We start from the raw sequence: 117614 nt of genomic DNA, 5'->3' as shown, positions 1-117614 counted from the left end.
AGAAAATGAAGGTAGTAGATGGATAGAGAAGAGGAAATTGGAGTAAAATCAAAGGTGTAAAACAAGTGCAGTAATAGTGGTTAGACAAGCTGCAAAGAGATGAAGAGTGGTTAGATTGAGTTGTTCTTTTAAGGTACTTGGAGAATGAGAAGAATTGGGAACAGTTGTAAAAGTTGTTTGCATGATTGCATCCTTATAATAAGAAGGAATGCCAGATTGTCTTGGAAATGAAAGATTTTACTATGAGTTAGGCAAGAAGTTATTGTTGCATGTTAAAGGGGTTCAGACAGGTCTCCCTAAGATGAGCCACTTTGGCATCTGAAGTTTTTGAGCTGAAGGCAATTATAGGGGTCCAGAATAAGTCACTCAAGATATGCCTCTGTGGTATTGGGATTGTTTTTGAGTTAAAGGTAACCAACATCCTGCGAGCTCAAGATAAATATCTGACCCCTCCTTCCTTAACTACTTAGAAGAATTTGAAATAGGGCCCTTGCCCATAATGACAGATTATGAGAGATGACCTCCCTATGCGGCCGGGCAAACTACTGATTACTGAACACGTGCTCTTCCTGCAATTACATTCTGAAGCCCCAAGACACCTTACCTCACCCCTAGCTAGGTTGTCATATAGACATTATTTCCCCTTTCTGTCCCTGAGTCTTTCATATATGGTTAATCTGTCTCATGTCTATTTGGTTATTAGACTAGCCGAGAGAACCTGGAGGGTAGAGGAAAGTTTCTTCTTCGTTCACAAGACCCTGTGAGCTCAAGAGAAACTTTTACTGCCTTGACAGGTGTAGCTCAGTTGGTTGGTCATTGTTCCATCCACCAGAAGGTTTTCCAGTTCAATTCCTGATCAGGATATATGCTCAGTTGTGGGCTTGATCCCCAGTAGAGGGTCTGCAGGAGACACCCAATCTTTCGCGCTCTCGCGCTCTCTCTCTCTCTCTCTCTCTCTCTCTCTCTCTCTCTCTCTCTCTCTCTCTCTCTCTCTCTCCCTCCCTTCTCCCCCTCTCTCTCTCCCTGTCTTTCTCTCCCTGTCTCTCTCTCTCTCTCTCCCTGCCCCCTCTCCCTCTTCCTTCCTCTCTCTCTCAAAACCAACTAAAAATATTTCGTACACACACACACACACACACACACACACACACACACACACACACACGAGACAGACAGTGACAGAGAGAGAGAGAGAGAAACTTTTACCTTTCCCTGAAAGAATTTAAATTAAGAGCCTTGCCCATAAGAGATTATCAGACATAACCTCTTTTGACCTATAGGGCCAGGCAAGCATCTAATTACTTAACATCTGCTCTTTTTATCATCCTATGAATGACCTTCCTCCCCTCTGAAGCCCCAAGACACCTTATCTCACTTCTAGCTCAGAATATCATATATATCCCATTTTTCCTTTCTGTCTCTGAATCTTACATGTTTCTGGGGTCTCTGACTCAATCATGTATGAGGGGTTCCCATACATATTTAATTACATTTGTTTATTTCTCTTGTTAATCTATTTCATGACGATTTAATTATTAGACCAGCTGGAAGAACTTTTTCCTCTTCCCCCACAATGTTAAATCATCTGGTTTGATTCTTCATTCCCACTGCTCTTTATCTGCATGACAACATTTGCATCTGTGGAAGGAAAATCATAATTGGCCCTATTGAATGGAATTGTTCTGATGATTAAATGAGACGGTTCATAAAAAGCACTTAGCACAGTGCCTGGCACATGGTAAGAATTCAGTAAATGCTAATTATTGATGTTTTTGCTGATATTATAAGGATCTAAAGGGTTATCTCAAGTCCCCTTAATCTAGCAATAATCTTGGGCCTCACGGGTTTCTTCTGTATATATCCAGTCTAATTTTTAGCAACTCTAGTTTTTTTCTTAATATGACCATGAATTCTGTAGTCATATGCAGCTTGTAGTTAACTGTAGTGCAAGAGCCTCGCATTAAGCTTTTTAATTGTAGTATAAGTGCCTGATATTAGGCTTTTGGTTGTCAAAGCATTCATTTCAGAAAATACTCACCCTTGAATGAACATATTGCTAGCTGAGTGACACAGCTATTAGCAAAACAACCAGATAAGGAATCAGGCCACTCTCATCCATGAGGTTCCCTCTTTCAGAAAACCCTGGGTATTACATATTACATACAAGATACTCACTTCAACTTGATTTGGTGAACACACACTACAATATGCAAATGACCTACACCCTGGTCGGCAAACTACGGCTCTCGAGCCATATGCGGCTCTTTGACCCCTTGAGTGTGGCTCTTCCACAAAATACCATGACCTGGGCGAGTCTATTTTAAAGAAATGGCATTAGAAGGAGTTTAAGTTTAAAAAATTTGGCTCTCAAAAGAAATTTCAATCGTTGTACTGTTGATATTTGGCTCTGTTGACTAATGAGTTTGGCGACTACTGAGATAGAAAGTTATCCTAATAAATTCAATAAAAACAAAAAAGATGTTTCAGATGAAAAGACACACACAGACTGAAAGGGAAGGAAAAACATATCTCATGAAAAATTAAAGGAAAAAAAAAAAGAAAAAAAAAGGAGCTGGGATTGCAATACTTGTATCAGACAAAATAGACTTTAAAACAAAGGCTATAACAAAAGACAATGAAGGACCCAGCAATTATACTTCTAGGTATTTATCCAAAGAAACCCAAAACACTAAATTGAAAAGATATATGCATCCATATGTTCATTGCAGCATTATTTGCAATAGCCAAGATATAGAAGCAACCTAAGTGCCCATAAATACATGAATGGGTAAAGAGTGGTGCATATATACAATGGAATATGAATCAGCCATAAAAAAAGAGTAAAATATTGCCATCTACAACAACAAGGATAGACCTGAAGGGTATTGTTCTGAGTGAAATGTGTCAGACAGAGAAAGATAAATACATATTATTTCATTTATATGTGTAATCTAAAAACAAAACTAAACAAAATAAATGAACCAGCAGAACAGAAAGAGACTCATAGATACAGAGAACATTTTGATGGTTCCCAGGTAGGAGTGAGGCTTGGGGACTGGGTGGAAAAGGAAAGGGATTGAGAAGTACAAATTGTTAGTTATGGAATATTCATGGAGCTATAAAGTACAGCATAGGGAATATAGTCAATAATCCTATATAATAAAATGCTAATATGCAAATTGACTGAACAGCAGAATGACTGGTCACTATGCAGATGCTCAATGCAGGTGCTACCCCTAGTGGTCAGTGTGCTCCCTCAGGGGAGTGCCACTCAGCCAGAAGTGGGGCTCACAGTTGGCAAGCACAACGGTGGTGGTGGGGCCCTCTCTTGCCTCCACAGCAGCACTAAGGACCTCTCAGGGGATGTCTGCTAGCAGGTGAACATCCCCTGAGGGTCCCGGACTGCAACATGGTGCAGACCAGGCTGAGGACCTCCCCCCGCCCAGTGCATAAATGTCGTGCACTGGGCCTATAGTATTGTAATAACTATGTATGGTGTCAGGTATTAAATTTATTGGGGTGGTCACTATGTAAGTTATATAAATTTCTTTTTTTCTTTTTTCTTTTTTTTTAATATATTTTATTGATTTTTCACAGAGAGGAAGAGAGAGGGACAGAGAGTTAGAAACATCGATGAGAGAGAATCATCGATCAGCTGCCTCTTGCACACCCCCTACTGGGGATGTGCCCGCAACCAAGGTACATGCCCTTGCCCGGAATCGAACCCGGGACCTTTCAGTCCGCAGGCCGACGCTCTATCCACTGAGCCAAACCGGTCCCGGCAAAGTTATATAAATTTCTAATCACTGGGCTATATTTTGGAAACTAATATAGTATTGTATATCAACTGTAATTGAAAAATAAACTATTTTATAAAAGGAAAAGCTTTAGTAAACTAGATAACTGACCTCTTAAGTGATCCCACTTTTTTTTCCTATGTCCTAATTTTGCTCTTATACTTTAAACTAGAGGCCTGATGCACAAAATTTGTGCACAGGGAGTGGGGGTCTGACCCTCAGCCCAGCCTGCCCTCTCTCCAATCTGGGAACCCTCAAGAGATGTCCAACTGCCCGTTTGGGCAGTTGGACATCCCTCTCACAATCCAGAACTGCTGGCTCCTAACTGCTCGCCTGCCTGTCTGCCTGATTGCTCCTCACCGCTTCTGCCTGCCAGCCTGATCATCCTCTAGCCTGATTGATGCCTAACTGCTCCCCTGCTGACCCAATTGCCCCTAACTGCCCTCTCCTACAGGCCTGGTTGCCCCTAATTACTCTCCCCTGCTGGTCCAGGTAAACCCTAACTGCCCTCTCTTGCCAGCCTGGCCACCCCTAACTGCCCTCCCCTGCAGGCCTGGTGCCCCCAACTGCGCTTCCCAGCGACTCAAAATGCCAAGTCTTCCCGCCCATCTCCCACTCTGCTCTCCCATCAGGCTTGGCATCCTGGGTCACTGGGGTGACCCACGATACCAAGCCTCCTCCCCACCCCCTCACCTCTGTCTCTGCAGGCTCCCTGGTTCTGGCTGGCACCACCATTTTGGCCCATCAATTTGCATGTTCCATCCTTATTGGCTGTAGGTGCGGTCATTTTTATGGCAAAGTGATGGTTAATTTGCATGTTTCTCTTTTATTAGATAGGATTAGCTAATAAAAAGTAAATCCATGAACCCTAGACACTCCATTTTTGGATCCTAATAAAAGCAGAGCCCCAGGTCCATTTTCTTTCTCTACCTGTGACCTCTCTGTGCCCTTTGGGCATACCACATACCCTTCATGACCTGAGGGTAATAAATCCTGTCCCTCAGAGTTCCCTCATGGCTTTTGCTGAAGTGCTGCCTGCAGTCATAATAAGAATGGCAAGGGCCGGACCAGCCACAACTTTGGTCTATCTGAGTAATACAGGTGGGTAAGCACCTTAGGCATTGCTAGCCGATAGGAGCACTGTCAATAGGCTAGTGCCAACACAACAGTAATAAGGCAAGTGTGGCCCTAACGCTTCCTGAGCATCATTGCTCTAGTCTGTAAAATAATAGATTGTAAATTTGTTATGTCTCATACCAGATTGAGATTATTAGCCTAAAACTAAATGTTATATTTTAAACATTTAAATATAACTTAACAATTAATAAAGAAGAGCTAGAAAAGATACTACTTACTCATATTCAGAAGTTTAGTGTTGTCCATAAGGGAAATATTCATTCGATAATAAACATTTAATTTTACCATGTGTGAAGAATTTAGAGGTTGAATAAAAGTCTCTTCTTAAAAGGACCCCACCTTCCAATATTATTGACTATATTCCCTATGCTGGAGACAAACAGAAATAGACATTAGATATATAATATGATGACATATGATCCTAAAGGGATCACAAAAGTGACATGGGAATAGATGGATTGGAGTGATTAGTCCGCCTGGGAGAGCAGAGAAATGAACCTGTGTCCTAGATGGTTCTGTTTGTTGAAGTCTATTCAAGTATCTCCATTACAGAACCTTCTCTGGCTGAGGCAGTGTGGTGTGAAGGGAAAGGAGTGATCTGATATAAGAAATGTGCCTTGCTTAAAAACTGTGTGACTCAATGGACAGGGAAGAATGCAGGATGTCTCCGAACATTCAGCCTTGAACAAAGACAGATGAATGAAGGAAGAAGAGCAGTTGGAGTGTGTGGGTGGATTCTCCTGGGGATATGCTCAAGGACTTTAAGAAGTATATCTGTTGGAGGTTTCCAGATTTAGGAAGTTTCCTAAGAGGGAAACAATCAGACTTTGTATGTATCCTGATTCTATGAAAGAGGGTCCTCTTGCCCTCCTGGCCAATTAAACCTTAATTTAATTTATATCTAATTCCCAATCTACAGGAAATGTGTGATAGTGAAATAAGTTAAAAAACAAAAAACCCCCAAAGCAGTCAGTCAAATCTAGAATGTGGGATTTTTCTTCAAGACAAAAGAGTTGTTCTAGAAGAAAATAAACTTAAAAGAGATTAAGGTAGCATCATAATAAATTCAAATTGTTCAGATCTTTATTTCAACAACTGTATAAAATTTTTTAGATTATTGGAAAGTTTGAATTTGAAATCCAATTGTATTAGACTATTGTTAATTTTGTTACATGTAGTAACATATTATGTTGAGTAAGAAAATTTTGTATTCCTTTCTTTTGAGATGCATACTGACATTTCCAGGGGTGAAAAGACATAATGGCTCAGACTTTTCTTTGAAATATTGAAGTTAAAGGAAATGTGGAGGGTAGTAGTTGAATCAAGCATATCATGTTATTGATGATTGTTAAAGCTGATAGATAGGATGTGGAACTGAGGAGAAATTTGGGGCTAGTGATAGAAATACAAATTTGGATGCTGTGTTAGGGTAGGGTTCTTGATGTACTTGATATTCTCATACTTCTTAAAGTGGACAGCTGCAGCTTTACAGCACCAATCAAGGGTGACCCTGAAGGAGAGTGGAGAAGGAAAATCCTCCAATAGGCAGAACCCGGAGTACACATTGAGTTCACTTTGTTTGGAGGGAGAGATGGCCAGAAGTGTGGGTCTACATTCATTATGTGAACAGTTGTGCAGTTGGGCTGGATATCAGGGACTTGGAAGAAACAGGGTTGGAAGATTAATTGTTAAGTTATATTTAACAAGGAAGTCTGGGAAAGAGGTATGTGGAAGGATCTCTCAGGATGGGCATAGACTCTGAATGTATTTGTATTCCATGTAAAACTTGCCAAACAGCATATATTGCATAGGAGACACTTAATTTTCAGGTGAAGTAAATGGCACATCATGTGTTTATCAACCATCTACTTTCCCTAGTCACCAGTGCTTCCTCAATGGGCCCATGAACAAAGTGGCTGTGGTTTCAGGGATGGAAGCTGTGAGTGAACTCAGCAATTACGCTTTCCATTACCAAGGCGGACCTGGCCAACGGGTACTGTTGAATGTCGAATCTGCTCACAGCAGAGAACAACACAGAGCCCAGAGAACAACACAGCCAGCCATCTGGTGTCAGATTGATTACACTGGACCTCTTTTATCATTGCAGAAGTAGAGCTTTGCCCTCACTGGAATAGACATTATTTTCTTAGAGGTAAATGTGATGACCCAGGTCTCGAGAGGTTGAGGGTTCAGGTTCTGGAAGAGGGGCCACACGCAAATGAAAGAGATGAGACAAGAAATAATCATTTGGAAATGGGGGACCAGGCAGGAGCCCAACTCAAGAGGAAGGACTCCGGTTGGGCTCAGGCCTTGCCATCCTTTTATTCAATTTGGGACACACCTATCGCCCTTAGGCAGACAGTTTCCAGTAACAGACAGAGTATCAGGGATTTATACGACTATCTGGTAGGGAAGTTGCTTCATCTTCCATTGTCTGGACCTTTGCCGGGGCTCAAGCGTCACCAGGATTCCAGGATCTTTGTCCATACCTCTCTGCTAGTGAAGACAAGAGGCAGCTTCTCACCGGTAAACAACAGCAGAAACAGCTGAAGACATAGTAACAGTTGCCTTTGGTAATTAGGACTGCATGTGGGGAGAGGCATGGCCCTCAATTCTTCATTATAATAAGTCTTTTAATAATATTTGATTTTGAAACCAAAATGATATATTGCCTTGATTTAAAAAAATTAATAATAAAAGAAATAAGAAAGGAAATCGCAGTGGCCTGGAATCTTAAGTATAATCCAGGGAAGTTTATCAGGACTGTAGATATTGTGGGACCACTGTTGTACCTCAGTGGCTATTTTATTTAAAAGGAGCAAAATGGACAAATTCCCTTGTAAGGGTGACACAAGCTGAAATAAGGTGGGTTCTGAGTTGATTTGTCAGTGGGCTCTTCTTTTTACATCAGTCATGTTCCTATCATCTCAGATGGGCACTGGGTAGTTGTAAGGTGTCATTTGGTTGATCGCAGCATGTACTTGGTATAAGGGACTGAAGAATTATAGAATTACAGTGAGACCCCCAATGGTGAAGTATGTGACCACCACCTGCTCTTGGGCCCAGGTATTCTTGAAGAAGGTGACAGTCTCCTGTCCATGTTGGTATCGCAGTGGTGGCCCATATTATGGCAATGACAATGACATCAAATTTATTGAGGTATTTCTAGGGGCCAGAAACTACATGGGCAGACAAGGTCATAGTTAAGCTTGGGTGACTTCAAGCCTCCATTACCAGTTGCTTTGGATTCTCACTTTTATCTCCCAGCCCAGGATTTAGTAAGCTATGGCTCTCAGGTTAGCTGCCTATTTTTGTACATAAAGTTTTATTGAAACACGGTCATACTTACTTGTTTATATATTTTATATGACTGATTTTTTTAAAAACTGAAGGGCTGACCAGCAGCCCCTGAATGGTGGATGAACAGATTACTCAGTCACAGTTTGACTATGAAAGAGAGGGCTAAGGGGCCCCTGGCTTTAGTAGCCAGAGCAGCCTCTATTGCCTGCCTCGTTAGACCTTTATTGGAATTTTTATCTTTAGATACAATCATTAGGGTGAGTAATCTTGGGAGGACACATGTGTTTACATTATCCTCTAGGTAAGGGCATCCAGGGATTAAGCATAAGCGTTCCAGTAAACACTGGGGTATCTGCATATACAGGCTTGTTTGGAAAGGTCAAGGAATAATTAGGGGTGCCACCTTTGACACTCCTCTAAGTCTCCCATAAGTTGGAATTCCAATAAATAGGGCAAGCGGCATTCTACACACTCCGCTTTTATCAGAATATCCTTCTTACAGACTTTCCAACCAAGTCTTTTGTGCTCCCCAACAAAAAACCTGTTTATTTTATTGATTCTTAAAGCTTTGTTTCCACCACAGGATCCTGATCATTGACAACATTAACATCCTCATTGATATTCTTTTTAAAAATATATATTTTTGTTGATTTTAGAGAGGAAGAGAGAGGGAGAGAGGGATAGAAACATCAATGATGAGAGAGAATTATTGGTCAGTTGCCTCCTGCACATCTCCTATTGAGGACTGAGCCTGCAATCCTGCCATGTTCCCTGCCCAGAAATCAAATTGTGACCTCCTGGTTCATAGGTTGATGCTCAACCACTGAACCACATCAGCCAGGCCACTGATATTCTTTTTTGTTGTTTCAATATATTTTTTTTTTATTGTGGTAAAAAAAAACAAACCACCCATAACTTAAAATTTACCATCTTAACCATTTTTAAGCATATAATTCAGTGGTGTTACATATATTCATTTTGTTGTGAAACAGATCTCCAGAACTTTTTTAAAATTTAAATTCTTTATTGTTTAAACTTTAAAGTATTACCTAAGTCAGCACATGCCCTCATCTCCTCCAGAGAACTTTCTATCTTACAAGTCTGAAACTCTATTAAGTAGCAACTTACCTTTTGTCCCTACCCAAGGCCCTAGTAGCCACCATTCTACTTTCTATCTCTATGAATTTGCCTACTTTAAATACCTCACGTAAGTGGAATTATGCAGGATTTGTCTTTCTGTTGCTGACTAATTTCATTTAGCATAATTTCCTCAAGATTCATTTATGTTGTAGCATGTGACTGAATTTCCTTCCTTTTTAAGGCTGAATAATGTTCTATTTTACATACATACATACATACACACACACACGTATGTATACACACACACACACACATCAGTTTGTTTATGCAATTATCTGCCAATGAGCATCTGGATTGCTATTATGTCTTTGGCTATTGTGAACAGTGTTGCTATTAACACGAGTATGCAAATATCTCTACTATAACTGTGTTTGCACTACAATGGCAGAGTTGAAGAGTTATGTCAGAGACTACATGTCCTGCAATCCTAAAGTATTTATCTGTACTAAAGAATCCTACTCTAACCAGGTGAAACTGTCAAAGATGCTCATCAACTTCTCCAAGTTTTTTTTTTTTTCCAGATTAGAAATCTCTGGGTATGTTTCTCTGGTGTTTTAGTAATTCCTCACAATCTTACTAGATCTTTGATGCTCCTAGGAAGAACATTTTTATATTTCATCCAGCTTCCCTAGTTGTTTTCAATACTACAATTGGTTTGAATTGCCAAAAGTAATAATCAGCTCTAGTACCTTTTAATAAATTCATTTTATATTTATTTTTATTTTTAAAAAATATTTTATTGATTTTTTACAGAGAGGAAGGGAAAGGGATAGAGAATTAGAAACATCAATGAGAGAGAAACATTGATTAGCTGCCTCCTGCACACTCCCTACTGGGGATGTGCCAGTAACCAAGGTACATGCCTTTAACCAGAATCGAACCTGGGACCCTTCAGACCACAGGTCAACACTCTATCCACTGAGCCAAACCAGTTAGGGCTCATTTTATATTTAAAGTAGCCAGAACCAGTTTCTGTTGATTGCTGTTAAGAACTTTGAATAATCATTTTCCTCTACTTGAAGATATGAAAATGATTCCACTGAGAAAAGTTCCCAGATATTTTGTATGTTTATGTTGCTGGGAAACCAACAAAAGGAAAGATCCTGATTTTGGCTAGATTGATACACACCGATTAAGAAGGATAAATTGGGTTTTGTATGCACTCAGAAGGAAGAGAGGATTATGCTTGGAACTTGGCTTATGCTACTTCTCCAGGGGCACAAGTGAGTACGAGATTGGCTCGACCTTATGTTTCTATGGGCCACTTCAGTCATCCCACCAGACGAAGAAGCTTAACTGACTGAGGTTTGAGGTGTGTGTTTGGTTAGTTGATTTTCTTGTTTTGTCTTTTTGGTTAATCGTCACCCAAGGCTATTTTTCCATTGATTTTTAGAGAGAATGAAAGGGAGGGGGAGAGAAACAGAGAGAAAAATATCAATGTGAGAGAGACACATTGATTGGTTGCCTCCTGCCTGCACTCCAATCAGGGCCAGGGATCAAGCCTGCAACCAAGATACGTGCCCTTGGCCAGAATTTAACCCAGGATCCTTAAGTCTGTGGGCTGATGCTCTATCCACTGAGCCAAACCGGCTAGGGCATAGTTGGTTTTATGGTAACTTTTCATGTTGACATATAATCACATTCATAGAAAAATTGAAACAATAGTACAAGGATCTCCTTTATACCATTTACCCAGATCTACTAATGGTTTGCAAAACCCCATTTGCTTCATCATTCTGTGTGTGTGTGTGTGTGTGTGTGTGTGTGTATGTATGTATATATACCTTTTTTGCACCACTTGAGAGTATTTTGGAGAGATCATTAAACACTTTGGTACTTCCTAAGTACAAAGGAAAATTTTGTATATAGTCAGGAAATTTAGCATGAAGACAATACTGTTATCTAATTCATAGTCCATAGATAGCTTTTCCCTCTGTTCCAGTAATGTCCTTAATAGCTTTTTTTAATACCTCCAATTTAGAATCTAATCCAGGATCATGTATGCATTGATTTTCATTTCTCATTAATCTTCTTTCATCTTTCATCAATTCTCCAGTCTTTCTTGATTTTTATATCTTTAAAGAGTTCAGGCCAGTTATTTTGTACAGCATTGATTGGTTTTGGTTTGTTTGATGTTTTCTCACAACCACAAATCCAGGCTATGCAGTTTTGGTGGGAGCTCCATGAAGTGAGGTGATGATGTTCTCAGTGCTTCCCATCAGGGGCACGAGAGTCCATTTGTCCCCGTGTGAGTGATGTAACTTTGACCACTTGATTAGGAGATAGTTCCAGGGTTTTCCACTGTGAAGTTACAACTGGAAACAATTAAGTCATCAATAGGGAAACATTTTGAAACTACGTAAATATTCTGTACCTCATCAAACTTTCACGTACTAGTTTTAGCAACCCTTAATGATTTCCTGACTCTATCATTCCTTCTGCATTTATCAGTTGACCTTTTCACTGTGAAAGCTTTTCGGCCTCCTCTATATATGTATGACTCATCTTATGCTTTCCCTTCCCAAGCTCTGGAACCCACACTGTCTTTATGGAACCCTTGACTGGCTGAATTTTTTTTAAAATATATATTTTATTGATTTTTTACAGAGAGGAAGGGAGAGAGCTAGAGAGCTAGAAACGTCGATGAGAGAGAAACATCGACCAGCTGCCTCTTGCACACCCCCTACCAGGGATGTGCCTGCAACCAATGTACATGCCCCTGACCGGAATGGAACCCGGGACCTTTCAGTCCGCAGACCGACGCTCTACCACTGAGCCAAACCGATTTCAGCAGACTGGCTGAATTTTTAACAAAGCCCAGGAATACATTAGTAAAGGTGAGCCCTACAATAGCCTTTATGATCAGTTGCAGATAGCAAACTGTAGTGTCACATTGTCCCCTGTGCAGAGAGGCTTTGCCTGGCAGCTGAATCTGAAGGAGCCCTCTGCCTCCACACCTGTTGGCCTCTATCACCTAACCCCGTTTTATTTTTTTCACAGCACTCACTCACTGTGGGGAGCCGGCCCGGCCATGGCATACTCAGCCCCAGGGCGCCTTACGTGCCACGCCAGCTCAGCCAGGTTCAGTGACCCTGGGAGGGGGGGGGGGCTGAAAGGCTTAGAAAAGTCAGACAGGAGAAGGAAAGCTTGGACTTGGTGGGACGCTGCTTCCCTGAAGGGGAGCCAGCAGTGCCGATGCCCACAGGCCATGTCTTTATTTTATAGCAGATGCCACGAGGCAAAGTAAGGGCGTGGTCAAGATGTTTACAGCATTCTTGTGAGTTTTGATCCTACTCAATTACATGCACCTGATCAAACTTTGTTAACTTGCAGCCTAAATCACTTAGGGATGTGGGGCGACGTGTTCGAACCATAGGCTCAAGCTTTGACTTGTTTCTTAATCCTATATCCAGATAGGAAAATTCCCATGTATGGTAATGACTACAATGTCAGTATTTTAAAGCATTTTATTTGTTTATTTATTTGTTAATCCTCACCTAAGGACATTTTCCCCATTGGTTTTTAGAGTGAATGGAAGGGATTGGGAGAGACGGAGGGAGAGAAACATAGATGTGAGAGAGAAACATTGATTTGTTGCCTCCTGCACAAGGTATGTACTCGACCAGAATCTAAGCTAGGACCCTTCAGTCCATGGGCCAACACTCTATCCATTGAGTGAAACTGGCTAGGGCCAATGACAGTGTTTTAGTAAATGTTTTACATGTTCAAATATTTCTCTATCAGCCTATAATGTATTTAAGTCACCCTGTTGCTTTTGTTGTTAATCCTCACATGAGATATTTTTCTATTGATTTTCAGAGAGAATGGAAGGGAGAGGGTGAGACAGGGGGAGAGAAACATTGATATGAGAGAGATATCTCAGCTGGTTGCCTCCTGCACATGCCCCGACTAGGTCCAGAGATCAAGTCTGAAACCAAGGTACATTACCCAGAACAGAACCCGGGACCCTTCAGTCCAAGGGCCAATGCTCTATCCATTGTGCCAAACCAGCTTTGGCCCTGTTGCTTTTTGTAACTGTTATCCCCCCAAAATATCAAGCTATTACTGTGGTTACTCTTTAAGCCAATCTTTTTTCACTAGGTCATCTCTGATACCATGGTGCAGTTGGATAATCTACTTCAGTACTGCCAGATGAGTCATCTGTGAAGCCATCATGTGAATGCTAATCATGAAGTTACCATACCTCACCTGCTTCAGAGGTATGTGGAAGAGGATCATCAAAGGGAGAGAGTTTAAATGTGTAGACATGTCAATAATCAGTGATTTTCCTCTTGTTCTTTTGGACTCATTAAATGTATTTAGAAAAATTCTAAGAAAACAAATCTAAATTAAAAATTTCCAACCAGTGATCTGTAAGGTGCAAGACATATTTTAACTGCCACACACCTGCTTTTCCTCCACAATTTTCTTAGGGATATGACTATAAACCTGTTCTTCTTTCTCATCCTTTCTTGTATCTTATTTCCATAGATTGAAATAGAGAATGTTTAGAGTTTTCCTTTCCATAGTACAGTTTTTATCAGGAAGCTTCTCCTGAAACCTGTCTCTTTCTGTCATTTGGTTTGATGCGATGGCACAACAGGTTATTGGGACTCTCCTTACGCATCTGGCCTGTCCTAGGCAAAGGTCAGAGTCAGCTGGCTCCAACTCTCAACACAGCCAGCACAGAATTAAAAACAAAACAAAACTGGTCTTGAGAATTTAACTTTGGCTATACAAGATGTTAAACATTAGGAAAAGCTGGGTGAAAGATCTACAAAAACTCTCTGTACTGTTTTTGTAACTTTTTTCTAAGTCTAAAGTTATGTATTTCAAAATAAAACTTTTATAAAGCTCTCTAAAACCCTCTATGTTTGCCTTGTGTACAGCTGATAGTCTGAATTTCACTAATAATTCACTTTAACTGAAATAAATGGCCTGAAGCTCATAAATAGTTCACTTTAATCTTGCACTAACTTTTTTCAACTATTTCTCCTAACATCCTCAACCCCTGATCACATAATGCCTGAAATTCATTTCTGTAGTTTGACACTTGATGCTGGCCATCAGCTTCTGACTTTGTCTGCTTTTCTTAAGAACCCTTTAGTTTTAGATTATTCAGCTCACCCATCTAATATAGGCCCAGTATCCTTCCCGAGATGTATGTCAGGCTTCCTGTGCTCGCAACAGGACTAGTCAAAGGTAATCTTTCAGAGAGCCACTATGCATGCCCACCACTTTCAAAGCTTGCAGGTGTTCCTCACAGAAAAGTGAGCATGGTCAGCTTCACCTTTTACTCTCTTCCTCTCAGAGACATCACTGTTAGTCTTCTTTCCAAGGTCAGAATTTGGCCCTGGAAGAAGGTTTACGTCTAGTATCTTTCCCGTTAGCGTGACCACTTAATCTCTAAATCATCCTGACCATAAGAGGGAGTTGTGCCCTGGCCCATGTGGCTCAGGTGGTGGGGTGTTGTCTAGTACAATGAGAGGTTGCTGGTTCAGTTCCCATTTGGGGCACACCTGGGTTTCGGGCTCAATTCCTGGTGGGGGCCATGCAGGAGGCAGCCGATTGATGTTGTGCTCTCATATTGATGTTTCTCTCTTCTTCCTTCCTCTCTCTGAAACAAAACAAAACAAAACAAAACAAAACAAAACGAAAACACAACACAGTAAAAAACTATTTAAAAAGAAAAGGGATTAGGAACCTTCCAGTTCAGGCATTCATCTTCCAAACTCCCAACTGTTTACCTAGTCTGTTTAAATAGATCCCTGCTCCAGTTTCCCCTGACATAGACTGCTATACTACATTCTTACAGTTTAAAAAATAAGTAGTGACTTCTCACCTCTGAAGTAACATGTGCAAATTAAACATTAAAATACCCAAATCACCTATAACTCAATGAAGCAACAAAAGAAATAGTGACTGGGAATGAAAAAGAAAAAACATAATATATTTGTATTTATATTCTGGTATTCTTATTCTTAACTCAGTAAAAATGTATCTACCAGAAACCTACATGAAACTTCTAACAACATGCACAAGTGTTAAACATGCCCTTTAATGTTGGGAACAATTCAAGGATCGCTGCTATACTGCTAATATTTAAAATAGTATTGCAGAGGTAAACCAAGATGGTGGCGTAGGTAAATGCTGGTACTCACCACCTCCCACAACCACATCAAAATTATAACTAAAATACAGAATAACCATCATCCAGAACTGCCTGAAAGCTGGCTGAATGGAAGTCTTTGAACTAGAGAAATAAAGAAGAAAGCACATTGAGTCCTGTAGGAGAGGCAGAAGTGAGGAATGGGCTGGTTTGACACCCACATGTGGTGGTGGTGGTGGTGGTGGTGGTGGTGGTGTGTGTGTGTGTGTGTGTGTGTTTTAAATCAGGAGGGATATCTTGGCTGTGGAGGTTTCCTCTGAGGAACAAGTGGTCCCAGCCCCATACCACACCCCCATCCCAGGGTTCCAGAGCTTGGAAGAGAACTTAAGGCTGTAAAAACCAGCAAGGATTGTGGCTGAGTGATGCAGAGGCTGGTGGAGACCCAGACAGTTCCTCTTAAAGGGCTGGCAGAGAAACTTACTTGGACTCACTCCCTCTGAGCTCCAGAGCTGGGGCAATTGCTGTGGGGATCCAGGGAAATATGGGAAGGAACTGCATTGTCTAGCATTGGAGCAAGAATGTAGGGACAGCTTCCTTCTGGCCAGGGGTGCTCGCAGGGTCCTTGTTCCTATGAGGAGACTTCCCCCATCACAGAGCTCTAGGAATAGTGACTATTAACCAACTATCAAATAGAAATGCATAACAGCCCTAGCTGGTTTGGCTCAGGTGGATAGAGCATTGGCCAGTGAACTGAAAGGTCTCTTATTCAATTCTGGTCAAGGGCACATGCTTGGGTTGTGGGCTCGATCCCCAGTGGGGGGCGTGTAGGAGGCAGCCAATCAGTGATACTCATCATTGATGTTTCTTTTTCTTTTCTTTTTTTTCTTTTTTTTTTTTTTTAAATATTTTATTGATTTTTTTACAGAGAGGAAGGGAGGATAGTTAGAAACATCAATGAGAGAGAAACATCGATCTGCTGCCTCCTGCACACACCTTACTGGGGATCAAGCTCACAACCATGGCACATGCCCTTGACCGGAATCAAACCTGGGACCCTTCAGTCCACAGGCTGTCATAGAGCCAAACTGACTAGGGCTTGTCATTGATATTTCTATCTCCCTCTCCTTCTCCCTCTCTGTAATCAATAAAAATATATTTTAAAAATTAAAAAAAAAATGCATAGCAGTCCCAGAGGTGGAAAACAATATATTAATTTATTTCCAAGAAAACAACATATAACAGCATCACAAACAAAGTCATATTCAGTAGTTTAAGGTCATCTCCATGGAAAGAAAAAAGCCACTAGTCCAACACTACACTCTTCCAAGATTGAAGTATTAAAGACACAGGAGAGGTGACTAGCAATGGACATGTAAACATCTATTCCAAAAGATTTCTCATTCTATATGAGAATATCCAGTGTAAAACATTTCTTCTTCTAGGTGGTGTCATTTAGTAAGTTGAAAAATGACTTTGCCATTAGCTCTCAGTGTGTTCCCTAACTCTCAGCCCTTTACCACCCAATGCACTTCCATCTTTTTAAAGCAGCAGGAACAAAGAACGTTTTATTTCAGCCATTCTCTTTAAATATGATTAACATTTAACAAGCACAATTACAGGAAAAAAAGAAAAATTGTGTTAAATGCATCATTAGTTGTAGTCACTGTTTTTCATGAAGATAAATAAATATTAAGGAACTCAATACTCCTCAGCCTGCAGAGGAGTCTGATCCGGCCCGCCAGGTTTTTTGGGCAGTGAGCGCAGCCGAGGTGTTACAGTAGGAATTAGTAGTTCATATAGTCCGGCCCTCCAGCTCTCTGAGGGACCGTGATCTGGCCCCCACTTTAAAAAGTTTGAGGACCCCTGGGTTAGAGGAATATAAAAGTAGACTTCACACTTTTCTGAGGTGATAGGACATTTTCTCAATATTAACACTGAGATCATTCTTAAAACCTACCTTATCTGGTATTCTAAATATGGCTATATTTCACCTTCTTTAATAGTCCACCCCAGGAAATGAACTAAGACCGGTAGGAGAATCCCAATTGTCAGACAGAGAGCTTGTTTCCTAGTGCTTAGTAACAACCTCTCTAAGCCTCACTCACGTCATCTGCAAAACAGGGTAATGAGGACCTCCCAGGAGGGCTGTGAGGTTTAAATGCAGTGAGCTAGTTGAATGTCTTGAACACAGAGCCTGTTTTTAGCTTCCTTCCCTTCTCTCTTTTGAGTGATCTCTGACTTAAACCTCAATTTGTAATTACTGAGATCCTTGGTCCGATATCACAATCTACAGTCTACATGTGAATGTATTAAAATACAACCATCAAGGTTCTCTAGAGCAGTCTTTACAACCTTCACATTGCCGAGATTTTTAGAGTGAAAAAGCTTGTGTCTTAGGTTTCCCTCTTTGTCTCAGCATGTGTCTGGTGTACAGTTAGACCCAATAAATATGTACTGACTGCATGCTGAATGAATTGGATGAGGGAATGGACAAGGGACAAATGCAGGGATGCTCACCCACAATTGAAAGCTCTTAAAAATCTAGGCATTCTTATCAGCACCAGACATCGTTAAGCCACTCAGAGAACACTATGGCATTGTTAAAGCCTCAAGGATAGAATTTGGTCTCCATTTTGCAGTTAAGATAACTTTGGTGGGGGTGGAGGAGGGTGGCAGAAGAGGTATAAGAGACTTGAGACTAGATCTATGCAATACCACCTCTCTTCCAGGGGTTTCTTCATTCTGTGAGAACTTTTCAGCATTCTCAATGATGAAAGGGGGATCAGAGCACATTCTGATATAATCGAGAAATGTTCTGCCCCCCCCCCCCCCACTCCCGGGGTCCTCTTACTGAAGCAGCAGGCAGTGACCGCTTAAAGCACATTCTGCCTCCTGTTAGTGACTTTGAAGTCTATACAGAACTTCAGCAAGAAAACTGGAAAGGCTAGTGCTAAAACTCAGGAGCAGGATTTAGTTCTTCAGTTCTAGTAGCTCAACTTCTAAAGGAGATTGGTGAGTTACCCAGAAAACTGCTTGTACATCCATGTACAGTTGAGCAAAGTAGAATGGTGTTCATTAATATGTGGCTATAGATCTGTTATAAAAGATGCCCTCCTCAAAGAAACCCAGGTCTTCTTTCCTAAATCATATTACCTACACTTCTCCTTTTGGTTAGGACATTTATATATGATGAGTATTTAGTGCAAAGATGTGACAACAGTGAAAATGATCATTGATCAGAACAACAATCTGGCACAGAGGTGAGCATCAGGAAACAGCCAGAGTAGACAAAGGGCCAGGGCCCCTCTGCACAGCTTCCTGTTATTGTCCAGTGGATATTTCAACATATAGTAGTGGAGCCAGATCCTGAGGTCATGACCTCAGTCCTGAAACTGTTGGCCAAGGTGTAGTCTTCTCTCAAAAGCTCTTCTTCCCAACAGCGACTTCCCTTCAATCACAAGTTGCAGGCGATCAAAAATACCAACTGGGTTGTATTGCAGTTTCACTCTGATTTAAGGTTCTTTCTCGAAGTCTCAGTTCTAGGCATTCCACAGTAAGGGGGTATGTAGTAAGTTCAAACTTGTTAGCAAAAAGGCTCGGCGAATTAATCAACCACTTTAAGTCTCCATTTCCATAGATGCAAATGCCACGCACGTAGTGGCCTGCAAAGGAGAAAACAAACAAACAAAAAACATCAGACATGCTGGCTTTCAAGAGTCAGGGGCCGTGAACTTTCAGTGATCCAGTTACTGTGTGACCATTGTGTAGCCAACACTGAGCCAAGTGCTACGAGATTCTAATGAAACATGATTGTATAGGACCAGCCTACAAAAAGTTCAACTGTATATAGAAAGACAAAGGTTATAAATATGTCTTTGAAGAAAAGGAGAGTTAAATAACACAAAGCAATAACACTAGGCATCATGGGGCAATTCCCATATTATCTGATTAAAAGTTAGGGATGGGAGGTTCTAGAAGTATGCAGATGACTTAATGGGTCTCACTGGTCAGGCCTCTTCCCAGAGCTCCAGCCTGATCTCTCTAAGTTCCTACTTTATACCTTCACTTAAGTATAAAGTAATAAACCTAACCATTATAAGTAATAAACCTAACCATTATAAGTAATAAACTTAACCAAGATAACACGTCAGGTCTGAACTCCTTAACCCTCTCCAAGTCTTCCCCATTGAAATCCGCAGCAATTCTATTCTCTGGTGATTTCAGCACTTCTCCCTTCTCTTTCTCACTCCACATCCAACTTCTCAGCAATTCTGTCAGCTCAATCTTCAAAATAAATAAAATAGTCATACTTTTCACCACCTTCACTATTACCATCCTGGTCCAAGTCACCTCCATCTTCCTGTGTCTTGAGCTGTTGTAATAATAACTGGTTTTGCTGACTCCACCTCTGCCTATCAGTAATATTCGCAGCATGATAGCCACAATGAGTTTTAAATGGAAGCAGACCATGTAAGCCTCCTCTGCTTACATGGCTTCTCATCTCATGTGGAACAAAAGCCAAAATCCTAGCAATGGCATTTTAAGACTTCTTAGAGTCAGTATAGCTCAGTGGTTGAGTGTTGACCTATGAGCCAGGGGGTCACAGTTTGATTCCCGGTGGGGGCACGTGCCTGGGTTGTGGGCTTGATCCCTGGTGTGGAACATGCTGGAGGCAGCTGATCAATGATTCTCTCTCATCATTGATGTTTCTATCTCTCTCCCTCTTCCTTCCTCTATGAAATCAATAAGAAAGAAAGAAAGAAAGAAAGAAAGAAAGAAAGAAAGAAAGAAAAGAAAAGAAAAGAAAAGAAAAGAAAAGAAAAGAAAAGAAAAGAAAAGAAAAGAAAAGAAAAGAAAAGAAAAGAAAAGAAAAGAAAAGAAAAGAAAAGAAAAGAAAAAAAGAAAAGAAAAGAAAAGAAAAGAAAAGAAAAAAAGAAAAGAAAAGACTTCTCAGAGTCTAGCCCTTGGATTTACCTTCCACCACTTATTCAATCATTTATAACCCTTAGTAACCCTTGCTCATTCATTTCGGACACACTGGCCTTTGTGCTGGTCCCAAGCACACCAGGCATGTTCTACTTGAGAATCCCTGTTTGCTCTTCCTCCCCTGGACTGCCCCCGTTCACCAGACATCTCAGGACTATCCTCTCGCACCGCCCCAGGTCTTTGCTTCAAGACCATCTTCTCAGTGGCCTTCTTTGTCCTCCTCTCCCTCTTTCTCTGATTCATTTTTTCTTCCCGCACTTATTACTAACTGATGTATATATCAGTGCCATGAAGGAAAACATTATTTTGTTTATCGTCTTTCTCCCTAGTTTGGAATATAAGCTCCAGAAGAGTTGGCATTTGAGACCAGATTGTTCACTTGTGTGTCCCCTGCATCTGGAACAGTTCCTGGTAAATATTAGGTTATTAAATTAATACTTTTTGAATAAAAGGATGGAGAAGGAGGAGTGGAGAGTTGGTGGATGGGTAGAATTAGCAAGTATCAGAGGGATGGGTGAGAGTTTCAATTGGGGAAAATACCTCTAAGAAACTGTAGAGATGGGAATTTTCTGCAAGAATAGTAGTTTTATTGGAGGATGGCCTAGAAATAGAATGGTAGGAAGTTGGAACTCTTTTTCAGAGGTTGTGAGGCACAGAATAGAACTATTATGGATGATTGACTTAAATTAAAAAGACTTGTGCCTTTTTTATCCCATAATTATGGAGTTTTTGAAGATTTTTGAATAGATGAATCAAATAGTGAAATTCATTTTTGCAATACGTATTAATTTTGCAGAACTTGGCAGGGTACATTTGAAATCAATCAAGAGACTACAGTAATAACTTAATGTAAACCAGAAAGCTCATTCAAAGTTAATAATTTCCATGAGTGGGAAAGAAAGGATATTAGAGATAGAATTCAGAAAGACTGACAGGTCTTGATGATTAATTCAATGTGGCAGGGAGGAAGTACAATTGAGAGGAAATCATTGGGGAAAGAAGCCAGAGTTGTGGGAAGTTAAATATTAATTGGGTGAGAAGCTTAAGAACAACTCTTCAGAGGAGAACTGAACACATAGGCAGCATACACATGCTTAAAAAAATGGAAGTGAACAGGAGAGAGTACTTCAGTTTGTATCAAGCAGAGGGTGCATGAATAACTTGATCTTGAGGACAGAAGCAGTAACTACATACTTGCAGAGAAAAGAAAAAGAATCATCAGAGAGAAAGATCCTGAGAAAGCAAGAGAGCAAGGGGATCATCTAGGGGACCCACACATAACTGAGACCACAGATGGTAAACTTGGTGGTGAGGATGCGTAACTTTTCCTCTTGAAATAGGAAGGAAAATCAGAGAATGTGTCAAAAATACTCTAAGATGGAGAAAAAGGGTGATACAGAAAAGGAATTGGTAAGGGGATTTTGATTAAATGTCTTGAAAGTTCTTCCTAGAATTGAAAAATTCATTGTTTGAAAGGATGTTTTAGCATAGGATTAAGAGCTTAGAGGTAATCAGGAAAGCTAAAATGGTAAATGCTGGGCAGGGCACCAGGAAAATAATGAGGTAGATAAAAGAACAAGTAGGTACTTTGGAGCATCTAGCTGAAGTTAGATGGCAGGTCCCTTACCCTTTTGCTAGCAATGTTCTGTTTAGGGAAACACAAGCGGCAAAAAGCAGATGTCAGTAAAGATCAAGTGTAGGAATCAGCCTTGCAGGGTCAAATGGCGAGGGAACCTCAAATGCTAGTGAAGACAGCATGGATGGCTGATACAGTACAGCGGCTGGACAAGGAGTCCTTGGAAGGAATCCAGTACAAGGAAAAGACTGGAAAAGTTGAACCTCTGGAAATCCCAATTTAAAAAAAGCAAACACATTTAAAAATAATAATGATGACAACAGCAATGACATATTTTAGGTGTGGGGATATAACAATGAACAATTTGGTTAAAAATCCTAGGCCTCTTAGAGCTTCTATTCTGTTCCAGGTTGAAAGTAAGTATATATAACACATAAATTGGTGAAGGAAATTAGTAGTGTGACAAAGAGGTGGTAATCAGAGATGTGACCTCTGAGTCCAAGACCATAAAGCTAGAATGGTGCTCTGTGAGTCCAACTGCTAAGAGGGCTTGTAAAGCAGGTACACACTGGAGTTTGGAATGAACCCTATTACTCACAGCCAAAGGGAAAAAGTCCAGATTGTATTACTGGCTTGCTGATTTGATATGCAGTGTTCTACTTCTACTTATGTCTGTTCCTTTTTCCTCTATAGTTGTTTGGGGAAATATATTTATTTTTATTTTTAATTGATTTAGAGAGAGATATTGATGTTAGGGAGAAACATTGATTGGTTGCCTCCCACATGTACCCTGACTGGGGATTGAACCCACAACCTGGGTATGTGCCCTGAGTGGGAATCAAACCCGCCACCTTCTGGTGTAAAGGATGATGCCCAGCCAACTGAATCACACTGGCCAGGGCTGGGGGAACAGTCATTTTTATGCTCTGAACTTGATAAGGCTTTCAGATGTTCATTGGCACAACAGGGACCAAGAGAAGAAAAGTGAGACATTTGTCTGAGAGGGGCTTGGGCTATCTAAGCTTTGTACCCAGTGTAGGTTCCCTGGCTAGGGGCTTCTCTCCTGGCACCCTCCTGTCATGTGATCAGTAAAGGTTCCTAAAAAAATGCAAACCTGACTAGCCTACACCTTCTCTACTGGGACAGAGTCTGGATAGAGGTGATGACAAGGAGACTGAGGTAAGGCTTCACTTGGTGGGCAAGGGGAGGGGGGAGCAGTGGCTGCTGTACAGTGGAATGGGAGTTTCTGTGGTTGTGGAGGGCTAGCACTACAAAGGAATGGTGTCATGTGGGTCTCGATTGGGGATGTTCAAGTCCTCAAGTCCTCAGCTGGAGAGGAGGTGGAGAAGCAGATCAGGGGATGACTGCAGTGGTCCTAGAAGGAGGAGGATGGGGGTTATAGAAGGGTGTGGGGAAGACACCATAGCCCAAATATTGGGACCATGAGTGATGGTGATGGTCTGATTTCTAAAGAAGGCCTAGGAGCTCTAAGAGCAAAGCCACCTCCTCCCATTCTCCTCCTTCCAGTAGAAGGGCAGGCTGTGGTGAGACTGCAGGCAGGTGGCATGAGCTGTCTTCTGAGAAAATGTGGGCTGATTAAGATAAGGATATAAATGTGCTGAAGAATAGCCTGAAGTTTCTGTACAGTGATGTGGGGATGTTGCCATCCATAGTGGGGTGGGACTCTCAGGAAAAAGACACCAGACATGGAAGCATGGAACAGAGTGTGGAATCTCAGAGGGAAGGCAGGGGAGCATGGATGAGTGGAGGTAATCAAATAAAGACCTTATATGCTTATATGCATAACCCATGGGCACAGACAATAGGGAGCTGAAGGCCTGAGGCTGGGGAGGGGTAGGCTAGGGCAGTGTTTTTCAACCTTTTTTGGGCAAAGGCACACTTGTTTCATGAAAAAAATCACGAGGCACACCACCATTAGAAAATGTTAAAAAATTTAACTCTGTGCCTATATTGACTATATATAAAGTAATTCTCTTGAATAGGAATCAAATAAACACAAAGAAAGTATTTTATAATTACTTTATTATGAAATATTAAGTAAACAAAATAGTGAAAAATTATAAAATTCTTGTCTTGTCTGCACCTACGGCACACCAGGCAACATCTCGCGGCACACTAGTGTGCCGCGGAATAGCGGTTGAAAAACGCTGGGCTAGGGGGTGAAGGGAGGGCGGCCTGGAGGGGGGTCAATGAGGAAAAAAGGGGACATATGTAATATTTTCAACAATAGAATTATATATATATATATACTAGAGGCCTGGTGCACAAAATTCATGTGTGGGAGGAATGGGTATCCCCTCAGCTCAGCCTGCACCCACTCCAATCTGGGATATTCCTCTCACAATCTGGGACCACTGGCTCCTAAATACTTACCTGCCTGCCTGATAGCCCCTAACTGCCCCCTCTGCTAGACTAGTTGTCCCAACTGACCCACCCCCCTCCCACTGGCCTGGTTGCCCCTTACTGCCCCCCTTAGCTGACCTGGTCACCCCCAACTGCCCCCCTATGATGACCTGGTTGCCCCTCACTGCCCCCCCCATCCCCGGCCGGCCTGGTTGCCCCCAACTGCCTAATCACCCCCCTTACCTCCCTTCCCTCCCCTCACCCCATGGTTGCCGCACACAGCCTGTTGTTCAGTCATTTAGCCATCCCTCACTAACCCCCCTGCCAGCTTGGTTGCCCCATGCAGCCTGCTGCTTGGTCGTTTGGTCACCCCTCACTGACCCCCCTGCAGGCCTGGTTACCCCATGCAGCCTGTTCGGTCATCCATTTGGTTGTAATGGTTGCTAGGCTTTTATATATATATATATATATATATATATATATATATATATATATATATATATATATATATATATATATATATATATATATTAAAGGAGGCTGAGTGTGATGGAGAGGTGTGGAAAGCATCAATCTATAATTAGGTGTAGAGAAAATGGATTGATAAGTAAGGCTGTGGATTGAATAGAAGAGTGGAGAAGCAAAGCCTTATTATTGCAGGGGGAAAAATGTCAAACGTCCATAGTCATTCATACGTTCACTTAATCAGCCACTGAATAAGTATTAATTGTGTGCTATTACGGCTGGAGTTGTGTACCCCTAAAATTCACATATTGAAGTCATAACCTCCAGAACCTGAGATTGTGACTGTATTTAAAGAGATGATTAAGTTAAAATGAGGATGTCTGATAAGAAGAGATTAGGACACATATACACACAGAGGGAAGACCATGTGAGGACACGGAGAAGACAGCCTTTTATCAGCCAAGGAGCTGCCCTCTGAAGAAACCAAATCCAATGACACCTTGATCTTGGACTTCCAGCTTCCGGGACAGTGAGGAAATAAATTTCCTTTGTGTAAGCCACCCAGTCTGTGGTTATGTGTAAAATGACTTTGCTTCTGTTAGCCCTAGCAAACAAACAGACATGCCCACTATATAGAAGGCAATAGTTTGAATGAAATGTAAATAGAACTCATAACCCTTCTTCATAAGATTCTATAGAAACAAGACTACTTGGGATTTCAAGTTCTTGTCCATTGGAAGAGAAACCTCTCATTAATGCCACTTGCCACCAGGCAGGAGCTTCAGTCAACACCTCCCTCCCAGAAGCCTGGCTGTGGAGAGGGGAGAGGCTGATGAGAGGGATGGGGTCCAGCCTGCTCTTGGGTGACATCACTACTCACCCTTACCTCTTCCCTAACCACTGCACTTTCCAAAGGTACAGAAAGAGGAATAGCAATAATAAAGCAGAAACTACCAAGAAGAAGTGCCACTATAATTTGAACCTACCTGGAAAATGTTTAAATGTATTTTTCAAGAACTGTGTCTAAAAGCCTCTAGCTAATCATTTAATCACTCGCAGATTGGTTTAAATATACCAGCAGTTCTCTCTATGAAAACCGTATATTCTACAACTACCTTCATGCCAACACCAACAAGCAGTATGGCTTTAAAGTGTGAAATGCATGCCTCACCATGGCAGCCTCCGTGTATGTCTTCCATGTCATTCCACTTCACGGCTCTGAGGTTACCGGTCCATGATGCATTTGGCATGGAGCCAGGGACACCTGCAATGTTGACAAAGAAGAAAAGCATAAATGAGAGCCCAGAGAAAAGGGTGTCAATTTCTTTTACCTTTCACATCAGATTTTTCATCATACGGTGTGAATAGTTGGTGGTTATGGGCCTGGCTTTGCCACCAGTAAAAAGAATCTATTGATTTTTTTCATAGTGTGTGTGACCAAGCCTGAAAAGTTTGGTCACACCCGTAGAGTTTAAGAAATACTGTAGTGTAAAACCACAAGAGAAGGATGGGGATTTTTGGTCTCTTAATGGCCTTTAATTAAATCAGTGTTTCCCAAACTTCTCTCATGATGAGAATCACCTGGTGGAGTTGTTAAAATACAGATTCCTGAATCCCAACTAAGGAGTGCTAAACTAGAATTTTGGGGAACGTATAGGTAAAATTGTATACTTAAAAGTATCTGTTCCCCAAAATTCTAGTTTAGCACTCCTTAGTTGGGATTCAGGAATCTGTATTTTAACAACTCCACCAGGTGATTCTCATCATGAGAGAAGTTTGGGAAACACTGAATTAAATGTATTTTCAATCCTAATGTTAATTTTTCTTTAAAGATTTTCCAGATGGCTTCTAAGAAGTGCAAGCTCTGGAAACAGGCTGTTCTAGGTTCTCAGTGCTAATTAAATAAGAGCAGTTCCAGAGTCTCTCTTATATGACATTGCAGTTTTAGGCATACAGAGAAAGACAGCTTGTTCACATGTTTAACTCATAAATCTTTTAACACATTATGCTTTATATTTGTTAAAATACTTCTTGAGCATTTGATATTAATGAGGGCTGTGCTGGGAAATGGGGACAGAGAAATCAGACGTGATTCCTGATCACCCAATGAGGGTAATGAATTGTCTATCCTAGTAGTAGGTTTTGGGTTTTGTTTTTCCTAGAAGGTTGGTATATACTGATCCTCTCATCTCTCTTTCAGTTGTTCTTTGACCAAATGCTGTTGCTGACCTATTTACTAATTAGACATTATCTAATGCACCTTTGAAATGTAAAGAAAATGCCTTAACAGGGGAGGAAAATTTTAGGTTGTCATCTGGCTAAGCCAAGGTTTCTCTAACTTGGCATCATTAATTGACACTTTGGGCTGGATAATTCTTGGCTATCAATCCTGTCCTGTGCAGTGTACGATGTTCAGCAGCACTCCTGTGATAATGAAGAATGTCTTCAGATATTGCCGAATATCGGGGGAGCAAGATTGCCTGTTTGAGAAACAGCTGTGCTAAGCTACTCAAATAACCCTCTTCAACTCAATAAATTTTGGAGAGGTCCCAGAGAAGAGGTCCATTTAATCACACAGAATAGTTATACCCCAAGATTTCCATTAATGGAAAAGGAATATATGGGAATCAATGTGAATGCAACTAGCAGAGGGATATTTCACTTCAGAAGAGCTGCAGCAATTTTCACCAGTGAGAAGTTCAACCTGAACACCATTTTGACGTAATGGCACTAAGCAAATGTTATCTGTATTCAAATCACAACCCACAGGTTGAGAACCACTGCTGTAGAGCCTAAGACCATTGGAAAACACAGATATTTACATTACAATTCATTAAAAGTAGCAAAATCACAGTTATGAAGTAGCAATGAAAAGAATTTTATGGTTGGGGTTCACCACAACATGAGAAACTGTATTAAAGGGCCACGGCATTAAAAAGGTTGAGAACCACTGTTTAAGCTAGGGGTGTCGAACTCAATCAGAGAAGGGGCCAAAATCTAAAATCCAGCCTAAATCGCGGGCCGAATGGTTTACTGAACAGTCATAAACTGACAATGTCATAAACTGACAGCGGAGTGCAGTGATGACAGCGCGGTGCGGGCCACGTTGCAAGGCCTGGCGGGCTGGATTTGGCCCGCGGGCCTTGTGTTTGACACATGTGGTAAGCGATCTTTCTTCCTACTGCTTTGTCTTTAACCTGCTCTGTATCCTTGTGCATCATTTAATGTCACTCAGACTCCCCTTTCAAATAAAGTAGATAGATTAGATCAGGGTTTTTCAACCTTTCAGACTGAAAACCATGAGAATTTTACTCCATCTCTCTCTCTCTCTCTCTCTCTCTCTCTCTCTCTCTCTCTCTCTCTCTCTCTCACACACACACACACACACACACACACACACACACACACACACTGCAAACCTAAGTTTCACAAAATAACTCTTAGGCTTATTACAAGCAATGCAGTTGCTAATTTTACATTATTTTCTGGTCTATTCTCATGTTAAAAATTCTAGTCAAAACTTACTAACATGATTGCTAGATCCACTATTGAGATACAACTACTATTTTAAAAATACTGGACTAGATGATTGTATTTTTGTTGTTGCTTTTATTATTATTGACTATCAGGCTTCTAGGAGGATAGTTATGGGGCATATGTTTACCCTCAATTCACAAGAAAAATCTATTTTTCATTCTTTCTGGGGTCAGGCAAAAAGAAGACACCAATATTATCAGAGAAAACATTTCAAACTATTAAATTCAATTCTCTCATTTGCTCTTCATAGGCTTATTTAAACAAAAGATGTGAAATAAAGTTTACAGAGTAATCAGCAATGTTTTTCTTGGGACTAAGCCTTTATTAGTCAAATAATTGCACTTGTTGAATAAACGAAGATGATTCTTTGAAATACAATCTTTATTTACATTGGCTTGACTTTCTTCTTATTGTTCTCACACAGTGTGGCCCTCATTTGGGAAGATAAATTCCAGCAATTGCTTATTATTCAAGGTCAGATATATACTTTCTAACTTATTAAATAAAGAATTTTGTTTTTAATTGTCAAATGTCAATTCTGATGTCAGTTTACTGAAAGGATTTTCTCACATTTAATGGTGGTACTGTAAATTGGTACAATTCTGGAAAATCAATTTGAAAACAATGTAGGAAAGACCAGCATAATTGCCAATTTCCTTTGGCCCTTTAAAACAATAGTTTCAAAATAAGCTAGGAAATAATTCTTTTTTTTATATATAAAATATATATTTTATTGATTTTTTACAGAGAGGGAGAGAGATAGAGAGCTAGAAACGTCGATGAGAGAGAAACATCGACCAGCTGCCTCTTGCACACCCCCCACCAGGGATGTGCCCGCAACCAAGGTACATGCCCTTGACCGGAATCGAACCCGGGACCCTTCAATCCACAGACCGACGCTCTACCACTGAGCCAAACCGGCTTCGGCAGGAAATAATTCTTAAAGTGTGAAAATCTGCATATGACCATGTTCATTATGACATTAACACATACTCACTAAGAGCACAGGCTTTGAAGTCAGACAGTAGGCATTTTAAATCCCCATCGGCTCTTACTGGCTGTGTGACCCTGAACAGTCATGTAATTTCTTGGAAACATCATCTACTAACCTTCAATACCTCACAGGATTTGGTTAGTGTTAAATAAGATAATGTATGTGCTGTGCTTAGCATAGAACCTGGCATACATACTACTCAATACATGGTTGAAAACATAATTCCTCTATTAAAATCATGTGGACAAGTTGCTATAGAAGACAGCTTTTTTACTATTGTATAATCTAAAGCAGGTTTCTCAACCTCGACATCACTGACATTTAGGCTGGATAATTTTTTGCAGACAATTTCTTTGCTGTGGGGTTGCCCTGTGTATTGTAGGATGTTTAGTGGCAGCATCCTGTTAGATGCCCATTAGATGCCAGTATCAGTCCCTTCCATCCCCCATCTCATCCCCAGTTGTGACCACCAAAAATGTTTCCAGATGTTGCCAAATGTGCCTGGGGGTGGGGGCAAAATCAGCCCTGGTTGACAACATGAAATCTTACATTATTAATAAGACCATGTATAAACATTTGCATGTGAAATGAAAAATGCTTTAAATTGATAAAAGTTTCTTTAATGTTATTGTATTGTTTTTTATTTTTAAAAGTTTTTTATATACATCTGAGTGTTAATTGCTTCACTATTTAGTAACTGCTTGTAAATATTCTAAGAATAATACAACACAATGTTCATTGTTAATTGGCTTTCACAATAATAAAAAATGGAAAATTAGCTAATAATAGAAGGGCAGTGTTAAATAACAGCCTCTTTTTCTCATGGTTAACTGGGATAATTTTTAACCACAAGAGCCCTGGCTGGTGTGGCTCAGTTGGTTGGAGTGCTGTCCCATGTGCCAAAGGGTTGCAGGTTCTATTTCTGGTCAAGGCACATACCCGGGTTTGGGGTTTGATCCTAGGCTGGGCACATACAGGATGCAGCTGACAGATGTTTCTCTCTCACAATGACATTTTTCTCTCTCTCCCTTTCTCTGTCTAAAATCAACTTAAAAAAAAAAAGTGAATTTAAAAAATAAAAAGATACAGTATTGTTTTCACCTACCAATGGTTCATGAATAACATGGGCATTAACACATGAAGCAAGAGATGGTGTTTTTATTTAATGTGGGTATTTTCTAGAGTTCTGCAGTCTCTGAGATAATAAATGGCATAGCATCCTTAAAATGACAACCCTTCATTCACCTTGATAATTGCCCACAAATGGTTGTAAAAGGAAAAGATGGAATGGGAGAAGGAAGAAAAATCCAGAGTTTTCAACTCAAAGGGATTTTAGAAATTTTAATATGTTTTAATATTTTAATCTTTTCTCCTTAATGCTAAGCTGTGTGAACTAGAGCTTAGGAAATATAAATGAATTGCTCAGGAGTGTGGACCTGCTAAATAACTTGTTAGTTTTGTTTCAAGATAATTTGCTCACTTATTCTATGTGGGTTTTTTTTGCCCTACATATTTTATTTTTATTGAATTTAGTGGGGTGACATTGGTTAATAAAATTATGTTTCAGGTGTACAATTCTATAAAGCATCACCTTTATATTGTATTATGTGCTCAGCATCCCAAGTCAAGTCTCCTTCCATCACCATTTATCCTCCCTTTTCCCTTTTCTACCTCCCCCACCTCCCTCAGTGGCTTCTTACATGCCTCCCATGTTCTAGAGTAGACGCTGGGGGGAAGCCCTGAATGAGATGTTCTCAGAGCTTTTAGCTTAGTGTATCCAAGGGGTTCATATGTACCGATATCTTCACTAGCAGCCCAGGCACCTCTGTTCAAGGGTCTTTCCTGCGAAGGGGATACCTGTAATACTTTCAACAATGAAGATAATGTTTTAAAAGGAGTCTTGCCTGGACGGTGCTGGTGTGAACAGGAAAGGTTAGTGGGGCATTTGAAAGCGGGCTGTTCTTGTTCCAGAGCAGTTCAGGTTTCATTACAATCCTGACCTTGTCCACTGGCCCTCTGCCTACGTTTCTCTTTTGGCTGTTTATCGTCTTTAACTCTCAACCGCCCCTTACATTAGGGCACATTTTCCCGAGGCAGTGGAGCTCTTCAGTTTCCAGACTTGTAGCCTGACAACTTTCCCTTCCTTCCTCCACCAAGCCATGACGTTCTTCATAATCCTTCCCGTTCACAATGGATCCAAATCTAGGTAATCCTTCCAGATCTGACTGCTTAGTTCTGTGCCTACAGGAACCCCCAGCTGATTTCCAACCTCATGGCAGTTCTTCAAGCCTTCCCTGGCTTTTTTTTTTTTTTTTTTTTTTTTTTTTTTTTACTGGATTAAGGTGGGTCCTAAATCCAATGACTAGTGCCCCATTTATTTATTTATTTAGGTATTATATGTGTACATATCTTACCATTGCCCCCCCCACCCCACCCCACTTCCATACATGCCCTCACCCCCAGAGTTTTGTGTCCATTGGCTTCCCTGGCTTTAAAAACAAAAAACAAAAACAAAAATCATATAGCTTTATAAAATAACTTTTTAAAACTTCAGTCCAAAACTGGTGAAACATAGAAATCCATTTCTTGAGCCCCATTCCAGGCTGAATCAGAAACTGTGCAGAGGACCTTTATTTTAACAAGGCTTTAGAAACCTCTCCTCCAAAGGTAGACGGGTGAATGTGAGGTGAGTCTTGAATGAGGGGTAGCATGTGATTAGCTGACAGCATTGCCCAGAAGCAACACTCTCAGGGACGGTGTGGAGGCGGAAATGGTTCTAGTGTGTGAGAGAGGAACCCCAAACCTGACCCGCCCCATCCAGTGGGCTGCATCAAAATTATGTTAACAAGGAATGAAAAGAATAAAAGTAGTCACCTTTAAGAACTATTTCCCTTCCAAAAAGTGTTTCTAATGGCAAAATGCAAATTCCTGAGCTCCAGCTCCCTGAGAATGACCTTGGATAAATAATTTGTCTTTCAGCATTTTCCCCTCCACGTTCCTTAGAAGTTTCACCTGTGTGAGTACATGTTGTACATTTGTTTTTAAAATGTCCAAGTGAAATAAGTTTCCTTTAAACTGGTTTGCTTGTCTTCAGTGCGAAATCATGCTAATTCAATGTGGAAAAGAAATATTAAAATGAAGAGCATTTGGCCGGGACCGGTTTGGCTCAATGGATAGAGCATCGGCTTGGGTACTGAAGGGCCCGGGTTCGATTCCAGTCAAGGCTTGTACCTTGGTTGTGGGCATATCCCCAGTAGGGGGTGTGCAAGAGGCAGCTGATAGATGACTCTCTCTCACTGATGTTTCTCTCTATCTCTCTCCCTTCCTCTCTGTACAAAAATCAATAAAATATATTTAATAAATAAATAAATAAATAATAAAATGAAGAGCATTTGGGTTATATTTACAGGCACTAGTCAGTGTTGTTATTTTCACACTCCCTCTCACTAGTTCTGTTCCAGGGAGGGGCCCTCTCTTAGGCATCACACATCCCAAGCAGCCAAAAATGTCCATTAGTTTCTCTGGAACTTTCCTTAGGTTACCTCGTTTTTCTGTGAGTGTGAAGTTTTGTGAGTAAAGTATGAAACAATTAAAAAAATTCATTATGATCATGTTTTATGAAAGTGAGTTCGAGTAGCCTTTCAACCAAAAAAAGTGCTCCTTTCACTCGAAGAGAGCACCTGGGAGAAAAATCTCACATATAGTGGCTGCCCACTGTTTGGTCAGCAAAGCATTCATTCACTGAGAGTGGAGACCGTCAGGCAAGACTGACTTCTGGCACGAACAGGGGGCAAGTCCTCTCCCAACATTCTTTCATCAGTGCCAGGAGTGCCATAGTGTCTAAGCAAATGCCAGAACACTGCCTTTGAGATACAGAAAGCGCCATCCTCAGACAAGTGGCCAAATAACTAGCAAGCACTCTGTAAACTATTGAACAGGAGAAAGGAATGAAGAGAAGGAAGGAAAGAAGGAAGAAAGGAAGAGAGGGAGGGAGGGAAAGACTGCCAAGTAATGTTTTCAAACTTCAGAATTTATCAAAACTTCCTGGAGGGCTTGTTAAAATAAATACTACTGGGTCCTAGACCCAGAGTTCCTTTTGCTTTTTTTTTTTTTTAATTGAGGTATAATTGCCATTTAACATTAGTTTGAGATGAAGAACATAACTTGGTATTTGTATATATAGTGAAATGATCACCACAGTAGGTCCAGTTAACATCCAACCAATTTCCTGTTGAGCTTCAACTGATTTCCAGTTGACTGGCAGCTCAGCTCAAGCCTTCCCTGGCTCTGGCAGCGCTGCTCCCCTCTGCGGGCACTGCCCTCGCCCAGGTGCTCTGCATCTCTCACCGACTCTCACTGCCTACCAAGCAGGCTCCGAATCCAGACTGCCCATTTCATTGGCAACACACCAGGTGGCTCTTCCTATAGTCATTGTTAACCCTGTTGCTCTTCTATGTGGGGATATGGGATTGCTTTGAATCATCCACCGTGTGTCTACTTCTTCAAGCCATTTGAAGTAACCACTCACCTATGACATGTGAAAGCAAATCCAGACTTGTGTCATCCTAGACCTTTCCTGCTCATGTCCATTCCACCTCTTACTAGAATTTGACTCCTCGCCCCCATTTTCATTTTAGGACACAGTTAAACTTTTATCTCCTTCCAAAAAATAAAAAATAAAAGCTAGCCTGGCTGACATGGCTCAGTAGTTGCATGTGGACCTATGAACCAGGAAGTCACGGTTCGATCCCCCCCTCCCCCCACAGTCAGGGCACACATCGGCATGCAGGCTCAATGCTCAGTAGGGGGTGTGCAGAAGGCAACAGATCAATGACTCTCATCATTGATTTTCTACCTCTTTCCCTCTCATTCTCTGAAATCAATAAAATTATTTTTTAAAAAGCTAAAGTGGCATTTTTTCTTTTGTTTTAGATCAGTGTTTCCCAAACTTCTCTCATGATGAGAATCACCTGGTAGAGTTGTTAAAATACAGATTCCTGAATCCCAACTAAGAAGTGCTAAACTAGAATTTTTGGGAACATATAGGTAAAATTGTATACTTAACTAGTTAGTATTGGAATTAGAACATAATTCTAGTTTAGCATTTCTTAGTTGGGATTCAAGAATCTGTATTTTAACAACTCCACCAGGTGATTCTCATCATGAGAGAAGTTTGGGAAACACTGTTTTAGATGGTCACTAACCAAGCCCCAGCCACCTCCTCACAACCATAACCTTGGTTGGGCCCCTCAGTTTGCTGCTATGGACCACATTCCGACCTGGAAGATCCCCAAATTGTGACCATGCACATGAGGATATTTTGCAATCTTGTTCCAGACTGCAGACAGCCCATAAATCGCATCTGATGGGTGTGTCTGGCTTGACCACCATCGGCAGGGGAGTGGAACACTGAAGAAAACAGATTTCTCATCAAAGTCTGGATCGCCGGGTCCCTAGACAACAACTCACTGGGACTATAGGCAGACAGGGGCGCTCCTGCACTGGGGTTCCCATCATGCTTCACTCACTCCTACTGGCCCTGTTTCCTGTAGTTTGCAACATTTTCAGGCCTCATATTTCATCACTATCCACACACACCAAAGTCTGTCACCCTTTTGGGAATTACTTAATAGTTCTTTCATTTTCACCTGGTTCCCCATACTTTGGCTTATGCAAACGTCTAATATAAGAAAACAAGCTCAAAATAAATCCTGGGGATGCAAAGTTTACAGCATGGTGACCATAGTTGATACTGTATTGTATGTTTGAACGTTGCCAAGAGTAAATCTTAAAATTTCTCATCACAAGAAAAAGAAGTTTGTAGCCATATGTGATGACGGATGTTAACGAGACTTACTGTAGTGATCACTTTGCGATATATGCAATATCCAGTCATTATGTTGCCTACATGAAACTAATATAATATGTCAATTACAACTCAATTAAGAAAAATAAAATAGACCTCAGCCAACGCCCCACCCGTCCTGCTCTTTTTCTTCACTTCCCCAACACCTGGCCAGCGGGGGACTGCCGACCTACGGCGGGGAGAGTGGCCATCTCCCAGGGCAACCGGCCCTGAGAGGAGGGGGCGGGGTCTGTCGGGAGGGAAGACGGGAGGGGCGGGGCCTGTCGGGAGGGAAGGCGGGAGGGGCGGGGCCTGGCGGGAAGGAAGGCGGGAGGGGCGGGGCCTGTCGGGAGGGAAGGCGGGGTCTGGCGTGAGGGGCGGGGCGGGCTGCAGCTCAAGCGAATGCCCCACGCCCAGCCTCCTGGAGCTGCGGGAAGAGTCCTCCCACCTCCCCCACGGCCAGAAGCTGTGAGGGAGGGACCGTAGCCCTCTCAGGCCCGCGGGGCGAGGGGTGATGCTGCATGGAAGGGGTTGGGGGCGCCTGAGGAGCGGAGCATCCCTCTCCTCCGCCCGCTGGACCCCACAGCCCTTCTCCTTCTCCCCGGAGCCCTGCCCCACCCCGTGATTCCCCCCCCTTTCACCTCCCGCCCCCCCCCCCCCTTCCCCACACACGCAGCCTCAGGAGCCCAACGTGGACTTCCAATAGCAATCAGCCATTAACTGTGCAGCCATGTTCATCAGATGAAGTTTCCCAAGCCCTTCATCATGCTGAGCAAACAATTAGAAAGATGGAAATCTATTTGAGACACAGTTATGTGATGTAATTCTAGTTGCTGGTGACAGCAGAATTCCAGCTCATAGACAGGTGTTCTCCTCTGCTCATATTGTGCTGCTGCCATGTTTACTAATGATGTCAGGGAAGCAAGACCAGAAGAAATAAAAATGAAAGGTGTAGAACAGAAGTCACCATGGTCCCTGATTCAGTATGCATATGCAGGCCGCCTTGAATTACAAAAGGGTAATATTTAGTACCTGCTATTTATATTTTGCTCTCTGTTTCACAGATTGTGGGAGCATGCTGTAAGTTTCCTTTTTAAATGTTTTTATTGATTTCGGAGAGGAAGGGAGAGGGATAGAGAAATTGAAACATCAGTGATGAGGGACAATCATCAGTTGGTGTGCAGGAGGAGGAGACTGAGCTGGCCACCCTGGCATGTGCTCCAACCAGAACGGCTCGGTGACCTCCTGGGTTCGCGTTCAACCACGGAGCCGCAGCAGCGGACCAGGCCGTAGTTTTAATGAAGCTGCGTCACCCATCCAACTATCTTGGAATCCGTTCTTTTGCTGATTCCCGAGGATGTACAGCTTTGCTTAAAGTGGCTCACAATTATACTATTTCATGGAGTAACTCGAAACCAGGAATTTGTGTTATTACCAGCAAGTGAGATTGCAAAGCTCTTGGCCAGTGATGATAAGGAGACAATATTAGATGCACTTCCAACTTGCAGCCATCATGATTTTGCAACAGTCAGATCACATAAACTTTTGGCTTACATTAGGCTACCTCTTTTTGGGCCACAGTTCCTGGCAGACATGGGAAAGAATGAACTTTTGGGGGATGATATTGAAATAGGAATTTTAGGGGAATATAGTCAGGTTTAGGAGATTTTTAAAAATCAAAGAGGTCCATGGAAAAAACACAGGGCTACAGCCTGGGAGAAGTTACATTTCAGTAAGATAAGGAAACTGGGAGTAGCAAAAAGTCTATATTTACAAAATAAAGAAGGAGGAAGAAAGCCCAGAGGGAATAGGAGAACTAAGAAGGAGGAAGGCCCCACAAGTCCCTTGTGAGGTTTTGACCTTTGAGCTCAGAAGTTGCTATAGTGACCAAATCACAAAAACTGCAGCCTTTATAAACCAGGGAAAAAGGAACTCAGTGGGACTCTTTCCCCATCCCCACATGGGAGTCTGTACTTGTTTTTCAATAAATTTCCACCTTTGTTGTACCATCTTCTGTCCCTGGATTCATTTTTTTTTTTTTTTTACTCCAACGGACAAAGAACCTGGGAACCATCCTGCCCAGGGGACACCGCGTGTTCCAGTCCAAAAACCCTGTATCAATATAGAATGTCCGGAACTCATATGGAAGCAATGGAGTATCATTTATTATCATTTATGTTACAAAGTTAACATGTTACAAAGTCCTCAGATAAAACCTAGGAAGTCAACTGTTGGTACATTACTTTTCATTGGAGGAATGGATTTCACAAAAGAAGCGACAAGCATTGAAAGTATGACCTCGTGGCGAATATGAGTGGGCGGAGGCTATAGCTCAGTGTGCAGTGTTAGATGACAGACTAACTGTGTGTGGTGGGAGGAGGAGGAGCATGGAGACTTGGGATATTGCAGAATGCTACAGCCCCAGAACAATGCTGGCAATATTGGAGGTCTCATGTATGCAGTCAGAGGGCACGATGGCGGACGCTACTTGAATACAGTGGGAAAACGGGACCCTCTGGCCTGACAGTCGAATTTTGCTGCCACTGGGTCAACCCTCAGGAGCAGAGTAGGTGTTGCAGTACTACCTGGAAGCTTTATGTAACTGGTGGTAAACTGGAAGATCTTGTCTCAGCTCAGTGAGAAGTTTTGATCCTCACTGATTATGATTTGCCCTCCCCTGAGGCTGCCAAGTGCAGCAGCCCTGGTGAGCCCACTAGGAAACCAGGGGGCATCTGAGGAGAGGCCTGGGTCTGGCAACTGAGGCCAGCCAGCCTAGCCAGCCCGAGTGAAGCTGGCCCTGGCCAAAGAACTCACAGAATCGGGAAAAGCTTTCTTCAAGTCACTAAGTTTTGCAAGTTCTTTTCCTCCCAGAAAATCCTTAACTGATTTTTTAAAATTTTTTTTAATTTTATTTTTTTTTAGGATGCAAATGTTAGGAAGTGAATAAGGGCCAGTAAGATAATTCCATTCTTCAGTTTTTATCTTTAACTCACCCAGTTATCTACATTAGTGTTCCCCACTCTGGCTACACTGCAGAATCATCTATGGAACTTTAAAATACAGTACCAATGACTGCCTCATCTGCCTAAATTTCTGAATTAATGGTTAGTGGTGAGGCCCAAGCACTGGTATTTTTAAAAATGCCCTACACAGCCCAGCCCGTGTGGCTTACTGGGTAAGTGTCAACCTATTGGACCAGGTTCAATTCCCAGTCAGGGCAAATGCCCAGGTTGTGGGCTCGACCCCCCTGGGGGAGTGTGCAGGAGGCAGCCAATCAATGATTCTCTCTCACCACGGATGTTTCTGTCTCTCTTTCCCTCACCCTTCCTCTCTGAAATCAATAAAAATTATATATATATTTAAAATGCCCTACACAATGGTAATGTGTACCCAGGATTGAGAACACCTGTTCTTTGCAGAATATCTTATTGAACATCCCTTCATAAGGATAATGCTTTTTAGTTTCTAAAACACCCTGCACTGTGCCACAGTAAGGAGACGTTTTATTTTTCACCAAATAAAGCAATGTTATTTTTAAGCTTTGGAGATTTTAAAAGTACAAAAGGTCAGAGAGGAAACAAGTGTTTATTCCCCAACTCCCCCAAATTAGCTGGTGTTAAGCATCTTAGCACAGTTACCTTGTGAATCTTTATATCTTTCCTCTTAAAAATATTATTCTATAATCTTTGAAAAACTGAACACTGAAATTACAATGGAATCAAATAATGCATTAAAGTACAAAGGACAAAACTGAAAATTAAAGAAAGGCCAAACACTACAAAATCTTATTCCTACGAGTAACAATCATTACAAAAACAATATTTCACAAAGCATCTTTTTGTATAAATAAATACTTCTGTGCTACCTTTGAACTATAACATAGCTATTGACTAGTTGACTAATCTATATTAAATATAGATTGCAAATAATCTTTCACAAGTGGCCTTTACCAATGACATATACGGGTTGGGTTTCCTTAACGTATTTGAGTTTGGGCAGTGCTTATGAACACGTTTACCACTTTGATGGGTTCATTGATTCAAAAACTGTTTCCTTCGATGATAGAAACTCGAGGGATTCTGTTATTTGCAGCACATGAACACCATGTGGTAAGTTTTCTGTGATCTACCTGTTCAGATTTTTTTTTCACAGTTTGAAGTAGGTATTTATATTTCAAGAGGCATTTCCTAAATTTGATGTAACTGTTTCAAATAACAGTATTTACAGTATTGATTTGCCTTCTCACTTTACTACACAGGAAGGGATTTCAAGACCGGGTCCTTTTCTGTTGGCATCTATAGAGCACAGCATGCCCGGTGCTGCTTTGTCTGTTGTCTGGATAAAGGGCCTTCGTGAGTCCACTATACAAATTTTCATCTTGCCCTGAACACAGCACCATCTTCATCTTCAAAACAAGGCACCAGGCTATACTCAGATGAATATAAATCAAGAAGTTAGTTTCAGCCGAAGCCAGTTTGGCTCAGTGGTAGAGCGTCGGTCTGCGGACTGAAAGGTCCCAGGTTCGATTCCGGTCAAGGGCATGTACATTGGTTGCGGGCACATCCCCAGTAGGGGGTGTGCAAGAGGCAGCTGGTCGATGTTTCTCTCTCATCGATGTTTCTAGCTCTCTATCTCTCTCTCTCCCTTCCTCTCTGTAAAAAATCAATAAAAAAATAAAAAAAAGAAGTCAGTTGCAAGTTGTAAAACATTTTGTCCAATTTTATGTAAAAGCAACCAAATAAAAATCATGTTTGCTTAGGATTCATCTAATTTTAACTCCTATTTACAACCCAAGACAGGTCAAAAGGAGCTGAAGGTCAGTGGTAAATTCCATTTGTTGCTTCATGTACTGGGGTATATATAGATTGCTGGCTGTGGGAACTAGGTGCCTATTTATAGCAAGCCCAATCTTTTATACAAGACGGCACACATGGTTCTGGTTATACTCCTCTTCTGCAAATATGAGAAACGTCTAAATAAACTTTAAAAAGAGAAGAAGACACATGGGAGAAAGAGCCTTGTGCAGTGCCTGCAACATGTGCATATTCCTTCCTCTCCCAGCCCTGCCATCCCTGACCCCATGGAATTTTCAGTTTTTTTTTGTGTTTTTTAAAGAAATATAGGAAGGTAAGCCTAGCATTTATTCCTGAAACATCTATTTACCCTGAACATTTGAATGAAAATCACTGGGCTACCCTAATGAAGTTACCTAAATGAAAACCGTCAACAAACTGAAAAGACAACCTACTAAATGAAAGAATATATTCACCAATTATGCATCTGATAAAGGATTGATAGCCAAAATATATAAGGAATTCATACAACTTAACACACACATACACAAACAATCCAACTTAAAAAATGGGTAGAGGACCTGGATTAATACTTCTCCAAAGAGGCTATACACATGGCCAATAGACATATGAAAAGATGCTCAATATTCTTAATTATCAGGGAAATGTAAATTAAAATCACATACCTGTGAGATTGGCTATCATCGATAAATCAACAAACAAGTGTTGACAAGGATGTGGAGAAAGGGAACCTTTATGTACTGTTGGTGGGATTGCAAATTGGTGCAGCCACTATGGAAGACAGTATGGAGGTCCCTAAAACATTTTAAAAATAAAACTATCATAGGACTCAGCAATTTTGCTCTGGGTATTTTTCAGGAAAAAAAAAAAAAAAATGAAAGCACCAGTTTGAAAAGATATATGCATCCTTATGTTCATTGCAGCATTATTTGCAATTGATAGACAACTGGATGAAGAAGTTGTACATATATAAAATGGAATATTAGCCAAAAAAATGAATGAAATCTTGCCATTCATGACAACATGGATGGGCCTAGAGTGTATTATGCGAAGTGAAATAAGTCAGATAGAGAAAGATAAATGCCGTATGATTTCATTTATATGTGGAATCTAAAAAACAAAGTAAACAAACAAAATAGACAACCCCACAGATAGAAAAAAACTGATGGTTGCCTAAGGGGAGGGGAATTGGGCAACTGAGTGAAATAGATGAAGGGATTAACAAGTACAAACTGACAGTTACATAGCAGTCATGGGAATAGGGAATATAATTAATGATCTATATATATAAAAGGCTAAAATGCCAAGTGTCCGACTGTCCAACCAGTCGCTATGACGTGCACTGACCACCAGGGAACAGACAGTCAATGCAGGAACTGCCGTGACGTGCACTGGCCATTTACAGAGAAAAGGCAAAGCAAATCTGGTGCCCACAAAGCAACACTTGGTTTCCCCTAAGTGGGACACAGGCCCCGCCACCACTCCAGAGTAACACTCCACCAAATTGCAGCCAACACTGCCGAGACCCCATGGTGCAAATGTGGCCGACAGCCCAGCCCAGCCCAGAACCAGTGGCTGTGAGCACCGGATAATGACGTCACATAGCAATGCCTGGCTTTCTTTCCCTAGTGATTAGCCTCCTTGCAGTTTCTTCAGCCTAGGAACACAACTTGCTTTATAGCCACGTGCAAACATATTACAGTATAACCAAATGTCTGTGAGCGTTTTCACGTGCCTCATCTCATTTGATCCTCACAGAAATCCTGGAGTAGGTAGATAGGAGACTCGGTAGAATCCTATTTTCAATAGCTGGAAAATGGAGATTTAGAAAGTTTAGAAACTTGACCTGACTTAAAAGAAATAAGAAATGATGGAACTTGAAAATCATTTCAGGTTTTCTTACTGTGCAGAATATAGTCAAACACTGCTGCAGTTAAATATTTTACCCTTTTTTTTCTCCCTGCATGATCAATAAGAATAATCTGCTTCGTGTTGATATTTACTGCTGTGTTGCTGGCAATTACCTGAAAGAGAAGTTGGGGTGCTTCACTGGACTGGAAAAAGTTTAGCTAAAGCATAAAGCAGGTCTAATTAAGCAATTTTATCTATATATAGAAAGCTCTCATTGGCGCCAATCGCACACGTGTGTTTTGATCTGTCATTGCCAATTATGAATTCTATTATAGAGAAAGGGCAAATAGCAATATTAAAATATTTCTTCTAATTAATTTCCTTTCAATGTGCACAAATTTGTGCACTAGACCTCTAGTATTTTAATAAATAAATGTGGTGTCAGGTGGGTACAAGACTTATTGGGGTAATCACTTCATAAGTTATGTCAACTGTAACTGAAAAATAAAAAATTTAAGTTACATAACACAAAAAGAGGCAACACGAGTTTATGGTGGGATGGTTGTCAGTTTGGAAGTAAATGGGAGGGAGCATGGGCTCCTGAAGTACTAGTGGTAACATGGCTTCTTGTGCTGGGTACTCATGTGAGGATCAGTTGAAAATTCAGTGATCTCAATTCTGATATGTGTATTTTCTGGATACATTATATTTCAATAGAAAGTTTAAGTTTATAGAATTCATAGGACAGTGATATTTACATAAATTTATAAAATAAAACACGAGACTTCAAACAATGTTGGCCTCTTCAGTACCTTGCCCTTGCCCCCACTCCCTTGCTCAGGTCACGTTAGGGAATGCAGTGTCGCTTTTGAGTATCCAGCTTTCTGGCTTTGAAGGCTTGACTTTTAAGCACTTGATACTGGTGTTTTCATTTGTTATTTCAATATTTCAGAAATTCTGAATTAAAGGCATCTTTTGATCCAGAACAATGACTAATATGTTCAATTTATAGAAAAAGGTAAAACTTTGAGCCATCTACAAGTCCAGACAGAGCCTCTCTGTATGACTTCTGTTAAGAAATCACATGGGGGAGTTGTGTTGTGCTCGTTTTAAAACTCTCACATGATCGGACTAATTGAAAGGCTCACTATGGAAAGTTTTGTCTTGGTCACATGGGTTTCTGGAATAAAAGCGGAACACAGTTTTGGTTATTCTTATTCTTCCAATTAAGTTCATGATGTTCCTGCTATTTATTTTGAGTCATGGATACTCTCAAATCCAAGGTAACAAAAGCATACAAGATTCAAGCTTAATTATGATATAATTATATGCTACATTGACTTTTAGTTTATTACCCCAGATAAATATTAATTAAAAAAATCCAATTTTACCTTAGACCTATACATAAAATTTTTCATTTGAGAAATATTAAAATTCACTATCTTTTAAAAATGAATTCTGAATACTTTTTATAGAATCCTGTTATTAAAACCGTTTTTCAGTATTAGGCAATGTACAGACCAAAATGCTGTTACTGCCCTTTGGTTCCAATCTGGGGTATTTTAGGAGAAATTGTGAGAAGCACTAAAATAAGACTGGTGTAATACGACTTAGAAGCCCCATTTTGTGACCTAGTTCAGCTGCTAAATCATTAACCCGAACAAATCTCTTCACCTTCATAGGCTTGGTTCATCTAATCTTAAAAGATGGCAATATCCCTTCCAAGTTCAGTATGTAACAGCCCATTTCACTTCACAAAATCATTTGTGATTCTTGAAGATTTCATTTCAAGTTTCTAATTCCTCCAATATCTTTTACTTAAAAAAAAAAAAAAAAAACCCACCAAAAACTATTCCGCATTTAGTGGGCACCTTCTGTGTGTTTGAAGTGGTGCCACAGGCTTCAAAGTTACTAAGTTACTAGTTAAAGAGTTCGTGCAAGAAATTCGTGCAAGAGTAGGCCTTCCTTCCCTCCGCCGCTGACAGGCACCCAGGTCCTGTGCTTTCATTCAGAAGGACATCTGGTCTAATTAGCATATTACAATTTTATTATTATAGACTAGTTCATTCATTTCTTACAACACATGTCTTCTTACCACGCCCCCCTCCCCCCCAAGGTACTATCAATCCTTGGTGGACAAAACTAAGTTTGAAGAGTTGAAGGGACTCTCCAAGATCATAAGCTAGAAGACGCCATGATTTGAGCAGGGGGAGGGGGACCCACACTCTTCATTCTACAATAGTTCTCCATTCCATGGGGACCACATGGGGGATTGGGAAGGTAAATGAGGCCATGTCTCTTTCATTTGGCACACCCCCTACGATGTATGTCCCTATTGGGACCCAACGGATGGGTGCTGATTAGGAGACGGGCAAGACACCCCATGCTGAGGCACTCTGTTCCAACCTGGCTCAGGAACCTCCTAATTCTAGTAGAAAAACTCTGTGTGTGTATTTTTTTTTTTTTTTTTTTTTAACCTGGGACAGACAGGAGATTCAGGTTATTTGGAAATTGTATTCTCAAGAGTCAAGATATCAATATTGACATAAGATTGCTGTTGGCCATCTGTGTTTCGTACTTGGTATTTGAGTCCATGGGTTCGTGTACATGGGACAATCTATCTCACTAACCAATGTCACATGCTTAGTGGCTCTGCTCCTTTCATTTTCCCATCAAGATTAGTCCCAGTAGTATAATATATTGGGAGTAGGGAAGAATTCACGCTGACTTTGTCTGAGTTTTAGAAAATCTTCCAGATCCTTTGTAGTAAACTCAGAAGCCTCTGCATCTTGGGAGTTTGCATTTTTCCAGTCCCTGTTGAAGGAAACTGGAGGAATAAAAACAACTAACAGTTGTTGGTATTAACTAAACACCACGCACCAATCTAGGCACTTGATATACATTAATATACATAATTGGGTTACAATTGTAGGTACTATTACCATCCCCATTTTACAAATGCTGAAACTGAGATTCAGAGAGATTACATATGTAATTTGCTTCAAATCATATACACTTGGAACCTGAAAAGATACGAAGCCAACTGGTCTGGCTCCAGGGGCCCTTGTCCCTCACCCACAGTTGATATGCTACATTAGCCTTAGTCTAGCTCAACACTTATGGGCACACCCAGAAAATACTCTCTAGAGATGAGATCTAATGTGCTACATTTGACAAGCAAGCAAGTGGGGATAATGTATAAGTAGCCAGTACCCAATTTACTCATTTGATCAGAACTTATGAGCACAAAAATCACCTCCACACACACACTGCCTTTGGAGACTGGTCTGAGTTCTAAGTCATGGCAGCAGGGGCAGCTGCCATCCAGACGTGGACATAGTAACCTTGATGAAGAAAGAAAGTTATTGCCCAGAGTCCACTGTTCCATTAATTTTACTAGTCACGGTGCAATATAAAAGGAAAGTCATGGCCCTAATACACCAGAGAGGGAGAGGGGGAGGGACAGAGATGGTAATAATTAACAATGGCTGAGCTGTGAGATATACCTCCATTGTCTTGTCACAATCTTATGAAGTTGATATTGTCTCCATTTTATAGATGACGGAATTGAAGTCCACGTAGGAGAAGGTGATTGCTCAAGATCACACAGCAGGTTGATGAAAGCTAAGTCTGTCTATCTCTAAAATGTTTGCTCTTTCCATTGCATGCTCCAGAGTTAAAGCAAAATACTGCTTTTGAGATCACCTAGCCAAAATTCCTCACTTTACAGAGGAAACTAAGACCCAGAGAAATTTAAGTGACTGCCCAAGGTAAAACAGCTAGTTAAAAACAGGGGCCAGGACCTAGGAAATAATTTCATAGTGTGCAAATCTAGGTCAGTAGCCCTTTTTACATGATCCAGTAGCTGGAGTTTACAGCAAGTATAAAAAGGAAAATAAAATAATCACACAGGGCTGGCAACACTTACGTACTGCCTGTTTGCTTAACATTTACTGTGCGTTATAAAGCGCTTAAAATGTCAAAGTCTATAAACTATTGTTCCAATCCTTGAAAGCATGTTGGGATCATCTGAAACTCACATCCTTAGAGCCACCCAGAGACCCTTTTCTGACCCTTCTACAAACATCTTTGAAAAGAAATATGAGCAAGTCATAGCCACTGCTATGAGACATATTGTTCTCTGGATATATAGTTTTGGGGGTGAAGATGAATAAAAATTGCCTAATATACAATTCTTATGTTTTCATAAATTCTCAAATACCTTCCATACTTTATCTTGTGCCCTAAAACTGAAATTAACTGAGGTTGCTTGGCTAAGTAATTTGTCGTGTCAGACGAGCTGTTCCGTGTCAAGGCTGGGATGCCCAAGCCCATATTCTCCCATACGCCCCGAAAGACCAGAGAAACCTCATGCACAGCTCCAGAGCTTGATGCCCAGGGCATTTCAGATTAAATTACGTAAGTGGAAAATTAACAAGATAATTGAACCCAACAAAGAAGGCTCTAGGAGAAATGGGGTAATGGAAAATACATTAAGATTTGGCTGAAGGCAAAATATCTTTTTTTTTTTTAATCTTTATTGTAGAAAATATTACATATGTCCCCTTTTTGAAGGCAAAATATTTTCATGTCAATTACAAAGTCAATCTCAGAGGGGACTCATAAAATAGTAAGACTGCCAATTGGTCTTTTTTTTTTCTTTTTCTTTTAATAGAGGAAGCAAAATATTCGGTAGCAAGAAGAGATTTAAAAAGAAACCTCTAAATACCGCACATGGAACAGTTTATCTCATTAATTAATTCAGTGCTCATAGTTGGTGGGGAGACCTGACTGGACCGTTTTTGTAAGGAGGACATTCTGAGAAAAGGCAAGTGTGTGGAAGGCTGCCTGCCCTGTTTATGGGAATTCCGGCTTCGGAGAGACAGGGAGTGCTGAAGGCGGCGCCCCTAATTATTCCTTTACCTTCCAAACAAGTCTGTGTAGTGCAGACCCCCTCCCAGTAGTTACTGGAATCCTTATGCTTAATCCCTGGATGCCCTTGCCTAGAGGACAATGTAAACACATCTGTCCTCCCATATTTACTCACCCTACTGATTGTATCTAAAAATAAACTTTATCTCAAACTGCTGTTATAATAAAAGGCTAACGAGGCAGGCAATCGAGGCTGCCTGGTCCCCTCGGCCAGGCCATCCCTTAGCCTTGCGGTCGCAGCAAACGTTGTGTCTGAGTAGCCCATTCATCCATCGCTCAGGGGCTTAGTACTGTAGCATTCTCCTCCCATTCTCCATGGGAAGAGGAAGGCCAAAGGAATGGGAATCCTAGCAGGCAGAGCTCTGACTTTTGCTTCTAATGCCTAAAGAGCATGTGCTCGTAGATTCAGCTTTGTCCATTAGGAAAGAAAAAAGGGAAAAGAAAACCATCCTAGAAGTGGGGTAGAGAGACTGTCACTTGTCAGGAAGTCATTCATTATCACAGCGTATGTAGAAAGTCTTAGTCTGGAAGAGTAGATGTTTGCATTTCCTTTGAAAAGAGGAAGCTACTAATTTCTGAAAATTAAAGTCAGCTCAATGGTTTACTATAAATTTTAAGTTTTCTTGCAATGTTGCTGGTTGTTGAAACTGGCTGATGAACACAAGAGATTACACTATTCTCAGTGCCGTTGTATTTTGTAAATTTCATAATACAGGTTTTAAATGATCTCTGTGTCAGTAGCTAGGAGACACAATGTTTGTTTTCACACTGAGGAAGTTGAACACCTGAAATGGGAAGGATGTGGCTGGGCCAGCAAAAACCTTTATGTTCTGAACAGATATCTTAAGTCCTTTCTATCACATGGAAGGGTTTAAGAAAAAACAATCTCAATTCCTGTTTCTCTCACGTGATGTGATTGCAAAGCACTATTGATGTCCTTTGCATTTTTAAGGAAACACTCTTCTAATAGAGTACATACTTCAAAGTATTCTTATAATGACTAAGTGAGGATTTTCAGCAATTTCAAGTATTATACCAATAACATTAAGGGAAATCAAAATGATGAAGAATAAGTACCCATCCCAACATGTTAAACTGCTTAAATTTTCTCCTATTTCCTCCTGTTTGGGTATATCTACATCTAGCTATAATATAGACATCCTTTTATAGTGAAAAATGATTTAAAATAATTTGATTAAACACCTGAGGATCTTACTAACTTAGGAATACTAGGTTGATTTTCTTAATAATATTCAAAATAATAAGTGGATAAACACTTAACCTCTCATTTTATAACCTTTTTTTCTTCATTTAATTCTCAAAACAACCTTACTAAGTAGCCATTATTACTGTGACTCTACAGATGGGGAGTCTGAGGTTCAGGGGTACCCAAAGTCACAAAGCTAATGAGGGCAAAGCTAACATTCACTATCAATTTTGTCTCATTCCAGAGCCCACGATGTTCCCTCAAGAAGAGTACTTTGAAGCACCAGTCATTTGTGTACCACTTTCATAATATCCACTTTATGCCACCAACACCAGAAAGCTTTTCCTTATCAAACTCACTTCCATTTATTCAGCGATGGCCTTTTTTCTCAGTCAAGCAGAGTCCTGGATGGAAAGGAACAGAACCGACATTTGCTGCAAATGTATAAACATGTCAGTCTTGGTAGAAGATGGTCTTTGTCAGCAGTTCTCAATGTGCTTCCTAAACAGATGATCAGTGTCGCCTGGGAACTTGTTAAAAATACAGATTCTAGGCGGGCTCCAGACCTGCTGATTCAGATACTGGGGGCGGGGCCCAGCAATCTGTGTTTTAATAGGCCCTGAGGCAGATTCTGAGGCATGCTCTGTCTGTGAGAACTACCTCACTCTATACATGATCATATTTAATACTCCTGAGTTCTCTGGGAACTAAGTACTATTTATTAGTCCCATCATCACAGATGGGTAAACTGAGGTGCAGTAGACTAAGGCCAGTATCACATAGAGAAAAATGGGAGCCAGGACTTAAAATATATGCTTGTCTAGTCCCTTTCCCTAGTAGCATGTGGACTCAAAGTGGGAGGGATGGAGACACTATTGCTGTGGTTTAGAGAAGCAAGAGTAGAGATATTTATGATAAAGAGATTATTTAGATATAAATTATAAATCTATTAGGGCTTCGATATACAATTAATATCTTGTGTTTTTTTGTTGTTAAGAGTCATTGAGCCCTGACTGAATAACTCAGTTGGTTAGAGCATCGTCCCAATATGCCAAGGCTGTGGGTTTGATCCCTGGTCAGGGCACATAAAAGAATCAACCAACGAATGCATAAATAAATGGAACAACAAATCAATGTTTCTCTCTCCCTTCCTCTCTCTCTCAAATAGATTTTAAAAAATAATTTTTTTAAGAAGTCATTGAAATGCAATTTATGTTTTTGTTAAAAAACAACAACTGCGACTTCTAGAAAAGATTTGTCTTATGCAATTGGTAGAGAATGATGGGAGGCTGAATGAAATTTAGAGAAATGGTCTTTCCGGTTGTGAAGTGGTAACCACATCAATCCCTTCCATTAGAATTAATTTTACCTAACTTCAGGTTAGTGGATGTTTACCAGTCACAATGTTATGTGTTCTTAATGCACTTTAGTCTATTTTTTAAAATCTTGCATAATATTGTTCTAGAGATTAGGAATTTAAAACTAGTTAAGAGCAGCGTTTCCTGCTTATTTCCTTTAACAAAGCTCCGGGGGCCCTCGGGGAATATTTGGGCACAGATTTTCCAATGAAGATGATTCAAATGTTACAGCACAGCCAATGGCTAGAGGCATCACAGATGATCCCGCAAATGCCTATAGCTTCAGTAGTTTAAATATGTTAATACCCCGAAATCTGTTTAAGGGTTCTTTTATGATGCTGACATATCAGTCTAGGTACCCAAGAACCAGGACAAGTTGTACATTATAGATCTTCCTCAAATTACTGGCCCTAGGAGAGCCTAGAGCCCTTTACCAATAAGGAAAAACAAGTCACACAGGCCCAGATCACTGATACCATATTTTGAAAATCATATCCAAATTTATTTATTTTTTATTTTTTTAAAATATATTTTATTGATTTTGTACAGATAGGAAGGGAGAGAGATAGAGAGTTAGAAACATCGATGAGAGAGAGTCATCGATCAGCTGCCTCTTGCACACCCCCTACTGGGGATATGCCCGCAACCAAGGTACATGCCCTTGACCGGAATCGAACCCGGGACCCTTCAGTCCCCAAGCCGACGCTCTATCCATTGAGCCAAACCGGTTTCGGCCCATATCCAAATTTATTATGTGTATTTAATATTATCTGGCTGCACAAAAATGATGTTGTTTTAAAAACTGTTAAATAGATAGAACCCTCTATAATTTTTATTTCAATCAGAAATTATTTCCTTGCTGACAACGGAAGTATCAGAGTGGATTGTCATATGGCCACACACACACACACACACACACACACACAAAATAGCTTTATTGTAGGCCTGAATGTTCTAATGACATTCATTACAGTCTGATTCTACAACTCCCCCAATGTTTATCATTCTAAGTATAATCGGTATGATTAAATGCATCCTTTGTGGTTTTACAGACTGAATTCTAAGTTTGGGCCGATGTACGGAGAACACAATGGATGCAGTCATGTGCCCCAAAACGATGTTCTGGTCAGCGACGCCTAGTGACATCATTCTGAAGTCTACTGCAAAGGTTGCCAACATCAAGAAGGCTGTGGTTGCCGAAACCGGTTTGGCTCAGTGGATAGAGCATCAGCCCACAGACTGAAAGGTCCCAGGTTCGATTCCGATCAGGGGCATGTGCCTTGGTTGCGGGCACATCCCCAGTGGAGGGGGATGCAGGAGGCGGCTGATCAATGATTCTCTCTCATCGATGTTTCTAACTCTCTATCCCTCTCTCTTCCTCTCTGTAAAAAAAAAAAAAAAAAAAAAATCAATAAAATATATTAAAAAAAAAAAAAAAAAAAGAAGAAGAAGAAGGCTGTGGTTGAGAGGGCAAACCTTTTTAACCTGGTGTGTATGGGGATGCTATTGAGGAGCTCCTGGATGGTTCCTGAGGAATCAACTAATGAGTAAGTTGTTGGAACTGGAACAGGAGGCGGTAACAAAGGAAACTGCAGAAGAAAAAGGACCTCCAAGAAAATTCACAGAGAAGGATTCAGTAGAAGCTTTGCAGACCTCAGGAAGCTCTATAAGATGTTTGAAAACACAGAAGGGTTTTCATTCATAGAGAGGATTGTTCATGGTGCATTATCTTCTTACAAGCGAATCCACGATGACAAAAAGAAGCACACCAAGCGAACCACCATGGACACATTTCTTAAGGAGTGACACCTTCTCAAGAGGAGCCTCAGGCAGGTCCTTCAGGAGCAGCTCCAGAGGAAGGCACTGCTGTCATAGCTGACAGCTCCCTGTGTGGTACTGCCCCGAACACCTCCCACTGGGACAGGGTGTGGGAGACAGGGATGCTGATGATCCTGGCCCTGTGCGGGCCTAGGCCAGTGTGTGTATTTGTGTCTTAGGTTTTTTTGTTTGTTTGCTTGTTTTTAATATTTTATTGATTTTTTACAGAGAGGAAGGGAGAGAGATAGAGAGCTAGAAACATTGATGAGAGAGAAACATCGACCAGCTGCCTCTTGCACACCCCCTTCCGGGGATGTGTCCGCAACCAATGTACATGCCCTTGACCAGAATCGAACCTGGAACCTTTCAGTCCGCAGACCGACGCTCTACTACTGAGCCAAACCAGTTTTGGCTGTGTCTTAGTTTTTAACAAAAAAGTTTAAAAAGTTAAAAAAAATTTTTTTTTAATTAAAAAATAGGAAGGAGCTTATAGAATAAGGATATATAGAAAGAAAATATTTTATACATCTATACAATATGTCTGTATTTTAAATAAATGTTATTACAAAAGAATAAAAAAGAAAAATTTTGAAGTTTATAAAATAAAAAAGTTACAGTAAACTAAGGCTAATTTATTATTGAAAAATAAAAAATACTTTTTATAAACTTAGTGTAGCCTAAGTGTTTATGAAGTCTGCAGTAGTGCCCAGCAATGTCCTAGGCCTTCCCACTCACTCACTCCCTCACTCATCCAGAGCAACTTCCAGTCCTGCCAGCTCCATTCATGGTAAGTGCCCCATACAGGTGACCCACTATTTATCTTTGTACCATATTCTTACTGTATCTTTTCTGCTCAGGTATGTTTAAATACAAAATGCCATTGTGTTACAATTGCCGATGGTATTCAGTACATTAACATGTTGAACAGGCTTGTAACCTAGGAGTAGCCGGCCATACCACAGAGCCAAGGTGTGTAGTAGGCCAGACCATCTAGGTTTGTGTAAGTGCACTCTGTGGTATTCATGAAACTAGGGAATCACCTAATGACACATTTTTCAGAAACATATCCCAGTAGTTAATGACTGTACTTTAAAAAACACTGGGACCCTGGTTGGAGTGTCATCCTGTTCACTGAAAGGTCCTGGGTTCGATTTCCAGTCAGGACATACGCCCACGTTGCAGGTCTGAAGCCCTGATGGAGTGTGAGTCAATGTTTCTCCCTTCACCACCTTTTAAAATCAATAAAAACATACTTGGGTTAGGATTTAAAAAAACCCACAAAACTGGGACTGGTCCAGCCACACCCAGATTTAAAGCCTTAGTAACCTTTCCGCAGAGAAAACAGACCTATTTGAGCTCAATGTTTATATTTGCTGAGAGCTACGCCTGAAGGGTTTTGAGTTTCTTTCTATTATTGCTATATTATCCTAACCTTTCATTTCCGTATACTCCTGTTTCTTTGTGAGCCGGTAGCGGAGGAGCAGCCTAGATCAAATTCAGGCAGCAGAAGCCCATGGCATAGGTGGAGGAGGCCAGGAATGGTCCTAACGGCAGGGCTGGAAGGGTGCCAAGTTGTGGGAGAAACTCAAACCAGGTGCAAGTGAGGCGAACACTGGGGGCGTCCACATAGAACGCCAGTGTTTTCTCTTGGCATCAGGTTTGCCTGCGTGATGGCCCAGGTTGGCTAGCTGGGAACCAGATTTTCTAAGGAAAGACAGCCCTATGAACATTCCAACCAGAACTCTAGAGCTTACTATTTCTACAAGCTGGTGGTGTTGTTTTTTATATTTTTCCCTTGGCCGATATTATTTGTTGGCCTACCTATAATGGAATTATACCTTTAAGCAGTATCTTATTCACTGTTTCTCTAATCCTATTTATAAGAAATTGTACCCACTCAGGTACAGGACACTTTTATCCATCCTTCCGATCTTCTCATAGCTATCCAGCCACTCCCCAGACCAACCCACCACCACCCGGCCCTCTGCATGTCCTTAAACCAGGCACAGTGATAGGTGCTACTGTGGCAGTGTGATGAGGATGTCACTTTTTTTTCCCCCCCTGACTCCTATTTTATTTATTTATTTTTAAAAATATATTTTTTTATTCACTTCAGAGAGGGAGAGCGAAAGAGAAACATCAATGATAAAAGAGAATCATTGATTGGCTGCCTTCTGCACACCCCCTACTAGGGATCAAGCCCTCAACCCTGGCACGTGTCCTTGACCAGAATGGAGCCCTTCAGTCCACAGGCCAATGCTCTATCCACTGAGTCAAAATGGCCAGGGCGGAATGTCACATCTCCTACCCTTAAGAAACCCAAAAACTAAAGAGGTGGGTGGAGAAGATTATTCACTTAGCAGGTTATTATAATGCAATGCTGGTACCGTAGCTGTGGCACTGGGTATAAGAGAACCGAGAGTTGGAATCCCAACCATCTATGAGGTAGGTGATCAGAGATGGCTTCTGGAGGAGGTGACATCAGGGTGGGCTATAAAGTATGGATGGCAGTTAGAGATGGTAGGAAGGGAATCCTGAAGAGGACATCATAAAGAGCCACCCCAAAAAATCAGGTGAAAATTGTAAAAGTATGTAGAACCCTGGAGTTGGAACATAAAGTATGAGGCATCAAGTAAAAAGAAATGAGGGTAGAGAGATGGGTGGGGAATGGGAGTCTGGTTGCAAAGGTCATGCCATATTAAGAGCTCGACCTGACTTAAGATAATGAGGGGCCACTGCAAAGCTTTACACAAGGGAACAAGGGTGTTCCGGCCGGTCTGAGAGCTCACGGTTGTTGAACTCAGGGAAGCAAAGGTTCCTGGTGCCTTAGTCCCATAAGATTCCTAGGACCTTGATTGAAAATCCTTCAAGATAAGACAAAAGTTGAGTTTTTAAATGTTTGCTTATGATCTATTTAAATAAAACCACATCTTGTGGTATTTTGTTCTCACTTATAGACAACAGAGCATTTATAATAAGGACCAAAAATAAATAAATAAAATAAGTGCCATTTTCCTTTTTCTGTGCATTTTGTGGTGAATTTTTAAAAAGTATGTGTACTATTTTCCACACATATTTAATTAGTTTTATTATCTATAAACTTAAAACTTCTCTGGAAGAAAGTTACAATATTAGTCCCTAGGGGAGTGTAATTTAAAAATTTTGAACTTTGTGAACATATTTTCTGTTGTGTCTTTTTTTGTTTTGTTTTTGTTTTTAAGCTAACTTTTAAAATTGTTTTAAAAATAGGGGCAGATAGCCCTGGCCAGATAGCTCAGCTGGTTAAAGCATCATCCTGATACACCAAGGTTTCAGGTTCAATCCCAGGCCAGGACGGACACATACAGGAATCAACTAATGAATGCATAAGTAAGTGGGACAACAAACTGATGGTTTCCCCTCCCATTCTCTCTCTCTCTCTTAAAACAATCAACAATTAAAAAACAAACAAACATATATATATATATGAGAGAAGAATATCACTCTTCTCTCTCTCTCTCTCTCTCTCTCTCTCTCTCTATATATATATATATATATATATATAGAGAGAGAGAGAGAGAGAGAGAGAGAGAGAGAGAGATAGGAGAGATATTCCGGGGGGGGGGGAAGCATTTTTTGAGGAGTTGAAGTGGAGAAAATTTATCCCAATATACTAAAATCACACTGAATTTAGCCCATTATACTAAACAGGCACTAAATTTAATGCTCAACCATTCAAATCCTGAAACTAAAATCCCATGAGTCATGTCTGTCTGCTAACAGAGGTATCCCCAATACACAGGATTATGTTTGGTACCACGAAAGGCTAAATAAGTACTTGTTGACTGCTGGAAATATAAATGTCAAAATATTCTATTATTTTTTGAAGACTTCTTTTCTATACTGTGCGAAGACAAATCCTCAATGCACTTCACAGCCTGTTCCTCTCAGGAAGCTGGCACAGAAGCCAGTGTAGGGTGTGGTGATCAATTCCAGCAAGAACAACCCTCCCGTGCATGACTCAAGCTAGCACAGTGGCCCATTAAGCCTCAGCATGCTATCTCTCAACACACACACTCACCCACACAGACACCGCTAACCTTATTTCCAGCTTAAGTGGTAAGGTGGAGCTTCCTTCCGCTGCCCTCCTCATTTCTCCCCACCCTTCTCCTCTCTCCTTTCTGTGATTCCGCAGGGGCGTCGCTTTAGATATACAGGAAAAGAGTAATCACTCCTTTTCCCGCTGCAAGAGGAACAGTTTAAACTTCAGGCCACACAAACCCAGGACCAGCTCCCCACTGAGCTTAAACCAGCTGAGTGTGATGAGCACAGTGCTCAGGCCCTCCACGCCTCTTTTTCTTCTTCCGCACATGAGCATAACAATGACTGTTTCTTATCATTAAAAGAAATGATGCAGAACATCACATATCTGGCACGAACTGTGTCAACGAAAACAGTATTAGATGCCACATATATGATATTTTCATGTGTTATAACTAATAAGTGATCCATGGATGGACACTCACTGCCCTATGGGAAATGTTGGTTCCCTCCCTCCCTCCCGCAGTCTTCCTGATCTGACAACTTAGCATCTCTGAAAATAAACTGCTCAGAGGATAGCGTATGTCTGTGTCCCTAGACACCTTGCTGGACTTTTTCCTGCTTCTTTCTCTGAGCAGATTTCTATGCCCAACCACTCTTCCTTAGCTTTTAGGAATGTCGAGATACTGGGTAATAACTGAGTGTGCTTTCAGAGGTGAGCATAGTTTCAAACAGCACTCAAGGCCTCAACAATAACAACAGCACATGTAAGAGCAGGAGGTTAGTCCAAGCATGACAGGTGTAGGGCCACCCTCACAGGCTGGCTGGCACCACTGCCATGCTGGCACAATGGTGGAAACCACTCTGTTGGGACATCACCGGGAAAAGGAACGCACGTCACACAGGTAATTCCAGAAAACAAATGGGAAGCAGAATTGTGAAAAGAAATCCAGTCCCAGAAGGAGTTTGGTGCTGGTTGAGTTTTTTTTTTTTTTGCCTCCAGTTGCCTAGCATACGTTGGACCCTTTCCAAATGATCAAACACAACAGAATTGACTTCACAGCATATAAACACAAGAAGCTGAAAACTGGAATTTACAATAAAAATCTGTGATGTAAGAATTAGGAATTTACCTTTGATTGACTCCAGCTAGGATCTCTCTGTATGTTTCATCTCATGGTTCACCACTTTTCTAGGCAATATAATAATACCAGACTAGACTTATTAAACCAAATCAGTTGAGACCAGGGTATTTGTCCAGGTCTTAGACTAGAGACATTTAAGCTGGAATGATAATTTGTGAACTATCCAAACAGAATCCAAAGATTCTGAAAACAACCCCATGAACTTGGAGCGATGACTTTGAGCATCAATGTAATACTGTATAACATCCTATTTCAACTCATAAGTTCTAGAATGCTTATGAAAAATACCAATCTCCTGATGCTAGAGCTGTGCTTATGGAGGACCACGAAAAGCATCCCTTCAAAAGCCTGAGCTGAACGTTGGCAACTGTGGGATATATTGTCAAAGGTGGTTTGCCAGAGGCCCTGTAGCTCAGCATATTTCTCAGATCCCTACATTGCACTTGGTTGTAAAACAACAGAGCTGGCACTAACATGTCATTAAAAACCAACTAGATGATAGCTTTCTACACATTTCCCCCCCACCCCCAAATAATTTCAAATGAGTCAGTTCTCTAGAGGAGTTGAATGGCAGCAAACTCAACCTATGAATAAGAACAAACGGTAATGCAAATGGGTACCTACTTGGAATCCTATTAAGCGTCACCCAGAAATGTTCGTCAGGACTGTAGGTGTCCTTTGACCAGTGTAGTAGATCAATGGCCCTTTTGTCACGGAAGAGGAAGTTGACAAACTCTCTGGTAAGGGCCACATAGGCAGTGCCGAAGTAAATGGTCATCTGATGTGGAGGTGAGGTCTTCAGAACATTCGTTTTCATCACAAAAGAGCCATCTTTGCCTATGTGCTCGTGGTGGACGTACTTAGTCCTTCCGATGGCATGCGCCGGGGGCAGCACACCCGGGGTGATGTTTTTCCCTTTGAATCCTTTCAGATGCTGAACTATTTCCTTGTTGGTTTTCAGGGGGAAGTCTTGCCCGCAGGTGTTGATGGCGTACTTCCACGGGACCGCGGAGGCCACCAGGTCCCTCAGGCAGTTCAGGTCCGCCTGCAGCCTGGACATTCCCGCGTAGACGACAGACTCGGTCTTGGAAGCAATGAAGGCATTTGGGAAGCAGCTCAGTAACTGCCTCGCAGATTTCTTAAACTCCGCTGGGGCCTTCTCATCCACATGGACGCAGTAGACGTTTTGGGGCATGTAGATAGCCCTGAAGAGCCTCTCAAAGGTACCGAAGTCTTTGTGGATGACCATGACATAGGCCAGAGGGAAGGCCACCTCTTCTGCCGACAGGGGGCTGGTGATGTAGTGGCTCTGGGTCAGGTAGTCCTTGCAAGGGACGCTTCCCAGAGGGGACGGCACCGTCCTCTCCCAGAGGCCCGCGTGCTTGTCTTCTGGGGCGTCCTCACAGGCACTGACTGCGGAGTACCTTTCGCTGGTAGCATTCAGCCTCCTCCTGGGCAGGCTCAGACGGCTGTTGTAACGTATCACAAAGATAACCACACTGAGCGCAGTGAAAGCAAAAAGGTAATACCTCCAAAAGTTCATTATTTTCACTTCGTTGGAGCAGGAGTCTCTCTCCAGGGGCTGAGAAACGACCAGTCCCTGAAAACACAGGCGTGAAGAGGCTCCGTGGCCTTCCTTTACGAGTCTTGAATTTCGACAGCTTCTCAGACAGGCTTCCTTCCCTCCTCATTTACTCTCCGCTCCAGTGTCGCGCCGGCCTCCGGCGGTGGCGGGCGAGGGCATGCTCCTCCAGCCGCCCTGGGCTGCTGGCTGCTGGGCTCCCGGGCTCCGGTGCTCCGGTCCTGGGCTCCGAGCTCCGGGCTCCGGGCTCCGGGCTCCGGGCGCCGGTCCTGGGCTCCGGGCGCCGATCCTGGGCTCCGGGCGCCGGTCCTGGGCTCCGGGCGCCGGTCCTGGGCTCCGGGCGCCGGTCCTGGGCTCCGGGCGCCGGTCCTGCGCGGGGAGCCGGCCGCTCGCAGGCAGAGCGCGGGGCAGAGTGGGTGCCGGGCCGGCGGGGCCAGCGGGAAACCCTCCTCGTTGGCGTACAAAACCCAAGTGGCGGATCGGCAAATTACGCGGTGGAAAGGAATGACGGGTCCTTTGCCCCGGGGCTGGGCTTCTCTGGCTTCACCCCACCCCCTCTCCTCCGCTCCGTTCTGATCTCCTCTCCCTTCTCTCCTCGCACTCTCCCCTCGCGTGTTAGAAGGAGCGGTTCTCCTCTTTCGGGTCAGCCTGCACGCCGCTGGCAGGAGTTGGAAACCACAGCGTGGAGGAGGACTAGGGCTCCGGCTTCTGTCCCTATTCTCACCACCACCACCCCCCCCCCCCCCCCACCGCCCCGTTTCCCCGCCTCCTTTTTTTTTTTCTTTTTCTTTTTTCCTTTTAGTGTTATCTCTGCCTCTGAGCACACACACAGACACAGATAAGGAAAAAGGCACTTGCAACACATCTATTATCAGCAGCCAAGACGTCCGGGTGGAGAGGTAGGAGCGCGCTGGGTTAAATCAGATGGTTTCTGACGGTGTTACATAGCATATATACATGCATGCGCAGGCTATCGGAAGAGGGAAATCAGGATTGCACTGTTGCGGACTTGGGGTGAGGGCAGAAGGAACCTAGGAGTGACTGGAAGCATTAAAGGGTGGGTGTGGATGACATCAATGAAATAAGCACACCTCAGTTCGCCTGCCAGAGAGGAAGGTGATAGTCATTGTTCCCAGAGAGCAAAAGTTGGTTCCCATTTCACAAAGAGCTTCAGATAACCCGTGTTGTTGACGCAGTATCATCTATAATATGAGTGGCTACCCACTGGGTCTCTTTATAAGCCTGACATCTTGAGATCTGAGGACATTTCAGAGACCTCGGAGGATTCTACTTCCCAGCCAAAGCCCTCTCCCATTTCCGTACTCTTAAGAAAGAACAAAGGCTACTGGACTGCAGGAAAATTCCTGGAAGTATTGGTCAGTGAGATTCAGGGGAGCCAGGAAGAGAAGCCCAGCAGGTCTGGTCACATTACAGAGGGGTTCTCAAAGCTCCCGTGCCAAGTCCCCCGGAGCGCTGAGCAGGTGTGGAGGAGGGCTGCAGATTGGTGCAGGGGTTAAGAATGCTCCTGGGTCAGTAACCAGCCCAACTAAAGAAGCAGTGGGTGTGCTCCCATCTCATTCCTGCAGTCACCCAGCTAGCCTACCTGTCTGGTCCCCATGTGGCAATTGAAGCAGCTGTCCCAGTTAAGAAAAAATCTGGTGTACAATGCAATAATCTCCCTGCCCCTTCCTAGCCCCATCTAACTTCCTATAATTTCCTGGATAAATAAATGGCCACAGTAGCATAGATGTGATGGATTTTGATTGGACATAGACCCAAAGATTTGGCAGGTATCTTAAAAAATCAACATAACACAACTCTTTATTTTACAGATGAGGAATCTAAGGCCAATACAAATATATATATACTTACACACACACACATACACTGAGTGGCCAGATTATTATTATCTCTGAATGCATAATAATCTGGCCACTCAGTGTATATCCTACATAATAAAAGGCTAATATGCAAATTGTCCCCTCGACCAGGAGTTCGACCAGCAGGCAGGCCGGCCAACTGTCCATATCCCCTCCCGCTGGCCAGGATGGCCAGATCCCACCCATGCACGAATTCATGTACCAGGACCCACCCTATCTAACAAAAGAGTAATATGCAAATTGACCATACCTCTGCTAAACCCACAAGCCACACCCACCAGCCAATCAGGAGCAAATATGCAAATAAACCCAACCAAGATGGCTGCAGCCATAGAGAGCAGAAGGGAGGCTTGGGTTTCCCCAGCAATACAGGAAGCCAAGCTTTCCACCCGCCCTTGCAGGCCTAGGCCTCCACTCAAGGCTACAAAGTGTCAATGATAGAAACACATGAATCCGAACAGAAATGGCAGCAGCCACAGAGCTGGAAAGAGCAGGAGGCTAGGATTGACCCCGGCAATGGAGGAAGCCAAGCTTTCTGCACACCCTGGCCAGCCCAGGCCTCTGCTTAAGACTACAAAGTTTCAATTATAGAAGATACATAAATCCCAACAAAAATGGCACCAGCCACAGAGCGATCAGAAGGCCTGGCTCTACTCCAGGATACAAAGTTTCAATTGTAGAGGAAAACAAATCCCAGATACCAGGGCCTCCACTTGGTTGCCCGGGGCATGGCCAGCCTGCAAATCGCCACAGGCCCCTCGCAGAGGCTGCCCCATGCCCAAGGAAACCTCCACCCTGATCCAGGACACCCTTTAGGGCAAACCAGCCAGCCCCCACCCCTGCACCAGGCCTCTATCCTATCTAATAAAAGAGTAATTGATTTATTACTCTATCCTATCTAATAAAAGAGTAATATACAGATTGATCATCACTTCAACACACAAGATGGCTACCCCCATGTGGTCAAAGATGTCTTCCCCCATGTGGACACAAGATGGCCACTACAAGGTGGCCACAGGGGAGGGCAGTTGGGAGGGACCAGGCCTGCAAGGGAGGGAAGTTGGATGTGATCAATCCTGCAGGGGAGGGCAGTTAGTGGTGACCAGGCTGGCAGAGGAGGGAAGTTGGGGGCAAACAGGCTGGCAGGGAGCAGTTAGACATCAATCAGGCTGGCAGGGGAGTGGTTAAGGGGTGATCAGGCTGGCAGGCAGAAGTGGTTAGGGGTAATCAGGAAGGCAGGCAGGTGAGTAGTTGGGAGTTAGCAGTCCTGGATTGTGAGAGGGATGTCTGACTGCCTGTTTAGACCTGATCCCAGGCAGTCAGACATCTGTCAGAGGGTCCCAGATTGGAGAGAGTGCAGGCTGAGCTGAGGGACACCCCCCTCCCGTGCATGAATTTTGTGCACCAGGGCTTTAGAATATAGATAACATTCTATGAAATTAGAAAAGAGCCCTTCAGTCCCAAACTCATTGAACACATGTGCTCCTCCTGTGGCCCTCCCTGGACCTGGGTCTTGGGGGCGGGCCTTCACAGGTTACCTTTCAGGTGCTGAGAGGGGCTGGGAGACCCAGCCCGTCCCCTGCTCATGGGTGCCGGCAGAGTCTGCTCCTATGGGACTATTCTGTTCCATGTCTCTGCCTAAGCCACTGCCAGCTGCCAGGGGCCTCCAGAAAACCTTGGTCTGTGATCCCTTTCTCTAGCCTCAAAGCCAGCAATGCATGTGGAGTCCCTCCCATGGCATCCCTGACCCACCCTCCTGCCCACTTCCCACTTTCAAGAACACCTGGTCACTGAGGGCCAGGACCTTAGGGTGGGGCCACAACTTCTGCACGTTCAGTACAGGGTCTGGGATTTGGTGCTCAATAAATGTCCAATCACTGATTTAAAAACAAAGAAACACCTGGTTAACTTCACCACCTGCCTAACCCAGGACAGTTGCCAGGTTACTTCTGTAACCTACCTTACCATTGTGACCTGTCTTAGTTCTGTGACCTGTTGCCACATGATACCCCACCAGGCTGGGCTGGAGCCACTGCAGGGTGACTCCCCTGCAGGCTCAGGAAGAGCTCCCCAAGATCTTGTCATATTTAAACTCAGACTCGGCTATTGAGACAGAGCTGGCCACATGGAGAAAGGGGAAGCCACCACCAAAGGGGCAGCAAGTGCCCCTGGGGCAGGGAGAACCAGGCTGGCTGGGTGCAGGAGAGGACGGGTGAGTAAAGGGCCCTTGTGTGGGGAATGACATGATCAAGTTTATAATTCTAAAGGTCATTTTGTGATTTGGCATTTGAAATAATATTTGAGGGGGTAGGATCCAGACAGCTGAAGAGGGTGAGATGTGCTTCAGGTACAGAGAGTGGGAACATGGCCTGAAGGCAGGAAAGATGAACACAGGAGACCTGAGCACACACCTCTCAGAGGCCGGTGAGTGAGGGACAGGGCAGGGAAACAGAAGACCCTCCATTGAGGGTTCAGAGCAGGGGGGACAGGGGACTCTCCATGGAGGGTATAGGTCAGGGGGTAGGGGACTGTCCAATGGAGGGTACAGGGCAGGGGGGAGAGACCCTCCATGGAGGGTACAGGGCAGGGGGGAGGGACCCTCCATAGAGGGGGCAGAGCAGGGAGGATAGGAGAGGAGGGAGGGATGACATGGGACACTGCCCCCTCCAAGGAGGGTCCCCTTTCCACCCAAGAAGGTTTTCCTGTTCCCCCAGCCCTGCCCCTTCCCATGGTCCCCTGTTCTTCCTGCCTTCCGATGGAGGGCCCACTATTTCCCTTGTTCAGACCACTCTATGGTTGGTTCCTTCTCTCCTCAGCCTTGTCCCCTCCATGGAGGGTCTTCTGTTTCCCTCTCAGGTCCCCTCACTGACAGGCATCTGAGGGGCATGTGCTCTGGTCTTTCCGGTCTTCATCTCTTCTGCCTCCAGGCCACGTGCTCACTCTCTGTATCTGAAGCACATTCTCACCCTCTTCAACTATCTAAATCCTACCTGTGCTCTCAAGGCACATCTCAAATGTCATTTCAAATGTCAAATCTCAAAGTGATCTCCACAGGGGATGGGGGTGGGGGAAAGTAGGAGATGGCAAAGGGGGATAGATTGTGATGGAAGGAGACTTACCTTGGGGTGGTGAACACACAATACAATCCTACCTAATAAAGGAGTAATATGCAAATTAACCACGACGCTGCTACACCCACCAGCCATGCCCACCAGCCACATCCAAAAGCCACACCCACCAACCAATCAGAGTGAGTATGCAAATGAACCCCAACCAAGATGGATGCAGCCACAGAGAACAGGAGGGAGGCTTGGATTTCCTGGCAATGGAGGAAGCCAAGCTTTCCACACACTCCTGGTGGGCCCAGGCCTCCACTCAAGGGTACAAAGTTTCAATTATAGAAGGTAAATAAATTCCAAGAGAAATGGTGGCAGCCAAGGAGCTGAAAGAGCAGGAGGCTAGGGTGATGGAGGAAGCCATGTTTCTGCAGCCCTGGCTGGGTCAGGCCTTCATTCCAGGCTATAAAGTTTCATCAGTAGAAAATAAATAAATTCCAGATATCAGGGCCTCTGCTTGGGTCACTGGGGAGCATGGCCGGCCTGCAAACCACCACAGGCCCCTCCCCCAAGCCACCCCACTCCCTAAGGGAATTCCCATCCTGATCCAGGACACCCTTCAGGGCAAACCAGCTGGTCTCCACCCATGCAGCAGGCCTCTATCCTATCTATTAAAAGAGTAATATGACCATCACTCCAAGACACAAGATGGATGCCCGTACGTGGTCAAAGATCCTGCCCCCATGTGGACACAAGATGGCCACCACAAGATGGCCAGCAGGGGAGGACAGTTGGGAGGGACCAGGCCTGCAAGGGAGGGAAGTTGAGAGGGACCAGGTCTGTAGGGGAGGGCAGTTAGGGGTGACTCGGCCAGCAGAGGAGGGAAGGTGGGAGCAAACAGACTGGCAGGGGAGCAGTTAGACATCAATTAGGCTGGCCTGGGAGTGGTTAGGGAGTGATTAGGCTGGCAGGCAGAAGCGGTTAGGGGCAATCAGGAAGGCAGGCAGGTGAGCAGTCGGGAGCCAGCAGTCCTGGATTGTGAGAGGGATTGGGCCTAAACGGGCAGTGGGACGTCCCTGGAGGAGTCTCAGATTGGAGAGTGTGCAGGCTGGGCTGAGGGACACTACCCCCATGCATGAATTTCTTGCACCAGGCCTCTAGCATACAGATAATGTTTTACATAACTGTATATCTGAAATCTATATAATTTTATTAACTAATGTCAGCCCAATAAATTCAATTAAAAATAGGTGGGGGCCTTTTAAAAAAAATATATAGTATATATATATATTATTGATTTTTTACAGAGAGAGGAAGGGAGAGAGACAGTTAGAAACATGGATGAGAGAGAATCATCCATCAGATGCCTCCTGAACACCCCCTCCTTGATGTGCCCGCAACCAAGGTACATGTCCTTGACGGGAATCGAACCCAGGACACTTCAGTTTGCAGGCCGACGCTCTATCCACAGAGCCAAACCAGTTTCGGCAAAAGGTGGGGGCCTTTGAGGGTGATTGGAACATGAGGGTGGAGCTCTCATAAATAGGATTAATACACCTTTAAAAGAAACCCCATACTAGACTATTCCAGGGGATCACTTTGCAAGTTCTATATATGTCTATGCTGTAAACTTGAAATATTGAATGCCAACTCTAGTTAGAAAAAATTAATTATTAAAAATGAGATTTTAAAATAATAAACATAAAATTACAAATCAGAAAGTAATTTTTAAAAATTATATTTTATTGATTTGTTACAGAGAGGAAGGGAGAGAGAGCTAGAAATGTCGATGAGAGAGAAACATTGACCAGCTGCCTCCTGCACACCCCCTACCGGGGATGTGCCCGCAACCAATATACATGCCCTTGACCGGAATAGAACCCGGGACCTTTCAGTCCGCAGACCAACGCTCCACCACTGAGCCAAACTGGTTTCGGCAGAAAGTGATCTTTAAAAAATATAAATCAGATCATGTCTAAAAGTCTGACGGGCTCCAGCAGTAGTCAGCTGTGCAGACAGAATCATGTATGTGACGGTGTTACACTGCTGGGAGAGGAATGCCTGTCTTCTTCCTCCAGTCGCCTCTGTCAGTGTTCTGACCACAGCTGGCACTGGGGCAAGGCAGAACTGTGCTTCCTGAGAGCAAGCTAAGCATCACTTTGGCTGCTTAGTTCAGGTGTGGGAGCAGACACAGAGAAAACATATTTTTAAGCCTTAATGGTTCTAATAGCATTTTCAGCCCTCCCAAGGGACAAGTGACTTTTACCTGCTCTTCCCTGCACTCCTGCCAGCCTGGCCCACCCAGTCTTGAGGACAGAGGGCTGGCGCAGTGTTGGCCAGGAAGCTAGGGAACATGCATCTGGGTGGCTGTCTGAACAGAACTGCCGTTCTCTTAGGATGGAAATGGAGGGAAGCATCTGCTAGCTCAGCCACGCATGAAGAGACTATACTTTTTATGACACAGTAATAGGATCACAGCTGCATGACCCTGTCATGCTCTCCCTCCCCAACCACATTCCAGGGGACCCAAGAATCGCCCACCATGAGAAGCAGCTTCCTGACCTCAGAGAACTCACCGACACTCGGCAAAACCCTTAAGCTCACACGGCTGATCTCAGACTATGGATCCCAGACATCTTAACTACTGGGACGCAACTGTTGTGACTTTTAAATTCCACTCTTAACAGTGAAATCCAGGAATCCAGGTCTAGATCTTTTGTACACTGCTCAAAGGTGTGTGAACACCCACCTGGTATACTGTGGGACATTTCCTGAGTGGCCTCAGGCCCAGCACTGACATTGAGTTTGAACCAGTACCTATCTGGTGACCACCACTTGCCCCTACTTGGGTACTCACTGAGAACCTGCCTCATGCAATCTGAGTACCTGCAGAGACTCTTTCAGTGACTGAGCCTAACAGGCAGCCAGCAGGTGGAGGCAGATCTTGGGGTGCCTTGGGAGCTTTGTTGAACGGCCCCTAGGCCCAGTGCTAAGAAAAGCCAGCCTTGGTTTGGACCTTCTTGTGCTCATTCAGGCCTGGCAGAGGTAGCCACACACTGTGAATTGCTTTGTAGCTCCCAAGAGGTTGCCCAGGGCCAGTCACAGGAAGCATCTGACATTGGCTGGCACCAGAGTCCCTCCCAGGAGGCCTCAGTGGCCTGATTCAGATGACATCAGAGCAGGATCCAGTTAGCTTTACAAGCAGCATATCCCACATGAATTTATTAACCAATAGATTCAATTTAAATCACAGGAAGAATATTGTGACAGAAGCTCTATCATGGATGGACCTTGAAGATATGTTCAGTGCAAAAGGCAGTGAAAAGAAGACAACTACTGTGAGATTCCACTCACATGAGGTCCCTAGCCCCATCAGAGTCAGAGATGGAAGGTAAGATGAAGGTACCAGTGGTGATGATGGTGGAGGAAAGGGGGTGAGATGCAGAGTTGTTGTTTATTGGGACAGAGATTTTGTTGGAGAAGATGGGAAAAGTGATGGAGATGATGGTGGTGTGGGCCACCCACTGCACAGTGCATTGACAAAATAGTGAAACTGGTATATTTCACTGGGATAAAATGATCCAAAAAAGAGAAAGGAAAGGAAGGCCAGATTTTTTAAAAAATATATATTTTATTGATTTTCCACAGAGAGGAAGGAAGAGGGATAGAGAGCTAGAAACATCGATGAGAGAGTAACATCGACCAGCTGCCTCTTGCACACCCCCTACTGGGGATGTGCCCACAACAAATGTACATGCCCTTGACTGGAATCAAACCTGGGACCATTCAGTCCGCAGACCAACGCTCTATCCACTGAGCCAAACCGGTTTTGGCAAGAAGGCCAGATCTTAAAGCAGAACCATGATAGGACGTGCTCAGGCCAGCTGAATTCCCGCTCCCAGCAGGCCTCTGGACACACAGTGATGAGAAGAGCCTGGGGTGTGAGGTCCCTTGTGAAACCCTGGCAAGCCTTGGTTCCCCTGACTACCCCATTGGCCTGTTAAGAGAAGCAGGGCAGCTGCGTGGGGGTCACCATCCTGTGCAAAGAGGAACACATCTCTGTGTGAAATAAATTTTTGGCAGCCACTGTGGAAATTGTAAGGAGTTACTTCAAAATTTAAAAATGTAACTTCCATGTAACACAGAGATTCTAATTCTGGAATTGTATCCCAAGAATCAGAGACATTGATTGGAAAGAATATATGCACTGCTATGTTCATTGCAGTGTTATTTATAATAACAATATCTGGAAGCAGCCCATGTGCCCATCAGTAGGTGAGTACATAAAAATGCTTTGGTACATTGACCCCATGGAATACTACTTGGCTGTGAAAAGGAAGTGAATCTTACTATTTGTGACAGCGTGGATGGACCTGGAGAGCCTTATGGTAAGTGAAATAACGTGGATCGACCTTGACATGTTTAGTGCAAAAGCCAGTCAAAAGAAGACAACTATTTGTGATTCCAATTACATGAGGTCCTTAGAGCCATTGGAGTCAGAGATGGAAGGTAAGATGAAGGTACCAGTAGGGGTGGTGATGGTATGAGGGGGTTGGGGGTGAGATGCAGAGTTGTTTTTTAATGGGGCCAGAGTTTTGGTTGGAGAAGATGGGAAACATGATGGAGATGATGGTGGTGTGGTTTGCACAACAGTATGAATGTGCTTAACGCCAGTGCACTGTGGATTAAAAAACAGTGAGAATGGAATATTTCACTGTGATAAAATGATCCAAAAAAAGAGAAAGGAAATGAAGGCCAGATCTTAAATCAGAGCCATTTTGGGAGGTGCTCAGGCCACCTGAATTCCTGCTGCCAGGAGGCCTCTGGACACACAGTGATGAGAAAAGCCTGGGGTGTGAGATCTGTTGCAGAACCATGGACAAGTCTTGGTTCCCCCTTGCTACACCACTGGCCCATTAAGAAAAGCATGGAAGCTGTGTGGGGGTCACCATCCTGTGCAGAGAGGCACACATCTCTACGGGAATGCATTTTGTGCAGCCACTGTGGAAAGCATTAAGGAGTTGCCTCAAAAATTAAAAATGGAACTTCCATATGGTACAGCAATTCCACTTCTGGGAATGTATCCCAAGGAATGAGAGACATTGATTGGAAAGACTATATGCACTGCTATGTTCATTGCAGTGTTGTTTACAATACCAAGATCTGGGAGCATCCCATGTGCCCATCAGTAGGTGAGTAGATAAAAATGCTTTGGTACATTGCCCCTATGGAATACTACTTGGCTGTGAAAAGGAAGGGAATCTTACTATTTGTGACAGCGTGGATGGACCTGGAGAGCCTTATGTTAAGTGAAATAATGTGGATGGACCTTGACATGTTTAGTGCAAAAGCCAGTCAAAAGAAGACAACTATTTGTGATTCTACTCACATGAGGTCCTTAGAGCCATTGGAGTCACAGATGGAAGGTAAGATGAAGGTACCGGTGGTGGTGGTGGTGGTGGAGGAGAAGGAGGGGGAGATGCAGAGTTGTTTTTTATTTATTTTTTATTTATTATTATTATTTCTTAAAGATTTTATTGATTTTTTACAGAGAGGAAGAGAGAGGGATAGAGAGTTAGAAACATTGATGAGAGAGAATCATCGATCAGCTGCCTCTTGCACTCCCCCAACTAGGAATGTGCCCGCAACCAAGATACATGCCCTTGACCAGAATAGAACCTGGGAAATTTCAGTCCGCAGGCCGATGCTCTATCCACTGAGCCAAACCAGTTTCAGCGAGAGTGGTTTTTTAATGGGGCAGAGTTCCCATTGGAGAAGATGGGAAACATGATGGAGATGATGGTGGTTTGGTTCACACAACAGTATTAATGTCCTGAACACCACTGCACTGTGGATTGAAAAAGAGTGAGAATGGAAAATGTCACCATGATAAAACTATCCAAAAAAAGAAAAAGGAAATGAAGGCCAGGTCTTCAAACAGAACCATGGTCGGAGGTGCTCAGGCCACCTGAATTCCCGCTCCCAGCAGGCCTCTGGACACACAGTGATGAGAGGAGCCCAGGGTGTGAGGTCCGTTGAGAAACCCTGGGCCAGTCTTGCTTCCCTCTTGCTACCCAACCGACCTATTAAGAGAAGCAGGGAAGCTTCGAAGGGTCACCATCCTGTGCAGAGAGGCACCCATCTCTGTGGGGAATGCATTTTGTGCAGCCAGTATGGAAAGCAGTAAGGAGTTACCTCAAAAGTTAAAGATGAAACTTCTTTATGGCTGAGCAATTCCACTTCTGGGAATGTATCCCAAGGAATCAGTGACATTGATTGGAAAGAATATATGCACTGCTATGATCATTGCAGTGTTATGTACAATACCAAGATCTGGGAGCATCCCATGTGCCCATCAGTAGGTGAGTGGATAAAAATGCTTCGGTACATTGAGATCATGGAAAACTGCTTGGCTGTGAAAAGGAAGGGAATCTGACTATTTGTGACAGCCTGGATGGACCTGGAGAGCCTTATGGTAAGTGAAATAACGTGGATCGACCTTGACATGTTTAGTGCAAAAGCCAGGTAAAAGAAGACAACTTTTTGTGATTCCAATTACATGAGGTCCTTAGAGCCATTGGAGTCAGAGATGGAAGGTAAGATGAAGGTACCAGTGGTGGTGGTGGTGATGGGGTTTGGGGAGGGGTGTGTGTGTGTGTGAGATGCAGAGTTGTTGTTTATGTTGGAGAAGATGGGAAACATGATGGAGATGATGGTGGTGTAGTTCGCACAACAGTATGAATGTCCTTAACGCCACTGCACTGTGGATTGAAAAACAGTGAGAATGGAAAATGTCACCATGATAAAACGATCCAAAAAAAGAGAAAGGAAATGAAGGCCAGATCTTAAATCAGAGCCATTTTGGGAGGTGCTCAGGCCACCTGAATTTCCACTGCCAGGAGGCCTCTGGACACACAGTGATGAGAAGAGCCTGAGGTGTGAGGTCCATTGTAGAACCATGGGCAAGCCTTGGTTCACCCTGGCTACCCCACCAGCCCATTAAGAAAAGCATGGAAGCTGTGTGGGGGTCACCATCCTGTGCAGAGTGACACACATCTCTATGTGGAATGCATTTTGTACAACCACTGTGGAAATATTAAGGAGTTACCTCAAAAATTAAAAATGGGACTTCCATATAGCACAGCAATTCCACTTCTGGGAATGTATCCCAAGGAATGAGAGACATTGATTGGAAAGACTATATGCACTGCTATGTTCATTGCAATGTTATTTACAATACCAAGATTTGGAAGCAGCCCATGTGCCATCAGCAGGTGAGTGGATAAAAATGCTTTGGTACATGAACCCCATGGAATCCTAGTTGGCTGTGAAAAGGAAGGGAATCTGACTATTTGTGACAGCCTGGATGGACCTGGAGAGCCTTATGGTAAGTGAAATAACGTGGATCGACCTTGACATGTTTAGTGCAAAAGCCAGGCAAAAGAAGACAACTATTTGTGATTCCAATTACATGAGGTCCTTAGAGCCATTTGAGTCAGAGATGGAAGGTAAGATGAAGGTACCAGTGGTGATGGTGGTGATGGGATTTGGGGGTGGGGGGTGAGATGCAGAGTTGTTGTTTATGTTGGAGAAGGTAGGAAATATGATGGAGATGACGGTGGTGTGGTTCACACAACAGTATCAATGTCCTTAACACCACTGCACTGTGGATTGAAAAACAGTGAGAATGGAAAATGTCACCATGATAAAATGATCCAAAAAAAGAGAAAGGAAATGAAGGCAGATCTTAAATCAGAACCATGGTATGAGGTGCTCAGGCCACCTGAATCCCCACTGCCAGGAGGCCTCTGGACACACAGTGATGAGAAGAGCCTGAGGTGTGAGGTCTGTTGAAGAACCATTGTCAAGCCTTGCTTCCCCTGGCTACCCCAGAGGCCTGTTAAGAAAAGCAGTGAAACTCTATGGGGGTCACCATAGTGTGCAGAGAGGCACAGAACTCTAGGAAATCCATTCTGTGCAGCCACTTTGGAAAGTAGTAAGAAGTTACCTCAAAAATTAAAAATGGAACTTCCTTATGCTTCAGCAATTTCACTTCTGGGAATGTATCCCTAAAAATCAGAGACATTGATTGGAAATAATATATGCATTGATATGCTCATTGTAGTGTTATTTACAACACCAAGATTTGGAACCAGCCCATGTGCCCATCAGTAGACGTTTGGATAAAAATGCTTTGGTACATTGACACTATGGAATACTGTTTGGCTGTGAAAAGGAAGGGAATCTTTCTATTTGTGACAGGGTGGATGGTCCTGGAGAGTCTTATGGTAAGTGTAATAAGCCAGTCAGAGAAAGAGTAATGGCATATGATTTCACTTATATGTGGAATCTAATGAACAAAATAAATTAACAAAGAAAATAGAAACAGACTCATAGAAAGAGAACGCACTGGCATTTGTCAGATGAGAAAGGGGCTGTGGGACTGGGTGAAAAAGGTGAAGAGATTAAGCAAAGAAAAACAACAACTCAGAGACAAAGACATCACTATAGTGATCACCAGAGGGAAAAGGGGTGGGGGAGGTGGAAGAGGGTAAAGGGTGTCAAATGATCATGGAAGAAGACTTGACTTGGGGTATTGGGCACACAATACAACATGCAGATGATGTGTTATAGAATTGTACACCTGAAGTCCACATGACTTTATTAACCAATGTCAACCCAAAAGATTGGATTAAAAACACAAGAAGAATATTGTGACAGAATCTATAACTTGGATAGACCTTGATGACATGTTCAGTGCAAAAGCCAGTCTAAACAGGACAACTACTGTGTGATTCCACTCTTATGAGGTCCCTAACGCCAACGGAGTCACAGATGGAAGGAAAGATAAAGGTACCTGTGTTGGTGCTGGTGGGGGTGGGGTGAGGGTGGGGATGCAGAGTTGTTGTTTATTGGGACAGAGTTTTGTTGGAGAAGATGGGAAAAGTCATGGACATCATGGTGGTGTGGACCACACAACAGTATGAATGTGCTTAATGCCACTGCACTGTGTACTGAAAAACAGTGAACATGGTAAATTTCACTGTGATAAAACGATCCAAAAAAGAGAAAGGAAAAGGCCAGACCTTAAAACAGAACCTTGGTGGGACGTGCTCAGGCCACCTGAATCCCCGCTTCCAGGAGGCCTCTGGACACACAGTGATGAGAAGAGCCAGGGGTGTGAGGTCCATTGAGAAACCCTGGGCAAGCCTTGGTTCCCTCCTGTCTACCCCACAGGCCTGTTTAGAGAAGCAGGGCAGCTGCGTGGAGGTCGCCATTGTGTGCAGGTGCAGAGAGGCGCACAGCAGGCAGCCCCCGGGACGCTCACACCTGAGGGAGCCCCGCAGCCCACCTGACACACAGCCGCCTGCAGCTGGCGATGGAACCCCCATGGCAACCGCACCCGCCCACCGTGCCACCGAGACGCCCTCGGAGGAGAGAGCTGAGAAGTGCCAATGGGGTTTAAAATGGGGGCTTTTTAATGTTTATATTAATAAATATTTTAACTGCAAATAAATTGATTCTTTATGATTATTGTGCCACCACAGAAATTGTAGAATTTACTCTCTAAAGTACTGACTCATAGGGCTTCTTCGATGATGTCCACTGTGGGACATGTGCTAGAAGTGGATGGTATCGTGGTTCAAGGCTGGCCATGTCTCGCTGCGACTTGAACTTCATCTGAAGAGGAGACCAAAGATCTACATTTGAGGCCTTGAGGTTATAATGAAAGAACTCCCTTCCCAGGGTACAGACACACACACACACACATGCACATTCATATACACCAATTCACAATCATTCATACACATTGACATTCACACAGTCTCATACACATGCACACACATCCCTTCATATATGCTAACATACACATTCACACAGTCACACAATTCATACATTCATACACATATTCATACACACCTACAAACAACCATACAAGTTGACATTCACATGCCCCTACACACTCACTGTAACACATGCTTAAACACACAGTAGCATTTAGTCACACAGAGTGACATCCATATTTATACATATCATCATACATGCTTTCACATGCGCACACACACACACACACACACACGGGCAGGAATAAGAGAGAGAAGTGGGGAACTCTCTGCCTCCTCCAGGAGCTCAGAATAACTGAGAATTTGCCGGGGGAAGAGCAGGACTTTCTGGCAGGTTCCACTGCAGGTAGCACTTAGAGAGCATGGCACATTTAACCAGCTCAGGGAAGCCTCAGCTCCCTGAGGTTTGCCCGCCTCTGCTCCCCCTGTGCCAGATCCCTACTCTATGCGTTAGGTCACTGTGAGTGAAACCATGACTGGGCTATGGGGATAGGACCAGCCAGACAAAGTGACCTCAAATTAAAAGAAAAATAATCTCCACCCTCACAGATGTGTCTTGGAAGTCAGCCTACCCTGACTACGTACAGGTTTCACTCAGGAACAGTTTAGCCTTATTAAAAATGTCACTATTTAGATACCTGAAATCTACAATTAATTTGCCAGTAATGTAATTTTTTAAAAATACAGAATTCTTAGAGTTAATTTTTAAATGAACCCTAAAGCATTGTAGACTTTCTACTTTTAAAAAGTAGATCTTTTCAGGAAATAAATTAATAGAGTTATTCTAGTGTATTAAACTGGGTAAACTATGAAATCAGATACAAACACAAGATCTAATATCTAATTTAAGAAATAGTCACAAAAAAAAGCACAATAGAATGTAAGAATTGTGGTTTTGACTTTGAAGAGAAAATTAATTTTATTTACTCCATTAGAGATTTCAATTTTGTTTGTCAAATCTTAGATGGATATTAGCTGAACACAGTGTGGTAATCATTTCACAATATATGCAAATCAAACCATCATGCTGTCTGCCTTAAACTTATACAGAGGTGTATGCCAATTATTCCTGAATAAAACTGAAAAAAAGTGCCTTGAGAAATAGAAAAAGTGATTTTATATGTAGAAAAATGCATACACCATAACTAAAAGGAAATAAATCAGGATACACACATCATGAATGGTATCATCAAGACGACAGAAATAAAACTATAAGTATGCAATTGCACGTGCACTTGTGTGTGTGTGTGTGTGTGTGTGTGTGTGTGTGTGTTGAACATTGCAGGTCTCACTAGCCTATGCATACATCAGAGTCCAGAATACAGTGGCTTTACAGCCTTACAACCCTCTCACCAAGCACATACCAGCCTGTGCTCAGCACCAAATCCAAGGAGGCCACTTCCCTCGTTCATCCCCCTCATCAGGGCTCTTTCCTCTGACCCTGCTGTGAATGCACTTCATTAGGACTCTCTGGAAGCTGAATTACTTGGCCTCAGGAATACATTCTATTAAAAGGAGATGCTCTTCATTCTAAAATTTTGCTTGACTTTTTAAGAATATGTTCTTATTGATTTTAGAGAGGAAAGCAGAGGGCTAGAGAGAGAAAAACATTGATAGGAGAAACATCATCAATCGGCTGCTTCCTTCATGCCCCCTACTGGGGATCGAGCCCACAACCCAGGCATATGCTCCGACAAGGACTAGTGACCTCATGGTTCATGGGTTGACACTCAACCACTGAGCAACTTTTGCTTGGCTTTCATTCTTGCATGCTAACATTGAGCTAAGGAAGCTGACAAGAAAACAACAACGTAGCTTATGCCTACATTGTACAGACCTTTTCTAGGCCCTCCACCCAAGTTATCATTTCTCAGTTATCCTCACCCTTTTTCATGTGGAACTTCAATAAATCTAGATGGCATTCTGCTCAGTCATTTTAGGCCTGGGATGCAATTTTGCTCTCGTGGACTCTACAAAGATAAGGAGCCTTAAATCTGACCCAGACCCAGTACACGAGTAGGCTACTGTTACCCACTGACAGAGGCTGCTAACATGGCCTGCCTGCCTGCATTTCTGACTACTGCAGCTTGTAGCTGTGCTCCATCTGCCACCTCTCTGGACTTCTCTGAGGCCCCCTGCTTGCCTGGCCTCCCACCAGTTGCCTAATGACACTCCACTTGCTGGAACCCATGTTCCACCTGCCTCCCATCAGCAGCAGCTGAGGTTGAAGCTCCAACACCAATCCCAGCACAGCAGACAAGTCTAGTTCCAGGTCCAAAGATCTCCCAGCCTGCTGGTAACGGACAGTGAGCTGAGGTTTGTTCCTGGGGTTGTGTCGAGATGCCTAAGAATGAGCTCTGTAGACCAGAAGATTTAAGAAGCAAAAGTGTGGAAAATTGATTACAAGCAGGTTCAGACTCACCACATGGAAAGGGGGAAACAATGGGCTGCCTGGTGAAGCCTTGTAGTCCAAGCTGATATATTTGCTCTAAGCCTGCTTTTATATCTATTCGTGTCGTCACTTGATTGATTCTCTCAATTGTTCTTGCCAGCATCGAACCTGAACTCTCCCTGTTTCTATGTGTTCTTTCTCTGTTTCTATGCTGAACTTCCTTTGTTTCTATGTGTCAGTATACTTTATTGTTGCGGGCCCTCTCTTGTTTTCCTATGCCTCCCACTTTATTATTTCTGCTTGGTTGGTTCCTGTGGTTAGGCTGCTCAAACTGCCTTGTCTGTCCCTGCCTTGTCTGGTCCACCTGCCTTTGTTTTCCACTGGAGCCCTGCCCTGTATGCTTACGTCATGCTAACTTTTCTCACTATGATGCCCACCACAGTAACCCTTATATCTGGGTGTAACACTTCAGTGATTCTGTGGCATACATTTGGGATATTCCAGCTTTTATTGTTTACCTGTTCCAGTTTCTTCAAATTAAGTTATTTGGAAAAAGTAAACAGCTAAAATTTGAGTGTATTTTTTTTTTGCAGATTAAGGACAGATAAGAGAATAATATTGTACTGATTTAACATTGTCTTTTGATCTGCTTCACACTGGAGAATGGAGGTGATGCTAGATTGTGAAAAGCAATAAAGCCAATTACTTGTCCGTTCCTCAGTGTGACCTAGTGCCATGATTGTGCGACTAGCAAGTCTGAAATCTGTAGGGCAAATCTGAAATCTGATGCTGCAGTCTTAAGGAAAAACATTTTCTTCTATTGGAAATCTCAGTTTTTGCTCTAAGACTTGGGTCAGCAGCTTGAAAGGTGCCAGGGCAGAACTGTCTGGCTTCAGGAAGAGAGCTGGGAGGGCAGCTTTCCCCTGAGAAAAGTGCCAGCAGAGGCATTGCTCCTTTGCCCAGCCCTCCTCACACAGAGCCAGGAGGTGGGTGCCATATATGAGTCTCCATCCCATGTTTTTATTTTTTACTTTATTTTTAAATATTTTTATTGATTTCAGAGAGGAAGGGAGCAAGGGAGGGAGGGGGATAGAAACATCAATGAGGAGAGACAATCATTAATTGGCTGCCTCCAGCATGCCCCACCCTGGGGACCAAGCCTGAAGCTGGACACATGCCCTGACCAGGAATTGAACCATGACCTGCTAGTTCATAGGTCCACACTCAACCATTGAGGCACACTGTTCAGGCTCCATGTTTTTATTTTTAATAAATAACATAAAATTAACCATTCTAACCATTTTTAAAGATTTTCACTTCTATTTTTCCCATTGATCCTTAGAGAGAATGGAAGGGAGGGAAAAGGGAGGAGAGAGACAGAGAGGGTTTATGTGTATGTTCACATATATTCTATCCAATAAGCATTAACAATTTTTGCTGTTGTTTTCTTTTGAAAAATAGCCATTTCTGGCCCTGTTAATGAACAGATATTTTGATTTCTGTTCTTACTAATGGAACAGAAAAACACTTTCTTAAGGCTTTCAAGTGGGTTGAAATGGGTACTCCCACTCAAAAAGAATGAAGGTTAAATTTCACTCTTTTCCTCCCTCACCACTATCCCCACCCATGGGAGAGGGGATTGGGTGGGAAGTAGAATCCTCTGAGGTCTCTGAAATGTCCTCAGATCTCAAGATGTCAGGCTTATAAAGAGACCCAGTGGGTAGTCACTCATATTGTGGGGGTAGGGAGGGAATTAGTAGGAATGAGACTAGATAAAAGGCAGAACTGAATAATCCATTTTGATGCTTTCATTTTCCTTCATTCTTATTAAAGCCACATCCCTTTTCTGCAAAATACTTCCTTGGCGGGACTTGTGGAGAGCAAGGGTGGAGTTGCGGGTGGGGAGTGAGGCGAAGGGCTTTCAATGAAGGCCGCTGTTTCCCCCCCTCTCTTTGCCTTGAGCCTTGGTCCTACGGTAGGAGAATTCTCTGGAGAATGCCCACGCAGAGCAAACTCAACCAATCTTTAATGATGACTGAGTCAAAGCACATTGCAGGTGAGAGTGTAACATGACTTACATTCATAACAACAGTAAGAAAAAAGTCTTATAGTTTGTCCTGCCTTATGTAAAGTGGTTTAGATAAGCAGCTGAGGTTAGAGTGAGGTTAGAGTTTTTAGCAGCTGGCCCAGTAGGAGGTGTGTTTTACCTGTTACCTGTGGTAACTGAGCAGGCATTGTCTTCCAGCAAATAATTGGTGGGCTAAAATGTTAACTTCCAACAAGACATTATTTCTGCTCTTTTCACTTCAGTTGCTTAACATATTGAAAAGTGTTGTCAGGTGGACATTTTGCACCACTCCCTGCCTCTCTCAACCTCAGGATAACCTTACCTCACAAACAAGGACAAGGACAGCAACTAACAACCCACAGTCAGCTCAGCTCAAAGAGGCTGTGCTGCCTGAAGGCTTTCTGAGAGCCCTGTGGGATCTTTTTTCCCTTTAGGCACTTAGCTCTCATTAACCTTCCTGAGCTGTGTACCGACCTCAGCTGGGCTATCACAGGCTAATTGAATGCTGGTTGTTGGGGGGCAGGGTTGAAAGCCAGGCCTGACTTATTCCCAAGTCCTTCTAGTTCTCTACCTCAGATTGCTTCTCTTGGCGTAATAACTGGCCACGGAATCAAAGCAATGCTTCTGATGGGCCCTCTCATCTCCATCACCTTCACACCATTCTGTTCCCCGTCTGAGGCTCTGTTGCATCTCTCTGGCAACCTCAAACACTGGCTACAAGTGAGACACAACAAGTAAATAAAATCTCCCAGCAACCAAAACAAAGATAACATGTAGGCTGGATGCACACACTCAGATGTGTACAGGCAGGCAAGATACAAAAGTAAGTGAAGCTGGTTGGAGGGAAGGAAAAACAGAACTAATGAGTTCACAAGTGGCAGCTAATGCTTGGCCATGGTGTCATGGACTGAGAGAGAGGTTGGGACTCTGGTGAAGAGCTGTGGGAGTGTAACATGACTTTAAAGCACACAGCTCCCTCTCAACGCTGGCGATTGATCCATGCTGCACCACGGGGCCAGTGCTGCCAGCTCTCCAGATATTTTAAGAGAATTTTATATTTAAAAATTCCCAAATTCTTTAAATGACGTCAAGAGATTAATAAAATGTTAAATTGTAAGTGCATGCACACACATGCACCACTGGCCCCAGGATGCCAGTTCATCATCTCCAGTGAAAGCATCAACGGCTTAACCCCGTCTTGGGGCCCAGCCTGTTAACTCTTCGTTTAGAGAAACCTTAGACATTCTCAGACCTAAGCCGGTAAGAAGTCACAGATCGGGAGAGAGATGTAGAACTGGTAGACTCGGGCAGGGTGCTGTAGAGGGAGGGGTCAGCAATAGGTGATGGACAGAGAATGAAGTAGGCCCAGGAAAAGCTCCACAGGCAGATCAGTGCAAGATCATTCAACGTCAGGATGGCGGCATGTATTTGTACAGCTGACTGGCCATTTTATTACTGTTGACAATATCTCTAGCATTTGTAAGTATCGAATAAGTTAATGTCTCTGCAAGAGCTGGAAGACTGACAGTCAGTCTAAACAGTGGGCCGACCAGACCTCCTTTGAATACTAACGTTTAGTGGAATAGAAACTTAAATGCAGTAATAGAACACTTCTACATATATCCTGCATACCTATTTAAAAAGGCATTTCTGAAATGTTCATTTAAAATAGTTCTTTAACCATTTTGCGCACAAAAGGGTGGGCTTTTGGTTGTCCAGAAAATTCACAATTATGACCAAATTTTTTCCTAAAAAATGTTAGGCAAATACTAAGTGTGCACAGCATGTGAATCTACCTGGAAAGGGCCAGGCAGTGAATATTTCAGGCTTGAGGACCTCTTGGTCTCTGAGGCCACCACTCAAGTCTGCCTCTGCAGCATGAAAGCAGCCATGATGCTATGTGGCCATGTCCCCGCAGAAACTGCTTATGGACATCAGCATCTCAATGTCATATCGTTTTCATGCCATGAGATAGTCTTCTTTTGATTTTTCCCCAAATGTGTAAAAATGTAAACTCATTCTTGGCTTGAATAGGCCAAAGCCCAGCTGCTGTGGCTCAATGTCTGAGCACAGACCTATGCACCAGGCGGTCACCATTTGATTCCCAGTCAGGGCACATGCCCGGGTTGCAGGCTCAATCCCCAGTGGGGAGCGTGCATGAGGCAGTGGATCAATGACTCTCTGTCACCACTGATATTTCTATCTCTCTCTCCCTCTTCTTTGCTCTCTGAAATCAGTTTTAAAAATTAGTTTATTAAAAAGTATTTAGCAAATCTTAAGTCATCTCTCTCTCTCTCTGTTGCCAAACTCAACTTATCTGAGACCTTAAACACTGCCCACCTTCCTAAGTGCGTTTGGTGAGAACAGCACTGCTTGGGAGCTGCTTCTGCCTCCCCCTAGAGTAGGGAACCGCCCTTCACTCCCAAAGGCAGACTCTGTAGCCTGTTCTTTCTTTCTTTTTTTAATATATTTTATTGATTTTGTACAGAGAGGAAGGGAGAGAGATAGAAAGCTAGAAACATCGATGAGAGAGAGTCATCGATCAGCTGCCTCTTGCACGTCCCCCAATGGGGATATGCCCGCGACCAAGGTACATGCCCTTGACCGGAATCGAACCCAGGTCCCTTCAGTCCCCAAGCTGACGCTCTATCCATTGAGCCAAACCGGTCTCGGCTGGAGCCTGTTCTTTCTAAACAGCCTCCAAGTGGTTCCCTCTTTGGAGAGCCAGCCTGCCAGTGCACCCCAGGAAAGACACCACTTGGCAGCATGGTGGGGAAGACAAAGGTTTTGGTGCAGGATATAGCACCTAGCTCTGCTGTTTATTGTGTGACCTTAAGAACGTTTCTTAGGATCACTCTGTCTCAGTTTCCTACCTTTAAAAAAGGAGTAGCTTCATCAGTATCCTATCTAATAAAAGAGTAATATGCAAATTAACCATCACTCTGCTACACCCACAAGCTATGCACCAGCCACGCACACCAGCCAAACAGGAGCGTTATGCAAATTAACCCAACCAAAATGGCTTCTGCCATGGAGAGAGCAGGAAGGAGGCTTGGGTTTCCCCAGCAATGGAGGAAGCCAAGCTTTCTGCACATCCTGGCTGGCCTAGGCCTCTGCTTAAGGCTACAAAGTTCCAATTATAGAAGATAAATCCCAAGAAAAATGGTGGCAGCCAATGAGCTGGAGACAGCAGGTTAGGGTTTCCCCTGGCAACCGAGGAAGCCAAGCTTTTCACCTGCCCTGGCTGGTCTAGGCCTCCACTCCAGGCTACAAAGTTTAAATTAAACTGTTAAACCTCAACAGAAATGGCTGTGCCATGGAGCGAGCAGAAGGCTTGGCTCTGCTCCAAGCTACAAAGTTTTAATTGTAGAAAATAAATAAATCCCAGATACCTCCACTTGGGTCGCTGGGAGCATGGCCAGCCTGCAAATGACCACAGGCCCCTCTCCCAGGCCACCCCACACCCCAAGGGAATCCCTACCCTGATCCGGGACACCCTTCAGGGCAAACCAGCTGGCTCCCACCTATGCACCAGGCCTCTATCATATCTAATAAAAGAGTAATATGCAGATTGACCATCACTCCAACACACAAGATGGCTGCCCCCATGTGGACACAAGATGGCCACCACAAGATGGCCAGCAGGGCAGGGCAGTTGGGAGGGACCAGGCCTGCAAGGGAGAGCAGTTGGAGGTGATCAAGCCTGCAAGGGAGGGCAGTTAGTGGTGACCAGGCTGGCAGAGGAGGGAAGTTGGGGACAAACAGGCTGGCAGGGGAGCAGTTAGACATCCATCAGGCTGGCCAGGGAGTGGATAGAGGGTGATCAGGCTGGCAGGCAGAAGTGGTTAGGGGCAATCAGGAAGGCAGGCAGGTGAGCAGTCGGGAGCCAGCAGTCCTGGATTGTGAGAGGGATGCCCTAAATGGGCAGTCGGACATCCCTGGAGGGGTCCCAGATTGGAGAGGGTGCAGGCTGGGCTGAGTTTCATTCACTGGGCCTCTAGTTATTTAAAAGTCTGAAAATACTCACTGAAAAAAAGAAAAGAAAAGAGCAGTTTCTAGAATAGCCAGGTTGTGGAAAGTAAATCTGGTGAAGAAGCCTTCAGAGTCTCCTCCCCTCCTATTCCATGCGCCACCACTCCAATTTATCTCATTCTTTTAGGGCCATGCTGCTTTTCTCCGCTTCCCTAGCAGCCTCCTCAGGGTAGCACATTTCTTTTCCTTCTGGGGTTAGTTGCCCAGATTTAACCCTAATTATCCAAAACAGACAAACAAAATCCCTACAAGCAAAAGTTTAGCCTTTGCTTATATTCTGTTACATTTCCTGGAAAAGAATAGGTGACTATCCTTCTATGCAACTTTTCTGTTTCCAAATGTCTCCTCTGAGATAAAAAGACTGCAAATTCACGAGAACGCCTTGCATGTACCAAGCTCTGTTCATTTTCTTCTGGTATGACTCTCAGACCAGACAGCTCCAAACTCCTCCACCCCATATTTTAAAAATATATATATTTTTATTGATGTCAGAGAAGAAGGGAAAGAGAGAAAGAGATAGAGCATCAGTGGTGAGAATCATTGATGGGTTGCCTCCTGCATGCCCCCACACCAGGTATCGAGCCCACAACCAGGGTGTGTGCCTGACAGGGAATCAAACCGAGATCTCCTGGTTCGTGGGTTGATGCTCCACCACTGAGCCACTGTGGCCGGGTTCCACGCCATATTTTTGAATATGAATTGAAGTTATAAGGGAATGGCATAGTATTTCTTCTAAAAGATAGTATTTTACAATTCAGTTTCTGTCAGAGATGTGTGTCTTAAAGAGAGCTCTTTATCTTCTGAACATTTTTTTAAATTTTTATTTATTGATTTGGGGGGTGGGGAGGGCATCAACTTGTTGTTCTACTCATTGATGCACTCATTGGTTGATTTTTTTTTTTTCAGAGAGGAAGGGAGAGGGAGAGATGGAAACATCAATGATGAGAGAATCATTGGTTGGCTGCCTCCTGCATACCCCGCACTGGGGATCAAGCCTGCAACCTGTGCATGTGCCCTGACTGGGAATTGAACCATGACCTGGTTCACGGGTCAGTGCTCAAACACTGAACCACACTGGCCAGGCTGAACATTTTTAAATAAGTGAAAAAACATTCTTCAAATAGAGATAGGCAATGGTTTGCTCCAACTTCTAATATCAATCGCTCTGTTAATTTCTTAACTCTTTTTCAGTTTATTCTATCCACTGTCATACTAGCTTCTTTCCCACAAAACCTGTTGTTTACTTGAGTTTAGACTGTTAGGGAAAAATGTTTGGATAAATCCCCAAAAGCAGATGTTTCTTCTGCTTTTTTAGAAATTAAAGCTGAAATAAGTGTGCTGCCAAGGTATGTCCTGTGTTTGTTCTTAGTTGAAGAAAATCTCCACACTTGATTTATCTCCTGGTTAAAGTGACTTTAGATTCAATTTTTATGTTTACCAATCCATCCTTTGAGATGACATCCTTAAACTCTATCCTTCCTCTGCAAAAACAATGGAAACTTTGTTATAAACAGAGCAGGCTCAATCCTGGCCTCTGGTTAGGGCCCTCATGGCTGACAGTGTCTTCAATGTGTTGTCACTTACATGACTGGGTGATTTTGATTATCATTTTTTCCAGTTTATTGATCAGTGCTATTTGGAGGAACATAAATATCTAGGGCACTCATTCTAGATTCCACGGGGCCCTGGGCATAGGAAGGGTGAGCAGCAATGTGTGGGGCAGGACTCGAGGTGACCAGCTGTTTTGGATTGAGGAAGTTCTCAGGCCTTGGGATTTTCAATGCCAAAACTGAAAGAGTCCTGGGCAAACCAAGATGAATTGGTCACCCAAGACAGCCTTGGTCCTACCCGCTCATGGCTGAAAGATATAACTCATAGAGGAAGGAAAATAAATGTTTAAATCGTTCATCTGTGTGGGAGGAACATGCAAATTATCAAAAGTCGGCAAACTGTAATGCATGAAAACTCTCTATGCCCCTTCCCCAAACCACTGAGGCATGGGGACAAAGTGACTAACATTTGTGGGGTAGCTCTGCAGGGAACGGAAAAACAGATGTTACCCAGTGGATACAAGAATCCCTCAGTAACAACCTATCTCATGTAGGGAGAACCTAAAAGGAAAAATAACTGTGTTATTACAATGTTAACTGTACCTACAACCCCTCCCTCTACAGCACACGTGACCTGAGAAATCTTCCTGCAAAGTGGAGCTATCAGGGACATGTGGGGTCTTATGAACGGAAGTGTTGTGTGTGTGTGTGTGTGTGTGTGTGTGTGTGTGTGTGTGTTTGAAGTGCTTGTTTAACATTCTTAACAAATGGGCAATGTAGCCAGAAAATATTAACTCTTTTATGGAACATCGTAATCAGCCAGCTGTTTGATCTCTCTGACTCTCAATTTCCAAATGTATGCAACGTTAGGATTGGAACTAGTGCTCCCCAAGGCTCCCTTTAGCTCTAAATGCTGTGATTATCATAGCTCCTGCTCCGAATAAAAAGGAAGCTGTTTTCTTACAGGAAACTGCCCTGGGGAATGACAGTTAGATTGAGTAAGTGCAGGGAAAGTCCAAAATGTGGTAGGCTAACTGACCAGAAATAAATCAAGAAGGCGTGGGGGTGAGGACATTTAGCTCAGACCAAAGTCCTAGGAGAGGAGAACCCAGATGGGAGGCGTCCCACCTGTCCACGAGACCACCCAGCGCCTCGAAGACTCCAGGTCTGGGTGGGCAGTTTTCCCACGGGACACGGGAGAGCCTTCAGCCTGTAGAACCGTAAGAAGCTCAAACAAGGAGCCCTGACTTGAACTGAGGAGAAAGTTACAGAATTTCAATGATAGAGGAATTTTTGAGAAATGGGGCTAAGGAAGGGGTGGTTACAGAAGACATAACTAGAAAGCTAGCTGCATGAGATGATCTGAGTATCTTCAGCTTGCTGCAAAGATGACAATTTTGCCCTTGGATATGTTCAGTTACATTTCGATGTTTCAAATCTGGCTGAAGAGAAAAATTACGGGGAATGGCTATCATCTATCTATTCTCTGAAAATGCGGTGCTTAAAGTGGATGCAATGTAAATATATCTGAGGAAAACCTTTTGCCACTCATGGTTTTGTTCAAAAGCATCTCCAAAAAGAATGCCACACACTATCAGAAGAGGAAAAGAGAGGCTTGTAAGTGGTCTGGCATTGAGAAACCACGCTAAGAAATGGTTAGTTAGGGAAGTAATTAATACTTGCTGATTTGGAGTTAGCTTTTTAAGATTGCATACTGTCCACTCTGAGACTTGGGGGTGGGGGGTGGGGGGTGGGGGTTTAGTTTCAGCAACAGCTTGGGAGAGTGGGAAAATGGGCTAAATCCCAAGATGACAGAAGAAACAAGAGAAAATTAGTCTTGGGTGGGTCTAAGTATATTATAAATCTTAGCACGGTCGTTTGCTTCACCAAATGATAGGGCAATTCCAGCAAAGAAGCAGCCTTATAAAAGCCCAGATTGGTCTTTATAGCAGAGGCCTCTGCTATTTGCGCTGTTCTTTTTATTTCTTTGGTGCAGAGTAAGACACCCATCTGTAAGTGCATGGGTGGTGGGCCTCAGAGTGAAGGGCAGTCTGGCTTGAGCTGGTGCTGCCCTCAAAATGAGCTTGGCATTGAGAAGCATCCCCAAGATGAGCCAGATGCTTTGCAAAGATGGAGGGAGAGAGCACAGGAGAACAGTCCCATTGCCAGAAACAGAAAGAACATCAGGAAATGTCCCGGGAAACCTGAGCATGACTAGAAGATGCTATCTTCAGGATTTGACAGAGTAATCTAGTGTCTGTCTGTCTGTCTCTCTCTCTCTCTCTCTCTCTCTCTCTCTCTCTCTCTTTCTCTCTCTCTCTCTCTCTCTCTCTCTCTCTCTCTCTCTCAGTTGGGGGGGGTGGGGAATGATGATTTGCAGCTGGCTGGGCAGCAGCACAAAGGACATTAAAAATTATTTCCATCTGACTTAAGTCAATAAATATTTATTTCTTATCCCATTGGATTCTCACTAATTGGGCTGCTAAAAAATAAATAAATAAACAAAAGGCCCCAAAGTGATTATAGCCCAGTCAAGGTAATATGGTATGTACATTCATAATTATAATACAAAAAAAAAAGACTATAAAATGACGTAAGAGAGTTACAACAAAGGATACAGGGTGTACAACTGAGAAAAAAGATCAGGAAGAGCTTCCTAAATGACAAGCCGCTGAATGCAGACCTAGCGAGGTCATTATTTCAATGGGAGAGATGGAGGAGAGGGGCCAAGGAAAGGTAATGACACGCAGAAAGGCCCGAAGGCCTGGTGGTGTTTCTGGAGTGACCCTTTCAGGGAAAGCAGCAGTTGGAACTGGCAGTGAGTCACACTGATGATACTGAGGTGATACCCAATAGGGATATATTGATATCCAACATGCCTCGTTGAGATGTTTATACTGAATAATTCAAGAAGCTGTTGAGCTCACTGAAGCTTTTGGGATCGAGAAGTTATTCTTAGAGCTATGCTTTAGGAAGCAAAATATGTCAAGGGTGTCAGAATGGTTTGAAGAGGGAGACCTGGGCCTGAGAGAACACTTGGCAGGGTCTGGGAATCTACTTGAGAGGCATGAAGGCTGAGTTAGCGCAGGAGTGATGGAATAGGGAGGGGGCCGCTCCCCAGAACCTGTCACAGACAGAATGTGCAGAATGTGCTGATTAGATACGGGAGCCTGCACCAGGCGGAGCTGGCTCACTTGCAGAATGGCCGTGCCAGTCACGGAGATGCTGGAGACGTGTGTTAGAGTGGGGAGTGGAGGCGGAGCGGGGAGGAGCATGTCGCAGGTTCCCAAGGGAGCTGCAGGAAGGGAGACCTAAAGATGGGGAGAGACGACGAGAAGCAAGGAGAAAACCAGAAGGAGGCGCGGAGGAGCTGTAAAAGCCTAAGCGCGCGGAGGGGACGGAGCTGGAGAGGAGGGAGGCCGAGTGCCTGGCTGGCGGTCCCAAGCAGGAAGGAGAGAAAAGCTCCGATTGTGCTGGGCCCAGCTCCAACTGCTCTGAACCCCAATTCTAGGCCAGACCCTGGGGACCCAGGCTCATCCAGAGGGAGCCGGGCTGTAAGGCGGAACTCCAGGGAACGGCGAGAGGAGGTCCCGGAGGCGCGCACAGTGCGCGCAGAGAAGGGCCGGCCGGCTGTGCAGCGGGATTGCCCTGACGGGAAGGAGACAGGGGCTCCAGACTGCTCTGAACGCCACCTCCAACTCCACTTCCAACTGAACTGAACCCCAATACCAGACTCATTGGGGGAGAGCATAGACAGTTTGGCAGCAGGCGAAAATCGAGGGCACCTTTCTCTCAGAGGCGCTTGCAACAAGTACTGAAGGACCCTGAGTCTCAGGAGTCGCATAGGGCGGGGCTGACGGAAGCCAAGGCTGAAAGGCTCCACCATGAAACTCCGCCCCATCAGAAAAGCTGCCTGCGAAAATGCCTAAACCAAATAGATCACAAACGAAAGAAATGGAGAACAAAAAGCGACTGGATATAGAGTTCAAAACCACACTTATAAGGTTTTTCAAGAGTCTCCTAGAAAAGGCCAATAAAATAAATGAGACCTATGAGGATATGAAAAGGGATCAACAAGAAATGATAAGGGATCAACAAGAAATAAAGAATACATTGTCTGAAATAAAAAATATTTTACAGAGTCCTAAAAACAGAATAGAAGATCGCAAGAATCAAGTCAAAGATTTGGAACATAAAGAGCCAGAAGACACTCCTCTGCAAAAGCTAGAAGGCAAGAGAATCCAGAAAATTGAAGATGATGTAAGAAACCTCTGGGACAACTTCAAACGATCCAACATCAGAATTATGGGGGTCCCAGAAGATGAAAGAGAGCAAGATATCGAAAACATACTGAAAGAAATAGTGACAGAAAACTTCCCCCACCTGGTGAAAGAATTGGACTTACAAGTCCAGGAAGCACACAGAACTCCAAATAAAAGGAATCCAAAGAGGACCACACCAAGACAAATCATAATTAAGATTCCAAGAGCAAAAGACAAAGAGAGAATATTAAAAGCAGCAAGAGCTAAGCAGGTAGTTACCTATAAAGGAACACCTATACGATTGTCAGCTGATTTCTCAACAGAAACCATGCATGCCAGACGGGAATGGCAAGAAATATTCAACCTACAGCCAAAGATAATCTATCCAGCAAAGCTATCACTCAGATTCGAAGGTCAGATAAAGAGCTTCACTAATAAAAAAAAGCTAAAGGAGTTCATCACCACCAAACCAGAATTATATGAATTGCTGAAGGGGGTTCTTTCAGAAGAGAAAGTAAATAAAGATAAAAATTATGAACAACAAATACGTAACTATCAACAAGTGAATCTAAAAACCAAGGAAATTAAAAAAAAAATCTGATGAACAATATTAACTGTTGAATATAATAGAATCAGAGGTATGGAAGGGGAGTGAACTGATGATTCTTGGGGAAAAGGGGAGAGGGAGATGTGGGAAGAGACTGAACATAAATTGTGCACCTATGGATGAGGACAATGGGGGGTGGGGAAAGGACAGAGGGTGGGGTGAGAAGAGGGGGGGAAGGAACATTTGTAATAATATGAACAATAAAAATTTATTTAAAAAATAAAAAATAAAAAAATAAAGATGGGGAGAAGTGTGGGGAGAGCCTGGGAGACCAGAAATGGGGCTAGTTGTGGATGGAAATGAGCTCACTGAGCGAGAAAGAACAGTATGAGCAGAAAACAAACTGAGGAAAGACTTATTGAAAGCTTACATTTCCCTAATTCTGAATTTCACTGAGAAGAGTGGCTCTAAAGTCAACTTTATCCAAGACTCAATTTAATAGTTGGTAATCAAAAATCAGAAAAGAACAGAATTTTTCAAGTTTCTCAAAGAGGGTTTATATAAGCTGTGCCCTTTGGCACAGTTGGCAACATATAGCCTCTTCTTCACAATGCGGCAAGTGGTGGCTGAAAGTTCCAGAGAGAGTCAAAGGGCGAACAACGTGTCACTCCAGGGCTTCCATCTTTGATAATTAGTTTGTAGCACTTTGACCTCATCTGCCTAAGTAAAAACGACTTTAGAAAAGATAAATTCTGTACTTTGCTTTGTGAGTAGGGGACAGAACACTGGGTTAGAAGTAAAATGATCAGGGAGGAGGCTGAAGAGCACTCCAGAGCGTTCTGGCAGAAGGACTTGCATGAATCGGGCAGGGTAGGAGGGAGGGGCACATTTGGGACCCACAAGCCATCGGGTAGAGCTGGAGTGCAGGATGGGATGGGGTGCCACTGAGAGAAGGCATTGGAAAGCAAGGGGCCAGGCTGTAATGAGCACCCTGTGCCCAGCAAAGGGGCTACAATGTCACGCTGGAAGTGACAGGGATCCATAGAAGGTTTCTAAAAAGGAGAGAGATGTGATCGCATGGTCAAGGTGCCCTTTAAAAAAAAAATTATTATAGAGAGAGAAAGAGAGAGGAAGGGAGTGAGAGAGAAACATCAATTATTATAGTTGTTCCACTTATTTATGCATTCATTGGTTGATCCTTTTATATGCCCTGACTGGGGATCGAACCTGCAAACTTGGTGTATCTCAATGACTGTATCTAATCAACTGAGTTGCCCTGCCAGAACTCAAGGTGCATTTTGATGAAGGTCATCCTGTCCCTGTGGAGAATGGGTTTACACAGACTGAGGATAGGTTCAGGAAAAGTACTTAGAAAGAATTTAGACTCTTGTAGGAGAGAGAGGGAGAAAAAGAGAGGGCAAGCAGGCATAGAGAGGAGGCCAAGAGCAGATCAATGGAGAGGAGGCTGATAGCAGATCCAGTTTACTGACTGTTGACTCTGTACCTGGCACCATGCCAAACTCTTGCACACATTGTCTTGCTGCTTCTGCCAGCAGCTCTATGAACAGGGTGTTGCCAGGCCACGTCATCTCTGTGGCCCTCACACATGGACCTTGCTCATGTCATGCCTGGTCCAGCCCTCCACCTCGCTCATTCAGCACTGCCACCAGGGCTGCTTTTCCGGCTCCTGAACAGGGCACTCTTGCTCACTTCAGGGCCTTTGCAAGCCCTCGTCCCTCTGCATGGAGCCTCTTTCCCAAGTGTATAGCTGGCTCATTTTCATACAGGAAGTACCGTTCATGTGCTACTTTCACCAAGAAGCATTCCCTGACCCCCTCCATTTAAAAGATAACTCAGCCCTGGCCAGTATTGCTAGATAGTTAGAGCCTCGGCCGCACACCAAAGGTCAAGATTCCAGGTCAAGGGCAAGTACCTGGGCTGTGGGCGTGTGGCAGGCAACCAGCCCATGTGGCTCTCTCTCTCTCACATCAATGTTTCTCTCTTTCTCCCTCTCCCTCCCTCCCTTCCACTCTCTCTGAAAAAGCAATGGAAAATAAATATCCTTATGTGAGGATTAACAACAACAAAAATAAATTAAATACATATATTCCTTTCTTGTATCAGCCTGCATTTTCTTTATAGCACTTACCATAATTTCTAATTACCTCTCTGTCTACTTTTCATTATCCGTGTCCCACTTCTAAATGAGAATAGGAATTCATGAGAATAGGAATCTTGTTTTATTCACTACCATATCCCCATACTATTGCACTTCTAGTGCTCAATAATAACAATAACAACAATTATAAAAATTAACACTTCAAACATGTGCTGGTCCAACTCATTTAAGCCTCACATATTTCATACAAATACTATTATTTTCTCTATTTTATAATTGGGAAACTGAGCCTCACCCCCCACCCCCGCCCCAAATTGAGGCAAATTATCCAAGGTCACTCAGCTTGTCTGTGGCTGAGGAGGGATTCAAATTCAGGCAGTATGGCTCCAGGGTCCAAGCTTCCAACATCTATGCTACACTGATACTCTGAGGCTGCGCTTTAAAATGTCAGCCACAGGCTGGTGATGGAGTAGCTAGGATTCCAACCTGGTTCCCTTCAAGCTCCATGGAAAGGCAAATAATTGGAGTGATGAGAATTAAGGGGAGAGAGAAGCCAGTTTGCAGGTCTGAGCTAACAGAGAATGGTGTTGAATTCAAGGGCACACAAGGTGAGTGTAGGAGCTCACGTCTGGGCATGTAGAATTTGAGGTGCATGTTGCCTCTCCTTTACTGTACTTTCTGCTTCTTAGCAGGGCACATTTCTCAACCCCTCGGATCCCACCTTCACATCTGTAAAATGTGGACTTAACTTCCAACTGGACAAATTCTTGGGAAGATTAAACTGAGGTAATGCAGACTCACAGGCAGACGTTCAATAAACATTCGTTTCCTCATCTTTCCGTACTTCTGCTCACATGAAAAAGCCAAAAGTTCAACAACAGCAATAGTTTCAGCAACAGCTTGGGAGAGTGGGAAAATGGGCTAAATCCAAGATGACAGAAGAAACAAGAGAAAATTAGTCTTGGGTGGATCTAAGTATATTATATATATATATGTGTGTGTGTGTGTGTGTGTGTGTGTGTGTGTGTGTGTGTGTATATATATATATATATATATATATATATATATATATGGCTAATATGCAGTGTCCAGAATGAAGGAAGGCCCCAGCAGACAGCCTGTAAAGAAAGGCCCAGATTAGCCCCCATAGCCAGCCAGGCCTTAGGGACCCTACCTGTGCATGAATTTCCTGCACCGGGCCTCTAGTCATTCCATAAGCTTAATGAAACTTAAAATTAAGTAAGTTTCATCTTCTGAACACTTTTTCTAAAATAATTAAATGAAGACTTTGTAAAATTAAGTTCAATTTTATGTAAATATATAACATTAGTCTTAACTCTCCTTCCCCTAGATGTTTCCTTTTATTCTTATTTCTTGCTAGGTATATGTAATACTTCTCTTTGAACAAGTCACATATTTTAATTTTAAATTTTCTCATCTGCAAAGATGAGAACAATAATTCTCTTACAGGGTTCTTGTAAAAATTAAAGGAGCTAATGTACAAGAAATCCTTTTGCAAATTAAATACTATCCAAATATAATAAAGGAACATTATTAAAAATGTGTTTATGAGGAAAAGTGTGTTTATGCTCACTTATCTCATGCCACATCCACAGAAGCAGTTCAGTTAGGATTCTCCAAGTTAAATAGCTCCAGCTCTTACAGCTATGTACCTCATTAAATCAGCAATTTTCCACTTGTCAGATTTTTAAAAGTAATTCTTTATTGTTGAAAGTATTCCATATGCCCCCTTTTTACCCCCATTAACCTCCTCCAACCTGCCCTTGCCCTATCCTTCAGCACCCTATTGTCTGTGTCCATGGGTCATGCATATATGCATTACCTCTCACCCATCCACGTTCCCCACTTTCCGTCTGAGATTCTGCACTCTGTTCTGATAGATCCTCCCTTCCCCCAGCTGATGGACGGAGTATGACGTAACCTGCACCTGCGGCCTGGACATTCCTGAGCACCTAACCAGGCACCTTATAGGGATTGTACATTGAACCACCAATCAGCACCTGCCAAATACCCTAAGCCCCCGATTCCTAAGTGCCTAAGTGCCTACTCATGTGCCTTATATGAAACCACCAGTCAGCGTGTGCCGAGTACCCTAAGCCCCATCCCTTCCCATTCTTCCCCTCAAAAGGTGCCTTCACTCCTGCACATATGCTCCCTTCCTTTGCAAGGCTGCCCAGCAGGGTTCTTCTCCTCTTATAAAGCCTGTAAGTCCTGGTTTTCGGCCCTCTGTCTCATCTTTCATGTTCCATGCTTCCTTGTCTCTACGGCAAAATTTTTAAAGCATGCAATACCTGACTACTTAGTCGAGGGCACTGCTCTCTTTTCCCTTAAAATTGTCAAATAAAAAATGACAATAGCCAATACAATAATAGGCGTATGTTATGAAGAAATCAAAATTATACCTATTTTTTGGTCAGATCAGTAAAATATATAATATTTTTTTTTGCTGTGCCGCATAATTTTAGAAATTAAGTGTATGTGCTATGAGGTGAAAAGGTTAAAAATCGCTGCATTAAATCTTGCCCTCTGGTGTGTGCAGATAGTCTGGACAGCTCTGCCTGCAAGACAGGGAACCATGGTGCAGTGCACTGTGTTGCTGTCTGTCCAGCTTCACCAAGTAGCTAGCCATCCTCCGCTGGAGCCTGCCCCTGACCACTAGCTCTAGTGTGAGAAAGCGGCCCAAGAAAGGCTGGCCAGCATGCTTCACCCCCGCCCCCTGATTTATTTAGGGATAAGGGTTTGGAGCAGTTGTAGTGTAACCCCCATCTTACAAAGGTCGCCTCAAAAGTCGAATTATGGAGTCATTTATTAAAGGCCGGCGGCATATGAGGAAGCAAAAGCGCTCCAGACCTCGCAGCCTCAATCAGCTCGCCACGCCCGGCTTATATTGGCAGAAAATCGCAAAAGTATCGATTACATCTTTGGGTCTGGAATGAGGAACCTGTTTCTCGAAAAAGCATTTTTACAGAAGCAGATTTTGAGCAACTTAGTTATCTATGAATCACTGAATCAACATAAACACATTAGCTGGGACAGACCACCTGGACAATTTAGAAGAATTGTGCCGTCCAGACTCTGGGATCACTGAGTCAGCAGGAAGGCACCATCTGCAGCTACTTAGGCAATTTAAGATCATTGAACTGTCTTGGGTCCCAGGAATGTGCTTCGATGACCAGTGAGATCACAGTCAATGGGATATTCAAACCATCATCAATGGAGTATTCAGTCATACATAAGTTCAGAAAGTGAGTACAGAACTCAAAACAGCGAGGTTAAAATGTTAAACAGCAATTTTTACCCAAGTATGGTTGCTACCATTCTTCAGACCCAGCCTAACAAGCCTGAGGAGTCCCCCAAGCTGCTGCTAAAACTATCAGGAAAAAGACTTTCCTTTTCCCTAGAAGTGCCAGCCGTCAGAACCAAACAGCTGGAGCTACTTCTGGCGATTTCTGACACCTGTGGGAGACCCTGCTTCAGTGAGACCTCCGGGACAGAGGCAGAGAGACGCGGTGGCCACCTCGCCCAGCCTGACATTCCTGAAAGACCCATTCCCAGGCCCACCCTCAGACCCGGGCAAACAGGGATGGCTGGCCTCCCCACAGAGAGATGACCTGCCAAGAAAAAGTCCCAAAAATGTTGTTCCAACTTTGGATCCAGCTTCATTTGGAGCCCATCCTCGAACATCTTAATTCTGTGACTCAGCAAGCTCTGGTGCCTGTTTGAAGTAACTTCAAGTTGCATTTCTGTCACTTGCAACTCAGAGTGAAAACACTTTCCCAAAGAATGTGCACATATAAATAAAACTCAAAGTTTAAAAAGCAATATAAATCGAAGTAGGAAGCATGCTATTTTTAGAATTGGAAAAAAATGAGGAAATGTGATCATGCAGTCACTTCTGAGGTTGAGATAATTTATTAGAAAAAGTGGGAAAAGGAAGAGAAGCAAATGAAAACATAATGGACGAAAAACTTCGTGGCATGAGAAAGGTCAGAATCATGCATGAGTGAAAATTCACCAGAACAAACTTAGAGAGAAAAGGAACTGAAGCCAAATCCTGCAGCAGCTTTGCCTTCTCAGTCGAGATGGCCCCACCCTGAGAGGGACAAGAGGACAAGGTCGCTGTGGGAAGGGAGAGAAAGAGAACACCACCAGCTTCTGTAGATGCAAGCAATTCTACCAGGCTTGAGGCAAAAATCTAAATGGCCAGGGAAAGAAAATGCCAGCGGAATAACCAGAAAAGAGAAAATGGGCTTTTCTCAAGGTGACACATTAGCAACAATTACGAAGATCTGAGAAGTTAGGAAATATGTGTGCATCAGCATCGCGAGGTGGGGGGGGGGGGGGGTGCGGCAGCTTGTGGGGCGGGGAGGTACTGCTGGTAGAGCAGGATGTTTTGTGCTGTGAGTCAAAGAAGTTTGTGCTCCTGGGTTTTCTTTGAGAATATAGCCAGAGGGAGGGATCTAGACAATATGTCTGTCCACCAGCCATAGAGGACAGACTGACAGCCACTCTGCCTGGCCTCCCGGAAGAAGGAAGTGAGACTGGGACTCCCAAGGGGCTTGTCCTGGCCCCACCTTTTCTGTTTCTGATACAATATGGGGAAGGCCTCAGAGTTGGAAACCAAGAGGGAAGTCATTTTCTCCATAGAAAGGCAAGTTAAGAGCAGCGTGAAGATTCTCAATGTAGTGCTACCTCTCTAAATGTCCTTTTTGAGTTCCACCAGTTTTAAATGGTTTTCATCTTGTTTTCTGCTATCTCGTTATAAGGTACTAGTCATTACTCTTGTGGGTGCTTGAGGGAACCCAATAGGCCTGTGCAGGGTCTTTCTAATACAAACACTTTCATTTAGGACGTTTAGGAGAAAGAGAGAAGCGAGCAAACAGGATGCTTATGCTGCATCTCCTACGGAACTTACCTGAACACATGACACTGAAAGGAGGAGAAGTGATGTGGTTCAAGCTTGTCTGGCAATAAAGCAGCAGATCACACAGCAAATCTTAAATCACAAAGAATGCTCACAGGCGAACCCTCGGGAGTTCCTGGAGCGATCGATGGGATTGCCAACCCTGGCGCTGGAGTGTTTGCCTACTTTCCTTTAATCACTAGTCATTCCGAAAGGCCCCTACCAGCAGGATCTGCTTCTGCGGTGTCCCTGTCCCAGATGCCATCTAGAGTCTAAGAAAGGAAGGAGGCAAAGCCCCAGGAAATGTCATATTATCCTGAAAAGCTTGCCTTGCAGAGTCAGACCTGGTAGCCCACTGAACAGGGCTGCGTTCATCTGCCTCCCTGGGGAGATGCTCTCACCCCCCCCCCGCCCCCCCCCCCTCCCCCTGCACCACCACCACCACCACCACTTCCTGCAAGGGAAATGGAATGCACTTGCCACAGGAAATGGGCACTTCAGAGTCCAGACTCCCCAGCACTTTCAGAATTCCCGGGAACCAAGGGCTGGGTGTGTATGTGGTCTGGACATTGCATCTTCTGAAAGGAAAAGCATGTGTAGGAACAAAAGGGGTCTTCCCGCCGGGGCCCTCATTTTGTAGCTGGGAGACATGAGGTTCCACGAGGCTACGTGATTTACGTGGGGTCATGCTGTGACAGAGCAAAAGCCAGCGTGCTACGCCGAAGACCTATAGCAAACATGGTTCTCTCTCCTGTGCCTTTCTTTCTAAGTGTCATTCTTGGTCTCCCACTTGGTCTGTTTGATTAGGGTTGGGAAAAGGAGAAAGGGGCAAAGGAAAAAAGGGGGATGGAGAAAGTTTCTTTTTTTCCTTCATTTTCTTACACTGTTTTGACACTGATAAGACTGGCCGTCCCTTCTGTCAAAGTAACCACAGACACTGAATGCTAATCAAAACTCATGTTTTTCTTTTCTTAAAAAGTGACAATTCAGGCTCTGCTACGTTAGAAAATGCCTTCATCTCAGTGTGATAGCTAAGGAAACACATGGCTAGGACCAAACTTTTGTAAATCTGAAGGGAATCGTGAAAATAGAAAGGGGATAAATATTTAATGAAAATCAGCCTCTAAGTACCTATTGCCTCAATTCAATGTCAATTATGGAAAAAGAAAAAAAAAGAAAGAAAGAAAACAACGGGAGAGGGAGGTAGGGCAGAAGACAAAGAGCAGGACAAAAGCCAGCCCTAGTCCCCAGGCCCGTCACCCGGACGCAGAGCCCAAACACGGTATTTTCCAGAGGTCACTGGCCTGCCTGTCGCCCAGCAGGCCCTGCCCTGCAGCTGAGAGCACCTACCAGTGCTTCCAACTTGGCAGCCGCCCAGGAACCAGAACAATGATCGCCTTTCTCTTGCCATAATAATGCTGTCGAGTTCATCAGAGATCCATTTTGTATTTTTCATTGAGTTCAAAGCGTGCTACTTCCTTCAGGAGAAATCCTATTGTGTTTTAAATAGTTTTAAAAATAGTTGATCTACTCCCTTGGGGAAAATAGAAATGTTTTTGATGAAAAAGAAAAGAACTTCTCAGAGAGCCTCATTATTTATCTAAAGTAAAAAATAAAAAAATAAAAAAATCACAAATATATATATATATATATATATATATATATGTGTGTGTGTGTGTGTGTGTGTGTGTGTGTGTGTGTAAGTTTACACCTATGAAACAATACAGGCATGAGTCCATATATTTCTCAGTTTACTGGGAAACAGCTGTGGTAAAGCCTATACTTTGCCATTCATTCACTCACTCACTCACCTAATATATACTTATTAAGCACTAACTATGTGTTCTAAACATGGAGGACACAGCAGTTAATAAGATAGACAAAGGAGCTAATGCAGAGGAGGCCAAGAACAAACCGTGCACATAAGTAAATATGACAATTCCAGAGCATGATATACTCTTTGAAGGAAAGACAGGGTGGGGTGGTCAGCTCAGAGCCATCTGGCTGACAAGAAGGAGCCTGTGCTGTGTAGGGGTAGGCAGGAGATTGGGCCAGAAAAAGGCCCTGGGGTTAGAGCAAATTTGACAAATTTGGGAGAAAGAACTCTAGCGAGGATTGAGAACAATAATATCTATCGTGGCAAAGACTCCATCGGATGATAATTGCAAGAGAACATGATGAACTGCAAAACAACCCCACTGGAAAGTGCTGTTTGGCTGTGCTACAACATCGTGTTATCACATAAAAAACCTCATTCTGCCGTTAGAAATGGTTAGGGTGAGAACTATGTGTTGTTTCATCTTCTCCCATGAAAAGAACCAGGCTCTGGAGAAGCTCCTCAGGGGTGGCGTCACCATCACGCCCAACGCGGACCTCACATACCTGGGATCCTGTTGAGCGTCACCCAGAAATGCTCATCGGGACTGAAGGTGTCCTTGGACCACTGGAGCAGGTCCACAGCCCGGGGGTCATGGAGCACAAAGTTGGAAAATTCTCTGGACAGGGCCACATAGGCCGAGCCAAAGTAGATGGTGAGGTTGTGGGGGGGAGGCGGCTTCAGAGCGGCGGTTCTGATCACGTAGGAAACCTCTTTGCCCAGGTGCTCTCGGTGGACGTACTTAGTCCGGCCGATGGCATGCGCCGGGGGCAGCACCCCCGGCGTGATGTTTTTCCCTTTGAATCCTTTCAGATACTGGATTATTTCCTTGTTGGTTTTCAGGGGGAAGTCTTGCCCGCAGGTGTTGATGGCGTACTTCCACGGGACCGCGGAGGCCACCAGGTCCCTCAGGCAGTTCAGGTCCGCCTGCAGCCTGGAGATCCCGCCATACACGACCGGCTCCATCCTGGAGGCAAGAAAGGCGTTGGGGAAGCAGCTCAGCAGCTGCTCCACAGCATCTTTAAAGGCAGCTGTGGCCTTCTCGTCCACATGGACGCAGTAGACGTTTTGGGGCATGTAGATCGCTCTGAAGAGCCTCTCAAAGGTATCGAAGTTGTGATGGATGACCATGACATAGGCCAAAGGGAACCCAGACTCTTCTTCGGATAACGGGGCCGTGATGTAGTGGCTCTGGGCCAGGTAGTCTCGGCAGGAAGGCTTCTGATAGAGCATCAGTTTGTCCCGCCACAGGAAAGGTGTCTTGCCTTTGATAAAGGATGCGCAAACTTGAGTCAGCATCAGAGTGTCCGAGTTATTCAGCCTTTGGAGGCTTTGCTCTCCCCCAAACATGAACACATAGAACACGATAAAAATGATGACACAGGAGACAGAAACTATAAAAAGGTAACGCATCGATGAAGACATGCCTCACAGAAGAGCAGGATTTCAAAGACGGTGGAAATCTGTGAGTCTTTTCCCGAACTTACTTTTCCCTCTGAGTTCTTATCTTGGTACATGCTCCAGCCACTGGGACCCTGAAGGAGACGCTGGGAATTTATTCCGCTTCATGCCGGGAGGCCAGCTGCAGGCTCTGTCCTCGTGCTGACATTAGCAACTGATCCCGCCCCGTTCTCTGCCTCTCTCAGAACGCCTTTGTCTAAATCCCAGTAGCAGGTTCTTACGCCCAACCTTGCTCCCTCCCTCTGCTTCCGGGCTTGCATCTGCCGAGAGAGCAGTTTCACTAAAACTCTGCTAACCGCTCTCCCCTGCAGATTTAGTTTCTCAGATCTCTCTTCTTTCATTTCCTATTCCCCCGCCTCTCCTTCCCTCCCCGCCCCTTGTTATTGCCATTCAGGGAATTAGCACAGTGAAAGGCAAAGTTGAAATGATGCGTTCTGGCAGGCATGCGTTTCCTGCTAGTCATCTGACTGGCTGTGGCACTCACCCCTCTCGCTGCTCAGGGCAGTGATCTATACATCACCTGGTCCCTCGGCTCTCCCAGGGTGACCCACAGGGCGTAAGGCAGCCTCCACTCTCAAATACGCTGCTTCAATGAGGAAAAAAAATGACTGAGGTGACAAGGAAAATAAAGCTCATCCATCCTGGCTCCTCCGCAAAGCTTTCCTGCCCCGCCCTACCGCGCTCAGCTCCAGTCCTGGGGGATCTGAATGGCAGGGATCCTGGCCCTGTGACTTTGGGATCAGGTGACAGCGCCTCTTCTCCTCCTCCAGCACCCACGGTGGGGCCTGTCACAGAATGTTGGGGTCACAGGAACAAGTTCGAACTTCATACCCTGATACAGATAAGACCTTAAAGCTTTACTTGAATCCTGGCCACAAGTATGGTAACAGTTGAGATTAGGGGACCTTGGGGCTATTCCGGTTTTAACCACCCAAAGAGCATCATCAGACACTGTTCCTGCCAAATTAAATTTCTCAACCACCTGGGAGATGAACGTTGGTTCCCCTATTTGCAAATAATAGTGTTTTGGCGAAGGAGTACCAAGCTCTTCCACTTAAACAGTTCTTTTCTTCCACCTTTCCCTTTTCCACCCGTGCTTTTATTTTTTTTTAATTTTTTTTTTTAAATATATTTTATTGATTTTGTACAGAGAGGAAGGGAGAGAGATAGAGAGTTAGAAACATCGATGAGAGAGAGTCATCGATCAGTTGCCTCTTGCACACCCCCTACTGGGGATATGCCCGCAACCAAGGTACATGCCCTTGACTGGAATCGAACCCGGGTCCCTTCAGTCCCCAAGCCGACGCTCTATCCATTGAGCTAAACCGGTCCCGGCTCCACCCGTGCTTTTAAATGTAGATTCATACTATATATTTTACTTAAAATGACTCTGAAGCACCATTCAACTACTAAATGCCTTCCCATTGCTCCTCACTGTTACCGGAACGAAATGCCTCGGTGCCTCCACCTCAGGAGGAGAGGAAAGGCAGAGGGGAAAGTGAAGTCCAGGCTGGAAGAATGAGCAGCAGGAGCAATGGCAATGAGAAGGAAACAGGACAGCGTGCTCCGCAGCCACGTGCTGTCCCGTGGGCATGGGTGCTGACTGACAGCAGGCAACCCCCACACCTGCATTGTTCTAGTCCTGTAACAGCAGGGTAGAGACTTGTCCAAAGGAAGGAGAGAGTGTGCGCTGAAGGACAGGATTTCTTCATGGGATGGGGTGGGGCTCAGTCTCCATTGTGAGACTAAATTAATTCTAGGTAGTCTCACCATTGGACTTGTAGGCAAAGTGGAAAAAGAAAATGCAGCCATTATGTGGGTAATGCAGATCAATCTCATCCTTAGTAGGAGTAAAGCAAACAGCTGAAAGTTCATGATAACAGAAAATTCAATCCCAAGCTTCTCTTTTTCTAAATAGTTCCTTTAAATATTATGTTATTATATGTTCTATTTCAAAACAATAGAGAGTAATTTTAGTATCTAGTTTGGTAAAGTCTGTTGACTTAGAATGAGTGTTAAAATATTTACTGTTTGCCTAGCCACTTTGGCTCAATGGTTAGGATGTTGGCCTGAGGACTGAAGGGTTCCAGGTTCTATTCCAGTCAAGGGCACACCTCGGTTGCCAGCTTGATCCCCCAGCCCCTGTCTGGGTGTGTGCGGGAGGCATTCAATTGATGTGTCTCTCTCAGTCACTCAGTCTTTCTCTCCCTTTCCCTCTACTCTCTCTAAAAGTCAATAGCAAAATAATCACCAGTGAGTATTAACCGAAGATAAAAATATATATTTGCAATTTAACCAAGTGCTCAGTATACAGATATATAAGTTAATTAGGCCAACGGGGCTGTTTACATAATTATTTCCAACTGGCCAATAATATAGGGGCACTAACAGTGTTTCTATAGTAAGAAATGTAGACACTAGACAGATTAAGAACTTTCATGATACTTCTGTATTCAGTCCATTACTTCAAGTGCATTTTTTTGTGTGCTGAAAATATACCTGTTTTCCCCTCTGCCCTTTCAGCTGTCCTTGGGCCAACTTTCCCCACCCTCAGGTTCTGTTCTTAAGAAATCCCTATGAGAGAACTTTTTAAAAACCTGTTGCTGCAAAGAGCAAGGCTGAGAGAAAGGTTACCTGTTACCTTTCCTTCCTCAGAGGCATCTGGTCTGCGTATCTGAAATAGACCCTGTGCGATTTTTTTTGCTACTGAGACCGAACACCTCTGCCTCCCAACTTGCCTTTGGCTGCAGACAAGGACAGGGCTGACTCTCACAGCCCTGGCAACCGCACCTGTCCCTCACTTTGTAGGCAGCTATTCCTGAACTAGCTACTTATTCTGGCCAAACACGTTTATATATCTGGCTAGACATGCCCTCTTCCCAGGGCTACTCTTCATTCCATTCAGAAGTCTTTACTTTTTGCTCACTTTAAAGACATTTTTCCAGTTACAATACTACCTGCACGGTTCCAAAATGAAGAGGGTGTCCTTTCTTTGAAATGATGGGAGACTCGTATCCCAGTGACATAAAGAGATAGTCAAAGGGGAGAAAGAGAGTCCTCGACACTGGGCCCCTGCAGGCTTGTGTGTGAAGGGGCAGGGGGGCGCGTGCCTGGCACTGCGAGCCCTGGAGGAGGAGGCGGAGGAGCTGAGAGCTAGTGTGCTGCCTGCCGGGCTGCCAGGCCTGTGAGGGAGGTGGCAGGCGGTGGTGGAAGACGGTGTACTGTGCCGAGAACTTGGATTCCATCCTGCGGCCAAAGGAGCACCAGCAAAGACTTTGGGTGGAGGGCTGCTCCCCGGAAACATGTGCCAAGTGGAGGAGGAACGGGAGCAAAGGAAATCATGGCGGGAAATTACACTGCAGCCCATATCTATGCATAATGCACACATGAATAACAATGAAAATATCAGATGTAAGTAAAGCCTGTTCCACTGTGAAGTAAAGGTGCTACCTACTCCTTAGTTAGTAATGTGTCCTAGAAACAATCCAAGGCTCTGACAAGGCTTCCAGGCCTGTAGATATTCACAGACATCAGACACTGCATATTGGCTGAGGTTTCTCTTAAACGAAGATAGGGGAAAGAGTTAAAGTTCCAGGGACATTATTGAATCATGATTGGGAATTGTAGGAATAAGTCTAGACTTATTTTTTCCAACCCCTCACTTTGTAATGTAGAAGTATGTACATTACCATATTTATACTATTTATTTACCTATTTATATATGTTGAATGAATGAATGAATGGAGTCCACAACCCCCATAGTTCCAGGTGCCCATGGGTAAAAGAGCTCTCAATTAGAATTGGGAACAGAGCAACTGGTATCTCATAATTTGGCAAACAATAACTCTGAACAGACTAACCAGATAGATTAAATGACAAAAAACACACAGCTTTTAATCAAATTTCCAGGGGAAACCATGAAAAATGTGTTTCTTCTTGTGTGTCAAGAAAGGGTTGTGCACTAACTCCCACAGTATTACTCACAGGGCCTGGTGCAAATCACTCTCTACCGTTCACTGGTTATGTGGTCTTAGATCCCGCTTGCCTCACCTTACTAAATAGGGTGTTCTCTGCCGTGCCTTCCAGCTTTCGTGAGCTGTGTAATTCGGTATGTGCGAGGTGAGTTCGCTAAGCACAGTGATGGAATTCAAGTGTGAGTACGGCCCTGTCCTATAGGACTCAACATACATACAACAGAAAATATAATCAAATACACAAAACAGGAAAGACTCTGGGTAAGTTCCAAACCAGAGGTTATCTACTAAATGTCATGAGAGCTCTGAGGACAAAGATGGTTAGAAATGGAGCATGATGGTTAGAAAGCGCTTCGCTGGTTAGATTCACACATAGAGCATGCAGGAGGTGGTCCAGTTGGAAAAATCATAAGAAAGCAAGAACACAAAAACAGGAAAGCAAAGTGGAGAACCTTCTTGGGAAGAATTGTGAATCGGAGCTTCTTGATTCATATGACAACAGAGAAAACCGTTCAAATCAGTAAGCCATTATCTCAAAGTGCCGGTCAGGGTGAGGGTGAACTCCAGGAGTGCTGGACTTGTGCCTCCTGTTCCTATTATAGCCCTGCAGCTCAACAGGGCCTATGTTCAATGTGTGTTGAATGGGTCCAGAATCATCTGGGCATTTGAAAGTGCAATCTTTAACTACAAAGAAAAGGAGTGTTGAAACCCATGTTTACATAAGCTTTCAATTTATATATTAGAATAGCATGAGCTAAGGCCTCTGTGATTTTTTTTTCTTTAAGCAAATTTCTAGTTTTCCCAAAGTATAGTTTTACTGTACCTGTAAGCATTTTCACCTCTTCCCCTTCAGTGTCCGCCTATAGAGACCTAACTATAAACACACATGAGCATTGACCTCTATTCGCACCTTCTTGTGCATCTTACCTTTGTTTAATTGCATGTACTAATTCAAACTTCATTATTCTTTCATAATTGTTCTGGGACTTGTTTTTCCATTCTCAATTAACTGCTATTCTTTAGTTGGGAAAGAAAGTGAGGGGACACAGGCTTGAGCAGAAACACTAGATTTATAATGTTAAATAACAGCAAAAAAGTTCGCTTACAGGACTTGCTCTGATAAACTTTGTTGAAGTAGCATCCAGAGGTTAAGTAATATTTGCAGAAAGGCTAGGTAAGTGAGGTGAGATTGTATCATTTCTTGGGTTCACTCATGGCTGTTTCTTGAAAGACCATTTCTGTGTGATTTGCTTTGTGTTTGTAGAGGTCAAGTGAGTCATGCTTAATTATAAAATGTCAGGATTAATTTTCCCCCTTGAACTAAGAATAATTCACCAGAAAGAACAGCCACGTGAGTAATTCTGTTCTGTGTAGCCCGATGGTTCATAGATGGGGCCTTTTTTCTTCTCTTTTTAAATAATGATGACCATGATGTTAAAGAGGAGAAGGAAGGAGACATTTCCAAGCACACATTTAACTGAAATGGTAATTCTCCCATAACTGAGTGTCCTCCCGTGGGGGTCACTGGGGAAAATCCGCCTTCTCCTGGGACCCAATCATTTTTACTTTCTATACCATTCATCTAATTAACAACAGTAGGAGTTGTTGTCTAGATCACAAAACCCAAAACATTATTTCAAGTTCTCACCATAGAGAAGGGCAAGGCGTTTAATATACAGAATTGTAAAGGCCTAGGTGGCAGGTACATAAGATGGTCATGCTGGATCATAGCATGGCACTGTGGGCTGCAGTGTTCTGCATCTGATTTTCTTGTAACAAAGATATCATGGAAACACTTCCTGGATGTTAAGAGAGCTAAGCAAATACTTGCAAAAAACAGTGTACACAGATTCAAATAGGCACATTCAAAGCATGCACAGATAGGCGGCAATCTTCTGGTAGAATAAATGTGACAATTAGAAATAGGAAGAACCTGAAATTTAGGACATTAGAAAATGAAAAATAAATTACCCAAAATAAGTCACAGCCAGTTATCATTTCAAGATGTGGGCGCTAATAGCTTAATCTTAGCAGAACAACTGACTCTATTATTTTACCAAAACATTTGTTTTCAAAATTATTCAGCCAAACCAGGGGTGTCTACGGCTTGGGGATGAGAATAGTTTAGATTGTTCTGGCCAAATTGCTCAGTGGTTAGAGTGTCGGCCAAAGGACTGAAGGCTCATAGTTCAATTCTAGTTGAGAGTAGGCTTGATACCTGGCCCTGGTCAGGATGTGTGCAGGAGCAACTTATCAATGTGTCTCTCTCACATCCATGTTTCTTTCTCTTTGTCTCCCCCACCCCCCCCCCTCGCCACTCGCTCTGAAAATCAATGGAAAAAATATCCTTGGGTGAGGATTACCCCCACCACCACCAAAAAAAAGAGTTTAGATCAGAAATTTGCAAGCTTCTGTTTAACATTTCATCACCAGAAGGGTTTGTTAAAAATACAGGTTACAGCCCTCGCCAGTTTGGTTGAGTGGATAGACTACTGGCCTGCAGTCTGAAGGGTTCTGGTTCAATTCCAGTCAAGGGCACATGCCCGGGTTGCAGGCTTGATCCCCAGTAGCAGGTGTTCAGGAAACAGCCAATCAATGATTCTCATCATTGATGTTTCTATCTCTCTCCCTTTCCCTTCCTCTCTGGGGAAAAATAAAATAAAATACAGGTTACAGGGCTCTGACCCAAAAGGTCAGTAGGTTTCAGATGGAATTTAATAATTTGCTTTTCTAATAGGGAATTGGGTCCAAAGTTTGAGAACTAATGGATCAGAGACCAAAATTCTTTGATTTTTTCCCCTCAGTGACCACACTTGATCTATTTTCCTATGACTAGGCAATTTATTGTACAATAAAACAACCAATGTTTGGCATGAACCAGCCTATACAATTTGGAAATGCTTAATAAACATGAACTTAAATGGTGGATGATTGCCCTGATCAGTTTTATAAGTAAACATATAAAATGTACTATGAAAAGCAATCAGTACTTCTAGGAAGAATGAAAGAAATAAATATACAGAAAAGGCTTTTATTTAAATGAGAAAAATCCTAGGAGCAAGTTGTCCTGCCCTGAATGCAGTCTCTAATTTACTGTACACAGCAAGCACACCAGGGCATAATCCCAGTCTTTTACAAAATGTAGAATAGGACTACTTACTGACAAACTACTTACTGATGTTTTGAGGATCTAGTGGGCCATAAGCTGAATGAGAGGAAGGTGTAGAAGAAGAGTCAAAATAAATAAATAAATAAATAAATAAATAAATAAATAAATAAATAAGAAAAAGGCAGAAAATACCAAATATTGGTCCAGACGTGGAACAACCCGAATGTTCATGTACTGCTTGTGGACGTATGAGTTGGTTCAACTCTGAAAAACCGGCAATCTTTACTGAGCATAGGCCCATCCTGTGACCCAGAAATTCCATTCCCAGGTATTTATTCAACAGAAATGTGTACATTTTTATGAAAGGACTTATAGCTTAATATTTGCTCCAGCCATACTCATAACAGACCCAAAACTCACACCAAGTTATTACAGATCAGGGTTTCTCAATCTTGGCACTGTTGGCATTTGAGGCAGAATAAGCTTGTGGGTGCTTTCTGTGTATTTTAGGAAGTTTAGTGATATCCCTGGCCTCTACCACTAAATGCCAGTAGCACCCTTTGCCCCCCACCCAAGTGGTGACAATCATAAATGTCTTCAGATGTTGCCAATGTTCCCTGGGGGTGGAGGGACAAAATCACCCCTCCCCACCTCTCCTCCTTCTCTCTACACAGCAATGAAAATGAATACATATTAATGCCTGAAACACCATCAAAAGCAAATCTCACAAACATAATATGAAGCAAAAAACACCAGACCAAAAAGAGAGAGAGAGAGAGAGAGAGAGAGAGAAAGTAAGTACAGGTTGTATATTTCCATTTATAGAAAGGACAAGAAATCAAAGTAATCTATGGTGTAAGACATGAGGGTAGAGCCTGGGATGCTAGTCATGTTCTATGTTTTGATGTGGGTTATATGAATGTGTTCATTTATGGAACTATATCAAGCTGAACACTAATATGTGCACTTTTCTATGTTATACACTATTTCACCAAAAATGATTGAATGAATGGATGAGTGAATGAAGGAGTTATGGTCCTCCTAAGAAAACTCTTCCAAAAGGAGTCTTCAAGGTGAGTAGGGATCAGGAGTCTTCCTTAAATAACTGATATTTATGGAATTACTTATGACCAGATACACTGCGGTACCATATACATCACTTCTTTAAGCAGTCTGACTACCAAGGGTGTTTCTACTTTGGCTCCTGACACCAGCCACCTTTGGCCACTCCTTTCTACCAGTGAGCAATGTCCAGAAGAAATGGAGCCAATAGAAAACAGAACAGGACGTCAAAACTTAATTCAAAAACCCTTTGTGCTCATCAACACAGAACTGAGCACCAGTTGTTAGGGGACTTGTCAGCTAGATCAGATAAGGATGGAAGAAGTCCTGCTCTGACAAACAGAATGTTTTACAACAGGGTGCCAAGAAGTATGAATGACAAAGCTGACAGCTGGCATTAGGGGCTATCACCCCCACTAGCCAAATGAGGAAACTGACACTCAGAAGGTCACTGCTCTCCCAGGGAACCTTCCTGACCAGGGTCACTGAGAAGGGCTGGCCTAGGACTTGAATGTGAGCAGCTCTGCTCCAGAGCTCTTGCTTTCAGTCACTGTGCCATCCTGTGCCCAGAAATGTCTAGGCCAGAGCACCCAGATCTGCTTCCTGGAGAAAACATGAGAAATAATGAGAGCTGTTCACGTTCAGTAAGACACATGCATTCCTTTTTCCACACTCCTTTTCTTTCTCTCACATTCAATCAATAGACATGTGTTGAAAAGACACCTAAGCCTGAAGCACTGTGACATTTCTTTTCCATTCCTGCCAACACCTTTCTGTATTGTTCAGAAAACCATGTGGACAAATCTTTCCCTTCCAGCTATCATTAGGATTGACTTCCAAATTCCATCTCCCCAGCTCCCTCTTCAGGTGGTCATATTTCTGCATGGTCTGACTAGTCACAAGCAGAGGGCTTGATCCAGGGGACACCGTGGCCCACGCAAAACTGGGTTCCAGAAGGCCTGGCTCTGTCCACAGTACTTTTTCTAAGTCTCTCTTGATTAGCATAATTTGAGTATGCTGCCTGTTTTCTTTCTGGGATCCTGACTGATACAATAATAAATAATAACATTGAGATAGTACTTATCAGATGCTGGATATTTGGTCAACATTTCATGTTGATTACTATTTAATGCTCACAAAAACCATATATATCAAGAGCAAAACATGCCTGAAGGGAAAGAAATGTCTGAGGGCTAATCTTTCCAAGGACAATTAAAGGAAACACACCCTGGGAACTCATGTAGTTTTAGGTCCTCTCCCACCCTCTGACCCTATATGAAGGCTGGCTGGGGTGGAGATGCCAGAGCGGTTTCTCTCAGGGTATTATGCCTGTAGTTCTCTTGGATCACCAGCCATCTGAATAGAAACACACCACAAAGATCCAACTTTGTTTCTACTTGTTGTATCTGATAGTGATAGGCAGTGGACTCTTTGTCTGGCTTCAGTTTCTAAATATTATTCTCTACTAGATGGAATGAGGATTCCTTAAAGGAAATGGCTGACTCCAAGACAGGGACAAGTTAAGTACAAGATTTACAGAACACCTCCTGGTGCTAGACAGTAAGGAAGCACTCAAAGAATAATGTGGACATATTGAAAAGACACAGAAAACAGCTTAAAGGGGCCCCACAGGCCAGTTCTGGGACAGTAGAGCAGCAAAATAAGAATAAATAGTAATGAATTATAAATCATTGAGTAAAATGAGAAATCATATCCATAGGGATAAATATAAATAAATAAACAAACAAGGCAAGTAAGCACGTGGGGAGAAGAGAGGGCTCTACTTTATTGGTGAATGTCAGCTAATGATCATAGAGGGATGGAGTTTAAAAAAAATCACAACTTGGCAATCACATGGTAATAATTGGGTCAGGCAAGAACCACCAGTGGATGGTAGAACTGGAGAGTGAACATTTGACGAAGGACAGGACATCTAACTAGTCTCAAAGTGTCTGCCTACAAAATACTTAGTAATTACTTAGTAGTATTGTAAATACAAAATACAAATTTGTCAGGTACCATCTTAATGAAATGGCAAAAGTTAGTATTGCCACTCTCAGAACGAAGCAGCACGGCATGCTTCTACAGCATTATCTCTCTGGTATCTCTGCCCAAAAGGCATAGCTTGAATCTCGTCATGAGGAAACACCTGCACCCTCAAACATGATGAAACCTTGAAAGACACAGACTGAGAAATTGTTCCAAATTAGAGGAGACTAAAGAGATATGACAAGTAAGTGTAGTTTGAGATCCTTAATGAGACCCTAATTTTATGAAAGACATTATCAATACAACCAGTGATACTGGACTACAGTGTGTGGATTAAAGAGAAATGCTGTATCACTTGATGATTGTACTATGGTTATGCAAGAAAGTATCTCTGTTGCTGGTGTTAGGAATTAACTGGTAAAGGGTATAGGAGAGCTCTTTACCTCTACTTATAAGTGTAGTAATTTTGAAATTAGTTTAAAATAAAAGGTTGAAAACTCATTAAGATCTTTAAACATTTTCAAAGAGTAGTATTTTTATTAAATACATTGCTTTCAATGTAGTATTTTTTTATTATTATTAAATACATTGCTTCAGCCATGGGGACTTCTGAAAGGCAGCATGGTAGATGAGGCTGATCACAAATTAGGGGTCAGGCAAACCTAGATTAAGTCGTTCTGCTGTGTGGAACCCTGGCTTCCTCATTTTCGAATTGGAGGTGATAACATCTACTTCCCTCAGAGGATTTCTGCGAGGCTTTAGTAACTTAATCAAATGATGTTGGGACTTTCTGCTCTCTCCTTGAGAAAACACTTGTGCTATAGGACTTCTTCAACAGTGCCAGTATTGGAGCCATCTAGGATGTGGAAAGCCCCTTCTGTACAATTAACATAGGCCACTCATTACAGCATGATTCTACCGAAAGATAAATGCTGGGTCACTGAGTTCAGTACTTCTCTACCTTTTCAAAAGAATTTTTAAAATTGATTTCAGAGAGGACAGGAGGGAGAGAGAGAAAAAAAATATTAATGATGAAAGAGAATTATTGATTGGCTGCCTCCTACACCCCTCCCCCACACACACACACACAAACACTGGGGATTGAGGCCACAGCCTGGGCATGTGCCCTGATTGGAATCAAACCATGACCACCTGGTTCATAGGTCAATGCTCAACCACTGAACCACACTGGCTGGGCTCTTCTCTACCTTTTATGACCAAATGAAAACTTGCCCCTCTGATATTTTGAAATCCCAGTTTTAATTTAGGATGGTATATTAAGGAAGTACTTTTCAACAGTTATCTCACCATGATATATTGAAAATCATCATTTGTCTGGCACCTATAAAAAATAATGGACAAAATTCTTTCAGCCAAAAGTGTCTGTCCAAAGGTTTCCAACTGCTCTGGGTCCCCAACTGCCCTCCCCTGCCAGTCTGCAACCACTGTCATGTGCCAGCAGGCACAGCCACAGCTGGGAAGGTAAGCAATGAGCACAAAGCATAACAAGGAAAGAGCTGCCATTACAGGAAATAGATGGGAATGAACTAAAAGCACTCCACACATTTTGGAAAAAGGAGTTCTTTCTAGTTGCACCATGTATGAATGAGGATTTACTACAAGCATGTCAAACTCATGACCTGCAGCCCTCAGAGAATATTTTTGCAGCCCAGCCAATATAACGGTATGTAAGAAAAATTTAATAAAAATTTTGTAACTTAATTTTTACAATATACTGTTATACATAATTATTAATAACTAGAGGTCTGGTGCACAAAATTCATGCATGGGGGTGGGGGTGTTGTCCCTCAGCCCAGCCTTCATCTTCTCCAGTCTGGGATCCCTCTCACAGTCTGGGACTGCTGGCTCCCAACCGCTCGTCTGCCTGCCTGCCAGCTTGATCACCCCCTAACCACTCCTCTACCAACCTGATGGGTACCTAACTGCTCCCCTGCTGGCCCAATTGCCCCCAACTGCCCTCCCCTGCTGGCCATCTTGTGGCAGCCATCTTGGACCACTTGGGGGTGGCCATCTTGTGCAAAGGTATAAGGGTCAATTTACATATTACCTCTTTATTATATAAGATGAACTTCAACATTCGCTAATGACTGATTACTACAATTGTGTTGCATTAATTTCCCTTACACACCTTATGTGCAGGCGCACCATTTCTCACCACTAATACTAGCAGCGAATGTTTTAGCAGCCGATTGCCACGTCATTAACCTTGGACTGACCTGTTTGGTGTTCACACAGGAAATATTTTGCTTTCAGAGAACAAGAAAAGTAGTTTATTTGCATTCCACTTATTAATTTGGGCAGTTATTCAGTGTCTGGTGAGTTAATGTTCAAGAAAAAAATATTAATTTTTATTAAAATATCCTATTATTTTATGTTAACAATTACTCATTTACTTTAGCCCTTTGTATTCAGTATGTCTCTATTGAAATATACCTACGTTTCTATGAAAAATGAAGTAATTGTGTGTGTTTTTTGTGGCCCACATACACTAAAACCTCATTTATCTGGCCCGTGTTAGCCTTCGAGTTTGACAGGATCTATGTATGACCTTCAGAACAAGCTCGGGTTTCTATTTTCTTACCAATAGTGACTTATTTTAGCAATTAACTTCATTCTCAATTCTGCCTTGTCGTTGATTTCATTTCCCCTCCTATCCTAACCTTCCCTTTTATGGCTTCGAATCTGGAAAGCAAGAAAAGCCTTAAAGCCTGTCCCTCGCAGAGCTTGTGCCTGAGACGGAGGATGCTGGAGTCTCGCAGAGCAGAACTGCGTCCTGTAAAATCCCAAAGGCGAGGACAAGAGCTGCGCACGCCTCAGCATTCGGACGGACAGCTCTACAAAGGTGGCTGGCTTACCTTTCATAAAAAATGTCCGGCTTTTTCCCAAAGCTACACGGAGATTAGTTAAGATTGCAAAGGAGATAGGAATTTGGAGTTCGCTTCGTTCCTAATAAGGAGAAAGCTGAACACATTTATGAATCATCTGAGGTAAAAACAAATGATTGTGAAACCCTGTCAGACGCTGTCTAAATCTGTCAAGCTCAGTAACACAGGAATTCGTATTTGAAGCAACAAACTGATGTGGATGAACAAGCCCCTCCAATGTAGCTAGTACAGGCCAATCAATGTGCACACGCAAATGGAGAGCACAGCCAAGGAGCGAATCTTGTAAAATGGAAGAAACAAAAAAAGTAAAAGCCACAAAAATACTAATTAGGACACTGGCACGGCCTTTCACCTCACTGCTTAGAAAGCTGGGAGGTGAGGGCTGTGCAAGTAAAAGGGGCTCGGTAGTAAATCTCACCAAAAGTAACCTCTCAGGGCGATCTGGCCGCGAATTCCTAACTGGGCAAGTCATGGTGAGCTGTCATGCCCCAGACTTACAGCTTCTTTACTAAAAGGTTTATCCTTGCCTTAAGCAAGCCCTGTCCATTGTTTTGTGCTTCTCTAGGTTAGCACACTGCCTGGTTAGAGCTTCCTCCTGATACACTGGGGCAGTGGGTTCCATCTCCTGCCTGGGCACATACAAGAAGCAACCCATGGATGTCTAAATAAGTTGAACAACAAATGGATGTTTCTCTTTCTCTCTCTGTCTCTCTCTCCCCCCTTCCTCTTCCTCTTTCTAAAAAATCATTTAAAATGTGTTTTAAAAATAAAATAAAATGCCTCCTTATCAGACCCTACAGAAGTGTGACCACCAGAGAGAACATAGCATCTTATGGACTATCCGGTAATCCAGGCCCTGTCTTGCTTTCTTCCACCTTCATGTAATCCTCTTTCCATTCTTAAAAGAAACTGCAAGACTGTTATTTTGTGGAGCACTTGAGTCTTTGCTTCCCAGCAAATGTGGTCAGTTTGCTCAAATAAACTGTGATAAAAATTTTCTGTAGGTTTAGACGTTTCTTATGTTGACAGGATAGACTAAAGATAGTTGATTGGTTTTATTAAAAAGGGGGGAATTGCAATCATTTGATACTTAAAAGGTGGAGGAATTACAGTTTGCATAAAAACCTCAGAAAAGGGGTCAAATTACAGTAACTACATATTAGGGTAGTATCTCAATTAAATGGGCTGCTTTATTTATTTCTTTTTTTAAATATATTTTATTGATTTTTCACAGAGAGGAAGAGGGAGGGATAGAGAGTTAGAAACATCAATGAGAGAGAATCATCCATCAGCTGCCTCTTGCACACCCCCTACTGGGGATGCGCCTGCAACCAAGGTACATGCCCTTGACCGGAATCGAACCAGGGACCTTTCAGTTTGCAGGCCGACGCTCTATCCACTGAGCCAAACCGGTCCCAGCTGCTTTATTTTTTGAATGAGGCTTAGCTAATTGCTAAGGAGGTAAAAACCTAAATTTACTAATTGTTAATACAGGAGGTAGAAACCTTAGCTAATTGCTAAAGAAACCTAAATTAACATTTGGCCATGCAGTGTGTCCTGAGTTCAATGTTAGACAATTTCATCTCTTCATCCTCTAAAAGCACTTAGTCTTCTAAGAAGATATATCAGTGACCACCAAGCACAAGAAAAGATATTCAACATCATTGTTCATTGTGATGCTATTTTCATTTAACCCAGTTATTAATAACTGGAAAGGAGCAAAGGGGAGCTGCGCTTTGGACGCATGCCCAGTAAGGTTGGAATGACGCAGGAAAGGTGATTACTTGTTTGCCACACCTGGGAGCAGGTCACTGGCCAGAACAGGCGCGGCCACTGCAAGAACACGGAATCTGAGATACATCGGCTCCTGAACAAAGATAGTTCCCTCTCTTGGCCCTCTTCTCTCCTGCTGCTTGAGCCTGACTCCTAGCTTATAGGGCTCTCAAACCCTGCACTTGCCCACAGGGCCCTCAGCCATGTGGTCCCCACACAATGGACTGATGGGCTGGAATTAGTCTGATGCTGCACTGGACCCAGCTTCACCATGGAAGGGAAACTCTGGACACTGGCTTTGCTTCTAGCTTTACTAACGCCCCAGCTGCACCTTTTCCAGGACTGGTTTAAGGGAAATAGGACTTTGGAAACCAAGGGATGTAAGTTCATGCAAATAGAGCTTTCTACCACATCTCATCCTCTCGTAGAGGCCTCCTGAAATTCTTATTCCATCAGCACCCCAAGAACCCCACTTCTTCTAGCAACAGAGAAATTCCACCCACTCAATTATCCAATAATAACAATTAGAGAAATGAAAATCAAATCACAGTGAGATATTCTTTTACACCCATTAGAATGGCTTCGGTAAAAAGACAGGCAATAACAAGCGTTGGTGAGGAACACTCGTATACTGCAGGTGGGAATGTAAAATAGTGACTTCGCTTTGGAAACCAGGTTGGCAGTTCCTTAAAATGTTAAACACAGCCGAAACCGGTTTGGCTCAGTGGATAGACCGTCGGCCTGCGGACTGAAAGGTCCCGGGTTCGATTCCAGTCAAGGGCATGTACTTGGTTGCGGGCACATCCCAGGGGGTGTGCAAGAGGCAGCTGATTGATGATGCTCTCTCATCAATGTTTCTGACTCTCTATCCCTCTCTCTTCCTCTCTATAAAAAATCAATAAAATATATATTTTTTAAAAAGAAAATAATGGCAAAGATTAAATAAAAGGCACTGTAAATTTAAAAAAAAAAAATGTTAAACACACAGAGTTACCATATGAGCCAGCAATTTCACTCTTGGGATCTACCCAGGAAAAATGGAAATGTGTCTGTACAAAGATTTGTTCAGGGTTGTTCATAGCAGCCTTATTCATAATGGCAAAATAGTGGAAACAACCCAAGTACCTGTCAGTGGATTCATACATAAACGAAGTGTTTGTCCATATAATAGAATAGTAGTCATCCACATAGAGGAGGGATGCACTGATTCATGCTACATTGATGAATCTCAAAAATATTCCACTATTTGGAAGGAGCCAGACATTAAAAAAAAGAAAAAAAGAAAAACCACATGATTCAATTTACTAGTATACAAAATGTCCAGAAAAGGCAAATCCATACAGAAAAGTAAGGGTTGGAGTGGAAATGGAAAGTAGCGATGAATGGACATGAGTTTCCTTTAGGAGGTGATAAACATATTCTAAAATAGGTGCAGAGGCATGGAGGCATGGAACAGACCGACATATCTCAGAGGGGAGGGAGATGGAAAGAGATTAACCAAAGGACCTATGTGCATTTATGCATAACCAGGGGACATAAACAATAGTGGTGACAGACTGGGTGGGACAAGGGCTGGGAGGAGGGGAGCAAAAGGGGGACATAATTAGGGGACATCAGTAACACTGTCAACAATTTTAAAAATTACATTGGAATCTTAGTTGTACGACTCTGTAAATATAATAAAAATCATTGGATTATACACTTGAAATGGTAAAGTTGATGAATTTTACAATGTGTGAATGATATACCTGAATTACATACCTCGGTTTGGGGGTATGTAAATAATATCTCAATAAAGCTATTTACTTGGGGGGGAGGGATGTAAAACATCCAGTGCTGGACATTGCTAAGGACTCACGGTGATGGTCTACATACTTCTAGAAAGTTTCTGTAAAGCAGCTGGGAATTCTGTCGGTCTGCTGTAAGCTGTCAGTGACTTGGAGAGGAGAAAACTTCTGGATTTGTATGAAAGCAACACCATATTCATTTTATACTCGCAACATAAGTGAATCAAATTCAAGGTGAAGCCAAGCACGGTGTGGGTTGAGTCTCGAGAAGATATGAAGCTCAGGGGACCATCAGGCCTCTGCATTCTGTCATTCCATGGTGCCCAAGCATCAAACCCTAACAAGAAGGTAAGGACTATCTGTGAGGTGAACAGAGCACCTGGGCATGGAGGACAAATGTCAACTCTGGGAGGGGGAGGGTATGAGGGTTGGGCAGTGGGAGGGGGCTGACCCAATAATAGAGGGGGGCGTTGCTCAAAGATAATCAGGATGCCTCCAGACAAAGGAGGGCCTGGGGAAAACTGGCAATAAAGCCTAGAGGTGTGTTTGGGGCTTAGCAATTATACAGGGAATTGAAGTCGTAGCCAAATAAACTACATTTTCTGGATACTGCCATCAAAGCCTCTCCTGGCTAAAATGGCTCTGGCAAATGTCCTTAGCTACTAGCTTTACTTTTCTAGACCTGAACTAAAACGTACAGCTTCAATCTTCAAAAGGCGTAAAGAGGTTATGCTGACCTCATACAGTCAGATGACTAACACAACTCCCACCGCCAACACCACTCCCTAAGTGTTTTCTAGTGCATTCAGCTAGGGTGGTGGCCAGGAATGTCCGCCCTTTGGAAAAGTGGTGGGGAGAGGGGCAGAGAGGGGCGGGAATGGGGGCAGGATTCCTGTCCTGCGGACAGTAAAAACTGAACCAGAATTGAGAAAGAAGAAAATACACTTGGTGCAAAGCTGCAGGATAAATGTCTTTATTTGCTAAAGAAGTATTTGTAGAAAGTATTAGGCCAGCAGAGTAATACTCTTTTTCTCTCCCACTCCTTTGCTCTCCCATTCCTTTGTTCCTTATTCAGCATTATATTGGAACCCCACAGAATGAGGAGGCCAGGCAAATGTCTAGTTCACATTCTTACCTCAGAGTGCGTGTAGAGGGGGAGGGGCAGAGATGCGAGCAAAGGGGAAGAGCCACACAGAGTGAGGATGCCGTGGAGATGTTCTGACCCAACAAGAGCAGAAGTGGATGCTTCTGTGGCCGAGGAAAGGGGCAGGGAAGGCTCCTCTGAGGAAGTGCGTGTTCTAGTGGGTTTTGAGAAGAGACTAGAATGAGCAGCAAAAGTAGAGCATTCTAGAACCAGGGGACAGGAGACGGGTTGTTTCCAGATCAGTGGACAGTGACCGGGGGCGAGGCTCTCAGCTACTCACAGATGCTGCTTCCTAATTACAAGAGCGAGAAACCAACTGCGAGGGCTCTGCAGATACCACATTGCTAAGTACAGCTGCAGCTGAGGGCACCCTCTGTGGGCCACAAACCTGACTGCTAGCAAAAAATCATATTTGCACCTTCAAAGCCAGATGTTCCTGGGGTTTTTTGGTTACACACAGAAGTTTTAAAATAATAGCATTAAAACCTCAAAAATAAACATTTAAGAAGTTAGTCTGCTTCTCCTCTGGACATTTTTAAAGAGTTCCTACAATGCACCAGGTACAATTTGTGCACTTTAATCCATCTAACAGTCCAATAGAAGGGAGTGTATTCTCCAGATACAGATAAAGAATGAGGCTCAGAGAAATCGGGCCTCTTGCCCAAAGTTACACAGACTGTGTGCAGCAGAGCAAGGGCTGCCTGGCTTTCAATGCCACCGGCACATGGGAGCAGCCACCGCCTCTACAGTGTAAACACATCTTGAGATCATTTGTTCAACGTACTCGACAGTCAGCAAAAGTCTGAAATGCCCTAATTGATGACCACTGACTCCAGTTCAGTGGGGCCTACCCCTTCTTTTTTACATCCCTGTGAGTACTCCACAACTGCTGAATTGTACCTCCAACCCCCAACCTCTTCCACCCAGCCCCCACCTCCCCACATCCGGCAATCACCAGTCTGCTGTCTGCATCCAGTTTTGTTTATTAATTTATTTTGTTTTGTTTTTTACTCCAAATATTTGTATATGTCTTTATTTCAGAGAGAGAAGGGAGAGGAAGAGAGAGATAGAAACATTAATGATGAGAGAGAATCATTGATGGGCTGCTTCCTGCATGCCCCCCACTAAGGATCAAGCCCACAACCCAGGCATGGGTCCTGACCTGGAATGGTACCGTGACTACCTGGTTTATAGGTCAATGCTCAACCACTGAGCCACACCGGCTAAGCTCATTGGTCAGTTTTTAAATCTTTAAATCCAAAAAACATACGAAAATGAAACAAAGTCAATGAAAGTCACCAGCCACATGTATAAATGTTACTTTATATTGCGTTAAACACATTACATTATTTAAACTAATTTTGCTCATTTATTTTTGTTTCTTTTAATGTAGCTACTAGAAAATCTCAAAATTACATTTGTGGCTCACATTACATTTCCATTGGGTGGTGTTGGTCTAGGTCTCCATGAGGCCATTTCATTTGTGGAGTGTGTTTTTCTTGGCCTATTACTTCTTTGAGAATCCTAGTTAGTCCCCTATCACTGCAGGCTACTAGAACAAATCTTAAAAATGACCAAAACAAATAACTCATACTTCAACTGGAAGGGCCCTTAAAACAGAAATGACCCAAATTTCCACATAGCAGGAGTAACAATTAAACAAATGGCCACCTAAACTCCCAGTTTTCTCCCCTTCTCATGACCAAGTCCTGCACTCTGGCTACTCCAGGTCCTACAGGAGTCAGCTGTACCAGTGATGGGCTTCAGCCTCCAGCAAGGATCCTTCATACATGTAACACACTGAGTATTTCAAGGGCTCCCTCTTTAAATTTTTTGAAATACATGGAAAAGTATGTGTGTGGTTTTCTTTTTCTTTTTTTTCCG

The 117614-nt window shown here is 43.2% G+C and overlaps 1 protein-coding gene across 2 annotated transcripts; it reads right to left on the bottom strand.

Moving 5' to 3' along the window:
- Positions 1-16673: 16673 nt before the first annotated feature.
- On the bottom strand, positions 16674-98401 carry LOC311616629 (N-acetyllactosaminide beta-1,6-N-acetylglucosaminyl-transferase). Of its 2 annotated transcripts, none has more exons than XM_084872244.1 (3): positions 97032-98401; positions 26043-26135; positions 16674-19142 (listed from the first exon to the last, which is right to left on the bottom strand). In XM_084872244.1, exons 1-3 carry the CDS (start codon positions 97948-97950, stop codon positions 18952-18954), a joined length of 1203 nt encoding a protein of 400 aa, XP_084728370.1. In that variant the 5' UTR covers positions 97951-98401; the 3' UTR covers positions 16674-18951. The 2 variants fall into 2 exon arrangements, with proteins under 2 accessions (XP_084728370.1, XP_084728369.1); XM_084872243.1 differs by lacking the exon at positions 97032-98401 and adding an exon at positions 57017-58695.
- Positions 98402-117614: the final 19213 nt, after the last annotated feature.

The sequence above is a fragment of the Pipistrellus hanaki genome (genome assembly GCF_964339955.1).
Source record: "Pipistrellus hanaki genome assembly, chromosome: 2".
Taxonomy (NCBI): Eukaryota; Metazoa; Chordata; class Mammalia; order Chiroptera; family Vespertilionidae; genus Pipistrellus; species Pipistrellus hanaki.
Note: the sequence above shows the minus strand (reverse complement) of the source record. Positions and strands in the feature narration are given on the sequence as shown.

Coding starts and splice junctions, on each gene's coding strand:
- LOC311616629 (XM_084872244.1), bottom strand. CDS start 97,950: ATGTCTTCATCGATGCGTTACCTTTTTATAGTTTCTGTCTCCTGTGTC. Junction 26,136..97,031: donor GACGCTCAACAGGATCCCAG/GTATGTGAGGTC, acceptor TCAACATTGCAG/GTGTCCCTGGCTCCATGCCA. Junction 19,143..26,042: donor CATACACGGAGGCTGCCATG/GTGAGGCATGCA, acceptor TCTCCTTTGCAG/GCCACTACGTGCGTGGCATT.